This window comes from Carcharodon carcharias, chromosome 30 (genome assembly GCF_017639515.1).
Source record: "Carcharodon carcharias isolate sCarCar2 chromosome 30, sCarCar2.pri, whole genome shotgun sequence".
Classification (NCBI taxonomy): Eukaryota; Metazoa; Chordata; class Chondrichthyes; order Lamniformes; family Lamnidae; genus Carcharodon; species Carcharodon carcharias.
In genome coordinates, this window is record NC_054496.1 from 32105985 (window position 1) to 32228827 (window position 122843).

At 48.4% G+C, this 122843-nt stretch overlaps 1 pseudogene; it reads left to right on the top strand.

The window, feature by feature from the left end:
* The first annotated feature begins 44555 nt into the window (after positions 1 to 44555).
* On the top strand, positions 44556 to 121642 carry LOC121271245 (annotated as a pseudogene).
* Positions 121643 to 122843: the final 1201 nt, after the last annotated feature.

A 122843-nucleotide genomic window follows, 5' to 3' on the forward strand; every position in this document is an offset into this window, starting at 1 on the left:
CTCCCTCTCTCACACTGGCCCTCCCTCTCTCACACTGACCCTCTCTCTCACTCACTGGCCCTACCTCTCACTCACTGGCCCTCGCTTTCACACACTGACCCTCCCTCACACACACTGACCCTCTATCTCTGACATGCTCACCCTCTCTCTGTCACATGGTCAACCACTCGCTCTCTCAAACTCTCACCCTCTCTCCCTCTTACACACACTCAATCTCTCTTACAAACACACTCAGCTTCTATCTCTCACTGACTCTCACCCTCTCTCTCTCTCAAATACACACTCACAAACATACCTGCGCACTTAACCTCTCTCTCTTTCTCACATGCTCAACCTCTCTCTCTGACACACTCACTCAGAAACTCTCTCACACACGGACACTCTCTCTCACACACGCACCCTCTCTCTCACACACGCACCCTCTCTCTCACACACGCACCGTCTCTCTCTCACACACGCACCCTCTCTCTCACACAGGCACCCTCTCTCTCTCACACGCACCCACTCTATCACACACGCACCCTCTCTCTCTCACACATGCACCCTCTCTCTCTCACACGCACCCTTTCTCTCACACACGCACCCTCTCTCTCACCCACACACCCTCTCTCTCTCACACGCACCCTTTTTCTCAAACACACACCGTCTCTCTCTAACACACGCACCCTCTCTCTCAATCACATGCTCATTCTCTCTACCCCTCTCACACACAATCTATCTCTCACACACTCAGCCTCTTTCACACACTCACCTTTTCTCTGTCACACACTCACTCTCTCTTACACACACACTCAGCTTCTCTCTCTCACTGACTCTCACCCTCTCTCTCTCTCATACACACACACACACCTGCGCACTTAACCTCTCTCTCTTTCTCACATGCTCAACCTCTCTCTCTGACACACTCACTGTCACTCTCTCTCACACATGCACCCTTTCTCTCACACACGCACCCTCTCTCTCTCACTCACGCACCCTCTCTCTCAATCACAATCTCATCCTCTCTCCCTCTCTCACACACAATCTATCTCTCACACACTGAGCCTCTTTCACATGCTCACCCTCTCTCTCACACCCTGACCCTCTCTCTCACACACTGACCCTCCCTCTCACACACTGACCCTCCCTCTCACGCACTGACAATCTCTCTCACACCCTGATCCTCTCTCACACCCTGACCCTCTCTCTCAAACACTGACCCTCCCTCTCACACTCTGACCCTCCCTCTCACACACTGACACTCACTCTCTCAGACTGACCCTCCCTCTCACACACACTGACCCTCCCTCTCACACATTGACCCTCCCTCTCACACACACTGACCCTCCCTCTCACAAACTGACCCTCCCTCTCACACACACTGACCCTCCCTCTCACACAAACTGACCCTCCCTCTCACACACTGACCATCCCTCTCACACCCACTGACTCTCCCGCTCACACACTGACACTCCTTCTCACACACTGACCCTCACTGTCACACACTGACCCTCCTCTCGCCCACTCACACTCCCCTCACACACTTACCCTCCCTCTCACACACACTGACCCTCCACTCACAGACTGATCGTTCCTCTCACACACTGATCCTCACTCTCACACTCTGATCCTTCCTCTCACACACTGACCCTTCCACACACACACTGACACTCCCTCTCACAAACTGACCCTTTCTTTCACACACTGACATTCTTCTCTCTCACACACTGACACTCTCTCTCCCACACTGACCATTCCTCTCGCACACTGACCCTCTCACCCACACTGACCTTTCCTCTCACACACTGACCCTTCCTCACACACACTGACAGATCCTCTCACACACTGACCTTCTCCGTCTCACACACTGTCCCTCTCTCTTAGACACAGACCCTCTCTCACACACTGATGCACCGTCTCACACACTGATCCACTGTCTCACACACTGACCCTCTCTCTCTCACACTGACCCTCTCTCTCTCACACTGACCCTCCCTCTCTCACACTGACCCGCCCTTTGTTACAATCTGACACTCCCTCTCACAAACTGACTCTCTGTCTCTCACATTCACCCTCTCTCACACACACTGACCCTCCCTCTCACACTCTGAAACTCTCTTTCACACAGTGACCGTCCCGCTCACACACTGACCCTCCCTCTCTCACACACTGACCCTCTCTCTCTCACACACTGACCCTCTCTCTCACACACTGACCCTCCCTCTCTCACACACTGACCCTCTCTCTCACACACTGACCCTCCCTCTCTCACACTGACCCTCCCACTCTCACACGTACTGACCTTCACTCTCTCACACACTGACCCTCACTCCCTCATACACTGACCCTTTCTCTCAGATACTGACCATCTCTCTCACACTGACCATCTCTCTCACTCTGACCCACCCTCTCTCACACTGACCCTCTCTCTCACACTGACCCACGCTATCACGCACTGACCCTCCCTCTCACCCACTGACCCTCTCTCACCCACACTGAGCCTCCCTCTCACACCTTGACCCTTCCTCTCACACACTGACCCTCCCTCTCACCCACTGACCCTCTCTCACCCACACTGAGCCTCCCTCTCACACCTTGACCCTTCCTCTCACACACTGACTCTCCCTCTCACCCACTGACCCTCCCTCTCACACACTGACACTTCCTCTCACACACTGACCCTCCATCTCACACACTGACCCTCCCTCTCACAAACTGACCCTCCCTCTCACACAGTGACCTTCTCTCTCTCACACGTTCACCCTTCCTCTCACACACTGACCCTTCATCTCACACTCTGACCCTCTCACTCACTGACCCTCCCTCTCTCACACTTGCCCTCCCTCCCTCACACGCCCTCCCTCTCTCACACTGACCCTCCTTCTCTCACACTGATCCTCTCTCTCTGACATGCTCACCCTCTCTCTGTGACATGGTCACCCACTCTCTCTCTCACACTCACACACTCACCCTCTCTCTGTCACACACTCATTCTCTCTTACACACACACAGTCAGCTTCTCTCTCTCACTGACTCTCACCCTCTCTCTCTCTTTCACACACACACACCCACACTCCTGCGCACTTAACCTCTCTCTCTTTCTCACATGCTCAACCTCTCTCTCTGACACACTCACTGTGACTCTCTCACACACGCACCCTCTCTCTCACACACGCACCCTCTCTCTCTCACACACGCACAGCCTCTCTCTCACACACGCACCCTCTATCGCAATCACATGCTCATCCTCTGTCCCTCTCTCACACACAATCTCTCTCTCACACACACTCAGCCTCTTTCACATGCTCACCCTCTCTCTCACACACTGACCCTCTCTCTCACACACTGACCCTCTCTCTCAGACTGACCCTCCCTCTCACACACTGACCCTCTCTCACAACCTGACACTCTCTCTCACATAATGACCCTCTCTCTCACACTGACCCTCTCTCTCACTCTGACACTAACTCTCACACACTGACCCTCCCTCTCACACACTGACCCTCTCTCACAACCTGACACTCTCTCTCACATACTGACCCTCTCTCTCACACTGACCCTCTCTCTCACTCTGACACTAACTCTCACACACTGACCCTCTCTCTCTCACACTGACCCTCTCTCTCACTCTGACCCTAACTCTCACACACTGACCCTCCCTCTCACACACTGACCCTCTCTCATCCACACTGACCCCCTCTCACACACTCTGACACTCCCTGTCACACAATGAGTCTCCCATTCACACACTAAACTTTTCTCTCTCTCACACACTGGCCCTCTCTCTCACTCACTGACCCTCCCTCTCACTCACTGACACTTCCTGTCACACACTGACCCTCCCTCTCACTCACTGACACTTCATCTCTCACACTGGCCATCCCCCTCTCACTCTGGCCCTCGATCTCTCACACTGGCCCTCCCTCTCACACACTGGCCCTCTCTATCACACACTGACCCTCTCTCACACTCACTGACCCTCCCTCTCACTCACTGGCCCTCCCTCTCTCACATTGGCCCTGCATCTCCTACACTGGCCCTCCCTCTCTCACACTGGCCCTCTCCCTCACACACTGACCTTCTCTCTCACTCACTGACGGTCCCTCTCACTCACTGGCCCTCGCTTTCACACATTCCCCCTCCCTCTCACTCACTGGCCCTCACTTTCACAGACTGACCCTCCCTCTCACACACTGACCCTCTCTCTCAAACACTGACCCTCCATCTCACACACTGACCCTCCTTCTAACATACTGACCCTCTCTCATCCACACTGACCCTCTCTCACACACACTGACACTCCCTGTCACACAATGACTCTCCCACTCACACACTGACCTTTTCTCTCTAACACACACTGACCCTCCCTCTCACACACTGGCCACCTCTCTCACACATTGACGCTCCCTCTCACACACTGACCCTCTCTCTCACACACTCACCTTCTCTCTCATTCACTGACCATCCATCTCTCACACTGGCCCTCCCTCTCTCACTCTGTCCCTCCCTCTCTCACACTGGCCGTCTCTCTCACACACTGACCTTCTCTCTCAATCACTGTCCCTCCCTCTCACTCACTGGACCTCTCTTTCACACACTGTCCCTCCCTCTCACTCACTGGCCCTCCCTTTCACACACTGACCCTCCCTCTCGCACACTGACCCTCCCTCTCACACACTAACCCTCCCTCTCACACACTGACCCTCTCTCTCTGACATGCCCTCCCTCTCTCTGTCACATGTTCACCCACTCACACTCTCAAACTCTAACCCTCTCTCTCTCTCTTACACACACTCAATCTCTCTTACAAACACACTCATCTTCTCTCTCTCACTGACTCTCACCCTCTCTCTCACACACACACACACAGACACACCTGCACACTTAACCTCTCTCTCTCTTTCTCACATGCTCAACCTCTCTCTCTGACACACTCACTGTCACTCTCTCTCACACACGCACCCTCTCTCTCTCACACGTACCCTCTCTCTCACACACGCACCCTCTCTCTCTCACACACGCACCCTCTGTCTCAATCACAGGCTCATTATCTCTCCCTCTCTCACACACAATCTATCTCTCACACTCTCAGCCTGTTTCAAATGCTCACCCTCTCTCTCACACCCTGACCCTCTCTCTCACACACAGACCCTCCCTCTCACAAACTGACCCTCCCTCTCTCTAACACCCTGAACCTCTATCACACAATGACCCTCTCTCTCACACACTGACCCTTTCGCTCACACCCTGACCCTCTCTCACACACTGACCCTCTCTCTCAAACACTGACCCTCCATCTCACACACTGACCCACCCTCTCACATACTGACCCTCTCTCATCCACACTGACCCTTTCTCACACACACTGACACTCCCTGTCAAACAATGACTCTCCCACTCACACACTGACCTTTTCTCTCTAACACACACTGACCCTCCCTCTCACACACTGGCCACCTCGCTCACACATTGACGCTCCCTCTCACACACTGACCTTCCCTCTCACTCACTGGCCCTCCCTAACTCACACTGACCCTCCCTCTCTCACACTGGCCCTCTCTCTCACACACTGGCCCTCCCTCTCTCACACTGACCCTCCCTCTCTCACACTGACCCTCCCTCTCTCACACTGGCCCTCTCTCTCTCACACTGACATTCTTTCTCACACACTGACCTTCTCTCTCACACACTGTCCCTCCCTCACACTCACTGGCCCTCCCTTTCACACACTGACCCTCCCTCTCACACACTGGCCCTCCCTCTCACACACTAACCCTCCATCTCACACACTGACCCTCTCTCTCTGACATGCCCTCCCTCTCTCTGTCACATGTTCACCCACTCACACTCTCAAACTCTAACCCTCTCTCTCTCTCTTACACACACTCAATCTCTCTTACAAACACACTCATCTTCTCTCTCTCACTGACTCTCACCCTCTCTCTCTCACACACACACACACACACACAGACACACCTGCACTCTTAACGTCTCTCTCTTTCTCACATGCTCAACCTCTCTCTCTGACACACTCACTGTCACTCTCTCTCACACACGCACCCTCTCTCTCTCACACGCACCCTCTCTCTCTTACTCCCGCACCCTCTCTCTCTCACACACGCACCCTCTCTCTCTCACACACGCACCCTATCTCCCAATTACATGCTCATCCTCTCCCCCTCTCACACACACAATCTCTCTCTCACACACTCAGCCTCTTTCACCTGCTCACCCTCTCTCTCACACCTTGACCCTGTCTCTCACATACTGACCCTCTCTCTCACACTGACCCTCTCTCTCACACACTGACCCTCCCTCTCACACACTGACCCTCCCTCTCACACACTGACCCTCCCTCTCACACACTGACCCTCTCTCACACACTGAACCTCCCTCTCACACACTGACCCTCTCTCTATGACATGCTCACCCTCTCTCTCTGTCACATGGTCACCCACTCTCTCTCTCACACTCACACACACCCTCTCTCTGTCACACACTCACTCTCTCTTACACACATACTCAGCTTCTCTCTCTCACTGACTCTCAACCTCTCTCTCTCTCATACACACACACACACCTGCACACTTAACCTATCTCTCTTTCTCACATGCTCAACCTCTCTCTCTGACACACTCACTGTCACTCTCTCTCTCACACACGCACCCTCTCTCTCTCACACAAGCACCCTCTCTCTCAATCAAATGCTCATCCTCTCTCCCTCTCTCACACACAATCTGTCACTCACACACTCAGCCTCTTTCACATGCTCACCCTCTCTCTCACACACTGACCCTCCGTCTCACACACTGACCCTCTCTCTCAAACACTGACCCTCCGTCTCACACACTGACCCTCTCTCTCACACACTGACCCTCCGTCTCACACACTGACCCTCCCTCTCACACACTGACACTCTCTCTCACACACTGACCCTCCCTCTCACACACTGACCCTCACTCTCACACACTGACCCTCCCTCTCACAGACTGACCATCCCTCTCACACAATGACCCTCTATCTCACACACTGACTCTCCCTCTCACACACTGACCCTCCTTCTCACACACTGACCCTCCCTCTCTCACACTGACCCTCCCTCTCTCACACTGACCCTCCCTCTCTCTCACACACTGACCCTCCGTCTCACACACTGACCCTCCCTCTCACACACTGACACTCTCTCTCACACACTGACTCTCCCTCTCACACACTGACCCTCCTTCTCACACACTGACCCTCCCTCTCTCACACACTGACCCTCCCTCTCTCACACACTGACCCTTCCTCTCATACACTGACCCTCACTCTCACACACTGACCGTCCCTCTCACACACTGACCCTCCCTCTCACAGACTGACCATCCCTCTCACACAATGACCCTCTATCTCACACACTGACTCTCCCTCTCACACACTGACCCTCCTTCTCACACACTGACCCTCCCTCTCTCACACTGACCCTCCCTCTCTCACACTGACCCTCCCTCTCTCTCACACACTGACCCTCCGTCTCACACACTGACCCTCCCTCTCACACACTGACACTCTCTCTCACACACTGACCATCCCTCTCACACACTGACCATCCTTCTCACACACTGACCCTCCCTCTCTCACACACTGACCCTCCCTCTCTCACACACTGACCATCCCTCTCACACACTGACCCTCACTCTCACACACTGACCGTCCCTCTCACACACTGACCCTCCCCCTCACACACTGACCCTCTCTCTCACACCCTGACCCTCTGTCTCACATATTGACCCTCTCTCTCACATAATGACCCTCTCTATCACACTGACCCTCTCTCTCACTCTGACCCTAACTTTCACACACTGACCCTCCCTCTCACTCACTGACACTCCCTCTCTCACACTGGCCCTCCCTCTCTCACACTGGCCCTCGATCTCTCACACTGGCCCTGCATCACCTACACTGGCCCTCACTCTCTCAAACTGGCCGTCCCTCTCACACAATGGCCCTCTCCCTCACACACTGACTCTCTCTCTCACACCCTGACCCTTTCTCTCACACACTGACCCTCTCTCTCACACACTGACCCTCTCTCTCACACCCTGACCCTCTCTCACACACTGACCCTCTCTCTCAAACACTGACCCTCCATCTCACACACTGACCCTCCCTCTCACATACTGACCCTCTCTCATCCACACTAACCCTCTCTCACACACACTGACACTCCCTGTCACACAATGACTCTCCCACTCAAACACTGACCTTTTCTCTCTAACACACACTGACCCTCCCTCTCACACAGTGGCCACCTCTCTCACACATTGATGCTCCCTCTCACACACTGACCTTCACTCTCAATCACTGACCCTCCCTCTAACACACTGACCCTCCCTCTCTCACACTGGCCCTTTCTCTCACACACTGACCTTCTCTCTCACTCACTGTCCCTCCCTCTCACTCACTGGACCTCCCTTTCACACACTGTCCCTCCCTCTCACTCACTGGCCCTCCCTTTCACACACTGACCCTCCCTCTCACACACTGACCCTCCCTCTCACACACTGACCCTCCCTCTCACTCACTGACCCTCCCTCTCACACACTGACCCTTCCTCGCTCACAATGGCCCTCTCTCTCACACACTGACCTTCTCTCTCATTCACTGACCATCCCTCTCTCACACACTGACACTCCCTCTCTCACACTGATCCTCCCTCTCGCACACTGGCCCTCTCTCTCACACACTGAGCTTCTTTCTCACTCACTGTCCCTCCCTCTCACTCAATGGACCTCCCTTTCACACACTGTCCCTCCCTCTCACACACTAACCCTCCCTCTCACACACTGACCCTCTCTCTCTGACATGCCCTCCCTCTCTCTGTCACATGTTCACCCACTCACACTCTCAAACTCTAACCCTCTCTCTCTCTCTTACACACACTCAATCTCTCTTACAAACACACTCATCTTCTCTCTCTCACTGACTCGCACCCCCTCTCTCTCACACACACACACACAGACACACCTGCACACTTAACCTCTCTCTCTTTCTCACATGCTCAACCTCTCTCTCTGACACACTCACTGTCACTCTATCCCACACACGCACCCTCTCTCTCAATTACATGCTCATCCTCTCTCACTCTCTTACACACAATCTTTCTCTCACACACTCAGCCTCTTTCACATGCTCACCCTCTCTCTCTCACACCCTGACCCTCTCTCTCACATACTGACCCTCTCTCTCACACTGACCCTCTCTCTCACACACTGACCCTCTCTCACACACTGAACCTCCCTCTCGCACACTGACCTTCTCTCTATGACATGCTCACCCTCTCTCTCTGTCACATGCTCACCCACTCTCTCTCTCACACTCACACACACCCTCTCTCTGTCACACAATCACTCTCTCTTACACACATACTCAGCTTCTCTCTCTCACTGACTCTCAACCTCTCTCTCTCTCATACACACACACACACCTGCACACTTAACCTCTCTCTTTCTCACATGCTCAACCTCTCTCTCTGACACACTCACTGTCACTCTCTCTCTCACACACGCACCCACTCTCTCTCACACAAGCACCCTCTCTCTCAATCAAATGCTCATCCTCTCTCCCTCTCTCACACACAATCTGTCACTCACACACTCAGCCTCTTTCACATGCTCACCCTCTCTCTCACACACTGACCCTCTCTCACACACTGACCCTCTCTCACATACACTGACCCTCCCTCTCAAACACTGACCCTCTCTCTCACACCCTGACACTCTCTCTCACATATTGACCCGCTCTCTCACATAATGACCCTCTCTCTCACACTGACCCTCTCTCTCACTCTGACCCTAAATTTCACACACTGACCCTCCCTCTCACTCACTGACCCTCTCTCATCCACACTGACCCCCTCTCACACACTCTGACACTCCCTGTCACACAATGAGTCTCCCACTCAAACACTAAACTTTTCTCTCTCTCACACACTGGCCCTCTCTATCACACAATGACCCTCTCTCTCACTCACTGACCCTCCCTCTCACTCACTGGCCCTCCCTCTCTCACACTGGCCCTGCATCTCCTACACTGGCCCTCGCGCTCTCACACTGGCACTCCCTCTATCACACTGGCCCTCTCCCTCACACACTGACCTTCTCTCTCACTCACTGACCGTCCCTCTCACTCACTGGCCCTCGCTTTCGCACATTGCCCCTCCCTCTCACTCACTGGCCCTCGCTTTCACAGCCTGCCCCTCCCTCTCACACACTGACCCTCTCTCTCTGACATGCTCACCCTCTCTCTGTCACATGGTCACCCACTCGCTCTCTCAAACTCTCACCCTCTCTATCTTACACACACTCACTCTCTCTTACACACACACTCAGCTTCTCTCTCTCACTGACTCTCACCCTTTCTCTCACACACACACACAGACACAAACACACCTGCACACTGAACCTCTCTCTCTTTCTCACATGCTCAACCTCTCTCTCTGACACACTCACTGTCACTCTCTCTCACACACGCACCCTCTCTCTCTCACACGCACCCTCTCTCTCACACACGCACCCTCTCTCTCTCACACACGCACCCTCTGTCTCAATCACATGCTCATTCTCTCTCCCTCTCTCACACACAATCTCTCTCTCTCACACTCTCAGCCTGTTTCACATGCTCACCCTTTCTCTCACACCCTGACCCTCTCTCACACACTGACCCTCTCTCTCACACACTGACCCTCTCTCTCACACCCTGACCCTCTCTCACACACTGACCCTCTCTCTCAAACACTGACCCTCCATCTCACACACTGACCCTCCCTCTCACATACTGACCCTCTCTCATCCACACTGACCCTCTCTCACACACACTGACACTCCCTGTCACACAATGACTCTCCCACTCACACACTGACCTTTTCTCTCTAACACACACTGACCCTCCCTCTCACACACTGGCCACCTCGCTCACACATTGACGCTCCCTCTCACACACTGACCCTCCCTCTCACTCACTGACCCTCCCTCTCACACACTGACCATTCCTTTCTCACACTGGCCCTCTCTCTCACACACTCACCTTCTCTCTTATTCACTGACCATCCCTCACTCACACTGGCCCTCCCTCTCTCACACTGACCCTCTCTCTCACACTGGCCCTCTCTCTCACACATTGACCTTCTCTCTCACTCACTGTCCCTCCCTCTCACTCACTGGCCCTCCCTTTCACACACTGACCCTCCCTCTCACACACTGACCCTCCCTCTCACACACTAACCCTCCATCTCACACACTGACCCTCTCTCTCTGACATGCCCTCCCTCTCTCTGTCACATGTTCACCCACTCACACTCTCAAACTCTAACCCTCTCTCTCTCTCTTACACACACTCAATCTCTCTTACAAACACACTCATCTTCTCTCTCTCACTGACTCTCACCCTCTCTCTCTCACAAACACACACACAGACACACCTGCACACTTAACCTCTCTCTCTTTCTCACATGGTCAACCTCTCTCTCTGACACACTCACTGTCACTCTCTCTCACACACGCACCCTCTCTCTCTCACACGCACCCTCTCTCACACACGCACCCTCTGTCTCAATCACATGCTCATTTTCTCTCCCTCTCTCACACACAATCTCTCTCTCACACTCTCAGCCTCTATCACATGCTCACCCTCTCTCTCACACTGACTCTCTCACACACTGACCCTCCCTCTCACACACTGACCCTCTCTCACACACTGAACCTCCCTCTCGCACACTGACCTTCTCTCTATGACATGCTCACCCTCTCTCTGTCACATGGTCACCCACTCTCTCTCTCACACTCACACACACCCTCTCTCTGTCACGCACTCACTCTCTCTTAAACACATACTCAGCTTCTCTCTCTCACTGACTCTCAACCTCTCTCTCTCTCATACACACACACACACCTACACATTTAACCTCTCTCTCTTTCTCACATGCTCAACCTCTCTCTCTGACACACTCACTGTCACTCTCTCTCACACACGCACCCTCTCTCTCTCACACAAGCACCCTCTATCTCAATCAAATGCTCATCCTCTCTCCCTCTCTCACACACAATCTGTCACTCACACACTCAGCCTCTTTCACATGCTCACCCTCTCTCTCACACACTGACCCTCTCTCACACACTGACCCTCTCTCTCACACACTGACCCTCCCTCTCACACACTGACCCTCTCTCTCACACACTGACCCTTCCTCTCACACACTGACACTCTCTCTCACACCCTGACACTCTCTCTCACATATTGACCCGCTCTCTCACATAATGATCCTCTCTCTCACACTGACCCTCTCTCTCACTCTGACCCTAACTCTCACACACTGAACATCCCTCTCACACACTGACCCTCTCTCATCCACAATGACCCTCTCACACACTCTGACACTCCCTGTCACACAATGAGTCTCCCACTCACACACTAAACTTTTCTCTCTCTCACACACTGGCCCTCTCTATCACACACTGACCCTCTCTCTCACTCACTGACCCTCCCTCTCACTCACTGGCCTTCCCTCTCTCACACTGGCCCTGCATCTCCTACACTGGCCCTCGCGCTCTCACACTGGCACTCCCTCTCTCACACTGGCCCTCTCCCTCACACACTGACCTTCTCTCTCACTCACTGACCGTCCCTCTCACTCACTGGCCCTCGCTTTCGCACATTGCCCCTCCCTCTCACTCACTGGCCCTCGCTTTCACAGCCTGACCCTCCCTCTCACACACTGACCCTCTCTCTCTGACATGCTCACCCTCTCTCTGTCACATGGTCACCCACTCGCTCTCTCAAACACTCACCCTCTCTCTCTTACACACACTCACTCTCTCTTACACACACTCAAACTCTCTGTCACACTCTCACTCTCTCTTACACACACACTCAGCTTCTCTCCCTCACTGACTCTCACCCTCTCTCTCACACACACACACAGACACAAACACACCTGCACACTGAACCTCTCTCTCTTTCTCACATGCTCAACCTCTCTCTCTGACACACTCACTGTCACTCTCTCTCACACACGCACCCTCTCTCTCTCACACACGCACCCTCTGTCTCAATCACATGCTCATTCTCTCTACCTCTCTCACACACAATCTCTCTCTCACAATCTCAGCCTGTTTCACATGCTCACCCTTTCTCTCACACCCTGACCCTCTCTCTCACACACTGACCCTCCCTCTCACACACTGACCCTCCCTCTTTCTCACACCCTGAACCTCTCTCACACACTGACCCTCTCTCTCACACCCTGACCCTTTCTCTCACACCCTGACCATCTCTCTCACACACTGACCCTCTCTCTCACACCCTGACCCTCTCTCACACACTGACCCTCTCTCTCAAACACTGACCCTCCATCTCACACACTGACACTCCCTCTCACATACTGACCCTCTCTCATCCACACTGACCCTCTCTCACATACACTGACACGCCCTGTCACACAATGACTCTCCCACTCACACACTGACCTTTTCTCTCTAACACACACTGACCCTCCGTCTCACACTCTGGCCACCTCGCTCACACATTGACGCTCCCTCTCACACACTGACCCTCCCTCTCACTCACTGACCCTCCCTCTCATACACTGACCCTTCCTCTCATACACTGGCCCTTTCTCTCACACACTCACCTTCTCTCTCATTCACTGACCATCCCTCACTCACACTGGCCCTCCCTCTCTCACACTGTCCCTCCCTCTCTCACACTGGCCCTCCCTCTCTCACACTGTCCCTCCCTCTCTCACACTAGCCGTCTCTCTCACACACTGACCTTCTCTCTCACTCACTGTCCCTCCCTCTCACTCACTGGACCTCCCTTTCACATACTGTCCCTCCCTCTCACTCACTGGCCCTCCCTTTCACACACTGACCCTCCCTCTCACACACTGACCCTCCCTCTCACACACTACCCCTCCCTCTCACACACTGACCCTCTCTCTCTGACATGCCCTCCCTCTCTCTGTCACATGTTCACCCACTCACACTCTCAAACTCTAACCCTCTCTCTCTCTCTCTTACACACACTCAATCTCTCTTAAAAACACACTCATCTTCTCTCTCTCACTGACTCTCACCCTCTCTCTCTCACACACACACACACACAGACACACCTGCACACTTAACGTCTCTCTCTTTCTCACATGCTCAACCTCTCTCTCTGACACACTCACTGTCACTCTCTCCCACACACGCACCCTCTCTCTCTCACACGCACCCTCTCTCTCACACACGCACCCTCTCTCTCTCACACACGCACCCTCTGTCTCAATCACATGCTCATTCTCTCTCCCTCTCTCACACAATCTCTCTCTCACACTCTCAGCCTGTTTCACATGCTCACCCTTTCTCTCACACCCTGACCCTCTCTCTCACACACTGACCCTCCCTCTCTCTCACACCCTGAACCTCTCTCACACACTGACCCTCTCTCTCACACACTGACCCTCTCTCTCACACCCTGTCCCTCTCTCACACACTGACCCTCTCTCTCAAACACTGACCCTATATCTCACAAACTGACCCTCCCTCTCACATGCTGACCCTCTCTCATCCACACTAACCCTCTCACACACACTGACACTCCCTGTCACACAATGACTCTCCCACTCACACACTGACCTTTTCTCTAACACACACTGACCCTCACTATCACACACTGGCCACCTCTCTCACACATTGACGCTCCCTCTCACACACTGACCCTCCCTCTCACTCACTGACCCTCCCTCTCACACACTGACCCTTCCTCTCTCACACTGGCCCTCTCTCTCACACACTCACCTTCTCTCTCATTCACTGACCATCCCTCTCTCACACTGACCCTCCCTCTCACACACTGACCCTTCCTCTCTCACACTGGCCCTCTCTCTCACACACTCACCTTCTCTCTCATTCACTGACCATCCCTCTCTCACACTGGCCCTCTCTCTCACACACTGACCTTCTCTCTCACTCACTGTCCCTCCCTCTCACTCACTGGACCTCCCTTTCACACACTGTCCCTCCCTCTCACTCACTGGCCCTCCCTTTCACACACTGACCCTCCCTCTCACACACTGGCCCTCCCTCTCAAACACTGACCCTCCCTCTCACTCACTGACCCTCCCTCTCACACACTGACCCTTCCTCTCTCACACTGGCCCTCTCTCTCACACACTCACCTTCTCTCTAATTCACTGACCATCCCTCTCTCAAACTGGCCGTCTCTCACACTGTCCCTCCCTCTCTCACACTGGCCCTCTCTCTCACACACTGAAGTTCTTTCTCACTCACTGGCCCTCCATCTCACACACTGACCCTCCCTCTCACATACTGACCCTCTCTCATCCACACTGACCCTCTCTCACATACAATGACACTCCCTGTCACACAATGACTCTCCCACTCACACACTGACCTTTTCTCTCTAACACACACTGACCCTCCCTCTCACAGACTGGCCACCTCTCTCACACATTGACGCTCCCTCTCACACACTAACCCTCCCTCTCACACAATAACCCTCCCTCTCACACACTGACCCTCTCTCTCTGACATGCCCTCCCTCTCTCTGTCACATGTTCACCCACTCGCACTCTCAAACTCACACACACTCAATCTCTCTTACAAACACACTCATCTTCTCTCTCTCACTGACTCTCACCCTCTCTCTCTCACACACACACACAGACACACCTGCACACTTAACCTCTCGCTCTTTCTCACATGCTCATCCTCTCTCCCTCTCTCACACACAATCTCTCTCTCACACACTCAGCCTCTTTCACATGCTCACCCTCTCTCTCACACCCTGACCCTCTCTCACAAACTGACCCTCTCTCTCACACTGACACTCTCTCTCACACACTGACCCTCCCTCTCACACACTGACCCTCTCTCACACACTGAACCTCCCTCTTGCACACTGACCTTCTCTCTATGACATGCTCACCCTCTCTCTGTCACATGGTCACCCACTCTCTCTCTCACACTCACACACACCCTCTCTCTGTCACACAATCACTCTCTCTTACACACATACTCACCTTCTCTCTCTCACTGATTCTCAACCTCTCTCTCTCTCATACACACACACACCTGTGCACTTAACCTCTCTCCCTTACTCACATGCTCAACCTCTCTCTCTGACACACTCACTGTCACTCTCTCTCTCACACACACACCCTCTCTCTCTCACACAAGCACCCTCTCTCTCAATCAAATGCTCATCCTCTCTCCCTCTCTCACACACAATCTGTCACTCACACACTCAGCCTCTTTCACATGCTCACCCTCTCTCTTACGCACTGACCCTCTCTCACACACTGACCCTCTCTCTCACACACAGACCCTCTCACACACACTGACCCTCCCTCTCACACACTGACCCTCTCTCTCACACACTGACTCTCCCTCTCACACACACTGACCCTCTCTCTCACACACTGACCCTCTCTCTCACACACTGACCCTCCCTCTCACACACTGACCATCCCTCTCACACACTGACACTCCCTCTCACACACTGACCCTCACTCTCACACACTGACCCTCCCTCTCACACACTGACCCTCTCTCTCACATAGTGACCCTCTCTCTCACACTGAACCTCTCTCTCACTCTGACCCTAACTCTCACACACTGACATTTCCTCTCACACACTGACCCTCTCTCATCCATACTGACCCCCTCTCACACACTCTGACACTCCCTGTCACACAATGAGTCTCCCACTCACACACTAAACTTTTCTCTCTCTCACACACTGGCCCTGTCTCTCACTCACTGACCCTCCCTCTCACTCACTGACCCTTCCTCTCACACACTGACCCTCACTCTCACTCACTGACACTCCCTCTCTCACACTGGCCCTCCCCCTCTCACTCTGGCCCTCGATCTCTCACACTGGCCCTCCCTCTCTCACACTGGCCCTCTCTATCACACACTGACCCTCTCTCTCACTCACTGACCCACCCTCTCACTCACTGGCCCTCCCTCTCTCACACTGGCCCTGCATCTCCTACACTGGCCCTCGCTCTCTCACACTGGCCCTCCCCCTCTCACACTGGCCCACTCCCTCACACACTGACCTTCTCTCTCACTCACTGACCGTCCCTCTCACTCACTGGCCCTCGCTTTCGCACATTCCCCCTCCCTCTCACTCACTGGACCTCCCTTTCACAGACTGACCCTCCCTCTCAAACACTGACCCTCTCTCTTTGACATGCTCACCCTCTCTCTGTCACATGGTCACCCACTTGCCCTCTCAAACTCTCACCCTCTCTCTCTTACACACACTCACTCTCTCTTACACACACTCAAACTCTCTGTCACACACTCTCTCTTACACACACACTCAGCTTCTCTCTCTCACTGAATCTCACCCTCTCTCTCACACACACACACACAGACACAAACACACCTGCACACTTAACCTCTCTCTCTTTCTCACATGCTCAACCTCTCTCTCTGACACACTCACTGTCACTCTCTCTCACACACGCACCCTCTCTCTCTCACACTCGCACCCTCTGTCTCAATCACTTGCTCATACTCTCTACCTCTCTCACACACAATCTCTCTCTCACACTCTCAGCCTCTTTCACATGCTCACCCTTTCTCTCACACCCTGACCCTTTCTCTCACACACTGACCCTCCCTCTCACACACTGACCCTCCCTCTCTCTCACACCCTGAACCTCTCTCACACACTGACCCTCTCTCTCACACCCTGACCCTTTCTCTCACACCCTGACCCTCTCTCACAAACAATGACCCTCTCTCTCAAACACTGACCCTCCATCTCACACACTGACCCTCCCTCTCACATATTGACCCTCTCTCATCCACACTGACCCTCTCTCACACACACTGACACTCCCTGTCACACAATGACTCTACCACTCACACACTGACCTTTTCTCTCTAACACACACTGACCCTCCCTCTCACACACTGGCCAACTCTCTCACACATTGACGCTCCCTCTCACACACTATCCCTCCCTCTCACACACTGACCCTCTCTCTCTGACATGCCCTCCCTCTCTCTGTCACATGTTCACCCACTCACACTCTCAAACTCTAACCCTCTCTCTCTTACACACACTCATTCTCTCTTACAAACACACTCATCTTCTCTCTCTCACTGACTCTCACCCTCTCTCTCTCACACACACACACACAGACACACCTGCACACTTAACCTCTCTCTCTTTCTCACATGGTCAACCTCTCTCTCTGACACCATCAATGTCACTCTCTCTCACACACGCACCCTCTCTCTCTCACACGCACCCTCTCTCTCTTACTCACGCACCCTCTCTCTCTCACACATGCACCCACTGTCTCTCAGACACGCACCCTCTCTCTCAATTACATGCTCATCCTCTCTCCCTCTCTCACACACAATCTCTCTCTCACACACTCAGCCTCTTTCACATGCTCACCCTCTCTCTCACACCCTGACCCTGTCTCTCACATACTGACCCTCTCTCTCACACTGACCCTCTCTCTCACACACTGACCTTCCCTCTCACACACTGACCCTCTCTCACACACTGAACCTCCCTCTCGCACACTGACCTTCTCTCTATGACAAGCTCACCCTCTCTCTGTCACATGGTCACCCACTCTCTCTCTCACACTCACACACACCCTCTCTCTGTCACACACTCACTCTCTCTTAAACACATACTCAGCTTCTCTCTCTCACTGACTCTCAACCTCTCTCTCTCTCATACACACACACACACCTGCGCACTTAACCTATCTCTCTTTCTCACATGCTCAACCCCTCTCTCTGACACACTCACTGTCACTCTCTCTCACACACGCACCCTCTCTCTCTCACACAAGCACCCTCTATCTCAATCAAATGCTCATCCTCTCTCCCTCTCTCACACACAATCTGTCACTCACACACTCAGCCTCTTTCACATGCTCACCCTCTCTCTCACACACTGACCCTCTCTCACACACTGACCCTCTCTCACACACACTGACCATCCCTCTCACACACTGACCCTCCCTCTCACACACTGACACTCTCTCTCACACCCTGACACTCTCTCTCACATATTGACCCTCTCTCTCACTCTGACCCTAACTCTCACACACTGACCCTCCCTCTCACACATTGACCCTCCCTCATCCTCACTGACCCCCTCTCACACACTCTGACACTCCCTGTCACACAATGAGTCTCACACTCACACACTAAAGTTTTCTCTCTCTCACACATTGGCCCTCTCTCTCACTCACTGACCCTCCCTCTCACTCACTGACCCTTCCTCTCACACACTGACCCTCACTCTCACTCACTGACACTCCCTCTCTCACACTGGCCCTCCCTCTCTCACACTGGCCCTCGATCTCTCACACTGGCACTCCCTCTCTCACACTGGCCCTCTCTATCACACACTGACCCTCTCTCTCACTCACTGACCCTCCCTCTCACTCACTGGCCCTCCCTCTCTCACACTGGCCCTGCATCTCCTACACTGGCCCTCGATCTCTCACACTGGCCCTCCCTCTCTCACACTGGCCCTCTCCCTCACACACTGACCTTCTCTCTCACTCACTGACCGTCCCTCTCACTCACTGGCCATCGATTTCGCACATTCCCCCTCCCTCTCACTCACTGACCCTCGCTTTCACAGACTGACCCTCCCTCTCACACACTGACCCTCTCTCTCTGACATGCTCACCCTCTCTCTGTCACATGGTCACCCACTCGCCCTCTCAAACTCTCACCCTCTCTCTCTCACACACACTCACTCTCTCTTACACACACTCAAACTCTCTGTCACACACTCACGCTCTCTTACACACACACTCAGCTTCTCTCTCTCACTGACTCTCACCCTCTCTCTCACACACACACAGACACAAACACACCTGCACACTTAACCTCTCTCTCTTTCTCACATGCTCAACCTCTCTCTCTGACACACTCACTGTCACTCTCTCTCACACACGCACCCTCTCTCTCTCACACGCACCCTCTCTCTCACACACGCACCCTCTCTCTCTCACACACGCACCCTCTGTCTCAATCACATGCTCATTCTCTCACCCTCTCTCACACACAATCTCTCTCTCACACTCTCAGCCTGTTTCACATGCTCACCCACTCTCTCACACCCTGACCCTGTCTCTCACATACTGACCCTTCCTCTCACACACTGACCCTCCCTCTCACACACTGACCCTCCCTCTCTCTCACACCCTGAACCTCTCTCACACACTGACCCTCTCTCTCAAACACTGACCCTCCATCTCACACACTGACCCTCCCTCTCACATACTGACCCTCTCTCATCCACACTGACCCTCTCTCACATACACTGACACTCCCTGTCACACAATGACTCTCCCACTCACACACTGACCTTTTCTCTCGAACACACACTGACCCTCCCTCTCACACACTGACCCTCCCTCTCACACACTGACCCTTCCTCTCTCACACTGGCCCTCTCTCTCACACACTCACCTTCTCTCTGATTCACTGACCATCCCTCTCTCACACTGTCCCTCCCTCTCTCACGCTGGCCCTCTCTCTCACACACTGACCTTCTTTCTCACTCACTGTCCCTCCCTCTCTTTCACTGGACCTCCCTTTCACACACTGTCCCTCCCTCTCACTCACTGGCCCTCCATTTCGCTCACTGACTCTCCCTCTCACACACTGACCCTCTCTCTCTGACATGCCCTCCCTCTCTCTGTCACATGTTCACCCACTCACACTCTCAAACTCTAACCCTCTCTCTCTCTCTTACACACACTCAATCTCTCTTACAAACACACTCATCTTCTCTCTCTCACTGACTCTCACCCTCTCTCTCTCACAAACACACACACAGACACAGCTGCACACTTAACCTCTCTCTCTTTCTCACATGCTCAACCTCTCTCTCTGACACACTCACTGTCACTCTCTCTCACACACGCACCCTCTCTCTCTCACATGCACCCTCTCTCTCTCACATACGCACCCTCTGTCTCAATTACATGCTCATTCTCTCTCCCTCTCTCACACACAATCTCTCTCTCACACTCTCAGCCTGTTTCACATGCTCACCCTCTCTCTCAAACCCTGACCCTCCCTCTCACACACTGATCCTCCCTCTCACACACTGACCCTCCCTCTCTCTCACACCCTGAACCTGTCTCACACACTGACCCTCTCTCTCACACACTGACCCTCTCTCTCACACCCTGACCCTCCCTCTCACACACTGACCCTCTCTCTCAAACACTGACCCTCCATCTCACACACTGACCCTCCCTCTCACATACTGACCCTCTCTCATCCACACTGACCCTCTCTCACACACACTGACACTCCCTGTCACACAATGACTCTCCCACTCACACACTGACCTTTTCTCTCTAACACACACTGACCCTCCCTCTCACACACTGGCCACCTCTCTCACACATTGACGCTCCCTCTCACACACTGACTCTCCCTCTCACTCACTGACCCTCCCTCTCACACACTGACCCTTCCTCTCTCACACTGGCCCTCACTCTCGCACACTCACCTTCTCTCTGATTCACTGACCATCCCTGTCTCACACTGGCCCTCTCTCTGACACACTGACCTTCTCTCTCACTCACTGTCCGTCCCTCTCACTCACTGGACCTCCCTTTCACACACTGTCCCTCCCTCTCACTCACTGGCCCTCCCTTTCACACACTGACCCTCCCTCTCACACACTAACCCTTCCTCTCACACACTGACCCTCCCTCTCACTCACTGACCCTCCCTCTCACACACTGACCCTTCCTCTCTCACACTGGCCCTCTCTCTCACACACTCACCTTCTCTCTCATTCACTGACCATCCCTCTCTCACACTGTCCCTCCCTCTCTCACACTGGCCGTCTCTCTCACACACTGACCTTCTTTCTCACTCACTGGCCCTCCCTCTCACTCACTGGACCTCCCTTTCACACACTGTCCCTCCCTCTCACTCACTGGCCCTCCCTTTCACACACTGACCCTCCCTCTCACACACTGACCCTTCCTCTCACACACTGACCCTCCATCTCACACACTGACCCTCTCTCTCTGACATGCCCTCCCACTCTCTGTCACATGTTCACCCACTCACACTCTCAAACTCTAACCCTCTCTCTCTCTCTTACACACACTCAATCTCTCTTACAAACACACTCATCTTCTCTCTCTCACTGACTCTCACCCTCTCTCTCTCACACACACACACAGACACACCTGCACACTTAACCTCTCTCTCTTTCTCACATGCTCAACCTCTCTCTCTGACACACTCACTGTCACTCTCTCTCTCACACACGCACCCTCTCTCTCTTACTCACGCACCCTCTCTCTCTCACACACGCACCCTCTGTTTCTCACACACGCACCCTCTCTCTCAATTACATGCTCAACCTCTCTCCCTCTCTCACACACAATCTCTCTCTCACACACTCAGCCTCTTTCACATGCTCACCCTCTCTTTCACACCCTGACCCTGTCTCTCACATACTGACCCTCTCTCTCACACTGACCTTCCCTCTCACACACTGACCCTCTCTCACACACCGAACCTCCCTCTCGCACACTGACCTTCTCTCTATGACATGCTCACCCTCTCTCTGTCACATGGTCACCCACTCTCTCTCTCACACACACACACTCACCCTCTCTCTGTCACACACTCACTCTCTCTTACACACATACTCAGCTTCTCTCTCTCACTGACTCTCAACCTCTCTCTCTCTGATACACACGCACACACCTGCGCACTTAACCTATCTCTCTTTCTCACATGCTCAACCTCTCTCTCTGACACACTCACTGTCACTCTCTCTCTCACACACGCACCCTCTCTCTCTCACACAAGCACCCTCTCTCTCAATCAAATGCTCATCCTCTCTCCCTCTCTCACATACAATCTGTCACTCACACACTCAGCCTCTTTCACATGCTCACCCTCCCTCTCACACACTGACCCTCTCTCTCACACCCTGACCCTCCCTCTCACACACTGACCCTCTCTCACACACTGACCCTCTCTCTCACACACTGACCCTCCCTCTCACACACTGACCCTCCCTCTCACACACTGACCCTCCCTCTCACACACTGACACTCTCTCTCACACACTGACCCTCTCTCACACACTGACCCTCGTTCTCAAACACTGACCCTCCCTCTCACACACTGACCCTCCCTCTCACACACTGACATTCACTCTCTCACATGGACCCTCCCTCTCACACACACTGACCCTCCCTCTCACATCTGACCCTCCCTCTCAGTCACTGACCCTCCCTCTCTCACACTGGCCCTCCCTCTCTCACACTGGATTTCCCTCTCTCACACTGACCCTCCCTCTCACACACACTGACCCTCTCTCTCACTCACTGGCCCTCCCGCTCACTCACTGGCCCTTGCTTTCACACAGTGATCCTCCCTCTCACACACTGACCCTCTCTCTCTGACATGCTCACCTTCTCTCTGTCACATGGTCACCCCCTCGCTCTCTCAAACTCTCACCCTCTCTCTCTTACACACACACTCAGCTTCTCTCTCTCACTGACTCTCACCCTCTCTCTCTCTCAAATATACACATACAAACACACCTGCGCACTTAACCTCTCTCTCTTTCTCACATGCTCAACCTCTCTCTCTGACACACTCACAATGAAACTCTCTCACACACGCACCCTCTCTCTCACACACGCACCCTCTCTCTCACACACGCACCCTCTCTCTCTCAGACACGCACCCTCTCTCTCACACACGCACCCTCTCTCTCCCACACATGCACCCTCTCTCTCACAGACTTACCCTCTCTCGCAAGCACATGCTCATTCTCTCTCCCTCTCTCACACACAATCCCTCTCTCACATACTCAGCCTCTTTCACACACACCCTCACTCTGTCAAACATTCACTCTCTCTTACGCACACACTCAGCTTCTCTCTCTCACTGACTCTCACTTTCTCTCTCTCTCTCACACACACACACACCTGTGCACTTAACCTCTCTCTCTTTCTCACATGCTCAACCTCTCTCTCTGACTCACTGTCACTCTCTCACTCACGCACCCTCTCTCACACATGCACACTCTCTCTCTCACTCACGCACCCTCTCTCTCTCACTCACGCACCCTCTCTCTCTCACTCACGCAACATCTCTCTCTCACTCGCGCACCCTCTCTCTCAATCACATGCTCATCCTCTCTCCCTCTCTCACACACAATTTCTCTCTCACACACTCGGCCTCTTTCAAATGCTCACCCTCTCTCTGTCAAACACTGACCCTTTCTCTCACACACTGACCCTGCATCTCAAACACTGACCTTCCATCTCACATACTGACCCTCCCTCTCACACACTGACCCTCCCTCTCACACACTGACCCTCTCTCTCTGACATGCCCTCCCTCTCTCTGTCACATGTTCACCCACTCACACTCTCAAACTCTAACCCTCTCTCTCTCTCTCTTGCACACACTCAATCTCTCTTACAAACACACTCATCTTCTCTCTCTCACTGACTCTCACCCTCTCTCTCTCACACACACACACACAGACACACCTGCGCACTTAGCCTCTCTCTCTTTCTCACACGTTCAACCTCTCTCTCTGACACACTCACTGTCACTCTCTCTCACTCACGCACCCACTCTCTCTCACACACGCACACTCTCTCTCAATTACATGCTCATCCTCTCTCCCTCTCTCACACACAATCTCTCTCTCACACACTCAGCCTCTTTCACATGCTCACCCTCTCTCTCACACCCTGACCCTCTCTCTCACACACTGACCCTGCATCTCAAACACTGACCCTCCCTCTCACACACTGACCCTCCCTCTCACACACTGACACTGTCTCTCACACCCTGACCCTCTCTCACACACAGACCCTCGTTCTCAAACACTGACCCTCCCTCTCACACACTGACCCTCCCTGTCACACACTGACCCTCACTCTTACACACTGACCCTCCCTCTCACACACACTGACCCTCTCTCTCTCACACTGACCCTCCCTCTCTCACACTGGCCCTCCCTCTCTCACACTGGCCCTCCCTCTTTCACACTGACCCTCCCTCTCACACACACTGACCCTCTCTCTCACTCACTGGCCCTCCCTCTCACTCACTGGCCCTTGCTTTCACACAGTGACCCTCCCTCTCACACACTGACCCTCTCTCTCTGACATGCTCACCCTCTCTCTGTCACATGGTCACCCACTCGCTCTCTCAAACTCTCACCCTCTCTCTCTTACACACACACTCAGCTTCTCTCTCTCACTGACTCTCACCCTCTCTCTCTCAAATAGACACGCACAAACACACCTGTGCACTTACTCTCTCTCTCTTTCTCACATGCTCAACCTCTCTCTCTGACACACTCACAGTGAAACTCTCTCAAACACGCACCCTCTCTCTCTCAGACACGCACCCTCTCTTTCACACACACACCCTCTCTCTCCCACACACGCGCCCTCTCTCTCACACACTTAACATCTCTCTCAACCACATGCTCATTCTCTCTCCCTCTCTCACACACAATCTCTCTCTCACACACTCAGCCTCTTTCACACACTCACCCTCTCTCTGTCACACACTCACTCGCTCTTACACACACACTCAGCTTCTATCTCTCACTGACTCTCACTTTCTCTCTCTCTCACACACACACACACCTGCGCACTTAACCTCTCTCTCTTTCTCACATGCTCAACCTCTCTCTCTGACACACTCACTGTCACTCTCTCTCACAAACGCACCGTCTCTCTCTCACACACGCACCCTCTCTCTCTCACACACGCACCCACTCTCTCTCACACACGCACCCTCTCTCTCAAACACGCACCCTCTCTCTCTCAGACACGCACCCTCTCTTTCACACACACACCCTCTCTCTCCCACACACGCGCCCTCTCTCTCACACACTTAACATCTCTCTCAACCACATGCTCATTCTCTCTCCCTCTCTCACACACAATCTCTCTCTCACACACTCAGCCTCTTTCACACACTCACCCTCTCTCTGTCACACACTCACTCTCTCTTACACACACACTCAGCTTCTATCTCTCACTGACTCTCACTTTCTCTCTCTCTCACACACACACACACCTGCGCACTTAACCTCTCTCTCTTTCTCACATGCTCAACCTCTCTCTCTGACACACTCACTGTCACTCTCTCTCACAAACGCACCGTCTCTCTCTCACACACGCACCCTCTCTCTCTCACTCACGCACCCTCTCTCACGCACGCACATTCTCGACCTCACTCATGCACCCTCTCTCTCTCACTCAAGCACCCTCTCTCTCTCACTCACGCAACCTCTGCCACTCACGCACCCTCTCTCTCTCACTCACGCAACCTCTCTCTCTCACTCACGCACCCTCTCTCTCAATCACATGCTCATCCTCTCTCCCTCTCTCACACACAATATATCTCTCACACACTCAGCCTCTTTCCAATGCTCACCCTCTCTCTCACACCCTGACCCTCTCTCCCACACACTGACCCACCCTCTCACACACTGACACTCTCTCTTACACCCTGATCCTCTCTCACACCCTGACCCTCTCTCTCAAACACTGAATCTCCCTCTCAAACACTGACAGTCCCTCTCACACACCGACCCTCACTTTCTCACACTGACCCTCCCTCTCACACACACTGACCCTCCCTCCCACACACTGACTCTCCCTCTCACACACACTGACCCACCCTCTCACACACTGACCCTCCCTCTCACACACTGACCCTCCCTCTCACACACTGACACTCCCTCTCGCACACTGACAGTTCCACTCACACACTGACCCTCCCTCTCACACACTGATCCTCTCTCTCACACACTGACCTTCTTGTCTCTCACACACTGACCCTCTCTCTCCCACACTGACCATTCCTCTCACACACTGACCCTACCTCTCACACACTGACCCTCTCTCACACACACTGACCCTTCCTCTCACACACACTGACCCTCTCACCCACACTGACCTTTCCTCTCACACACTGACCCTTCCTCACACACACTGACACTTCCTCTCACACACTGACCTTCTCCGTCTCACACACTGTCCCTCTCTCTTAGACACAGACCCTCTCTTACACACTGATCCACCGTCTCACACACTGATCCACTGTCTCACACACTGACCCTCTCTCTCTCACACTGACCCACCCTCTCTCATACTGACCCTCCCTCTCTCACACTGACCCTCCCTCTCTCACACTGACCCTCCCTCTCTCACACTGTCCCTCTCTCACAGACACTGACCCTCCTTCACAAACCCTGACACTCCCTCTCACTCCCTGACCCTCCCTCTCACACCCTGACCAACTCTCTCACACACTGACCCTCCCTTTCATACACTGACCCCCTCTCTCACACACACTGACCCTCCCTTTCATACATTGACCCTCTCTCTCACACACTGACGCTCCCTCTCACAAACTGACCCTCCCTCACACACACTGACACCCCCTTTATTACACTCTGACTCTCCCTCTCACAAACTGACTCTCCGTCTCTCACATTCACCCTCTCTCACACACACTGACCCTTCCTCTCACACACTGACCCTCCCTCTCACACACTGACCCTCTCTCTCACACACTGACCTTCTTCCCTCTCACACACTGACCCTCTCTCTCCCACACTGACCATTCCTTTCACACACTGACCCTACCTCTCACACACTGACCTTCTCTCACACACACTGCCCCTTCCTCTCACACACACTGACCCTCCTTCACACACCCTGACCTTCCATCTCACACCCTGACCCTTCCTCTCACACCCTGAACCCCTTCTCACACCCTGAACCCCTCTCTCACCCACTGACCCACCCTTTCATACATTGACCCTCTCACACACTGACGCTCCCTCTCACACACTGACCCTCCCTCACACACACTGACCCTCCCTTTGTTACACTCTGACACTCCGTCTCACAAACGGACTCTCCGTCTCTCACATTAACCCTCTCTCACACACAGTGACACTCCCTCTCACACCCTGACACTCTCTTTCACACACTGAACTTCCCTCTCATACACTGACCCTCCCTCTCTCACACTGACCCTCCCTCTCTCACACTCACCCTCCCTCTCTCATACGTACTGACCTTCACTCTCTCACACAGTGACCCTCACTACCTCATACACTGACCCTCTCTCTCAGATACTGACCCTCTCTCTCACACACTGACCCTCCCTCTCACACCCTGACACTCTCTTTCACACACTAAACTTCCCTCTCACACACTGACCCTCCCTCTCTCACACACTGACCCTCCTTCTCTCACACTGACCCTCCCTCTCTCACACGTACTGACCTTCACTCTCTCACACATTGACCCTCACTCCCTCATACACGGACCCGCTCTCTCAGATACTGACCCTCTCTCTCACACTGACCCAAACTATCACGCACTGACCCTCCCTCTCACACACTGAACCTCTCTCACCCACACTGACCCTCTCTCACAAACACTGTGCCTCCCTCTCACACACTGACCCTCCCTCTCACACACTGACCCTCCCTCTCACACACTGACCCTCCCTCTCACACACTGAACCGTCCTCTCACACTGACCCTCTCACTCACTGAGACTCCCTCTCTCACACTTGCCCTCCCACCCTCACACGCCCTCCCTCTCTTACACTGACCCTCCTCTCACACTGACCCTCCCTCTCTTTCACTGACCCTCCCTCTCACACACTGACCCTCCCTCTCTCACACACTGAACCTCCCTCTCACACACTGACCCTCTCTCTATGACATGCTCACCCTCTCTCTGTCACATGGTCACCCACTCTCTCTCTCACACTCACACACTCACCCTCTCTCTGTCACACACTCACTCTCTCTTACACACACTCAGCTTCTCTCTCTCACTGACTCTCACCCTCTCTCTCTCTCACACACACACACACACCTGCGCACTTAACCTCTCTCTCTTTCTCACTTGCTCAACCTCTCTCTCTGACACACTCAGTGTCACTCTCTCTCACACACTGACCCTCCATCTCTCACACACTGACCCTCCCTCTCATACACTGACCCTCCATCTCTCACACACTGACCCTCTCTCTCACACACTGACCCTCCCTCTCACACACTGACCCTCCCTCTCAAACAGTGACCCTCCCCCTCACACACTGACCCCCTCTCACACACACTGACCGTTCCTCTCACACACTGACCATCCCTCTCACACACTGACCCTCCCTCTCACACACACTGACCCTCTCTCTCACACACTGACCCTACCTCTCACACACTGACCCCCTCTCACACACTGACCGTCTCTCACACACACTGACCCTCCTCTCACACACTGATCCTCCCTCTCACACACTGACCCTGCCTCTCACACACTGACCCCCTCTCTCACACACTGACCCTCCCTTTCATACATTGACCCTCTCTCTCACACACTGACCCTCCCTCTCACACACTGACCCTCTCTCTCAAACACTGACCCTCCCTCTCACACACTGACCCTCCCTCACACACATTGACCCTTCCTTTCTTACACTCTGACACTCCGTCTCACAAACTGACTCTCCGTCTCTCATATTCACCCTCTCTCACACACACTGACCCTCCCTCTCACACCCTGACACTCTCTTTCACACTCTGACCCTCCCTCTCACACCCTGACACTCTCTTTCACACACTGACCCTCCCTCTCACACACTGACCCTCCCTCTCTCACACACTGACCCTCCCTCTCTCACACACTGACCCTCTCTCTCACACACTGACCCTCCCTCTCTCACACGTACTGACCTTCACTCTCTCACACACTGACCCTCACTCTCTCATACACTGACGCTTTCTCTCAGATACTGACCCTCTCTCTCACAAACTGACCCTCGCTCTCACACCCGGACACTCTCTTTCACACACTGAACTTCCCTCTCACACACTGACCCTCTCTCTCACACACTGACCCTCTCTCTCACACACTGACCCTTCCTCACACACCGACACTTTCTCTCAAACACTGACCTTCTCCGTCTCACACACTGTCTCTCTCTCTTAGACACAGACCCTCTCTCACACACTGACCCTCCATCTCTCACACTGACCCTCTCTCTCACACACTGACCCTCCCTCTCACACACTGACCCACCCTCTCACACACTGACCCACCCTCTCACACACTGACCCTCTCTCTCACACACTGACCCTCCCTCCCACTCACTGGCCCTCCCTTTCACACACTGACCCTCCCTCTCACACACTGACCCTCCCTTTCACACACTGACCCTCCCTCTCTCACACACACTGACCCTCTCTCTCTCACACTGACCCTCTATCGCTCACACTGACCGTCCCTCTCTCACACTGAACCTCCCTCTCTCACACTGTCCCTCTCTCACAGACACTGACCCTCCCTCTCACACACTGACCCCCCCCCTCACACCCTGAACCCCCTCTCCCACCCTGACCCTCTCTCTCACACACTGACCCTCCCTCTCAAACCCTGAACCCTCTTTCTCAGCCTGACCCTCCCTCTCACACACTGACCCTCCCTCTCACACACTGACCCTTCCTTTGTTACACTCTGACACTCCGTCTCACAAACTGACTCTCCGTCTCTCACATTCACCCTCTCTCACACACACTGACCCTCCCTCTCACACCCTGACACTCTCTTTCACACACTGAACTTCCCTCACACACACTGACCTTCCCTCTCTCACACTGACCCTCCCTCTCTCAAACGTACTGACCTTCACTCTCTCACACACTGACCCTCACTCCCTCATACACTGACCCTCTCTCTCAGATACTGACCCTCTCTCTCACACACTGACCCTCCCTCACACACACTGACCCTCCCTCTCACACACTGACCCTCTCTCACCCACACTGACCCTCCCTCTCAAACACTGACACTCTCTCTCACACACTGACCCTCCCTCTCACACACTGACCCTCCCTCTCACACACTGACCCTCTCTCTATGACATGCTCACCCTCTCTCTGTCACATGGTCACCCACTCTCTCTCTCACACTCACACACTCACCCTCTCTCTGTCGCACACTCACTCTTTGTTACACATACACTCAGCTTCTCTCTCTCACTGACTCTCACCCTCTCACTCTCTCACACACACACACACAGACACACCTGCACACTTAACCTCTCTCTCTTTCTCACATGCTCAACCTCTCTCTCTGACACACTCAGTGTCACTCTCTCTCACACACACACCCTCTCTCTCACACACACGCACCCTCTCTGTCTCACACACTGACCCTCTCTCACACACACTGACACTTCCTCTCACAGACTGACCTTCTCCGTCTCACACACTGACCCTCTCTCTTAGACACAGGCGCTCTGTCTCACACTGACCTTCCCTCTCACACACACTGACCCTCTCTCTCACACACTGATCCACCGTCTCACACACTCACCCACTGTCTCTCACACTGACCCTCCCTCTCTCACACTGACCCTCCCTCTCACACACACTGACCCTCCCTCTCACACACTGACCCTCCCTCTCACACACACTGACCCTCCCTCTCATACACTGACCCTCTCTCTCACATAATGACCCTATTTCTCACACACTGACCCTCTCTCTCACACACTGACCCTCTCTCTCACACACTGTCCCTCTCTCACACACTGACCCTCTCTCTCACACACTGACCCTCTCTCACATACTGACCCTCTCTCTCACATACTGACCCTATCTCTCACACACTGACCCTCTCTCTCACACACTGACCCTCTCTCTCACATACTGACCCTATCTCTCACACACTGACCCTCTCTCTCACACACTGACCCTCTCTCCCACACTGACCCTCTCTCTCACACACTGACCCTCTCTCACATACTGACCCTCTCTCTCACATACTGACCCTCTCTCATACACTGACACTCTCTCTCACACACTGACCATCTCACACACTGACCCTCTCTCTCACACCACGACCATCTCTCACGCACTGACCCTCTCTCTCAAACAGTGACCCTCCCTCTCACACACTGTCCCTCTCTCAACTACACTGACCCTCTCACACACACACTGAGACTCCCTCACAAACACTGACCGTCCCTTTGTTACACTCTGACACTCCGTCTCACAAACTGACTCTCCGTCTCTCACATTCACCCTCTCTCACACACACTGACCCTTCCTCTCACACACTGACCCTCCCTCTCTCACACTCTGACCCTCTCTCTCACACACTCACCCTCCCTCTCTCACACTCACAATCCCTCTCTCACATGTACTGACCTTCACTCTCTCACACACTGACCCTCATTCCCTCATACACTGACACTCTCTCTCAGATACTGACCCTCTCTCTCACAAAATGACCCTCCCTCTCACACCCTGACACTCTTTTTCACACATTGAACTTCCCTCTCACACAATGACCCTCCCTCTCACACACTGACCCTCCCTCTCACACACTGACCCTGCCTCTCACACACTGACCCTCCTCTCGCCCACTCACCCTCCTCTCACACACTGATCCTCCCTCTCACACACTGACCCTCCCTCTCACACACTGACCCTGCCTCTCACACACTGCCCCTTTCTCTGACACACTGACCTTCTTCTCTCTCACACACTGACCCTCTCTCTCCCACACTGACCATTCCTCTCACACACTGACCCTACCTTTCACACACTGACCCTTCCTCTCAGAGACACTGACCTTCTCACTCACACTGACCGTTCCTCTCACACACTGACCCTTCCTCACACACACTGACACTTCCTTTCGCAGACTGACCTTCTCCGTCTCACACACTGACCCTCTCTCTTAGACACAGACGCTCTCTCACACTGACCCTCCCTCTCTCACACTGACCCTCCTTCTCACACACTGACCCTTCCTCACACACTGACACTTTCTCTCACACACTGACCTTCTCCGTCTCACACACTGTCTCTCTCTCTTAGCCACAGAACCTATCTCTCACACTGACCCTCCCTCTCACACACTGATCCACCGTCTCACACACTGACCCTCTCTCTCTCACACTGACCCTCCCTTTCACACACTGACCCTGCCTCTCACACACTGATCCCCCCTCTCACACTCTGATCCTCCCTCTCACACACTGACCCTCCTCTCGCCCACTCACCCTCCTCTCACACACTGACCCTCCCTCTCACACACTGACCCTCCCTCTCACACACACTGATCCCCCCTCTCACACTCTGATCCTCCCTCTCACACACTGACACTTCCACTCACACACTGACCCTCCCTCTCACATACTGCCCTTTTCTCTCACACACTGACCTTCTTCTCTCTCACACACTGACCATTCCTCTCACACACTGACCCTCTCACCCACACTGACCGTTCCTCTCACACACTGACCCTTCCTCACACACACTGACACTTCCTCACACAGACTGACCTTCTCCATCTCACACACTGTCCCTCTCTCTTAGACACAGACCCTCTCACTCACACTGACCCTCCCTCTCACACACTGATCCACCGTCTCACACACTGACCCTCCCTCTCTCACACTGATCCACCGTCTCACACACTGACCCTCCCTCTCTCACACTGACCCTCCCTCTCACACACTGACCCTTCCTCTCACACACTGACCCTCCCTCTCACACACTGCCCCTTTCTCTCACACACTGACCTTCTTCTCTCTCACACACTCACCCTCTCTCTCCCACACTGACCATTCCTCTCACACACTGACCCTCTCACCCACACTGACCATTCCTCTCACACACTGACCCTTCCTCACACACACTGACACTTCCTCTCACAGACTGACCTTCTCCGTCTCACACACTGACCCTCCCTCTCACACACTGACCCTCCCTCTCACACACATTGACCCTCCCTCTCACACACTGACCCTCTCTCTCACATACTGACCCTCTCTCTCACACACTGACCCTCTCTCTCACATACTGACCCTCTCTCATACACTGACACTCTCCCTCACACACTGACCATCCCTCACACACTGACCCTCTCTCTCAAACAGTGACCCACACTCTCACACACTGTCCCTCTCTCAACTACACTGACCCTCTCACACACACACTGACTGTCCCTTTGTTACACTCTGACACTCCGTCTCACAAACTGACTCTCCATCTCTCACATTCACCCTCTCTCACACACACTGACCCTCCCTCTCACACCCTGACACTCTCTTTCACACACTGAACTTCCCTCTCACACACTGACCCTCCCTCTCTCACACTGATCCACTGTCTCACACACTGACCCTCTCTCTCTCACACTGACCCTCCCTCTCACACACTGACCCTCTCTCTCACATACTGACACTCTCTCTCACACACTGACCCACCCTCTCACACACTGACCCTCTCTCTCACACACAGACACTCTCTCTCACACACTGACCCTCTCTCTCACACACTGACACTCTTTTTCACACACTGAACTTCCCTCTCACACACTGACCCTCCCTCTCACACACACTGACCCCCCTCTCACACTCTGATCTTCCCTCTCACACACTGACCCTTCCACTCACACACTGACCCACCCTCTCACAGACTGACCCTTTCTCTCACACACTGACCTTCTTCTCTCTCACACACTCACCCTCTCTCTCCCACACTGACCATTCCTCTCACACACTGACCCTCTCACCCACACTGACCGTTCCTCTCACACACTGTCCCTTCCTCACACACACTGACACTTCCTCACACAGACTGAACTTCTCCGTCTCACACACTGACCCTCCCTCTCACACACTGACCCTCCCTCTCACACACACTGACCCTCCCTCTCACACACTGACCCTCTCTCTCACACACTGACCCTCTCTCTCACACACTGACCCTCTCTCTCTATCACACGCTCACCCTCTCTCACACACTGACCCTCTCTCTCACACACTGAACCTCTCTCTCACATACTGACCCTCTCTCTTACACACTGACCCTCTCTCATACACTGACACTCTCCCTCACACACTGACCATCCCTCACACACTGACCCTCTCTCTCAAACAGTGACCCTCCCTCTCTCACACTGACCCTCCTTCTCACACACTGACCCTTCCTCACACACTGACACTTTCTCTCACACACTGACCTTCTCCGTCTCACACACTGTCTCTCTCTCTTAGCCACAGAACCTATCTCTCACACTGACCCTCCCTCTCACACACTGATCCACTGTCTCACACACTGACCCTCTCTCTCTCACACTGACCCTCCCTTTCACACACTGACCCTGCCTCTCACACACTGATCCCCCCTCTCACACTCTGATCCTCCCTCTCACACACTGACCCTCCTCTCGCCCACTCACCCTCCTCTCACACACTGACCCTCCCTCTCACACACTGACCCTCCCTCTCACACACACTGATCCCCCTCTCACACTCTGATCCTCCCTCTCACACACTGACCCTCCCTCTCACACACTGACCCTCCCTCTCACACACACTGATCCCCCCTCTCACACTCTGATCCTCCCTCTCACACACTGACACTTCCACTCACACACTGACCCTCCCTCTCACATACTGCCCTTTTCTCTCACACACTGACCTTCTTCTCTCTCACACACTGACCATTCCTCTCACACACTGACCCTCTCACCCACACTGACCCTTCCTCTCAGAGACAATGACCCTCTCACCCACACTGACCGTTCCTCTCACACACTGACCCTTCCTCACACACACTGACACTTCCTCACACAGACTGACCTTCTCCATCTCACACACTGTCCCTCTCTCTTAGACACAGACCCTCTCACTCACACTGACCCTCCCTCTCACACACTGATCCACCGTCTCACACACTGACCCTCCCTCTCTCACACTGATCCACCGTCTCACACACTGACCCTCCCTCTCTCACACTGACCCTCCCTCTCACACACTGACCCTTCCTCTCACACACTGACCCTCCCTCTCACACACTGCCCCTTTCTCTCACACACTGACCTTCTTCTCTCTCACACACTCACCCTCTCTCTCCCACACTGACCATTCCTCTCACACACTGACCCTCTCACCCACACTGACCATTCCTCTCACACACTGACCCTTCCTCACACACACTGACACTTCCTCTCACAGACTGACCTTCTCCGTCTCACACACTGACCCTCCCTCTCACACACTGACCCTCCCTCTCACACACATTGACCCTCCCTCTCACACACTGACCCTCTCTCTCACATACTGACCCTCTCTCTCACACACTGACCCTCTCTCTCACATACTGACCCTCTCTCATACACTGACACTCTCCCTCACACACTGACCATCCCTCACACACTGACCCTCTCTCTCAAACAGTGACCCACACTCTCACACACTGTCCCTCTCTCAACTACACTGACCCTCTCACACACACACTGACTGTCCCTTTGTTACACTCTGACACTCCGTCTCACAAACTGACTCTCCATCTCTCACATTCACCCTCTCTCACACACACTGACCCTCCCTCTCACACCCTGACACTCTCTTTCACACACTGAACTTCCCTCTCACACACTGACCCTCCCTCTCTCACACTGATCCACTGTCTCACACACCGACCCTCTCTCTCTCACACTGACCCTCCCTCTCACACACTGACCCTCTCTCTCACATACTGACACTCTCTCTCACACACTGACCCACCCTCTCACACACTGACCCTCTCTCTCACATACAGACACTCTCTCTCACACACTGACCCTCTCTCTCACACACTGACACTCTATATCACACACTGAACTTCCCTCTCACACACTGACCCTCCCTCTCACACACACTGACCCCCCTCTCACACTCTGATCTTCCCTGTCACACACTGACCCTTCCACTCACACACTGACCCACCCTCTCACAGACTGACCCTATCTCTCACACACTGACCTTCTTCTCTCTCACACACTCACCCTCTCTCTCCCACACTGACCATTCCTCTCACACACTGACCCTCTCACCCACACTGACCGTTCCTCTCACACACTGACCCTTCCTCACACACACTGACACTTCCTCTCACAGACTGACCTTCTCCGTCTCACACACTGACCCTCCCTCTCACACACTGACCCTCCCTCTCACACACACTGACCCTCCCTCTCACACACTGACCCTCTCTCTCACATACTGACCCTCTCTCTCACACACTGACCCTCTCTCTCACACACTGACCCTCTCTCACACACTGACCCTCTCTCTCACACACTGAACCTCTCTCTCACATACTGACCCTCTCTCTCACATACTGACTCTCTCTCATACACTGACACTCTCCCTCACACACTGACCATCCCTCACACACTGACCCTCTCTCTCAAACAGTGACCATCCCTCTCACACACTGTCCCTCTCTCAACTACACTGACCCTCTCACACACACACTGACCGTCCCTTTGTTACACTCTGACACTCCGTCTCACAAACTGACTCTCCGTCTCTCACATTCACCCACTCTCACACACACTGACCCTCCCTCTCACACCCTGACACTCTCTTTCACACACTGAACTTCCCTCTCACACACTGACCCTCCCTCTCTCACACTGATCCACCGTCTCACACACCGACCCTCTCTCTCTCACACAGACCCTCCCTCTCACACACTGACCCTCTCTCTCACATACTGACACTCTCTCTCACACACTGACCCACCCTCTCACACACTGACCCTCTCTCTCACACACTGACACTCTTTTTCACACACTGAACTTCCCTCTCACACACTGACCCTCCCTCTCACACACACTGACCCCCCTCTCACACTCTGATCTTCCCTCTCACACACTGACCCTTTCACTCACACACTGACCCTCCCTCTCACACACTGCCCCTTTCTCTCACACACTGACCTTCTTCTCTCTTACACACTCACCCTCTCTCTCACACACTGACCATTCCTCTCACACACTGACCCTCTCACCCACACTGACCGTTCCTCTCACACACTGACACTTCCTCTCACAGACTGACCTTCTCCGTCTCACACACTGACCCTCCCTCTCACACACTGACACTTCCTCTCACACACTGACCTTCTCCGTCTCACACACTGACCCTCTCTCTTAGACACAGACACTCTCACTCACACTGACCCTCCCTCTCACACACTGACCCTCCCTCTCACACACTGACCCTCCCTCTCTCACACTGACCCTCCCTCTCTCACATTGACCCTCCCTCTCACACACACTGACCCTCCTTCTCACACACTGACCCTTCCTCACACTCTGAAACCTTCTCTCACACACTGACCTTCTCCGTCTCACACACTGTCCCTCTCTCTTAGACACAGAACCTATCTCTCACACTGACCCTCCCTCTCACACACTGATCCACCGTCTCACACACTGACCCTCTCTCTCTCACACTGACCCTCCCTTTCACACACTGAACCTCCCTCTCTCACACTGTCCCTCTCTCACAGACACTGACCCTCCTTCACACACCCTGACTCTACCTCTCACACACTGACCCTCTCTCACACACACTGACCCTTCCTCTCACACACACTGACCCTCTCACCCACACTGACCTTTCTTCTCACACACTGACCCTTCCTCACACACACTGACACTTCCTCTCACACACTGACCTTCTCCGTCTCACACACTGTCCCTCTCTCTTAGACACAGACCCTCTCACTCACACTGACCCTCCCTCTCACACACTGACCCTCCCTCTCACACACTGATCCACTGTCTCACACACTGACCCTCCCTCTCACACACTGACCCTCCCTCTCACACACTGATCCACTGTCTCACACACTGACCCTCCCTCTCACACACTGATCCACTGTCTCACACACTGACCCTCCCTCTCACACACTGACCCTCCCTCTCACACACTTATCCACTGTCTCACACACTGACCCTCCCTCTCTCACACTGACCCTCCCTCTCTCACACTGACCCTCCCTCTCACACACTGACGCTCCCTCTCACACACTGACCCAGCCTCACACACACTGACCCTCCCTTTGTTACACTCTGACACAACATCTCACAAACTGACTCTCCGTCTCTCACATTCACCCTCTCTCACACACACTGACCCTCCCTCTCACACCCTGACACTCTCTTTCACACACTGACCCTCCCTCTCTCACACACTGACCCTCCCTCTCTTACACACTGACCATCTCTCTCACACACTGACCCTCCCTCTCTCACACTCACCCTCCCTCTCTCACACGTACTGACCTTCACTGTCTCACACTCTGACCCTCACTCCCTCATACACTGACCCTCTCTCTCAGATACTGACCCTCTCTCTCACAAACTGACCCTCGCTCTCACACCCTGACACTCTCTTTCACACACTGACCCTCCCTCTCACACACACTGACCCTCCCTCTCACACTCTGACTCTATCACTCACTGACCCTCCCTCCCTCACACTTGCCCTCCCTCTCTCACACTGACCCTCCTTCTCTCACACTGACCCTCACTCTCACACACTGACCCTCCCTCTCACACACTGACCCTCTCTCTATGACAAGCTCACCCTCTCTCTGTCACATGGTCACCCACTCTCTCTCTCACACTCACACACTCACCCTCTCTCTGTCACACACTCACTCTCTCTTACACACACACTTAGCTTCTCTCTCTCACTGACTCTCACCCTCTCTCTCTCTCACACACACACACACACCTGCGCACTTAACCTCTCTCTCTTTCTCACATGCTCAACCTCTCTCTCTGACACACTCACTGTCTCTCTCTCTCACACATGCACCCTCTCTCTCTCACTCACGCACCCTCTCTGTCTCACACACGCACCCTCTCTCTGTCACACACTCACTCTCTCTTACACACACAGTCAACTTCTCTCTCTCACTGACTCTCGCCCTCTCTCTCTCTCACACACACACACACCTGCGCACTTAACCTCTCTCTCTTTCTCACATGCTCAACCTCTCTGACACACTCACTGTCACTCTCTCTCACACACGCACCCTCTCTCTCTCACACACGCACACTCTCTCTCACTCATGCACCCTGTCTCTCAATCACATGCTCATCCTCTCTCCCTCTCTCACACACAATCTCTCTCTCACACACTCAGCCTCTTTCACATGCTCACCCTCTCACACACCCTGACCCTCTCTCTCACACACTGACCCTGCATCTCAAACACTGACCCTCCCTCTCACACACAGACCCTCTCTCTCACACCCTGAACCTCTCTCACACCCTGACCCTCTCTCTCACATACTGACCCTCTCTCTCACTCTGGCCCTCTCTCACACACTGACCCTCCCTGTCACACACTGACCCTCTCTCATCCACACTGACCCTCCCTCTCACACACTGACCCTCCCTCTCACTCACTGACCCTCCCTCTCTCACACTGGCCCTCCCTCTCTCACACTGGTCCTCCCTCTCACACACTGACCGTCCCTCTCACTCACTGACCCTCCCTCTCACACACTGACCCTCCCTCTCACTCACTGACCCTCCCTCTCTCACACTGGCCCTCCCTCTCTCACACTGACCCTCCCTTTCACACACTGACCCTCCCTCTCTCACACTGGCCCTCCCTCTCTCACACTGGTCCTCCCTCTCACACACTGACCCTCCCTCTCACTCACTGACCCTCCCTCTCACACACTGACCCTCCCTCTCACTCACTGACCCTCCCTCTCTCACACTGGCCCTCCCTCTCTCACACTGACCCTCCCTTTCACACACTGACCCTCTCTCACACACTGACCTCCCTCTCACACACTGACCCTTCCTCTCACACACTGACCCTCCCTCTCACACACTGACCCTCTCTCTCTCACACTGACCCTCTCTCACACACTGACCCTCCCTCTCACACACTGACCCTCTCTCTCACACACTGACCCTCCCTCACACACACTGACCCTCCCTTTCACACACTGACCCTCTCTCACACACTGACCCTCCCTCTCACACACTGACCCTTCCTCTCACACACTGACCCTCCCTCTCACACACTGACCCTCTCTCTCTCACACTGACCCTCTCTCACACACTGACCCTCCCTCTCACACACTGACCCTCTCTCACACACACTGACCCTCCCTCTCACACACTGAACCCCCCTCTCACACACTGACCCTCCCTCTCACACACTGACCCTCCCTCTCACACACTGACCCTCCCGCTCACACACTGACCCTCTCTCTCACACACTGACCCTCTCTCTCTCACACTGACCCTCTCTCACACACTGACCCTCCCTCACACACACTGACCCTCCCTTTCACACACTGACCCTCTCTCACACACTGACCCTCCCTCCCTCACACTGACCCTTCCTCTCACACACTGACCCTCCCTCTCACACACTGACCCTCTCTCTCTCACACTGACCCTCTCTCACACACTGACCCTCCCTCTCACACACTGACCCTCTCTCACACACACTGACCCTCCCTCTCACACACTGAACCCCCCTCTCACACACTGACCCTCCCTCTCACACACTGACCCTCCCTCTCACACACTGACCCTCCCGCTCACACACTGACCCTCTCTCTCACACACTGACCCTCTCTCACACACTCTGACCCTTTCTCTCACACACTGACCCTCCCTCTCACACACTGACCCTCCCTCTCACACACACTGACCCTCCCTCTCACACACTGACCCTCCCTCACACACACTGACCCTCCCTCTCACACACTGACCCTCCCTCTCATACACTGACCCTCCCTCTCACACACTGACCCTCCCTCTCACACACTGACCCTCCCTCGCTCACACTGAGCCTCCCTCTCACACACACTGACCCTTCCTCTCTCACACTGACCCAAGTGGAGTATAACGTGAGCAAATGTGGCATTGTCCATTTTGGCCGGAAGTGTAAAAGAGAATCATACTATCTAAATGGTGAGAGATTGCAGAGCTCTGAGATTCAGAGGGATCTGGGTATCCTACTGCATGAATCACAAAATGTTAGTGTGCAGTTACAGCAGGTAATTAGGAAAGCTAATAGAATGTTATTGTTTATTGTGAGAGGAATTGATTATAAAAGCAGGGGGCTTATGCTTCAGTTGTACATGGAGCTGGCGAGACCACTTGTAGAGTATTGTGTAGAGTACTGCTCTCCTCATTTAAGGAAAGAGGTAACTAAGTTAGAAGCAGTTCAGAGAAGGTTTACTGGACTAATACCAGGAATGGGCGGGTTGTCTTATGAGAAAAGGCTGGACAGGTTAGACTTGTATCCACTGAAATTTAGAAGTGTTAGAGGTGTCTTGATCAAAACCTTTAAGATCCAGAGAGGTCTTGACAGAGTAGAGGTGGGGAGGATATTTCCCCTTGTGAGAGAATCTGCAACTGAAGGGGTCACAGTTTAAAAATAATAGGTTGCTCATTTAAGACAGGGATTAGAACAGGTTTTCCACTCAGGGTTCGAACTCATTGGAACTCTCTTCCTCAAAAGGCAGTGGAATCAGGTCTTTGAATATTTTTAAAGCAGGGGTATATAAATCCTTGATTAACAAGAGGGTGAAAGGATTTCCGGAGTCAGTATGAGTTTGCAATCAGATCAGCCATAATCTTATGGAATGGTGGAGGAGGCTTGAAGGGCCAAGTGGCCTACTCCTGCTTCTAGTTTGTATGTAAATTCGACTACAGGAGACCTCTCAATCTGCTGATAATCCTTTGCTTTACAAGACCCTTATTTCACCATCAAAGCATCAAAACCACCCAAGAAACTATAGGCCTGACACTTGGGAGACCGGAGACTGTAAGTCAGAGACTGAGATAGTTTAAGCTGCAGAAGTACACTACCTTTACCTCTATCTAATCTCCGTGTGTGAGGGATGAGTGTGTGAGACATCGCGTTTAAATTCTGAGTAAATGTGTGAGAATAATTAGCCTTCTTTAGTTTTAAACTCACAAACGCCTGCTGCTGAATTTATTTTAATTAGGGTTAAAAAGCACATGTCACCTCCATGCAAAACGTGCTTATCATGGGCAATAATAGAACACACATTCTGTCCATGACAAAAGGGACTGGAATGTGGCTTAGAAGACCAGTGTAGCTGAAATGGAAATCCAACAATGGAGTGGGGTGCTTACTAACTCAGTAAAATAGTCTCTGTTGTATCTGCTATTCCATGTGGAATTTACAGTTCACACTGACTAGGATTTGCCAGTTCATTTACGTTGATGCTGATTCTTGTTAAAGTAAAATTTGCAAAAAAAAAAATTTGTTCTTAATTTTTTCATTTGGGGATTGTTCGCTAAATTTGGTTTATAGTCGTAACACATCATCATCCTCTGGATTGTCTGACTCCGGCATCATCTCTCTGCGGTCAGGTTAAATCTGCTTGCAATCTTGTTCCAGCAGGGTTCTTCCTGGCTTCTGGTGCCTGGAGCTGGGTTGGCATGCCAGTTTGAGCTGATTGGGAGTGCTGCTGTTAGTGGCTCCATCTTCCTGGAGCTGAGTTAGTCTGGGAGTGAGATTGGGTTGGGTCGGTTAGCAAAGATGTTGTTCATTGCTCCTTCTTTCTGAGGCTGGGTTGGTCTGGGATTGGGTCTGGGACTGGGACTGGAATTGAGTCGGGTTGATTGGGAATGCTAGCTGTATCTAGCTCTTGTGCCCCTGGAACTGGGTTGGTTTGGAATTAGGATTGAGGTTGATTGGGAATGCTGCTGTCTCTGGCTCCATCTCCCTGGAGATTGGATGATCAGGGATTAGGAATGATGCTGTCTCTGGGGCTGGGTTGATTTGGGATTGGGAATGGGAATGCTGCTGTCTCTGGGCTGGGTTGATTTGGGGTTAGGAATGGGAATGCTGCTGTCTCTGGGCTGGGTTGATTTGGGAATGGGAATGGGAATGCTGCTGCCTCTGGTCTGGGTTGATTTGGGAATGGGAATGGGAATGATGCTGTCTCTGGGGCTGGGTTGATTTGGGATTGGGAGTGATGCTGTCTCTGGGGCTGGGTTGATTTGGGATTGGGAATGATGCTGTCTCTGGGGCTGGGTTGATTTGGGATTGGGAATGATGCTGTCTCTGGGGCTGGGTTGATTTGCGATTGGGAATGAGAATGATGCTGTCTCTGGGGCTGGGTTGATTTGCGATTGGGAATGAGAATGATGCTGTCTCTGGGGCTGGGTTGATTTGGGATTGGGAATGATGCTGTCTCTGGGGCTGGGTTGATTTGCGATTGGGAATGAGAATGATGCTGTCTCTGGGGCTGGGTTGATTTGGGAATGGGAATGGGAATGATGCTGTCTCTGGGGCTGGGTTGATTTGGGAATGGGAATGGGAATGATGCTGTCTCTGGGGCTGGGTTGATTTGGGATTGGGAATGGGAATGATGCTGTCTCTGGGGCTGGGTTGATTTGGGATTGGGAATGGGAATGCTGCTGTCTCTGGGGCTGGGTTGATTTGGGATTGGGAATGGGAATGATGCTGTCTCTGGAAGCTCGAAGTGAGGATGAATGAGGCTGCAGCGCCTGCATCCTCCGCCAGGGGGCGGGAGAGGGCCCGCGGCAGCCACGTGACCAAGAGTGTAGGGGCGTGGCTAATGACGTAGGAGAGCGAAGTGGGCGCGGCCGAGTATGCGCAGTGCTCCCGGCGGAGGAGCGGAAAGGTTGCGGGGCCAGAGGTGTTGCTGACCCGGGGACTGCGGCCGGAGGGGAAGGAGCGCTGCCTGGGCTGGGATGGCTGGAGAGGCGATGCAGGTAGGCGAGGAGGGCAGAGTGGGGCAGTGAGCGGCAGAGAGACAGAGGCCGGCGGGTCTCCGGGGGTCGGCGGCTCAGGCCGGAGCGGCCCCGCCCTGAGGGAGGAAACGGCCCGAACCCAGATTGGCAGCTGAGGCGACCAATCAAGGAGCACTGCCGGGTGCGCCGGCCAATCAGGGCTGAGCCGGGAGGAGTGGGCGAACCAATCGGAGCATAAAACCGGGTAACATCCGCGAATGAGGATAGAGAGGGGCGGAGACACTGTCGCCTGAGGTTGTTTTTGGGGTTTACACTGGATCCCCTGGGTTGGGTGGTGGGGTTTACAGTGGATCCCCCCAGCTGGTTGTTGGGGTTTACAGTGGATCCCCCCAGCTGGTTGTTGGGGTTTACAGTGGATCCCCTGGGTTGGGTGGTGGGGTTTACAGTGGATCCCCCCAGCTGGTTGTTGGGGTTTACAGTGGATCCCCTGGGTTGGGTGGTGGGGTTTACAGTGGATCCCCCCAGCTGGTTGTTGGGGTTTACAGTGGATCCCCCCAGCTGGTTGTTGGGGTTTACAGTGGATCCCCCCCCTGTTGGTTGTTGGGGTTTACAGTGGATCCCCCCAGCTGGTTGTTGGGGTTTACAGTGGATCCCCTGGGTTGGGTGGTGGGGTTTACAGTGGATCCCCCCAGCTGGTTGTTGGGGTTTACAGTGGATCCCCTGGGTTGGGTGGTGGGGTTTACAGTGGATCCCCCCAGCTGGTTGTTGGGGTTTACAGTGGATCCCCCCAGCTGGTTGTTGGGGTTTACAGTGGATCCCCCCAGCTGGTTGTTGGGGTTTACAGTGGATCCCCCCAGCTGGTTGTTGGGGTTTACAGTGGATCCCCCCCCTGTTGGTTGTTGGGGTTTACAGTGGATCCCCCCAGTTGGTTGTTGGGGTTTACAGTGGATCCCCCAGTTGGTTGTTGGGGTTTACAGTGGATCCCCCCAGTTGGTTGTTGGGGTTTACAGTGGATCCCCCAGTTGGTTGTTGGGGCTTATAGTGGATCCCCCCAGTTGGTTGTTGTGGTTTACAGTGGATCCCCCAGTTGATTGTTGGGGTTTACAGTGGATCCCCCAGTTGGTTGTTGGGGTTTACAGTGGATCCCCCAGTTGGTTGTTGGGGTTTACAGTGGATCCCCAGTTGGTTGTTGGGGTTTACAGTGGATCCCCTGGGTTGGGTGGTGGGGTTTACAGTGGATCCCCTGGGTTGGGTGGTGGGGTTCACAGTGGATCCCCTGGGTTGGAGGGGTTTTAGAGTGGATCCCCTAGGTTGGAGGGGTTTTAGAGTGGATCCCCTGAGTTGGGTGGTGGGGTTTACAGTGGATCCCCTGGGTTGGAGAGGGGTTTACAGTGGGTCCCATGGACTGGGTGGTGGGGTTTACAGTGGGTCCCATGGATTGGGTGATGGGGTTTACAGTGGGTACCCTAGGTGGGGGAGGTGGGGGTGCTGTTACAGTTGGGGGAGGGGAGTTTATTGTACATCCTGCACTGTGGCAACTTCCTCCCACCCCATTGAGTGGTCTTTTGATAGTTAATAAATAGATACTATTTGCACTGGTCAATAAGATGATTATTAATCTGACGCTAAATGCTCCTTCTGCTCAGATACTTTTCAAAACTATGAATCTGCAAGTGTTTCCTGTACTGAAATTCTGATTTTACTGATGAAGGAGCTGTCCAACCCTTTAGTTTGACCTTTGCGACTTTGTGCGAAGCCTTATCGTGAAATGTGACTTCAGGTTCAACCCTGCTCGCAGAAACGCCATTGGGAATAATTGAGACGTTCCGGCCAGGATTGCCAAGTATTGTGGAACTGAACGGGATTCCCAATCCCCACACTGCCTGCTGAGGCAGCATGCGACAAGTAAAACGTGCGTTCAGTTTGATCTGATGTGTAAGTTGTGGTGGATTCCAGCGGCGAGAGCCATTTGGGGAATAAGACCATCACCGTCTGAACTGGATGGCACCGTTTTAATAATGTACAGGAGCAGCGGGATCTGCATGCCTCTGTCTGGAGATCAATTTAGGTGGCAGAGCCAGAAGTACATGATAGATTTGAAGGGGAGATATTTTGGGCAGTCAAGATAAAGGAGGGGAGTGAAGGTTATTGGGTAGTTCTTCAAAAGGAGGGCCACGGGCTGAGTGGTCCCCTCCTGTGCTATAAGATTCTGTGATTTGTTAAAAACCATTCTCGGGTTTTCCTTTTGTATATTGAAGGCATCTAGTGTTTTACTACTGGCCCTGCTGTGCTAAATGATGACACCGGTTGTTTTCTCTGTGTGTCATGCAGTGTATCCTGAAATATGCAGTGGGTATCCTGCCTGCCCCAGGCTTCTGGTTATGCTCATGTCCGTCCATTGCAAGGGATTGGATGAGATCAGGCTGTAAGTATTTATCACGCAGGAACTCTGTGCCCACCCAGCTCTGCCTTGCTGTACACCATCCTGCTGTTCCTTTGCTGTCGCTGGGTCCAAAGCCTGGAACTCCCTACTTCGAGGCTCTGTGGGAGTACCTTAAACACACTGACTGCAGCAGTTCATGTTGGTGCCCTATCACCACCTTCTCAAGGGCAATTAGGCATTGGGCAATAACGCCCACATCCCATGAATGAATTTTTAAAAAGTAGCACAGTCGGTTGAAAGGCACACGGACTCCTGGCTTGATGGAGGCACGGACACAAAAGCAAGAAAGCTGTACTAAAACTTGATAAAACACAGGTCAGACGTCGGTTGCAGTATTGTGTCCAATTCTGGGCACCACACTTTCAGAAGGATGTCTCTGTTGGAGAGATTTATTAGAATGGTACCAGGGATGAGGGACTTTGGAAAGACCGGAGAAGCTGGGAATGTTCTCCTCGGAGCCGAGGACGTTTTAAGGGGAGATTTAGTAGCGGTGTTAAAAATCATTAAGGCTTTAGATAGAGTAAATAAGGAGAAACTGTTTTCTGCAGGCAGCAGAGTAGGTAACCATGATATTATTATCTGGAATGCACAGCCTGAAAGGGGGGGTGCAGGCAGTTTTACAAAAATCTGTGGAGGGAAATTGGTTAAATAGTTGAAGGGAAACATTCTAGGGCTAGAGTGAAGAGCAGGGTCGGGGACAAATTGGATAACTCTTTCAAAGATCCAGCAAACTGCACAGTGGTCAAATGCTGTGATTCACAAGAACCATACTGTGAACCGTTGAACGCTCACCTCTGAATCATAAGGTTCTGGATTCAAGCTCCACACCAGGACTAGAGCACAAAAATCAAGTCTGATGCTTCAGTGCAGTACTAAGTGAGGGCTCACTGTCAGAAATGCCGACTGCCTGATTAGAAGCAAAATCAAGGCCCCATCTGCTGACTCAGGTGGATGTGAAAGATCCCATGGCACCATTCGAAGAAGAGCAGAGGAGTCCTCCCCAGTGTCCTGACCAATATTTATCCCGCAGTCAACGTCACAAAAACAAATTGCCTGGCCATTATCACATTGCTGTTTGTGGATGGGCTGTGGTGTTCCTGACATTACAACAGTGACTTATTTCAAAAATACTTCATTGACTTTAAAATACTTTGAGAATGCCTGAGAGGTGCTATGTAAATGCGAGCCTTTCTTTCTGTGAAGTCACACTCTGTTTAAAACTGGTTGCCCTGGCCCTGTGCTGACCCCCACCCCCGGCCGTGCGCCCCCTCCCCACCCCACCCTGGTCCTGCACCCCCCACCCCCCAAAGCTCTTCACCTTCCCCCCTCCTTTGACAATGGGACCCTTTCCGAATGTCTTCAGGATGCTAATTATTCGCTAGATTTGCTTTCCTGGAGTGAGTGTCCTGGTTGGCTGACTGCAGTGACTCTTCCTCTGATGTTGCTGGTGTTTCTGTGGTGCTGATCCCACATTCGCCCATGCTGCTCACCATTTTAGCAGCAAAGTCCGTATCCCCGTGCACACTTACCGCTGACTCTTCCCTCACCGAATGCATCCACCGTGTGAATTGAGTATTGAGATTCTGGGCCGAGAGAGGATGCCCATTACTCACCTTTGACCTACTTGTCCGAAAGTGCATTTAGCCCTGAATAGATATCTAACTGCCCGTGTGGATTGAAAGACTCTGGTTCACATATTAGATTGAGGAAGGGTTGTGGAGTTGGTTATTTTGGTAACTCTCCCAGCCTGTATCTAATGAAGCCTTGTAGCTGATGCATTGTTGGAGATAATCTGTGCAAAGTTTGGACTATGACTGAGCAGTTACAGTTCTAATTTTAGAACTGTTTTTGCAGAGTGACAGGTAAATAGAACCTCGCCGCCCTTGTCTTTATTTCCTCTTTGGCTAGCCGGGCCTACCTTAGAAATGAGGTGGGCATGTGTCTGCATACAATGATCTTTTATGTCTGTTAGATTGAAAAAAGAAATCTTGCAAGACAGATTCCGGTGGCTCTCAGTGAAGTTGAGATTTTCCTAAAGTTTTGGCTCAGCTTGCTGAAGAAATATTGAGTTGGCAGGAGAATGGGAGAGGAAGTTGCTTCTGAGCAGCTTTGCTGCTTTGTGCAACAGGTGAGCAGCTTATTGCGAAGACGGGAGATGGGTCAGGTGAATTATTTTTATTTCTAACTGCTGCCTCGTTTTATACATTTTACCCCTCGCCCTCTGCACAGTTTTGCATCAATTTGTACCTCAAATTGGCTTGAGTTTCATCATTCTTTATTGTTCAGTGACAGTGTTTCAGCTGCTCGCTCTGCTTTTGATTCGTGCTTTGAACCTGCTCGGTTCTGATTTGCTGGCCATCGTTTGACTTTGAGCTAATCAGTGACGTCCTGGGGAAATTGTTGCCTGAAGTGTGATTATATGCGAGCCTTTCAATGGCTTCCTGTTTGGGCCGGGGTGAGCAAGTGCTGATAGGCTGGAAGATTCTCTACAGTCACCCTAATGATGGGCCTTTTTCGGAGTGGCAGGCAGTGACCAGTGGGGTACCGCAGGAATGGCAGAGTATTATTTAAATGGTGATAGACTGGGAAATGTTGATGTACAAAGGGACCTGGGTGTCCAATCACTGAAAGCAAGCGTGCAGGCACAGCAAGCAGTTAAGAAGGCAAATGGCATTTTTTTTTAAATATTTATTCACGGGATGTGGGCTTTGCTGGCTGGGCCAGCATTTATTGCCCATCCCTAGTTGCCCTTGAGAAGGTGGTGGTGAGTTGCCTTCTTGAACCACTGCAGCCCATGTGGTGTGGGTACACCCACAGTGCTGTTAGGGAGGGAGTTCCAGGATTTGGATCCAGCAACAGTTGAAAGAACGGCGATATATTTCCAAGTCAGGATGGTGAGTGACTTGGAGGGGAAATTGCAGTGGGTGGTGTTCCCATGTCCTCCTAGGTGGTTGTGGTCGTGGGTCTGTAAGGTGCTGTCAAAGGAGCCTTGGTGAATTCCTGCAGTGCATCTTGTAGATGGTACACACTGCTGCTATTGTGCATCACCGGTGGAGGGAGTGACTGTTTGTGAATGGGGTGCCAAACAAGCGGGCTGCTTTGTCCTGAACGGTGTCAAGCTTCTTGAGTGTTGTGGGAGCTACACTCATCCAGGCAAGTCGCACTCCTGACTTACACCTTGTAGATGGTGGATAGGCTTTGGGGAGTCAGGGGGTGAGTTACTCATCATAGGATTCCTGGCCTCTGACCTGCTCTTGTAGCCACAGTATTTATATGGCTAGTCCAGTTCAGTTTCTGGTCAATGGTAACCTCCAGGATATTGATAGTGGGAGATTCAATGATGGTAATGCCATTGAATGTCAAGGGGTGATGGTTGGATTCTCTCTTGTTGGAGATGGATTATGCCTGTCACTTGTGTGGTGCGAATGTTACTTGCCACTTGTCAGCCCAAGCCTGGATATTGTCCGAGTCTTGCTGTATTTGGACAGGGACTGCTTCAGTATCTGAGGAGTCACGAACGGTCCTGAACATTGTGCAATCATCAGTGAACATCCCCACTTCTGACTTTATGATGGAAGGAAGGCCATTGATGAAGCAGCTGAAGATCATTGGGCCTAGGACACTACCCTGTAGTGATGTCCTGGAGCTGAGATGATTGACCTCCCACAACCACAAACAACTTCCTTTGTTCTGGGTATGAATCCAATCAGCGGAGAGTTTTCCCCCTGGTTCCCATTGACTCCAGTTTTGCTAGGGCTCCTTGATGCCACACTCTGTCAAATGTGGCCTTGATGTCAAGGGCAGTCACTCTCACCTCACCTCGGGAGTTCAGCTCTTTTGTCCATGTTTGAACCAAGGCTGTAATAAGTCAGGAGCTGAGTGGCCCTGGTGGAACCCAAACTAGGCATCTGTGAGCAGTTTATTGCTAAGCAAGTGCTGTTAGATAGCACTGTTGATTAACCCCTTCCATTACTTTACTGATGATCGAGAGTAGACTGATGGGCAGTAATTGGCGGGTTGTATTTGTCCTTTTTGTGTACAGGACATACCTGGGCAATTTTCCACATAGCTGGGTAGATGCCAGTGTTGTAGCTGTACTGGAACAGCTTGGCTAGGGGCGCAGCAAGTTCTGGAGCTCAAGTCTGCAGTACTATTGCCGGAATATTGTCAGGGCCCATAGTCTTTGCAGTATCCAGTCTTTTGTCTATTGCACTGATGCGCTGAGCTCCTCCATCATTGAGGATGGGGATATTTGTGGAGCCTCCTCCAGTGAGTTGTTTAATTGTCCACCACCATTCATGACTGCATGTGCAGAGCTTAAACCTGATCCGTTGGTTATGGGATCGCTTAGCTCTGCCTGTCACTTGCCGCTTATGCTGTTTGGCGTGCTGTTTGTGTTATAGCTTCACCAGTTTGACACCTCGTTTTTAGATACGCCTGGTACTGCTTCCTGCATGCCCTCCTGCACTCTTCATTGAACCAGAGTTAATCCCCTGGCTTGATGGTAATGGTAGAGTGGGAGATATGCTGGGCCATGAGGTTACAGATTGTGTTTGAGTACAATTCTGCTGCTGCTGATGGTCCTCATGGATGCTCAGTCTTGAGTTGCTAGATCTGTTCGAAATCTGTCCCATTTGGCACAGTGATAGAGCCACACAACACGATGGAGCGTATCCTCAATGTGGAGGCGGGACCTAGTCTCCACATTGACTGTGCAGTGGTCACTCCTACCATCATGGGCAGATGCTTCTGCAGCAGTTAGGTTGGTGAGGATGAGGTCAAATATGTTTTTCCCTCTTGTTGGTTCTCTCACCACCTGCCGCAGACCCAGTCTAGCAGCTATGTCCTTTAGGACTCAGCCAGCTCGGTCAGTCGTGGTGCTACTGAGCGATTGAAGTCCCCCACCCAGAGTACATTCTGTGCCCTTGCCGCCCTTAGTGCTTCCTCCAAGTGGTGTTCAACATGGAGGAGCACTGGATTCATCAGTTGAGGGAGAGCAGTACATGGTAATCAGCAGGATGTTTCCTTGCCCATGTTTGGCCTGATGCAATGAGACATCATGGGGTCTGGGGTCAATGTTGAGGACTCCCAGGGCAATTCCCTCCTGACTGTATACCACTGTGTCGCCACCTCTGCTGGGTCTGTCTGCCAGTGGGACAGATATACCCAGGGATGATGATGATGGTGTCTGGGACATTATCTGTAAGCTATGATTCCGTGAGGATGATTATGTGAGGCTGTTGCTTGACTAGTCTGTGGGACAACTCTCCCAATATTGGCACCAGCCCCCAGATGTTAGTAAGGAGGACTCTGCAAGGTTGACAGGGCTGAGATTTCCATTGTCGTTTCCAATGCCAGGTGGTCCCTCCAGTTTCATTCTTTTTTTGTGACTTTGTAGCAGTTTGAGACAACTGAATGGCTTTGCTAGGCCATTTTAGAGGGGCAGTTATGAGTCACCAGACCAGGCAAGGATGACAGATTTCCTTCCCTAACAATTTTACAACAATCGACAATGGTTTCATGGTCATCGTTAGACTTTTAATTCCAGATTTTTATTGAATTAAAATTCCACCATTTGACCTGGCAGTATTCGAACCCGGGTCCTCAGAGCATTACCCTTGATCTCTGGGTTACTCATCCAGCGACAATACCACTACGCCATCACCTCCCCCATATTGGCCTTCATTGCGAGAGAACTTGAGTACAGGAGCAAGGATGTCTTGCTGCAGCTGTACCAGGCCTTGGTGAGACCACACCTGGAGTAGTGTGTGCAGTTTTGGCCTCCTTACCTAAGGAAGGATATACTTGCCATAGAGGGAGTGCAGCAAAGGTTCACCGGACTGATTCCTGGGATGGCGGGATTGTCGTATGAGAAGAGATTGGGCCGACTAGGCCTGTATTCACGAGTTTAGAAGAATGAGAGGAGATCTCATTGAAATGTATAAAATTCTGACAGGGCTGGACAGATCGGATGCAGGCAGGGTATTTCCTCTGGCTGGGGGTGGGGTCTAGGACAAGGGGTGACAGTCTCGTGATATGGGGTAGACCATTTAGGACTGAAATGAGGAGCAACTTCTTCACTCAGAAGGTGGAATTCTGTACCACAGAGGCTGTGGAGGCCAAGTCACTGAATATATTTAAGAAGGAAATAAATAGGTTTCTGGACTCGGAAGGCATTGGGAGTGTGGGGAGAGTGCGTGGGAGTATGGGGTTGAGGTAGAGGATCAGCCATGATCATAATGAATGGCGGAGCAGGCTCGAAGGGCTGATGACCTACTCTTGCTCCTATTTTCCATTCTTCTATGTTGCGTCCCAAAACACACTCACCCTCGTTTCCGTACTCTGCATCAGGGTGCCTCTCCCACCTCACAGATGCAAAAGGCTCCGTCCCTTTCCCAATAACACTTATACTGCTGTATGTGTGCCACATCCCCACACCCCCTCCCACAAGGACCACCCTCCAACCTACAGCTTGACCCTCTTTAGTATTGCTCATCTCAGTCCCAGCTGCAGGCTGGACAGTCTCTCCTGGATTTTAAATTAAAGACATCAAATTAATTAAAAAAAAACAAATATTAAATAGCCAGGGCACTTGGTTATAATTGGTTTTTTTATAAAATGTGGACAAAATCTCATAGTTTCAACTTAAATTGCACCAACACTCCTATAATACTTTGTAATAACCTGACAACTTGTGTGCTTAATTACTGTCAGTTGTTTGAATATATTCATTCCGCAGTATAATTTTCCTTCAAATCATTGAGCAGCTCGCAACCCACTATGAAATGTTATGAATGTGGACACTTCCTGTACTGATCGCTACGCAGTGCCCACCTCTGCCGTGTGTTCTGTCAGTTTCTTCGCCTCCGTCGCATCAGTTCTGATGATGCCACTTTCCAAAACAGTGCTTCTCACATGTCTTCCTTCTTCCTTAACCGAGGTTTCCCACCCACGGTGGTTAACAGGGCCCTCAACTGTGTCCGACCTATATCCTGCACCTCTGCCCTCACACCTTCCTCTCCCTCCCAGAACATGATAGGATCCCCCTTGTCCTCACTTTTCACCCCACCAGCCTCCGCATTCAAAGGATCATCCTCCGCCATTTCCACCAACTCCAGCATGATGCCACCACCAAACACATCTTCCCTTCACCCCCACTGTTGGTATTCCATGGGGACACCCGGGTCCACTCCTCCATCACCCCCAACACCTCATCCCCTTCCCACGGCACCTTCCCATGCAACCGCAGAAGGTGTAGCACCTGCCCCTTCACTTCCACTCTCCTCACCATCCAAGGGCCCAAACACTCCTTTCAAGTGAAGCATCATTTCACTTGCACTTCCCTCAATTTAGTCTACTGCATTCACTGCTCCCAATGCAGTTTCCTCTACATTGGAGAGACCAAACGCAGACTGTGTGACCGCTTTGTGGAACACCTTCGGTCTGTCTGCAAGCATGACCCAGACCTCCCTGTCGCTTGCCATTTTAACACTCCACCCTGCTCTCTTGCCCACATGTCCGTCCTTGGCTTGCTGCATTGTTCCAGTGAAGCTCAACGCAAACTGGAGGAACAGCACCTCATCTTCCGACTAGGCACTTTACAGTATATTGAATATTGAGTTCAACAACTTTAGATCATGAAATCTCTCCTCCATCCCCACCCCCTTTTTGATCCACTTTATTCAAATATTTGTTTTTAAATTTTTATATATATAATTTTTTGCCACCCATTTCTATTATTATTATTTTTAAAAATTTATTTCCATTCATTGTTTTATCCCCACCTTTTAGCCCATTTTGATCTTTTTTCCCACATTGTCCCCTCCCCCACTCCAACCCCACTGAGGCCATCTGTCACTGGCTCATCCTGCTTTCTGCTCTTAATGTCACCATTCGCACCTCCTTTAGCCAATATCACCACCATCGACACCCCTTTGACCTGTTGATTCTGACAACTTTTGCAATCTCTCCTTTGCTTCCACCTATCACTGGCCTTTTATCCAGCTTTGCCTGTCCCACCCCCCCAGACAGTATATATTTCACCACGTTTTTGCTTCTCTTTAGGTCTGAAGAAGAGTCATACGGACTCGAAACCTTAACTTGTCTTTCTCTCTACAGATGCTGTTAGAGCTGCTGAGTTTTTCCAGCATGTTTTGTTTTTTGCCTCGCTCTGTGTGTGCCTTGCTGCACAGTGCCCACCACATTGTACACGTTGCTGTGTGTGTGGAGCATGTGCGGAGCCTGCACATCTGTGCTGACGTGCTCGTAACTATGCTCGGCGTGCAGTGTCAAGTGGACGATTGTTCCCAGTCTTTTCCTGGGGCTCCCACCATCACAGATGCCAGCCTATAGCTGTTTCGCTTCAATTCATGGGGTATCAGTAAAGAGCTGAGTATTCTTGGTACAGCACGAGCTGTGGACCCTGACCCTATCCCCAGCCATATTGTTGAAGTCCTGTGTTTCGACATTATTACCATCAGCTGTTCCTGTCATAACCTCCTAGCACCTTTATACCTAGAACCTTAAATAAAACTCTTGTTTGGCCTCAGCTAGAATATTGCGCCCAGTTCTGAGCACCACACTTTAGGAATAATGGGATGGCTTTAAGGGGAGTGCTAAGGAGATTTACAGAATTGTTATCAGGGCCCTCACTTTAATGGGTAAATTGGAGAAGCTGAGGCTATTCTTTGAGAAGCGAAGGTTGAGAGGAGATTTGACAGAGTTGTTGTAGAGGGCTAGCATGGGCTTGACAGGCTGAATGGCTTCCTGTGCTATAATTCAATGATTCTATCAATGACCTTCCCTCCATCATAAGGTTAGAAATGGGGCTGTTCATTGATGATTACACAATGTTCAGCACCGTTAGCCTTGCTGAATCCCCCCCAACCAAGATCCTGGGGGTTACCATTGACCAGAACATTAACTGGACCTGCTATATAACTAGGTGGCTAGAAGAGCAGGTAAGCGGCTTGGAATTCTGCAGCGAGTAACTCACCTCCATTCCTTCATGGCTTCTGGTCAAACTCAGGGCATTAAGAAGAATGCAAGGATGAGAAATGTTGCCTTAACTCTGATGTTTAGGCCATAAGAATTAATTTATAAAGCCCCCTGTCCTCCAATATCCGCCATTCTTTTCTCCTCCCTTCTCCCCTTTCCCTTGTTCCCCCTCCCCACCCCCATTCCATTTCTCTCTGCTTTCCTCTAATCCTTTTCTCCTTTCCCTTCTCTAAGAGCAGGAAAGTTGGCTAGACTTCACTTGTGGTTTTGCAGCTTCAGAGCTTAGTTCAGCTAAAAGGAAGTGCAGCTCGCTTTTGTCACATCACATGATTTAGCTAGACTGTGAAACTGCGGTTAAAATGAGTCTCTGTAGAGAGAAAAAAAATCTTTTGTTCAAGCTTCGGAGCATATAGGGATGATGCATCACTGTACTCCTCAGAGTATGAACACTTAGCTGCTTCACACCAGCACCAAATGTAGCCTGTAGAGCCTCTGCACTGGGAATGAGAGACCCAAGTCCAACTTGAGCCATTGAGATGTGCACTGAGTGCCTTCTCATCCCCCCGCTCCTCTGAAGCCCCTCTGCTTCTCTTACCTTTGAGTCACTCCTTGACCAGTTGTTTTGATTATCGACCTTGATTTCAGCGTATGTGGCTCACTGTCTGATTTTGTTTAATAATCGTCCTGTGGAGTATTTGCCAGAATGCTCTGCTATATTAAGGAGACTGTAAACGCATGCTGTTGTGCTTAGTGCCTTGGATGTCTAAAACTGAAAGACACAGTCCTCACTGTTCTCATCAATCCAAATTGGATTTCTGACACCTCAGCCGAGCTCTCAAGCTGTGTTTGGCCACTATAGCTCTGTAATGTTTTGATTTCTTCTGACAGCTTGGTTTTGGGTTGAATTACCCACTGCTTTAATTACACCATTGGTCCTGCTTGCTTGTGTAAGCCTGTGTGTATATGTGTGTGTAGATTAGGAAGATTATTGTACACTTCCTGCACTCAACTGCAGGAGGTAGGGTGCAGGAAGTGTGCAGTAATCTTCCAAATCGGCTGCACAGCCCCTCTTTGAGTTGATATTGAACTCATTTATCTTGTTCTACAGTAGCTCATAATTTATTGAAATAAATTAATTAATGAAACTTGTACACATAACTGCTGGATGTTCATCTTATTCGTTGTTTTGACATTCTGCTCGCACCTGATAAAGTTATTCTGTTTAGATATTAATGAATGTGGATCATGTTGTTCCAAGATTCCGAATACACCCAACTACTCAGCCTATTGATGTAATGGTACAAATGGTTCTGTCTCAGTCATTCCAGCAGCAGTGAGCCCTTAGTACTGGAGAAACGCCACTTTGGGCTGTTGGTGACTTCCGGCTGTCCAATGCATGATTCACACAGCACTGCAGGTGTACCTACAACATGGACTGCAGGGGTTCAAGGCGGCACATCATCACCTCGAGGGCAATTAGGGGTGGGCAATAAATGCTTGTCTAGCCAGCAATGCCCACATCCCGTGATTGAATACATTTGAGAAAAAAACTGCATTTAATAGTTGCCTGTAAATTGCTCACTTGATTTGAAACCCACACTTTTCACTCAATAGCCTGTTAATTTGCACAAGTGGTTGAATTTGATGTTACAGCTCCATTGTACTGAGGGTCTTTGAAGTCCATACGCACCCCCTCCTCTCCACCTTCCCCGGTTGAGCAGCTGCAAGACTAGCCTGAGATGTTGTTCTCCCTGTGTCTCTCCTCTCGTTTTCAGCTGAGTTAACTCAGAAACGATGCAAATGTCTGCTTTCCTTCAGCATTTCTAAACAAGCTGGGCGATATCCATCTTAATTTAGCCAAACTGAACTGCGTTGCTGCTCTGTTCATGAGCGTTGGCAGGGATCTTTGTTCTGGACAGATACTGACTTTCGCTCCCAGCTGTTTGAGATTTTCAAAGCTGTTGCTGCGGTTAAATCAGAAATGTTAGCTGCAGTCCGTGACCTGAAAGCTCAGAAAGAATGACAGCTTACACCCCTCATGGTGAACAAGCTGCTTTTATCTTTAACCTTTGCTGGCTCCCCACCAACTAAATTCCACCTAATTGTGCCTGCTGCCAACAATGCAACATGTCTCGTATGTGATCCTGATGGGTTGATAGACTGCAGCTCGCCTTGTCACCTCTCTGGGCGTTTGGGCAAGGGAGGAGAGAATTGGCAATGACTGAGTCAGAAGCTTGTGTCCGTCAGTGACTTGCAATTGACAAGTCACCAAAAATGCCTTCGTGAACTCCAGGCAGCTGCGCTGACTCATTGGGTAAATGCAACAGCTGGGCCAAGGCCTGAGCCCACCCGATTCAACACTCCCGGCTGAGTGGCTGCCTTGTCCAGTGTGAAAGACAACATTCAGGCAGGAGAGAAAGAAACAAGAGAATCACGTTCACCTGGTCCGCATATTTACCTAAGTATCACTGAATATTGGCTCGGAGGTTCAGATGAAGATTCCTAGACGTTGATCAATTTGGAACAAAAACAGAAAATGCTGGAAAAGCTCAGCAGGTCCGACAGCACCTGTGGAGAGAAAGACAGAGTTAACGTTTCGAGTCCACATTAAACGTTAACTCTGTATTTTCTCTCCACAGATGCTGTCGGACCTGCTGAGTTTTTCCAGCATTTTCTGTTTTTGTTTCAGGTTTCCAGCATCCGCAGGATTTTGCTTTTATATTGATGAATTTAGACTGAGCTTTCAGTAACTTTTACAATGTGTTTCAACAGTTAACCGTTATCTGAGTTAGGATTTTGGCCTGCTTTGAGTGTCCATTTAAAGTTGTATACTAAAGACTACAGCACCATGTCTATTCGGAAGATTGATGTTCCCGAGTTCTCATTATCATTTCTTTGGACCATGCATCTCGAGACCACTTAAGTGATTTGGGCACCATAATGGACTACAAACGGTATGCATTAGACATACTGCCTTGGGGCGCACTTCACTCCAAAGATCAGAACAAAACCCATGGTTAATGAATGCTGCTATTGTACACCAAAGAGTTCAGCTGTTAATATCACACAATAGGAGACGATTTATTATGTTCAAAGGGAGATGACACTGAATGAGGCTGCAGCAACTGATGAACTGAGCAGCATAATACTAGTCCCTGTTCCTGGGAGCTCCAGTTCATTAGAGGCTGTTTTATGACCTTGAAAACTCCAGCGCTGTTTGAAATTGCAGACTGTGATTACTCAAGGTTAAAGCACACTGCCTTAACTCGGAGAAATATCAGATGTTTTGCAGCTGTAAAGACCCCAGTTACGTACAGTACCATGCACCTGGTCATAAGCGCTAACGGCCTGTCGGGTCCGAGCCCTCTGGAGTTCCTTTGCTTTTACAAAAGGGAAAGAGGAATAACCTTTTGTTTTAGTTCAGGACAGTCGATGACAGAGAATCCAGACTGTGATCATAGAATGATTCAGCACAGAAGAAGGGCATTCAGTGGGGGCGAGCGTGCGTGGGTCTCTGGGTGCTTGCAGCTTGGGCTTTGTTATAAACAATCCATGCATTCACTACACCAAAGGATAGAACGTGCTTAGGTCTGGCTGTGACCCAACATGGTTCTTGGGAATTGTAGAATCTTACAGTACAGAAGGAGGCCATTTGGCCCATTATGACTGGGCCAGTTCTTTGAAAGAGTTATCCAATTAGTTCCAAACCCCTGCCCTTTCCCCATCGCTACAGAAAGTTCCTCCTTCAAGTATTTGTCGAATTCCCTACTGAAAGTTGCTACTGAATCTGCTTCCATCGCCCTCTCAGGCAGCGCACCAGTAATAATACACTGGTTGCTGACGCTGCTTTTTAAACTGCCTTTCCAGCGTTTCCTGCCCCCCTTCAAAGATTTCTGAATGGAAACACCCGGGTCCCTCTGACCCTATACACTGTTCATATTCACTTCATACGGTGACAGCTTAATTTCACCTGTGACTTACTGGGACTTGAGCTCTGTATCGCAGCTCTAACTGCCTCTTCAAATGCCAGGGGAAATAAACAAAAATAAAATCCCCCTTTGCAAAGTTTAGTGTGTAAGTTTATGATTAAGAACTTATCTTTTTATAATTTAGCACCTTTCACCTCAAGATGTGGCAGAAATTTTGCAGGTGCTGCTTAAGCAGATTGGAGGAACTTATAGCTCTTTGTGAAATAGTCATTTACAGTGTGGACAGTTTTGTGAAGGTGAAGGGTTGGGGATATAAAAGCAGAGTGTTAGATTCTGTGCTGGTTAGCCTTCGGACAGATGTGCATTGTGCTAACCTGCCTTTATATTTGAGAAAGGAATGGATAAAGCCAGGTACCTTGTCACTGGCATGTTGGATATTGATATATTTGGGTTTTGAATAAATGCCAACACATCAGCAGAAGCACAGTTTTTAGTGTTACTTTTTTCCTCTATTTTTAACGCCAGGAGTGCAGCATGAAAGTAATTCATAGTTTTGTGTTGGAATCTGTGTCAGCTGTGTCAGAATTTAGCACACTCCACTATAAACCAAAAGGTTGTGAACGCGATCCCCCACTCCAGAGACTTCAGCGCAGAATCTAGGCTGATGCTGCAGTGTGGCGCCGAGGGAGTGCTCCCCTGTTGGAAGGTCTGTCTTTCAAGTGAGATGCTCTTCTGAGGAGCGATAATCACTGCCAGATTGCCACTCCACTCCTACTTTTCTGCACCACGTCAGAGCTCCGCATTTCTGCCTGGGACTCCCGATCCTGGCTTCTTCAGAAATGCGGAGCTGTCAGGAAGATACAATAATTCTCCTAATGTTATTGGAATTTATTGCAAAATAGTGGTGCGTCCCTGTGCGTGTGTGTATGAGACTTAATTGGATTGAAGGCAGCTGGCCTTTGGTGTAAACATGACATTTTTAAATAAACCAGTCTAGCTTGTTATCAAAGGAGGGGTGAAATGTGTCACCTAGCCAGGCGAAGTTTAGAAACTGTGTGTTTACTTTTCCCAAAGATTACTGGTAAAACTTCGTGCTATGAGAGATTTTTATTATCAGGAAGGTAAAGTCCAAAGATATAGTAAAATTCAAAGGGGAAAATATGTATAGAGGAGTGAAGGCTGTGTGTGTAAGGGTAGGCAGTCTAAGTCTGGGGGAGGCGATGGTGTAGTGGTATTGTCACTGGACTAGTAATCCAGAGACCCAGGGTAATGCTCTGGGGATACAGGTTCAAATCCTGCCATGGTGGAATTTGAATTCAATAAAAATCTGGAATTAAAAGGCTAATGCTGACCATGAAACCATTGTCGATTGTTGTAAAAACCCATCGAGTTCACTAATGCCCTTCACAGAAGGAAATCTGCCATTCTTACCTGGTCTGGCACAACAATGTGGTTCACTCTTAAATGCCCTCTGAACTAGGGCAACTAGGGATGGGTAATAAATGCTGGCCTAGCCAACGACACCCACGTTCTATGAACGAATAAAAAAAAAAGTGTGACATGCCTTCAGCCTGTATGTACCTCCAGGGACTGAAGTTAAGAGAACTCACTTTCAATTCGGCTGTTCAGAGTATTGTTTACTTTGCTTGGGTATTTTAAAATCTATGTGCCTTAATGAAGGTGTAACTGGGAATCAGATTAACTAGGGGATTTAAAAGTTATTATAGCTGTAATTTGTGGGTTTACAATCTTTTCTTTTATTAATAAATGTTTAATTTAGTTTTATAAAAACCTCTTAATACTCAGTGGTCTTTATTATTACTGAATTCAAAGTCCACATCTCAAAACATGCAAATTAAAAATTAGTTGTGACAGTTGTTTCATGTTCCCCCCTGGGATTTGAACAGCCCAGCATTTACCACCTGCTGTGTCATAACAGGAGCGCACCTTCGATCCAGCTGCTTCCTCATGGCGCTGGATCATTGGGGGAAGGTGAACCACACCCCCTTTTTAATGCATTAGCTGCCATATTCTGCTTAGTGTTCACCAACACACTGAAAAACCAGGGCCTTTAAACAGCTTTTCAGTATGGTAGCGTGTGAGTGCCTGGGTGAACAGTGGATGAATGGATGAATATGTAGGTGGGTAAGGAGGCGCAAGGTAGGTGAGGTAAGTGGGTAAGGGATAGGGTGACAAGTGGGTAGGGTGGTGAGGTTGGGTCGGGTGGGGGGAGTCGGGGGTTCAGGATGGTATCCGGGTGGTGGGTTGGGTTGAGGGGAGTCAAGGGGTCAGTGAAGGGGGTGAGCTGTGTGGTGAGGTTGGGTCAGGATGGGGGGGTGGATGGTTGGGTCGGGTCTAAGGCGGTAGTCGGTGGGGGGGAGTTGGGAGGGGTAGTGTCAGTGTGTGTGATTGGGGAGTCGCTTGTATTGTTACCCAGGGGTTAGACTAGGATTTTCCTGTCTAACATTTCCTGGGTAACTACCTGGATAAGTAAGTTGGAACTGTGTCAAGCTTCTGATTCTAACCAAGTTGGAGACTTTTTCGGAGGGTCCAGGGAGCAGGGGAATTGCCCATCGCAAGTTCAAACTTCCTGGGCAATTCCCAGGGAGGCAGTGCGTTGAGACTTCCGAAGGGTCCCGATGCGCATCTTGGGTTGTGCGGCTGGTCTCCGACATTCTAGAGGCCGGAAGACCTGGGTCATTAAACCTAGGGCCCTGGCACTATGTGGAGAAGAGCAGGGAAGGTGTCTCTGGTTTCCTGGTCAATGTTTGTTCTTCAACCAAACGTCACAAAAACAGTTTGCGTTTCATCTCATTGTTGCTTGTGGGAACTTGCCTTGTGCATCTTTGGTACCATGTTTGCCTGCATCACTTCTTAACTATTTGATGACTTTGAAGAGGGTACAGGAGAGATTTACTAGAATGATTCCAGAGCTGAAGCATTAGGGCTATATGTATCGACTGGAGAAGAGAAAGCTAAAAGGGCTTTAATATCATCAGGGGTTTAGACAAAGTAAATAAAGAGAAACTGCTTCCAGTGGCTTAAGGGAGAATAAGTAAAGCACACAGATTTAAGGTGATTGTCGAAGGATTCCAAAGCAGTTTGAGGGCAAAGGTTTTTTTTACACAATGAGCAGACAGGATTGGAATGCATTTCCTAGTAGGATGGTAGGAACAGCCCTCGAACGGAAGTTGGATAAATACTCGGAGAAAAAATTGCAGGGATGTGGAGAAAGAGCGTGGAAATGGACTAGAATGCTCTATGAAAGAGCTGGCGCACACTGGATGGGTCGAATGGCCACCACCTGTGCTCAATGATTCTATGATAAGACCCTATCTCAAATATGACTCTCTTACTTCAGAAGTCCTTAGGTAGCTGTGGAGCTCCACAGGGTGTCCTGAGCCTAAGGAGGCTCGATGCAGTTTCTTTCTCACTCAGGTGCTGCACAGTCTTGAGGGTCGGCTCATCCTGCAGCCCATATTCTCTGTTCTACTGATTCCATCCTATTGTATAGCTCACCAACCCTTTGTCTAAAAGGCCTAAAACCCGCTCACTGCCTTCACCAAGCTTTTGGCCACCTGTCCTCGTCTCTTCTACGTGGCTCATCGTCCATTTTTCTTACACCTGTGAAATGTTTTGGGATTTGGTTTCTGTTGAAGGCACTAAAAAGGTGTAAGCTGTTTTTCATTGCATTTTACAGCCCAACCTCTTAATTTGTGATTTATCTTCCTTTTATGAATTTCAGCCAATCAGAGGTTGGAGACAGGAGATTTTTGTTTCGTACTGGATGCTTGCGAGACTGGTGTTAATGATTGAAGCAGACATCATGTAAATGTTTAAGAATTGGTTACATAAGTGGTTGTAGGATGGGGATGTAAAGTCCATGGGAAAAGGGTGGGTATATGGTGTAGGGAGTTGCGCTTGTGTCGAGGATAAGTACCAATGCTGCCTGCTTTTCCTGTTGTAAATTCTATGGAATTCTTAAAAAGTTTCCTTTTACAACATAAGAATGCTGAGATCATATTGCCACTCCGATCCCCACCCCGGCTAGAAACCACCTAACCCTAACTCCTCAGAGAGAGGTGTGCCGGCACTGAGGCATGAGGATATTTATGTACAGAAATCTTTGAGGGTGGCGGACACGTTGTACATGATGGATTTGCAGGGACCGTTCTATAGCTGTGGGGAAACAGCAGGGGAGTGGGACTAATTGGATAGCATTTTGAAAGAGCAGACACAGGCACAATGGGCCAAAAGGCCTCCTCCCAGTCCTGAGAGATTCTAATCATCCTGGACTTGAGATTGAAGCTGAAACTGTGCTGCCTGTGCCGCTCAGTGTTAGCCAGCGCTTCGAGTAGGGAGAATTAAAAGGACGCTCAAGATCTCTTAATATATTATGACAGAATCCATAAAGTACAGAATTAACTATTTATGTTAGTTTATTGCAATTTATTTGAGCAACTTTTGGTTCATACATATTCTGTTACACCTTCACCCCCCCTGTCAGATGGCAGCCATCTCGTGAGATGACGTTTTGAACCTCTTGTGGTCAACTCTGTTCCTTCAGTGTCCTCCTTGAGGTGTAAATCTGGGCAAAATCTTTTCGAGATCCTGGGCTGCCCCAAACATGAGCAGCACCCCCCTCCCCTCACCCCCCACCCCCCCTCCCCTCACCCCCCACCCCCCCCTCCCCTCACCCCCCACCCCCCTCCCCTCACCCCCCACCCCCCCTCCCCTCACCCCCCACCCCCATCCCCCCACCCCCTCCCCTCACCCCCCACCCCCCTCCCCTCACCCCCCACCCCCCCTCCCCTCACCCCCCACCCCCCCCTCCCCTCCCCCACCCCCTCCCCTCACCCCCCACCCCCCCTCCCCTCACCCCCCACCCCCCCTCCCCTCACCCCCCACCCCCCCTCCCCTCACCCCCCACCCCCCTCCCCTCACCCCCCACCCCCCTCCCCTCACCCCCCACCCCCCCCCCCTCACCCCCCACCCCCCCTCCCCTCACCCCCCACCCCCTCCCCCCTCCCCCCACCCCCTCCCCTCACCCCCCACCCCCTCCCCTCCCCCCACCCCCTCCCCTCACCCCCCACCCCCCCTCCCCTCACCCCCCACCCCCCTCCCCTCACCCCCCACCCCCCCTCCCCTCACCCCCCACCCCCCCTCCCCTCACCCCCCACCCCCTCCCCTCACCCCCTCCCCTCACCCCCCACCCCCCCCTCCCCTCACCCCCCACCCCCTCCCCTCACCCCCCACCCCCCCCCTCCCCTCACCCCCCACCCCCCCTCCCCTCACCCCCCACCCCCTCCCCTCACCCCCCTCCCCTCACCCCCCACCCCCCCTCCCCTCACCCCCCACCCCCTCCCCTCACCCCCCACCCCCCCCTCCCCTCACCCCCCACCCCCTCCCCCCACCCCCTCCCCTCACCCCCCACCCCCCCTCCCCTCACCCCCCACCCCCCTCCCCTCACCCCCCACCCCCCCCTCCCCCTCACCCCCCACCCCCTCCCCCCACCCCCTCCCCTCACCCCCCACCCCCCCTCCCCTCACCCCCCACCCCCCCTCCCCTCACCCCCCACCCCCCTCCCCTCACCCCCCACCCCCCCCTCCCCTCACCCCCCACCCCCCCTCCCCTCACCCCCCACCCCCCCTCCCCCTCACCCCCCACCCCCCTCCCTCACCCCCCACCCCCCCTCCCCTCACCCCCCACCCCCCCTCCCCTCACCCCCCACCCCCTCCCCCCACCCCCTCCCCTCACCCCCCACCCCCCCTCCCCTCACCCCCCACCCCCCCTCCCCTCACCCCCCACCCCCTCCCCTCACCCCCTCCCCTCACCCCCCACCCCCCCTCCCCTCACCCCCCACCCCCCTCCCCTCACCCCCCACCCCCCCTCCCCTCACCCCCCCACCCCCTCCCCCCACCCCCTCCCCTCACCCCCCACCCCCCCCTCCCCTCACCCCCCACCCCCCCTCCCCTCACCCCACCCCCCCCTCCCCTCACCCCCCACCCCCCCTCCCCTCACCCCCCACCCCCCCTCCCCTCACCCCCCACCCCCCCTCCCCTCACCCCCCACCCCCCCCTCCCCTCACCCCCCACCCCCCTCCCCCCCTCCCCCCACCCCCTCCCCTCACCCCCCACCCCCCTCCCCCCATCCCCCCACCCCCCCACCCCCATCCCCCACCCCCCTCCCCTCACCCCCCACCCCCCCTCCCCTCACCCACCCCCCACCCCCCTCCCCTCACCCCCCATCCCCCTCCCCTCCTTGCCACCTCTCGACCTCCCTGGTTGGTTCCAAAGGAACGTGGAGCTTATGTTTGGAACCAGCTTGGTTGCAGTTGTGGGAAAGATCACAGAGTTAGACATCAGCCTGCCTCTGGGCTCCACTCCAGATTTTCTGTCAGGTTTAATCCCTTGGTCTACATCTCTCTCTCTCTCTCTCTCTCTCGGTATTCAGGAGGCAGTGGAGTTATTTGCTCAGAACTGGGAAATTGATTCAGGAGCGCCAGGGTGGGTCACACACTGCTGAGTCTGCACACTGAATACCTGGAGGTCAAACCTCCAAGTTCCTCAGAAGCTTTAACCTGGGGTTGAAAGAGACCCAGCTTCCTTGAGTCACCATGAGGAGACAAGGGCTCAGCACTTGCCAATAGAGAGGCTTGTGTACTGACAGGGAGAGATTTAAGCATTTGGCTCTCCTTTTTGCTGGTAGACAGTGGCGAAAGCTGAAAGTGAGAAGCAAACTAACACACACAGCGAGAAACGTGCTTACTCTCTTCAACCACACACGAGACGCATTACATCGACCTGTTGGACACACTGTCAAGAGACAGGTACTTTCTCCATCTTAATTACAGATAAACAAGTGAAAAGAGAACCATAAAGAAATAGAGGTTTATGATGGGAGGCTATTTGGCCCATCATTCCTGTGCTGGACCAATCAAAAGCTAGTCCCGCTGGCCAACTCTCTTCTCTGCATTAACCACTTGCACTGGAAAAGCCTACTATGCTGCAACATCTCTCTGCCAAAAACCAATTTCCCACCACTTGGGGATGATTTTAACTCCCCTGTCCTGATGAAAGGTCATTGATCTGAAACGTTAACTCTGTTTCTTTCTCCATAGACGCTGCTAGACCTGCTGAGTATTTCCAGCACTTTTTGTTTTTGTTTCAGATTTTCAGCATCATTTGTATTATTATTGTTATGTTGCCATTAACAGCTCAACTTTTTCAAGGTTAAGATTCATAAATTTGTACCCTCTGGTTCTTAAAGGTTGCTTCCTTTCTTTTGAGAAAACGGTGTGTTTTATGGGAAACCTCTTTAAAATTGACGATATAAAGGCAGATACTTTATTTTAACTTTATTCTTTCATGGGATGTGGGCATTGCTGGCAAGGCCAGAGTTTGCTGCCCATCCCTAATTGCCCTTGAACTGAGTGGCGAGGCCATTGAAGTGTCAACCACGACCGCATTGCTGTGGTTCTGAAGCCACATGTTGGCCAGACCAAGTAAAGATAGCAGATTTCCAGATGGGTTTTTATAACAATCACTGATAGTTTCATGGTCACCATCGCTGAGACTAGCTTTCAATTCCAGATTTATTAATTGAAATATTAAATTCCACAGCTGCGTTGGTGGGATTTGAACTCCTGTCCCTGGAACATTAACCTGGGCCTCTGGGTGACTAGTCCAGTGCCATTGCCACTACGCCACCATCTAACCCATCTCCCCACTGTCGGAAATACACAAGTTTGTCAGCACCTGAAAGAATCGGGTAACATGTCCCTGAGCGAATGGACTTCATGGGATCTGGGAGAGCCGTTCCTGTGATTGGTTAAAGGGAACCCACCAGAAACGTTAAACTGACTTTTCTTCCTTCAGTCGCTCGCCCTAAACATATACCTCTGATTTCCAGGAAGGGAAATAACTTGCATTTATATAGCGCTTTCCTAACTTAAGGGCTCCCCACAGCACATGCCAGCAATTCAGATACTTTTAAAGCATAGCCACTGTTGTAATGAAGAGAAATGTGGCAGCAGGTTTGTATACAGCAAGATCCAAAAAACAATAATGAGCAGAAAGGTCAGGTAATCTCTTTGTGAGGTCGGTTGAGGGATAAATGTTGTCCAGGATGTGGGGAAATCCCCCCCCCACCCCCCACCGCTCTTTTAATCAGAGCATCTTTCATTTTTAACTGAGGGGGCCAGAATGCACCTCCAGCAATGGAGCATCCCCCCCCCTCCCCCACCCCACCACTGCACTGAGCAGCAGTCAGGACTATGTACTCCAGTACTGGAAGGGTGAAGTACGGTGGTTACAGATCTGAAATGGATGGTGGTGAAAGAAGTCTGAGATGATGCAATAAGCTTGTGACACAAGTTTTGCTAAAGTCAGTTGACTTGAAATTTTCCCAGAGCCTGTTGCTACCAGGGTACAACATACACCCACTAACTAGAGAGGAAAAAGCCATTATGTATTTCACATTCCTGGTATGCTCCAGAGTGCTTTACATTCAATTAAGTGCATTTGAGTGTAATCACTTTAATGTAGGATATGCAACAACCAATTTGCACATAGCAAACTCCCACAAACAGCAATGCCATAAATACCAGATAAGTTTTGTTTATTGATGTTGGTTGAGGGATAAATGTTATCCATGATCCTGGGGAGAACTCCCCTGTTCTTCAAAATGTTGGCAAAGGATCTTTTACTTCCAGAGCAGATGGGGCACTCGGTTTAACATCTTACCTTTGTTAGTGTAGCACCCCCTCAGTATTGTACTATGGTATCAACCTGGATTTTCTGCATACGCCCCTTACATAGGGACTTAAATAAACAGAGTTCTGTTCTCATATCGATCTTACAGCATAGAAAAAGGCCATTCAACCCACCAGGCCTGTGCTGGTGTTTATGCTCTACATGAGCCTGTTCCCACCCCTCTTCATCTCACCCTACCAGCATATCCTTCTATTCCTTTCTCACTCATGTATTTATCTAGCTCCCCTATAAATGCTTCTGTTCTATTTGCTTCAACCACTCCATGTGATGCTGAGCTCCACATTTTCGCCAATCTCCAGGTAAAGAAGTTTCTCGGGTAAAGAATTCCCCACTGGATTTATTTATTTATCTTATATTTACCTCACCCACAAGTGGAACAATCCTTCATACCAGGGAAAATGCCCTAAGCCCAAAACAGTTTCATCATCAAACTGCAATGCAAAAGCAAAATACTGCAGATGCTGGAAATCTGAAACTTCAGCCCACAGCCTTCTGACTGAGGCCAGAGGGCTTCCCACTGATTCACGGCTCTCACTGTCGTGCTGTATTAGATAAATAAGTGTTCTATTTAGCAGCTGAACCTTTTTTAACCACTACAGTCAACAAAACACTCCTGGGGCGATCCAGTTTTCCTGCGGCACTTTAAAGGACCTGCTGCTAGAAGTAACATGGCACTCAATACGTCAGGATATCTTCGTGAGTTCTGTCTGATTCTGCCCTTTGATAGCTGCCTTGGACTGTGTGAAGAAGCTGATTATGGCATGAGTGACCAAGGAGGCATGCTAATTACAAAGAGGATGATGGATTGGAGCAGCTTAGCCCATGGATCCAGAGAGGCTGCCTACACTCATCCCAGGAATGAGGAGAGAACATTATTTCTGCTTCGTTTAATGAGGAGCTTGAGAGTGATGTGTACTGGCCTCGAGGACACAGACCAGAGAGGCTTGGGCTATTGTCCGGAGAAGGTTAAGGGGAGATTTTCATTGAAGCATTTAAAATTGGGTCTGCATAGGGAGAAACTCCACTGTTGAAGTGGGGTCAGTCAACAGAGAACACTGATTTAACCTAACTGGTAAATTGGTGTTTCTTTTTCTACAGCAAGCTATGGTCTGGAATGCAGGGCTTCAAACGGCATTGGAAGCAGATTCAAAAGTTACTTTTAAAAGGGATTTGGATAAATATTTGAAAAGGAAAAAATAGTCGACCTTATGGATTAAAAAGCTGAGGAGTGGGGCCAATTGGGTATCTTTCAGAGAGATACAATGGGCTGAAGGGCCTCCCTCTGATTCGGGGGAAGGCTGAATTTTCTGCTACTGATGATGGACCTGAGGATTGAACAACAGTTAAGCTAGAGAGAGACCAATAGGGGACCATGGGGCTGGCAGAGGTACAAATTAGACATTGGATATAGATGGATATGTAGGTAAGGATGAGAACTCAGTCAGTGTTTTGCATGATGGGAAGCCTGTGTCAGATTAGTGAGGTCAGAGATGAATTTTACGAAGCACTTTTGAACTCTAGCATGAAATATTTAAGATGCACTATCAGGGTCGGTCTTGTTTGCAAGAGGAGAACAACCAATACATGCAGCAGGCAGTGACGCTGGAATAGCAAGACCAATGTCATTGTGTAGAAGTGATACCCTCAGTGCCCAGCTTCTTGTGAGAATATGAAATAGTGCAAAATGTGCATGGACTGGGACTTATCACCACTCTTAGCAGAATTCTTGCGCTTAGTTTAATATATCGTGGGGAATTTGTTCTTGTGAAGTCTCCGCTGCAGTGGATCTGTTTGAGAGTTTTGCTTCGGGGAGCCTTCTAACCTTGGATACTTGAGTTGATGGGTATCTGTGTATTTACTGATGTAGAATCATGTTTTACTCTGTTTATTCCACATTTTGGGATCTGGAGTAGGTGAATTCCATCCTGTAAGATGTAGCCATGGCAAAAGAAGCAGCCATGTTAGCCTGTGAATTTCTGCCCAGCGATGTGCACAATTGTGGAGAGTTTTCCCCGATTCCCATGGACTCCAGCTTTGCCAGGGCTCCTTGATGCCACACTCGGTAAAATGCTGCCTCGATGTCAAGAGCAGTCACTCTCATTCACCTCTTGAGTTCAGCTCTTTTGACCAGTTAGCAGGTTATTGCCGAGTAGGTGCTGTTTGATATCACTGTCGGTGACACCTTTTATGGCTGATGATGGAGAGTAATCTGAGGGGGCGGTAATTGGTCAGGTTTGGATTTGTCCTGCTTTTTGTGTACAAGACATACCTGGGTAATTTTCCACATTGCCAGGTAGATGTCAGTGTTGTAGCTGTACTGGAACAGCTTGGCTAGGGGCCCGGCAAGTTCTGGAGCACAAGTCTGCAGTACTATTGCTTGGATGTTGTCAGGGCCCATAGCCTTTGCAGTATCCAGTTATGTGATGATAATCCTGTGCAGAGCCTTGGATACATGGAGTTAATTTGTGAGCACTGAAGCTAACTATCCCTGTCTATTTTTGCCTATCTTTTGTTAACTCTTTAATTACTTTTCTCAGGAATCCTAGTTTGCATTTAACAGTTCTCTTTGGACTGGTACTTCTGATAATCACTGTTTGTCCTTTCCTATTCTTTTTAAAGTCATTTTCTTTAGAAGAAAAAGCTTTCTCATTCTCTTTTAATTATTTTTATAATCCCACGTAGCCTCTTCAATTTGGATTTTCTTCAGTCTGACCTCTGTTTGGCTTCTGCAGCTCCTTTTAGCTTTTATTCTGCAACTTTGTAATCTCCCTGGTTTTTTTTTGAAGGTAAAACAATATTTCTGCATAGCTACAAGTTGGATATGTATTGGGGAAAGACATTCTCACCAAATGTTAAACCTGAATCACTAACTTCATTTTCTGATGTGGATACTGATCGATCTGTCCCGTTCTGCAGGTTTTGCGCTCGATTAGCAACATTCCCGTTTTTTAATAAAATATTTAAAGAGCTGATTAATTTTGAGATGATAACTGAGAGAGGGTGCTCTTTGCGTGCCTTCAGTATGAACTCATAAGATTTGTAACTGGCTGGTGTAAGCCGCGTATGAGTTTGGATCCAGTGTTGTGAGCACGGCACTGTGCACGTTTTGAAGTGGTTGGACAAAACCACTACTACAATAATAGTATTGTACTTTTAAGACATGCGTGCTCTCGTTAATTATAACTTGCTCCTTTTGAGCTCTTTCACTGTGAATTGGTCTGTAGAGCTTCTGTGGCAAGTACATGATCAGTGGAGTCAAACTAGATTTTCAGTTTGCTCAGTGTTTTACTTTTGTTTCCCACTTAGTTTGTGAGAGCCTCTTATTCTTAAACTGCTCTAACTCAATTACATTGGCCCTTCACTTCACTTCACTTCACACCCCTTGATTTTTGTATTGGGAAGATCTGTTGGTCTTTGGCCTCCAAATGGAACAGAAGTAGTATTCATCTGGGGCAGCGCTAGTTAGAATATTCCCACGTCTCCATACTGGGTGCAGTCCTTTCTGAATTAAATGATTTGTAAACTTTTTCTTTTCTTGCACAGATTATTTAGATCACGTGTACTGGCATGTCCCAATTCTCTGTTATCCTGCAGGTTTCCTCTGCTGCAAAGGCACAATAAATTCCTTAGCAGGATCTTTTTGAAGTTTGGTGTCTGTCCTGGATCTCAAAGTAGCTCTTTTGGGGATCTGGAACAGTGGAATATTGCACAGTGTGTTGAAGAGCTCCTAGAGTCCACAGCATAGAAGCAGGCCATTAGCCATACCGGCCCATACTAGCATTTAGGCTTCACACAAGCCCTGGCCCCTTATGGCTTCCCCAGTGAATGTAATGATCCTGACGTGCTTTTGAAAGTTGCAGTGTTGTCCACACTCTGTGGGAGGAAAAAAACCAAGGTGATCGAAGTGATGGAACTCCACAGAGAATGCCTTTTAAAAAAACACCTCTGTTCAGGGTTAGTCACATGCTGATGTATTCACTGGGCTATTTATAAATCTAATCATAAGATCCCATGCAGCTAATCATGTACAAAGGCTTGTTCATATTTATACTTAGGGTAACAGTGGCTGCTCCAATTGTGGGATCCACTTAACCTTGACCAGATTGACATTTGGTTTTTGCAAAGCAATTGATGACCTGGAATTGAATTTCTGAATCTATATTTAGGATAACAATTAATAGTTAAATAGTAATCACGATTCAACAGCAACAATGGCAACAGCTTAGATTGAGATCACATCTTTAATGAAATAAAATGCCCCAAAGTGCTTCACTTGAGCGTTTGCCCAGCCAGGGGAAAGATACTTTCTGCATCAACCCTGTCGAGTCCCGTAAGAATTTTGTACACTTAAATGAGAGTACCTCTCATTCTCCTAAACTCCAGAGAATAAAGGCCCAGTCTCTTCAATCTCTCCTTATAGGACAATCCTGCCATTCCGGGAATCAGTCTGGTGAACCTTCGCTGGCCTCCCTCTATGGCAAGTTAAATCCTCGCTTAGGTAAGGGAAGCAAAACTGTACACAAGATTCCAGGACAAAAGCTTGCTCAAGGAGGTAGGTTTTAAAGAGCAGGCAAGTGAAGAAAGGGAGATGAAGAGGTTTAGGGAGGGAATTCCAGAGTTTAGGCCCCAAGCAGCTGAAGGCATGGACATAAAGGGTGGTGAGATTAAAATCGGGGGTGCTCAAGAAACCATAATTGAATGAGTGTGGGATTGTAGGAGGTTAGAAAGTTAGGACAGCGGAGGCCATGGTGAGACTTGCAAACAAGAATATAAATTTTAAAATTGAGGTGTTCCTTGAGTGGGAGCCAGTGTATGTGAGTGAGTACAGGGATGATAGGGGAACAGGATTTGGCACGAGTAAGGACACAAGGAGCTGAGCTTTGCATGACCTCAAGTTTACGGAGGGTAGAATGTGAGAAGCCAGCCAAGCGCGGATTGGAATAGTCAAATCCAGAGGTCATGAAGGCATGAATGAGAGTTCCAACAACAAATGAGCTGGGACACTGGCAGATCTGGACAATATTATGGAGGTGGAAATCGGCAGTCTTAACAATGGCTCATCTCGGGGCCAAAAATGGCACCATGGCTGTGAACAGTCTGGTTCAACCACAACAAAAACAGAAATACCTGGAAAAACTCAGCAGGTCTGGCAGCATCGGCGGAGAAGAACAAAGTTGATGTTTCGAGTCCTCATGACCCTTCAACAGAACGAAGTAAAAATAGGAGAGGGGTGAAATATAAGCTGGTTTAAGATGGGGGTGGGGGGAGGTTGTAGGGACAAGCAAGCAGTGATAGGAGCTGATAACTAAAAGATGTCACAGACAAAAGAACAAAGAGGTGTTGAAGGTGGTGATATTATCTAAACGAATGTGCTAATTAAGAATGGATGGCAGGACACGCAAAGTACAGCTCTAGTGGGGGTGGGGTGGAAAGACTAGCAGGGCATAAAAGGTATAGATTTAAAAACAATGGAAATAGGTGGGAAAAGAAAAATCTATATAAATTATTGGAAAAAACAGAAGGAAGGGGCAGAAACGGAAAGGCGGTGGGGATGGAGGAGTGCCAGCATGTGGTTGAGAAATAGGAGGGGCCCAAAGGTAGATCCTTGGGGGACACCACAGGGAGCTGTGTGGGAAAGTGAAGAGAAGCCAGAACAAGTGGAGTTCCAGGAGAGTTGAGCACGGATTTAGAAGAGGACAATGTTTAAGGACTTTGGGGAGTAAAGGAAGGATGGGGATGGAGAAGGAGTTTGTAAAGACAGTGGGCTCGGGTTGTTTGTTTAAGGTGGGGGGTGATGATGCAGTTATAAAGGAGTGAGGAACAACGCCTGACGAGAGAGAGAGTCGTTAACAATATCAGCAAGAGCTGGGTCTCATGGACAAGATGAGCTCGGGGCCATGAGGGGTGATCGGAGAGAAACGAGAGAGAGATGCCAGACCTTCTGTTGCCTAGGCCCTAAACTCTGAAATTCCCTCCCTCTCCGCCTAGCTACCTTGCTTTTATCCTTTTGAGACTCTCTTCAAATCCTCCCTCCATAGGCAAGCGTTTGGTCACTTCACCTAATTTTGCCTTACATGGCTCGCAGCCAAAGTTTGTTTGATAATACTCCTGTGAAGGGCTTTGAGACACTTCACTACATTAAAGAGGCTATATAAATGCAAGTTGTTGTTATCACCTCCCTATGCACCTTCAAAAGACCCTTAAATATTCTTCATTTCAACCCCTGTCTGAAGTGCACTCAATTGAGACATGAGAGTGATGTAACTTATTTTGCAGGTGAGCCTGAACTCTTGTCAATAGGCTAGAGAGAGAAATAACACTGATGTTGGAGAAAAGAAAGGAGACAGACTTGCATTGTTATAGCGCCTTTCACGCCCACTTGCTGTCTCAAAATGCTTTATAGCCAATGAAGTGTTGGTGAAGGGTGTCACCGCTGTAATGTAAGAAACACAGCAGCTAGTTTGCGCACAGCAAGCTCCCACATGTAACATTGACGGGATAATTTCTTCTTGTGATGCTGATCAAGGGAAAAATATTGGTCAGGACAGTGCCGATAACTCCACTGCTCTCCTTCAAAATAGTGTCACAGACTCTTTTACATCCACCTCAGGGAACAGACAAAACCTCCGTTAACATCGCTTGAAAAAGGTGGCACCTCTGACAGTGTAGCACTCGCTCATTGGAGCACTGGAGTGTCAGGCTTGACGAGTTCCTTGGGTTCAGGTCTAACTGGCAGATTCACGTAAGGGGAAAAAATGAGTTAAAGATTTCTCCCACTCTTCTGCTCCCCCCCCTCCACCCTCGCTCTCTCTCCCTCTGCCTGCCCTCCAGGTACAGTTTTTGAGGAAGGGAACTGTGTGAAGTCAACCTGTTTATCTGCTTTTAATCTTTTCTGTTGGGAGATTGTCTACTCTTCAGTTTGTTTCCAACAGCTGGATGGTGGGAGCCTGTACATCCGTACAAACAATCCGAGTTTGAGTAATCGGAAAGGATGACTACAAATCCCAGGGTGGCCATTATGTGAGGCTGTGTTCAGATGACTTGATTGCTCAGTTAAAGCAGTTGCTCAGGTTTCAGGCACATTCCTGTTCATTTGTTTCCATGGTATTCAATTGTTCAGAATTCTGTTTCTAATTTCCCATTATACACAAGGTTCGACCCCATTAACTGCAGTGAGAGTCATCATCAGTTTGATTGTTTTGATGGTGTTGTTTGAATTTCATAGAATCAACAGCATAGATATGAGCCTCCTCCCACCTTATTCCATTTCATCTGACCAGCATATGCTATTGTTGTTTTCTGTCTCGTCTATTTATCGAGCTGCCTCTTTCAGTATATTTATCAAACATGTTTGAAGGAGGAAAATTGGCCAGGTCACTCGAAAATCTTCTTCTACCACTTGAATGCTGCTCCAGGGCCGTGTGTGTGTGCTCCCCTGTGCACCAGGGCCGTGTGTGTGTGCTGCCCTGTGCTTCAGGGCCGTGTGTGTGTTGCCCTCTGCTCCGGGTCCGTGTGTGTGTTGCCCTGCGCTCCGGGTCCGTGTGTGCGTTGCCCTGCGCTCCGGGTCCCTGTGCGTGTTGCTCTGTGCTCCGGGTCCGTGTGTGCATGTTGCTCTGTGCTCCGGGTCCGTGTGTGCGTGTTGCTCTGTGCTCCGGGTCTGTGTGTGTGTTACCCTCTGCTCCGGGTCCGTGTGTGTGTTGCTCTGTGCTCTGGGTCCGTGTGTGCGTTGCCCTGTGCTCCGGGTCCGTGTGTGTGTTGCCCTGTGCTCCGGGTCCATGTGTGTGTTGCCCTGTGCTCCGGGTCCGTGTGTGTGTTGCCCTCTGCTCCGGGTCCGTGTGTGTGTTGCTCTGTGCTCCGGGTCCGTGTGCGTGTTGCCCTGTGCTCCGGGTCCGTGTGCGTGTTGCCCTCTGCTCCGGGTCAGTGTGTGCGTTGCTCTGTGCTCCAGGTCTGTGTGCGTGTTGCTCTGTGCTCCGGGTCCGTGTGTGCGTTGCCCTGTGCTCTGGGTCCGTGTGTGTGTTGCCCTCTGCTCTGGGGCCGTGTGTGTGTTGCTCTGTGCTCCGGGTCCGTGTGTGTGTTGCCCTGTGCTCCGGGGCCGTGTGTGTGTTGCTCTGTGCTCCGGGTCCGTGTGTGTGTTGCTCTGTGCTCCGGGTCCGTGTGTGTGTTGCCCTGTGCTCCGGGTCCGTGTGTGTGTTGCTCTGTGCTCCGGGTCCGTGTGTGTGTTGCTCTGTGCTCCGGGTCCGTGTGTGTGTTGCTCTGTGCTCCGGGTCCGTGTGTGTGTTGCCCTGTGCTCCGGGTCCGTGTGTGTGTTGCTCTGTGCTCCGGGTCCGTGTGTGTGTTGCCCTGTGCTCCGGGTCCGTGTGCGCGTTGCCCTGTGCTCCGGGGCCGTGTGTGTGTTGCCCTGTGCTCCGGGTCCGTGTACGTGTTGCCCTGTGCTCCGGGGCTGTGTGTATGTTGCCCTGTGCTCCGGGGCCGTGTGTCTGTTGCCCTGTGCTCCGGGGCCGTGTGTGTGTTTTGTATGTCAGGCCTAGGCCTTTTGGTGGGGCAGGATGCCTGTTACCATGACTCCTTTGCCTTTTCACATTATGCCTCTATTTAACTTCAACTTCTCCTGCTAACTTCAAAGATTCATCTGTGTGAACCCCTCATCAGTGATCCTGCATCACTTTTTAAATTGAATGGTTTAGTTTGCCAATTGCTGTCCCAATGCAACAACCTCCCCTTCGTTCCCCTTCCAGCACAGCTTCCTTCCTCAATGGCCTAGAAAGAAAAACTCAGAGAGGTTTCCAGTAAGAATGTCACCCCATCCTTGCCCTTTGCACTCCACTTTTCCCAGTCTGTGCCACAGGAAACTGAAGTTCCCAATTGTCACTTCTAAGATTTTTCTCCTCTATCTCATTTCCACTATATGGTGGCCTATACTAAACCAAACATCCCTGCTTCCTCTCACCCTACCAAATAGATTGTATCATTGGACCCTCCAGCCTTTCCAGGGCTGGAATAGTTGGCCAATACTGCCACCTGTCTTTCTTTCCCAATTCGTCCTGGATACACATAGTCAGACATTTATTTTGAACCAGTTTTCCGTCATTGCTGCTGTTTCATTTCCCACTCCAAATGTGCCTTTTTGTCTGGCTTGCATTTTTCCCCTATACGATTTTACAAAGTATTTAGAACAGAAAAGCAGGGCATTTGGTCTAACAGTTCCATGTCAGTGTTGACTCTCCACAGGAGCTCCCTTCCCACCTCTCTTCCCTAAGTCTTTCACCCCTTTCTTCTTCAGTTGCTTACTCAGCTCCTCCTTGAGTGCTCTTTGCCTCAACAGCTGCTTATGGTTGCAAGTTCCACATTCTAACCATTCTCTGGTTAACACAGTTTCTCTTGAATCCCCTTTTGGATTTATTGATGACTGTCTGATACCTGTGGCTCCTAGTTCTGGGCCCACTGGTCTACCTCTATCGTATCAAAGCCTTCGTAATCCTAAAGAAATCTATCAGTCTTTTCTAGAGAAAATAGCCCCAGCCTGTCCCATCTTTCCTAAGGTTACAACCTCTCAGTTGTTGTATAATTTTAGTAAATGCTTCTCGTGTCTATTCCAGTGCCTCTATGTCCTCTTTATAATATGGAGACCCAGAAATGTTGGCAGCACTACCAAGTGTGGTCCAACCAAGGTTCTGTACAAGTTTAACTTAACTTTTCTGCTCTTCAGTCCATCTGCCTGGAAATGAACTCCAGCGCTTTGCTTGCTTTTTAAAAATAGTCTTGTTAACCTCTGTGACTATTTTTAGTGATTTATGTATCTGGACCTCCCAGATTCCTCGGTTCATCTACTCATTTAGGCACTCATTTTCCAACTAATATATGGCTTCCTTATTCTTCGTTCTCTAATGTATTGCCTCACACTCAAGTATATTGAAATTCTTTTACCAATTATACACCCATCCTGCAAATTTATTGATGTCATCCTGTGTTGTGATGCATTCCTGCTTTTGTTGTGAACCCCGTGGAGACTGATGATTTTTGAAAAGAGATGAATTCCCCTAACGATCAACGGAAATAACCAAAGGACCAGATTTCACTTTTTAATACTTTTACTGAAACAAGCAATCTAAAGTCAGCGTAGATCAAACATTAAATAATGGACAATTGATACATCAAATAAATTACCTAATGCAACTGGAGGAGCTTCAGAAGTAACTTCAAGAAGACAGCTCACCACCACCTTTCCCAGAGGCAATTAGGGATGGGCAATAAATGCTGGTCAAGCCTATAGCACCCACATCCCATGGTGCAAATAAAAATAATGCCTTAACTGCTTTACTTTACACCATGCTTCTGATAGATAAGTAGCATAAAAGTAGTCTCAAGATCACTCCCTGCTCTTAAACAGAGATTCACCTCTTCCGGCCATACCGGTTCGAAACCTCCAGTGACCTTCGATGGTCGTTCCACTCTGCTTGAGTTTCCTGGATGTGATTAGAACCAGCAAGGCACACCTTATAAATCCCGGTTCCCTAAATCTTCACGAGCCCCATCTGTCCTATTATCTTTGTTTTGAAAAGAAACTAAAGCTTTAAAAGCATCCTGCTTGGTCTTCAACTTGAGCAGTTTTCCCTGGTTCTCCACAGGAGCAGCTTTTTCTCTGTTTTGTGAGCTGTGTGAAAAGATGCTAAAACTGCCACTCAACGCGTCAATAAGTTTCAATTTGAGTTTCTTTCCCCATGACAACCTGAGATCATGTGGGCATTTCTCTGAGTTGAAGTGTTTACCAGTAATTTGCCATCCTCTTTTTGAGAAGTGTCTATTTTACTTCGAGTTAAAGGGACACTTTAAAGCATAATTGTTTTGTAAATTTCAACGTTCATGACACTTTGCATTCACTACTCCTGCAAATTGGTGTCGTCTGCAAATTTTAAAATTGTACGTCTATTTCCCATCCAATTTATTTGTGTAACTGGTGAATATCATTGATCTCAGCACCGATCCTTGTGGAATACTTCCCACCATTTTCCAATCTCAGTAACTACCTTTAACTCTTCCCCTGTTTTCAATTTTAAAGCTACTTGTCCATTCTGCTACTTGTCCCTGACTCTACATGCTCTGACCTTAGTCACCCCCACCTTCTCAAGAGCAACTAGGGATGGGCAATAAATGCTGGCCTAGCCAGCGAAGCCCACTTCTCCTGAATGAATTAAAAAAAAATCCTACTACGTGGGACTTTAATGAAAGCCTTTTGGAAATCCAAATATGTTGTGTCTACTGCATTATCCTTCTCTCCCTATTCAGTGAGGTTGATTAAAGCATACACTTCTTTGGATTCTGTGCTATATTTTCAGTTTCTAGATGTTTTTCTGGTGAAAAGACCCCTTATGAGACCAATCAGCTCCACATCACTGGATTTGTTCTATCATGTTAGCTATCCACCAGTCCTCTAGCATCATTCCTGTTTCTAATGAATTTATATAAATGTAACAGTGCCTCTCCCTGACGATTTTGAACATACATGGATGTAATCCGTCCAAACCAGGGCTTTAATCCTCTTTTAAATTTGATTATTTTATTAATTACCTCCCCCACCACTCCTTTCTATCTTAACTGCCTTTAAATCTTTTTTGAGTTCTTAAAATGTTTCATCAGTCATGTTATTTTCTTTGGTAAATATCGAGGCAAAGTAATTATCCAATACTTCTGCCATTTTGCTGTCCTTTCATGTGAGTTTATCACATGCATCCCTTAGTAGCCCTGACCCTAACCTGATTTTTATAGCTTTACTTGTAGAATCCTTTACTATTTATTTCATATTCAGTGATAATTTTGTTTTGTGGTTTCATCTTTTCCTCTTAATTGTTTTTGGTTTCTTTCCTAACTTTTCATATTCACTTTTGACCTCTCCTTTGTCTGCGTACTTAGTGTCTGCCTTTTTCTTTAGTTTCAATCTTGTCCTTATTTTCTTAATCATCCTTGGTTATGCCACTTCTGGTCGTTTTGTTCCTTCTAGTTTAAATGTTTTGCATTGCATTCCTCCTCTGATGCTATCCATCATCCTAATTATCAGATGCTTGACTCCAGCCATTCTATTCCGCTGTATCTCCTGCCTGAGATGCCGGAGTGTCTATAGCTCACACTCCAGCTCAAAGACTCAAACCAGCAATATTTACTGCAGATTTTGCAATCCTGGACAGCCTCACTGATCACAGACTCCCACATAATACAATCACAACATACAACCTGTACTAACCTTCCTTTATTTGTTAATTATCAGTAGTTTGTGTTTAGAATCAATAGAATTTCAGGTATACAAGTTGTCCTTTGGTAGTACTGAACTTGAGTATTGCTGAAAAAAAAGACATACTGTCGAAGCTTTTTGTCTTGCACTCATCAGGACAATCGCAAGAATGCCAAATTTCAAAGGGAGCAACAATTTATACTGTTTACTACTCAGTTCTCATGCAGTATAAATTGTTGTTCCCTTTACAATTGGTATTCTTTTCCTATTATTTGTTCATGGGATGTGGGCACTACTGGCCGGGCCAACATTTATTGCCCATCCCTAATTGTCCTTGAGAAGATGGCGGTGAGCTGCCTTCTTGAACTGCTGCAGCCCATGTGGTGTTGGGGAGCAGAGCTCCAGGATTTTGCAATTGTCCCGATGATTGCAAGATGAAAAGCTTTGAGAGCATGTCTCCCTTTTCAGCAATACAATAGAATTTTTTGAAGTCTATTATTAGTTTGCTGATGGATTAGTTTGATTTGAAAATAATTAGTCATAAATTCCTTATTATTTATGCATGGCATTTAAGGGAACTTGGACCTGTTTATAGTTGGCTTTCTCTGCCTGGTTTATTTTATCTCCTTAGATCGATTTGTATTAACTTCCTACTGTACTCTGAAAGGCCTTTCTGTTCCCCTAGCCCAGTGCTTCCCAAAACTTTTCCCACTGTGAACCCATTTTGATGCTTGAAAATTGGTGCTACCCAGACTTAGAGCAGGTGGGGGATGGAGGGGGGGTTGGGGAGGGAATTGTTGAGTGGGTGCCAATGGTTTTGTCCACAACCATTTTGAAGGGGTCTTGAAACTAAGAATTGTGCACGCACTTGTAATGGAACCTCCACTAATCCCATTCCTGTCCCACCAGAGTCTCTGCTCGACATTTGCTATTGTTGCCTTGGAGCTTGTGACCCCAAATGATCATCCCACGACCCCAGTGGGGGTAACGACCCATCATTTGGGAACCTCTACCGTAGCAATTGACTTCCCGATGAGAACTGCATTGCTACACTTCCCTGTACAATCCTTCACTCAATATTGAATATTACTGTGACTATGTCACATTGCTGTGTGAATGCAAACAAGCTGTGTTGATTTTTCTGCCAACGAATTGCTTTGGTTTCCCCACAGAGTGACCCTGGAAGCTTTCCCATTTTCGAGCAACTTGGATTGGACCAGAGCTCGGATTTCTCAGACACCTCATTCCAGCAGAAACTGGATGAAGCCAAAGAGCAGGTTAAACGGGAGATCAGGAAAGAATTGAAGATAAAGGAAGGTGCAGAGAACCTGCGAAAAGTTACCACTGACAAAAAAAACCTGTCCAATGTGGAACATGTCCTCAAGAACTCCAATCGGAAGCTGGAGATGTTACATGAGCAGCTGCAGGACCTAAACGCGCACATTGTAGTGAAGGACCCTGAGGAACTGCAAGGTAATTGCTGGAATGTTTATTCTATCTATATAATAGGTAAACACAGGCAATATGTAAAAAATTAATCTGCATCTCGGCTGTAGGAGTGCCAATATGTAACCAGTAACCTTGGGTCAGGCTGCTCGATTATGGTTCCAACCCCATTGAAATGAATGGAACTGTTCGAGTACAAAGATAGCATCAAATGAACAACTTAAGCCTTCATTGGTGAAAAGCTCCTTTAAAATAGGAAATGCTGTTTTAATTTTATCTTGCTGAGACAGAGGGGGTACTTGGAGTGAAAGATGCCCCCACCCCCTCAGTAAAAAAAGTGAGACAAGACAGAGAGTTTAACATTTGTGGTGAAGAAGCTTAGAGATAATGGCCCCTAACTTCCACGCTCCCCAGCATCGGATTTGGGGGGTACCCCAATGACGCGTTAGGGAATCTCTCTGGGAAGTTCCCAGGTAAAGATTTGCATGGCAATTGCCAGAAGTGCCCACTTCCTCTGGAGAATTGCGCTGCACTGGGAACCATCCAAAAATGCGATTTAAATCGCAAACTTCAGATAGTTCCGTCGGGGCTATACCAATAGTAACTCAGAAAAGAGTTAGAAGAATTAAAACCTCTTCTAACCTCTGAGTAATTATTGTAAAGACCCAGACGGACCCCATGGGACTGCCCCACACTGCCGAGCACCCCCCCCCCCCCCCAGATGGGACTCTCCCCATCATCCCCCCCAGACCTTGGACCCTCTAAACACTCCCCCCGCCCCTCAAACCTGGACCCCTCCAAACACACCACCGAATCGGGACCCCCCCACCACAGACCTTGGGCACCCGTAGCCCCCCACCCCCACCGACCTCAGCCCCCTCCCGCCCTGGAACTCCAAACCCACCCCTTGCGCAGACTTCTGATCCCCACCCACTGGACACCCCGTACACCCTCCCCGCCGAATCCTATCCATTTGCCTTAGACACATACCTTCCCACCTAGCATGGATGGGGGATTGGTTAACATACACAAGACAGAGTGTCGGCATTAATGGGTCTTTTTCAGGTAGGATAGACGTAACTAGTGGAATGCCACAAGGATCAGTCCTAGGGTCTCAATTATTTACTATCTATATTAATGACTTGGAGGAGGGGGCAGAGTGTAATGTATCCAAATTTGCTGACGATACAAAAATAGCTGGGAGGGTATGTTGTGATGAGGACATAAGGAATCTGCAAGGGAACGTAGGTTGAGTGAGTGGCAAAAACTTGACAGATGGAGTTTACTGTAGGAAAATGTGAGGTCATGCACTTTGGTAGGGAGAATCAAAAGGCAGACTGTTATTTAAATGGAGAGAGACTCCAAAAAAGTGCAGCACAGAAGGATCTGGGTGTTCTTGTGCATGAAACACAAAAAGTTAGCATGCGTGTGGAGCTAGTAATTAATAAGGCAAATGGAATTTGGGCTTGTATTGCTAGGGGATTAGAGTTTAAAAATAGGGAAGTCTTGTTACAACTGTACAGGGTGTTGGTGAGGCTGCACCTGGAGAACTGTGTAGAGTTTTGGTCCTCGTATTTAAGAAAGGATATACTGGCATTGGAGGCAGTTCAAAAGAGATTCACTAGGCTGATTCCTGGGATGAAGAGGTTCCCTTGGGGCCTGGGACAGATCAGCCATGAACTTATTGAATGGTGGGGCAGGCTGGATCTAGACTTCGCTGGGGCCTGTGAAGAGTCTTTCAATGCAGGCTCCAAGCAGCTGCAGCGAACAGAAGTGTCAACGTTATTTTCAAGACCAGCTAAGTAGATATTTATTTCTCCTAATTTCTGCGGGCCAGCACTTTCCAGCGCTAGGCTGAGGTTACGGCCCAATAATCTGAGTTTAAATTAATCGTCACATACATGACAACCAACATAGGTTTGATAAGGACAAATTGTGTATGACTAACTTAACTGAATTCTTTGGTGAATTAATGGAGAGGATTGAAGAGTGCAGTGATGCTGGTGTTTTGTGAATGGACTTTCAAAAGAGAATTGATAAAGTACCATACAACAAACTTATTAGCAAATTTGAAGCCCATCAGCTTAAAAGGGCAATAGTAGAGTGGATGTGAAATTAATTAAGGGAGTAGCCGTGAATGGTTGTTTCTCAGACTAGAGAGACGTGTAGGATAGATGCTGCATCTGCACCTTGGAGTGTGAGCCCCAAAGGTTGTGTTGCCTTCCTGGTGCCAGGGCTAATGACATTTCCTCGGGGCTGGAGAGTAACTTGGAGTGGGAAGGGAAAGACTCAGCTGTCGTGGTCCAATTAAGCAGGTAGGGCTAAGAAAGAGTTCTGCTGAGTGACTATGGGGCAGCTAAGGGCTAAATTAAAAAGCAGAACCACAAAGGTAATAGTCTCTGAATTACAGCCTGACCCATGAACAAATTGGCATAGGGTAAATAAAAGCCGAGAGTTGAATGCATGGCTCCAAGATTAGTGAGGGGAAAATGGGTTTCAATTCATGGGGCTCTGGTGCCAGTCCTAGGGAAAAAGAGAGTTGTACTGTTGGCATGGGCTTTACTTGAACTGTGCTGGGATCCTAGTGAATTGGATAACTAGAGCTGTAGAGAGGGCTTTAAACTAAATAGTGGATTGGGGGGATGTGGGGTTCAGTTGAGGGAAATTTAGAATGCTAAAGACAAGGTAATTGTTGAGGTTAGTGATACAGGTAATGATAACTAGCATGTGACCGGAAGGAACAGAGCATACCAACATAAGAGTGGGGAAAAAAATCTGAAAACATAGATTTAAAGGCCCTTTATCTGAGTAGATACAGTATTTGTAACAAGATGGATGAATTGATAGCACAAATAGAAATAACTGAGTATGATATGATAGCCATTACAGAGTTGTATTGCAAGGTGACCAAAGCTAGGAACTGAATATTCAAGATTATTTGACATTTCAAAAGGATAGGAAGAAAGGAAAAGGAGGTGGAGTAGCTCTGTTAATGAAGGATGAGATTAGTACAGTAGTGAGAAATGATCTTGGCTCAGAGCACTAGGATATAGAATCAATTGAGTGGAGAAAAGAAAAAGCAAGGGAAAGAAATTAATGATGGAAGTAATTATAGGCCGGCCCCCTGACAGTACAAACACTGTAGGATAGAGTATAAATAAAATACTGGGAGATTGTAAGAAAGGTACTGCAATAATCGTGCATGATTTTAATCTTCACATAGATTGGACAAATCAAATTGGTAAAGGTAGCCTTGAGGACATGTTCATAGAATGTATTTAGGACAGTTTCTTAGAACAATACATGTTGGAACAACAAGAAAACAGACTATTTTAGATCTGGTAATGTGCAATGACATAGGATGTATTAATGATCTCACAGTAAAGGATTCTTTAGGAGAGAGTGATCACAACATGAATTTCACATTCAGTTTGAGGGAGAGCAACATGGGTCTCAAACTAGTGTCTTACATTTAAATAAAGGCAGTTGCAAAGGTAGAGGACGGAGTTGGTTAAAGTAGTTTGGGAAAGTAGATTAAAAGGTAAGGTGGTAGGTGAATAGCAGCAGATATTTAAGGACATATTTCATAATTCTCAACAAAGATATATTTAATTGAGAAAGAAAGACTCAGTGAGGAGGATGAACCATCTGTGGCTACCTAAGCAAGTTAAAGATGGTGCCAAATTGAAAGAAAAGGCGTGCAGTGCTACAGAGATTAGTTGTAAGCCAGAAGATTGGGAACATTTTTAAAACCAGCAAAGCATGTCTAGATAAGGAGAAGAGATTAGAATGAGAGGAAACTAACAAGAAATATTAAAAGACAGCAAGAGCTACAAGTATATGAAAAGGAAGAGAGTCCCTTAGATGATAAGACTTAATAGGGAATTAATAGTGGGAAACAAGGAAATGAAAGACTTTGAACAAGTATTTTTAATCTGTCTTCATGGTGGAAGACACTAAAAGGTCACCAATAATATAAAATCCAGGGGCAAAAGGGAAGGAGGAACTTAAAAGAAGCATTATTACTAGAGTAAAAAATACCGCGAAAACTAATGAAACTAAAGGCTGACAAGACCCGTGGACCTGATGACCTACATCCTAGTGTCTTAAAAGAAATGTCTACAGAAATAGAGGATACATGGGCTGCAATCTTCCAAAATTCCCTTGATTCTGGAACGGTCCCTCTGCAATGGAAAACTGCAAATGTAATGCCTATATTCAAGAAAGAAGGGAGGCAGAAAGCAGGAAACTATTGGTCAGTTAGTCCAACATTTGTCATTGGAAAAATGCTTGAATCGGTTATTAAGGAAGTAGTAGCAGGGCGTTTAGAAAATAATGTAGTCAAGCAGAGTCACATTGTCGAGGAACGTCTGCTAACTAAACTTGAAGGTGGCTTTAAGAACTCCATCTAGCTACTGCTTGGTTCTGTGACTATGCACGCGCTAAGTAAATAAATGTGAAAGGGAAATTCTGTTTGACAAGTTTATTAGCATTCTTTGAGGATGTAACGAGCAGGGTGGATCAAGGAGAACCAGTAGATGTAGTGTATTTGGATTTCCAAAAGGCGTTCGATAAATTCTCACATAAAAGGTTACACGAAAGGACAAGGGCAGCAGGCACATGGGAACACCACCACCTACAAGTCCCCCTCCAAGCCACTTACCATCCTGACTTGGGAATATATCGCCGTTCCTTCGCTGTTGCTGGTTCAAAAACCTGGAACTCCCTTCCTAACAGCACTGTGGGTGTTGCTGCAACACAGGTACTGCAGCGGTTCAAGGAGGCAGCTCACCATCACCACCTCAAGGGAAATTGGGGATGGGCAATAAATGCTGGCCTAGCCAGCGAAGCCCACGTCCTGTGAATGAATAATAGAAAAAAAAGAGCTCATGGTGTTTCTGGGTGATCGATTAGTACAGATAGAGGATTGGCCAACTAACAGGAAACAGAGAGTCTGGATAAATGGGACATTTTCAGGTTGGTAAGCTGTAACTGGTGAGGTGCCACAGGAATCAGCACTGGGGCCTCAACGATTTACAATCTATGTTAATGACTTGGATGAAGTGTCTGAATATGGTGTAGCCAAATCTGCTGACAATGCAAAGACAGATGAGGAAGCAAGTTGTGGGGAGGACATAAAGAATCTGCAAAGGAATATAAATAGGTTAAATATGTGGGCAAAAATGGGCAGATGGAGTGTAATGGGGGAAAATGTACAGGCTCGAGCGGACGAGTAGCCTAATCCTCCTAATTCTTATCTTGCGTATAGAGTGCTGCACCCAAGTGTCACTACTACAGCTGCCAATATTGTTTTTGACATATAGTAATGACTGAGGTTTGGGTACGCAGTACATTATTTCAAAGTTTCCAAATGAGACGGAACACAGAAAAGTAGTCAGCAGTGAGCCTGGAGGATGTAGACAGACTGGTGAGATAGACGGACCTGTGCCAGATGAAATTCAGTATGGCAGTAGGACAAATTAGATAGCTGTTTCAAGGTGACGCAGACGCAAAGGACCAAATGGCTCCTGCGCTGTCAGATTCTATGAATCTAAAGTTTCTTTCCTCTAATTTCTATAGTTAAGTCATCTTGGGCCTTTTTTTTTGGAGTAAATATTCACAAAGTATGGTCCTTGTGTGATGTTTAGAGGCGGAAAGCGCTTGTTGAAATGTATCTCACTAGTACAGGATGTCAGGATGGTCTAATATTCGTAACTCATTCAAATGTTGTTTTTGATTGTTTTCTTTGTACTGGAAAGTGTTGGGGGTGGGGGGGGTGGCATTGGTACAAATCATTGGCCAAAGGCCAGTATGTTAATAGTTTTCAGTATATCACATGGTTATTAAAAGTAGGAGCTGGCTTGTATTTGTACCAGGTGCAATTTAAAAAAAATGATAATTCATAAGAATGCCCTGAAGGCCTGTAGATGAAGGCCTTGTGCCCTTTCTTCCAGTTTAGATAACACCATAATGGACAAAAGTAACATTCACATGGGAAACAGACAAGGAGGCTGACAGACTGTGCAGCTGCTTTCAGTCCACTGCCAGTCACGTGTTATTTGTGGGGATTTTTCTTAAAAGCACGTAGAAGTTTTTATTACATTCAGCACAGGGTAGGGGGAGGCAACATGATCTAGGTGAGAAAGTATTAATGAATGTGGCGTGATGAAGTTGGCTGATTATGGAATTGAATGTGCTGATGCAGATTGATGAGTAGTGGGGCCTCTTTTGCCATTTCCTGTCCTTTCTTTTCGTTCAGTGAATGTGGGCACCGCTGGCTAGGCCCATCCCTGATTGCCCTTGAGAAGGTGGTGGTGAGTCACCTTCTTGTGAACCGCTGCAGTCCATGTGGTGTAGGTACACCCACAGTGCTGTTAGGGAGCACGTTCCAGGACTTTGACCCAATTTAGTATTGAGAATCTGTTGATTTTGAAATAAAATAAATGCTGGTTTGGAAACCCTTTGGAAACTACAGTCATGCGAGTGTGCCTCGCATTATTTGTTTTGCAATTTTGTCTTCCTACGGTACAAATTGTTCATTTGGTTAACAGATCATTTATATCATGTGCAAGAGCAGTGGTGCCAACACTGACTGCTGGAGGACCCTTGCACACTTCTCCCCTTAATCTGAAAAGAACTGCTCACAACTACACCCTGCTTTCTGCCCATTATGTGGTACTTTAACAAAAACATTTGAATGTCCATATAGACAACCTGCGAATTCCCACTCTCACCAGTTTCCTATCTGCACTCTAGCTAGACAACTCCTCTTAGCCATTCACCCACCTCTGTGCTGCTCAAGGTGCTTTAAATCTACTGCCTGTACCTAAAGCCCAAAGTGAACCTGCTCCAGTAGGTCCAGGATCTGCTTTGGCAGCTAATGTTTCACCTGTAGAAGCCGTTACCTTGACTCGCACCTAAGACAAGATTCAGATAGCTCTGGCAGTGGAGGGCAGGATGATCATAGTCTTGTATGTGAGCCTTAATGAATCCTTCCAAGCAACAGCAAGACGTATGCCAAGTTTTACAACCACCAGTTAATCTATTCTTTCATGCATGCACTGGATAATGGTTTCTCCATTGAAAACAGACAGTAGCACAGTAAAGGACGTTGATGGCACACTTGTTCATACAGGCTCCTGTCCTTAATGCCACCCCTTTAATGATTGAAAAGGGGCTCCCAAGTCAACAAGATGTGGCTGATAACATGTCCAGCAATACCCACTACCCTGATAGCCATCATTCTTTTGTTTCTTGACCTGGATCCTTATGATATTGGCACAAAACAGAGCTGAGAAGGAAAGAGGCCCATATGGACAGAGCATCAGAATTGCTGCAGCATGGTGCAGATGCTTGGGTAGTTCGGTGTGTGGGTGGTCCAGTGTGGTCCCAACAATAATCTCAAAGGCCCTTGTCGTCTTGCCCATGACATAACTTTGTCATCCAGAGAGGCACTTTCATTGAGCACATAGAAGGACAGAAGACTTGTCTGTGAACCTCAGTTGCCTATAGGGAAGTCTAGATTTTCTGGCATTATATTAACCAGTTTGAAGTAACTGCTGCAATTAAAATGCCCTCAGTCAGAAGGTCCAGACTGAAGAGTATTGAGGCAGGCTTGATGAGATGGATTCTTCACTTCATTGATTGTGTTTCATCCTGTTTATAACCAGTCTTGCCCACATGTGTCCAGGAAAGTGGCCCAATACACCGTCCCTGCTATTAATTCCTGCCCTACATCAACAACCATAGATATTCCTCTGCTGGTATCCTGTCCACAGAATCATAAACCCACTGTGCCTGTTCCAGACCTTGAAGCTTTTAGTCCCCCTTCCCTGTATATTCTGTGTATTTTTTTCCGTTTCAAGTATTTATATAGTTCCTTTTCGAAAGTTAAAATTGAATCTGCTACCACCACCCTTTCAGACAATGCAACGACAATTTGTATCTATACAGCGACTTTCCTGTATGAAAACACTGCAAGATGCTTCACAGGAGGATTATGAAGCAAAATTGGACATTAAGTTAAAAAATGCGATATTAGGACACATGGTCAAAAGCTTGGTCAAAGAGGTAGCTTTAAGGAATGCCTTAAAGGAAGAAAAAGCGATAGAGAACTGGAGAGCTTTAGAGATGGAATTCCAGAGCTTGGGGCTCAGACAACTGAAGGCAAGGCGACCATTGGTGGAGCCAATAAAATTGGAGATGCTCATGAGACCAGCATTAGATGAGTGCCTACATATGTTGGTGGGGAGGATGTTGTGGGGCTGGGTTGTGAGGCTCGAGGAGATTACAGAGAAAGAGAGGGTGAGGCCATTGAAGGATTCAAAAAATGGGATGAAAATTTAAAATTCAAGACATTGAATTCCGGCATTTGCCAGAGAGAGGGATGGAGTAGGTGACGAGGAAACGGAAATTGGAGCGAGCACTGCCCACGACTGAATCAGACTGTTGCAACCTTGGTGTCGTATGTGATACCCAAGGTGAGTTTGGAGTGGGGACTGAAGACCATGGCTTCAGTTTTCCCATGTTTAAATGGAGGAAATTTCTACTTATCCTTAGAGAATGTGTGATAAGCCTGGTAATTCAGAGGGTTGTGGAGGCAAGTCACTGAATATATTTAAGAAGGAAATAGATTTCTACTCTCTAAAGGCATCAAGGGGTATGGGGAGAGAGCGGGTGTATGGCGTTGAGATAGATGATCAGTCATGATCATATTGAATGGGGGAGCAGGCTGGAAGGGCCGAATGATCTCCTTCTCCTATTTTTCTATCTTTCTGTGTTTCCCACACTGTTCTTAGGTGACCAACTATCATCACAGAAGTATGGCATGTTGCCATAGACCATTTGGCAAGCGTTCAAATGATGCTGTGAAATAACAATGTCAGATATTAGATTTCACTTGTGGGAGGTTCTGTAAGATCCCTCTTAGTCCTTGGAGGAGGATTTGAGCTGATCCTCCCACAGAAATGTTTAGTACCTTGTGCTTGCCTCTCAGCCAGGGCTCTTCCTGCAACTTGTTAACGGGACATAGATGTATATGTTATTCTGCTGTGTTGATCTGTATGTGTGCTTGTCACTGCTCGGTGAATGTTTCTGGTGTGAGCTGCTGGAGAGAAAGTGGACATGGCACTGAATTCATCATGAGCATCAGAAGGCGAGCCTTTTTGGCTGGAGTTGGGGAATAGAAGAGGAGTTATTATGCTGCTGGGTGTATTCAATAGGCCACCAAACAGTGGGAAGGAGAGAGAGGAATAATTTTTAAAAAATGTTCAAAACAACAGAGCAGTTATAATAGGAGACTTTAGTTATTCTGATATAGACTGGGGGAGAACAGTATAAAGGATGAAGAGGACGAGGAATTCCTGAAACATGTACAGGAGGAGAGCTGTATTGACAGGTTGGTTTCCAGCCCATTGTGGAAAGGAGTGGTGGCTGGGGAAATGAACTGGAGCAAGTGAGGCACTTCAGCGGGTCATTTGGGAACTAGTGATCACAGTAACATTAGGTTTACCGGAGCTATGGAAAGATTTTTAAAAAATCAGCAGCGATGATATTCAACTGGAGACAGGCTGATTTCAGAGAGTTGGAAAGGTATCTGGCCGAGGTGGAGTGGAACAACGATTGGAGCTAAAACAGTAAATGAGTGACAAGATCTACAGGGCGGGGTGGGGGGGGGGTGGGGGGGGTAGGGGGGTGTGGGGGGGGTAGGGGGGTGGAGGGGGGTGGGGGGGTAGGGGGGGTGGGGGGGTGGGGTAGGGGCAGTGGTGGGGGGGTGGGGTAGGGGGGGTGGGGGGGGAGCAGTGGTGGTGGGGGGGCTGGGGGGTGGGGGGTGTCCTACATTCTTCTGAGGGAGAAAGCAAGGGCATCCATAGCTAAAGTTCTTGGATGACAAAAGATACAAAGAGTAAAATGAAGCAGAAGAAGGAGGCTTATGGTAAATGCCAGTCTCAATAGATTAGAGAGTTGAGCAGAGTGCAGAAGAGAACGAAAAGCAAGCTGGAGGAGTGAAGAGAGTGTATGAGAAAAGATTTAAAATTGAGGGGTTTATGAGAGTAGATAGGGAAAAGCCATTTCTACCAGGAGGGCCAGTAACCCAGATACTTGGCAATAAAAAAGCTAGGGGAGGTGATGTGAATTTCTTTCATGTGGTGATTTGAAATGATCTAGATTGCTGTATCTGAAAAGTTCGTGGAAGATATCAAAAGGGAATTGGATATATACTTAAAGAAAAACTTGCAAGGCTATGGGGAATGAGCAGGGACGTGAGACTATGAGAGCTACTTTGGAGAGCTGACACAGGCATGATGGGCTGAATGACTTTCTTCTGTGCTGTAAGATTCTGTGATTCACGAGAATCATGTTGGTGAAACATTCAAGTTGGTGGTGGGAGAACTGGGTGACAGCAGTCTGGGATCTCATAAAGGTGAGTCGTGTCATACAAACTCGATTTGAGTTTTTGCTGAGAGGTTTACTGTTGTGGGGGAGGATGTAAACTAATTTAGAAGTATGTGGAGAACCAGATGGTAGTAGCAATGAGGTCATTGGATACAGAGAGATAAACAGCAGTAAAATTGGAAACATCCCAAAAATGGCAGTATATGTATATGTGTTTGAAGATGGCAGGACAAGTTGACGTGGAGGCATGGAGTATAAAAACAAGGTAGTTACACCAGACCTTTATAAATTATTGGTTAGGTCTCAGATGGAACATTGTGACCAATTCTGAGCACCACATTTTAGGTTGGAGAGGATTCAGAGGGCATTGACTAGATTGGAACCAGGGATGAGGGAATTTCGATATGCGGAGCGACGAGAGAAGTTGAGATTTTCTCCTTCGAGCAAAGATGGTTAAGGAGTGAGTTAATAGAGTTCTTCAAAATCAACTTCTGATAGAATAAATAGAGAGACAGGCTTTCTATTGGCTGGCAGCAGGGTCAGTCACTGAGATTTAAGGAAATTGGCAGAAGGACCGGAAAGGTGATGAGGATTTGTTTTACAGAACAAATTGTTACGATCTTGATTGCACTTCCTGAAAGGTGGTGAAAACAGATTAAATAGTAACTCTCAAAAGGGACTTTGATAAGTATTTGAAATGAAGAAATTTGCAATGCTCTGGGAAGGGAGCAGCAGTGTAGTACTAACTGAACAGTGCTTTCCAGGAGCAGCACAGGTAGAGAGGACCCAATGGCCATCCTCTGCTGTATGACTCCACGCAGTCTTGATACCTCCGTAGCTCCTGATTGTTCTTGTGTAATGCTTCGTAGTAGAAAAGCAGGCTGGATTATCAAAGTTCGCCAACTGTTTTTCCAAGGATTGTAGTTGACGACTCTTCCCCTACAATGGTTACAACCCTTCACAGCTGCAACAGGTATGAAATGTTGTGGAGTTATGGAGTGTTGTTGGGAGTTTGGAGTGGATTTTGTACAGCTCTGTAATAGTTGAGTGCTCAGCCCAGTAACTAAAGGAAGGATGAAATCTGTTCTGAGGCTTCAGCCTAGGAACCAATGCATAGATACGAACATACGATTCAGGAGCAGGAGTAGACCACTCCGCCCCTCGAGCCTGCTCTGCCATTCTAGCCACTTCTTTCAACACCTGGGGATGGACCCCATCAGGACCCGGGGATTTGTCAGCCTGCAGCTCCAACTATTTACTCAGTACCACTTCTCTGGTGATTGTAATTTTCCTGAGCTCCTCCCTCCCCTTCCATTTCCTGATTTACAGCTATTTCTGAGATGTTACTTGTGTTCTCTATAATGGAGACCGATGCAAAATACCGGTTCAATTCATCTGCCATCTTCTTATTTTCCGTTATTAATTCCCCAGACTTACTTTCTTTAGGACTAACGCTACTTTAACTCTTTTCTTATTTAAATATCTATAGAAACTTTTACTGTCCCTCTTTATATTTGTAGCTAGCTTCCTCTTGTACTTTAAATTTTCCCTCCTTATTAATCTTTTTAATAATTTTTTTGGTGTTTTTTACATTCTGTGCAATTTTCTGACCTGCCATTCATTCTTGCACAATTATTTGCTTTTTCTTTATGTTTGATAATATCTTTAACTTTTTTTTTAGTTAACCACAGATGGTGGGTGTCCCCCCCCCCCGGAAGTTATCTTTCTCCTTGGAATTCTGTTTATTCTGAAATATCCCTTGAAAGGTTTGCCACTTCATCTCTATTGACCTATTCCTTAATCTCATTTGCCAGGTCACTTTAGCCAGCTGTGCTTTCATGCCTTCATAATTGCCCTTATTTAAGTTTTACTGGTTTGAGGTTCTTTCAGCTTGTTTTTGATGGGAGTGGCTTCTGCAGGGTGGATTAGCTGACTGACCATGGCACTGTGACCCAGGAAGCTATGCTACAGGACCCACTCTTCTCTCCCTCAAACTGAATGTGAAATTCAATCATATTATGATCGCTGCCACCTAGGGTTGCCTTCACCTACGAGGTTATTAATTAATCCTACCTCATTGCACAGTACCAGGTCTAGTATAGCCTGTTCTCTGGTTAGCTCCAGAACATGCTGTTCTGAGAAACTATTTCAAAAACATTCTATGAGCTCATCATCTGTGCTACCTTTGCCTATCTTGATTTTTCCAGTCTATATGTGGATTAAAATCCCCCATGATTATCGCTGTACCTTTCTGACAAGCTCCCATTATCCCTTCCCTTATACTCTGCCCTACTGTGATAGCTACAGTTAGGAGGCCTGTACACTACTCCCACAAGTGACTACATGCTTTATCATTTCTCATCTTAAACCAAATTGCATCTACATCCTGGTTTCCTGAGCTTTGACCTTCCCTCTCTAATGTTCTAATACATTCATTAATTAACAGAGCCACCCCTCCACCTTTCCCTATCCTCCTGTCCTTCTTGGATGTCATGTACCTTTCAATGTTCAGGTCCCAATCTATGCCATCCTGTAGCCATGTCTCTGTAATGGCTATCAGATTGTACTTATTTATTTCTATTTCCGCTATCAGTTCATCTGTTTTGTTTCAAATACCACGTGCATTTAGATATAGAGCCTTTACTTATGTCCTTGTATTATTTTTGTAGTGTCTAGCCTTTATCTGCTGATTTACTCTTAGATTTGTGCTCTCTGTCCCTTCCTGTCATGTTCTTTTCATAATTTCCCATATTAGTACCTTTCCGTCTTGTCTTGTCTCTACTCTTTGCTTTACTACATCTTCCCAAATTTGACCCCTTGCCCCATTGTTTAGTTTAAAACCCTCTCTACTTTCCTAGTTATGCAGCTCGTTACACCACCAGCACCAGCACGTTTCAGGTGTAGACTGTCCCAAGTACTTTTCCCAGTACTGGTGCCAGTGCTCCACAAACTGGAACCCATTTCTCCCGTGCAAAGCTTTGAACATTCATTTCTCTAATCTTATTTTCCTTATGCCAACTTGCATGTAGCTCAGATGATAATCCAGAAATTAATTTTGTGCCTACTCCCTCTGACTATGCAGAACGTCTTTCCTTCTCCTGCCTATGTCGTTGATACCTACATGGACCATGACAATTGGATCTTCCCCCTCCCACTGTAAGTTCCTCTCCAGCCCTGAGCAAATGTCCCAAACCCTGGCACCAGGCAGGCAACATAGCCACTTGGACTCTCGGTCCTTGCTACAGAGAGTGTCGATCACTCTCACTACTGTCCCCTACCACCACAGCATTTCTTTTTACTCCCCCCACTTGAATAGCTTCCTGGGTCACAGTGCCATGGTCAGTCAGCTAATCCACCCTGCAGTGGCCACTCCCATCAAAAACAAGCTGAAAGAACCTCAAACCAGTTAGACAATTGCAGAGGCTCACACTCCTGAACTCCTGACCTCTGGGTCCCCTTACCTGCCTCATCTGCAGTCACATCCTCCTGTACTTGACCACCTTTCAAATTGGAAGACCCAACCCTAAGGGGTGTGACTGCCCCCTGACACAAAGCACCCAGGTAACTTTCCCCCTCTCTGATGTGCCGCAGTGTCTGCAGCTCAGCCTCCAGCTCAGTGACTCTGAGCCAAAGCTCCTTGAGCTGCAGACACTGCAGACATGTTTGCCCTGGATCATATTGGTATGCAGGAGCTCCCACATGCTACAACCATGACACATCACCTGTCCTGCCATCTTTGTGCTTTAATTCATTACTTAATTACTTAATACAATTATTTATTTTCTTCTATGTATCTATTAATTTTACCTCAAACTCATGTACTATTTGAAGCTTAAGAATAGAATAGACCTTAACCACTTACCAAATACTCACTAGATACTCACCATACAGCTCGCTTCTTACCCTGTAGTAAAGCAAGAACCAATTCCTACAGGGTGTAAAAGTTAGGAAAAGCAAAGGAGTAAACCCTTCCTCTTCTCACCAAACTCCATCAGCTCACCAAATTCTTACACTCCGTTGGGGTCGCACTGAGACTGTCTGATGTTATATATTCTGAAACAACGGGACTGAGTCCAGGTACAGAAATAACCCAGTTCTAGCTAGTTCCTTAATTTCAGCTGCTGCCAGTGGATAGCTTTTAAGTCCCTGCTTGGGCCCCTAGATGAGACTTAGAATTTAAGCAGCACTTACGGTTAAATGTTAGACAAAGACCTGATTGTTCTATTTTTTTCTTTGTACAGATGCACCTCAGTCACCTGGTACTCTGAGCCGGGAGGCTCGTTCAACTGCCAACAAGAACCGGATTGTGGCGCTAGAGAAACAGCTCGATATCGAGATGAAGGTGAAACAAGGAGCTGAGAATATGATCCAGATGTACTCCAGTGGACCTGTAAAGGTACAGCAGAAATTGACCAGAATTGAACTTCAGCGCATCAAGCAATCTTTGCATTAGCTGCTTTTGAACTACTGTTGATGTTTAACAGTTGATTGAGAACTTTGCATTTAGGAGCAAAACAGAAATAGTCTCCGGATGGGCTGTGTTTGTTGGGGGGTGGGTGGATTTTTTCCACCTAATAATTGGCCATCTTTGAGGAGTGTGGGCTAGAAGCTGCATTACTTGGTGACACAAGGCAGCACAAGAACTCAATTCAAGACTGAGCTGCCTTTCAGCTTAAAGCCTTGAACAGTTGTAGCTATTTTGATGCATGAAAGGTGAATGGGTTTGATCCTCGATAATGCTTGAAGTGATCTTTCTGTAGGTGGGAGGTTATAGTCAGATAGCCACGATCTTATTGAATGGTGGAGCAGGCTCGAAGGGCCAAGTGGCCTACTCCTGCTTTCATTTGTAAAAGAAAGTTATTTGGCCCCTTGAGCCTGATGTGCCATTCCATAAGACCATGGCTGATCTGACTGTGGCCTCAACTCCACAAATGTTGGTTGTTTCTTGTCCCTAAATAAGCTAACTATGTTTGATATCGGTCAATTTTCTGATGGGGAGTTTTATTAGATTGAGTATTCAAATACATAGAATTACATCGAGTCTACAGCACAGAATTAGGCCGTTCAACCCAGCTATGCCAGCATATAAAGAACATGAGAAATAGGAGCAGGACTAGGCTAAAAAGGACCCTCAAACTTGTTCTGCCATTCCAATAAGATCATAGCTGCTCTTGATGATAATGCCACTTGCCAACTCAATCCTCTTCTCCCTTGATTCTCTTAAGAATCCAAAGATCTATTGATCCCAACCTTAAATGAACTCAAGACCTGAGCACCTATAGCCCTTTAGAGAAGAGAGCTTCAAAGATTTCCCTCAAAATGCTTTCCAACCCAGCCTTGTATAATCGGCAAACTTGCGTAAATGACACTCGATTTCTGTATTTTAACCATTAGCATGGACTAAATTGTAAATAGCTGAGGCTGATCCTGAACCCTGTGGCATTCCACCAGTAACAGCTTGTCAACCTGAAACTGGCCTGTTTATTCCTACTCTTTGTTTCCTGTCCTTTACCCAATCCTTGCTAATATTATACCCCCCAATCCATGAGATCTTATCTTGTGCAACAACCTTGGAATCCAAAAATATTGATTGCCCTTTATTCACCCTGCAGTTTACAACCTGAAATTGTCCTGATAGATTTGTCGAACACAATGTCTCCTTTCAAGCAATTGTGTTGACTCTGTCTGATCATACTATGATTTCCTACGTGCCTTGATGGGCTAGCACTTCAACCACATCCTCAGTTGGCCTTCATCCATCAATGGAGGAGCAATCGACAGGCTGCCAGAGGTTTCCATCAGCTGTTCTCTTGATGATCCTCTCACACTTTTAGAAACAGTGAACATAATCAAACCCCTGTCGAGCGACAAAGCTCCAGGAGCTGGTGCTATCACAGTTGAGGTCTATGAAACTGGAGGTCAATACCTGGTTGAGAAGCTCACTGAGCTCTTTCAGCCTATGTGAGAACAAGGGACCATCCTGTAAGAATACAAAGACGCCTCCATTGTCCACCTGTACAAGCGGAAAGGGACTCGCCAGTCATAGAGGAATGCCGCTGCTCTTCAGCTTCAGCACTATTTTCACCACAATCCTTCTGAACTGTTTAGTGCAACATCTTGACCAGGATCTGCTGCCAGAGAGTCAGTGCAGTTTCAGAAAAGGTTGAGGAACCATTGATACAGTGTTTGCAGCTAGTTAGCTCGAGGAGAAATTCCAAGGACAGAACGTGGACGTCTATACCATGTTCGTTGACCTGGCTTTGATGCAGTCAGCTGTGAGGGCTTTTGGAAGGAATTGGAGAAATTCGGCTGTCCTGAGAAATTCATCACAATAGTTCAACAGTTCTATGACGGCACGGTCATGTGTGTCCTGGATGATGGTGTGTCTTCTGACCCATTCCCAGTCACCAATGGAGTTAAATAGGGCTGTGTGCTAGTGCCAACCCTCTTCAGCATGTGTCTCTCTGCCATGCTCTCCAATGCTTTCCATGATGGTGATCCTGGCATCAAAATCAGACATTGCATGGATGGGAAGCTGCTCAAGACCACTCCAGGTTGCTGAGACAGCCCCAGGCAAAGAACAAGATTGTTTCCTGATTTGCTGATGACTCTGTATGAACTGCCGGTTCAGAGCTGGACATGCAAGGTAGCACAGATTTGCTCTCCAGCACATGCAACAACTTTGGCCTTACGGTTAGCACAAAGAAAACCGAAGTCATGTACCAGCCTGCTCCAGGAAAATCCTATCTCGAGTCCCAGGTTTCAGTCCAAGATCAGAGCCTGTCACCGGTGGATAAGTTCACTAACTTTGACGGCACGCTCTTTCGAGCTATCTTTGTGGATGAAGAGATACGTGCAAGAATTGCCAAAGCAAGCGTAGCCTTTGGCAGACTTCAAACCTCAGTTTGGGAGCAGAGAGGAGTAAGTCTGTCCACCAACCTGAAAGTTTATAGAGAAATAGTCCTGCCTATTCTGCTCTGTGTGTGTAAGACTTAGCATGATGCTGGTGCACAGTCCAAGAAGCTCAACCATCTCCGGAAGCTTCTGAAGATCAGATAGCCAGACAAAAATCCCAAACAATGAGGTGCTCACCCAAGCTGCCATGTCAAGTACCCACACCATGTTGAGACAGTCACAGCTGAGTTGGCTGGTTTTGTAGACAGAATGCCTGTCACTTGCTTACCAATGCAAATATTCACTGCCAGTTTCATTCTGGGGTGCATTCTCATGGCAGTCAATGGAACTGTTACAAGAACACTCTGAGGGCTTCATTTAGGAGTTTTGATATCAACTTCGAGTCCTGGGGGAAGTTCGCCCAGGATCGCTGCGCCTGACGCAACCAAAAATCAGTGCTGTCTCCATCGAAAGCAAGTGTTTATCAGAGGCAGAGAGGAAAAGCAAGCAGAGGAAATCCTGATTCAGCAACTCATCCAAAACTTAATCACACTGTCGTGTCCTGTTCTGCTTGCAGCAGAGCCTCTGGGCTCAGGTTGATCTTAGCAGTCGCCTACGTAACCACCAGAACCCTACCAATCACCCCAGATGATGAACTTTGCCTGAAAGATGAACAAGAAAAATCCATAAGACCATAAGACATAGAAGCAGAAATTAGGCCATTTGGCCCATCGAGTCTGCTCCGCCATTCAACCATGGCTGATAAGTTTCTCAACCCCCATTCTCCCGCCTTCTCCCCGTAACCTTTGATACCAATCAAAAACCTATCTGTCTCGGTCTTAAATACACTCAATGACCTGGCCTCCACAGCTTCTGTGGCAATGACTTCCATAGATTCACCACTCCCTGGCTAAAGAAGTTTCTCCTCATCTCTGTTCTAAAAGGTCTTCCCTTTACTCTGAGGCTGTGCCCTCGGGTCCTAGTCTCTCCTAATGGAAACATCTTCCCCACGTCCACTCTATCCAGGCCTTTCAGTATTCTGTTAGTTTCAATCAGATCCCCCTTCATCCTTCTAAACTCTATCGAGTATAGACCCAGAGTCCTCAAACGTTCCTCATATGTTAAGCCTTTCATTCCTGGGATCGTTCTCGTGAACCTCCTCTGGACCCTCTCCAGGGCCAGAACATCCTTCCTGAGATACGGGGCCCAATATTGCTCACAATATCCTAAATGTGGTCTGACCAGAGCCTTATAAAGCCTCAGCAGCACATCCCTGCTTTTATATTCTAGTCCTCTTGAAATAAATGCCAACATTGCAATACTTATCCAGCCTCCTGTTTTTTGCATCTATACTGCTTTGCTTCAACCATTCCCTGTGGCAGCAGTTTTCAAATCACTCTTTAGGTGAAGAAATTTCTTCTGAATACGCTATTGGGTTTCTTGGTGACTATCTTATATTGTTGGCCTCTGGTTTTGCTCTTCTCTGCAAGTAGAAGCATTCTCTCTCTGTCTGCTCCATCAAAGCCTTTCATAATTTTAAAGACTTTATGAAGTCCCCTCAGTTAGAGACCCAACCTGTTCACCCTTTCCTGATCGTCACAGCTTGCATTTCTGCTATTATTCTTGTGAATAGTGCCTCTATTTTTGTATAATGTGACAACTAGAATTGTACATGGTACTCCGGGTATGGTCTAACCAAGGATCGCTTCAAGTTTATCATGACTTACTTGCATGTCAATTCCATCCCTCTGGAAGTAAACCCTAGTCCTTGCTTTACTTTTTTATGGCCTTGATAACCTGTGTCACGGCTTCTAGTGTTTTGTGTAATAGTACTGCCAAATCCCTTTGCTCCTGTACTCCATTCAGATTTTTATTTTCCAAGTGATATGTGACCCTCCTTAATTATCTTGCCAAAATGCAATACCTCACATTTATGTTGAAATTCATTTGCCAATTCTGTATCTATTCTGCAAGTCTGTTGATATATTCTTGTAATTAGTTGCACTCCTCCTTGGTACTAAATATCCCTTCCAAGTTGGTATCACCTACAATTTAGAAATTGTGTTTTTGATCCAAAGTTTAAATCACTACTGGAAATTGGGAACAACAGCGTCCCAGTAGTGATTCTGTGGATCACCACATTCCCACCTTTTGCCATTGAATAACTACTAGCTGTCATGGTCATGTAATATGCCCGTGGATGTATGAAGACGATGGACATTTTTACATTTGTAAAACATGGCATTTTGACAATTTACCTTGACCCAAGATGGAGTCCAGGGGCTCAGGTGACTTTTGTAATTTCTTCACAGACAAGCCCTAATTCCTGTCCTCTGGAAAGTTATTAAAATGTAAATGTCTATGTGTGGAGGACCATCCCTTGAAAAGGCATTCAAAATGCGAGATCACTTGTGGAATTTACAGCTCCTATTGTCTGGATAATTACAGAAACTCAAATAAAGTGATTCCCCAGCCTGTGTGTCTATGAACTTGAAACCTGACTAAGATGAAGAATCCAGTTGATCACAAGAAGGTGTTAACAGCCACCATTCATCCTCCATTGTGTAGCAATGGCTTCTAATATCATGTCATCTGTGTGGATAATAGAAGTATTGATAATATGGTCACATGATCAAAACAGACTTGAGACAATACAATTTATTATTCCAAGGACCAGCCAGGAGCTTGTCAGTTTGGGACAAACAGCACAAAGGGGAACCACCACCCAGCAAAAAATACAGAACCCTGCCTAACAACTAGTCAATTGAGGCAGTGAGAGAGGGGCTAATTTGTTCTCACTGCGAGAATATATCTCTTTCCTATAGAAGCACAGCCATGACTTTGCAAGAAAATCTAGAAACTTTCAGCCTCCGTCTATCTTCAGAGAATCAAGAGAAGGACTTCATCAGGCCTGCTTGCTTTCTATCTTAAAGGACTAATTTAAAAAAAACACGTGATTTGTTCTTTTTACTCTGTTAATAATCCTATTACATGCTTCATCTCGAGAACTCATCTTTCTGTGTGTGTGTGTGTGTGTGTGTGTGTGTGTGTGTTTTTGTTGCATTTACATTGAGGGTGTTTTGTGAATAAACAATCCATTTTTTCTTTAAGCTTACAAGAAGGCCTGTTTTCTATCTATTTTTTAAAGTCCCAACACTCAAAATGTCTTACACATTCCTAAAACATACATCTTGTTGCAAACAAGCGGGAGATGAGGGGAAAGGGGAAAACATTTTTGCTCCAGCTCTCTCCATCCCTAACACACCTTTACCTTTGGTTTGAAAGCTGGCTTCAAAACTGAAACCATTCTGTCACTTGTGCCCCGACACTAATCTTTAGTCTATTACGGGGCATCTTGCCAAGGCCTTTAAAAAATTTGTTACATTAATGCATTATCCCTTCTACTCTCTTGGTACCGCTTCAAAGCAAACCTTTCCCTTTTGAAATCTATGCTGACTATTGATTATAGTATTTCTTTATTTTGAGATGTGGTCCTATTCTCTCCTTCAGTAAGGATTTTATTTTTCCTGCACTGATGTTAAGCTGACTGGCCTATAATTCCCTTTTCTACCCCCTTCTTAGATATAGGTATAATGTTAGCTAACTATCTGTCAGTCTTCTGGCATTACACCTTTTTTCCTCAAACAGTTCTAATAATTTGTTATTAATGCCTGTTATATTGTCCCTAGATTTTTTTTAAGATGTGTGGATGCAATCTGTCTGAATCAAAGGCTTTTATCTTAGGCCATTCAGCCCTTCGAGCCTGTTCTGCCATTCAGTAAGCTCATGGCTGGCCTGGTTGTGGTCTCAGCTCCACTTTCTTGTCTGCCCCCCACGAGCCCTTGACTCTCTTGTCCATCAAAAAATCTGTCTAACCCACTGCTCACTGGGGAAGAGAATTCCATAGATTAACAACCCTTTGAGAGAAAAAAATTTCTTCACATCCCTCTCTTAAAAGGGGAAACCTCTTATTCTTAAACTGTTTCCCCTAGTTTTAGTTTCCTCCACAAGTGGAAGCATCCTCTGGGTAGCCAGCCTGACAAGTCTCTTTAGGGTCTTATGTATTTCAGTAAGATCACCTCATTCTTCTAAGGTTTATTAATTTACTTAATATTCCACCTCTTATTTTAAATGCAGTTATCTAATCTGATGTCATGTCCAGCTATCCTGTTTCCCTTGTAAATTGTGAAGCAAAGGAATTATTTAATATTTCTGTCATTTCTTGTGTCTGCCTGCGATATTAAGTGGCCCTATTACCATCACAGCTTTCGTTTTTTGATTGGGAAGATTTACAGCACAGAAGAAAGCTATTTGTCTGTCATGTCTGTTCCTGCTGATAAACAGCTATCCAGTCTTATCCCACTTTCCAGCTCTTGGTCTGTAGTCCTGTAGTTACATTACCTCAGGTGCATATCCAAGTGCTTTTTAAAGTAGGGTTTCTGCCTCTCCTACCCATTGGGTGAGAAGATTCCCCTCGACTCCCCTCTAATCCTTCCACCAATTACTTTAAATCCATGGTTCCTCGTTATTGACCTCTCTGCTAATGGAAATAGGTCCTTCGTATCTAATCTATCGCAACGTCTCTTAATTTTATACACCTCGATTAAATCTCCCCTCAACCCCAGAGAAAACACACCCAGCCTCTTAGTCTTGGCTCATCGTTAAAATTCTAAATTCTTGGAAATCTCTTCTGTACCCTTTCTCGTGTGATCACGTCCTTTGTATAATGTGGTGATCAGAACTGTATGCAGTACATTAGCTGCAGTATAACTAGTATTTAAAGCAGTTCTAGTGTAACCTCCCAGCTCTTGCATTCTCAGCCTTGACCAATAAAGGAAAGTAGGAAACTGGAGGAACAACACCTCATCTTCCGACTAGGCACTTTACAGCCTTCCGGACTGAATATTGAATTCAACAACTTTAGGTCTTGACCTCCCTCCTCCATCCCCACCCCCTTTCTGTTTCTTCCCCCTTCCTTTTGTTTTTTTCCAATGAATTATATAGATTTTTTCTTTTTCCCTCCTATTTCCATTATTTTAAAATATTTTTAAATCTTTTATGCTCCCCCCACCCCCACTAGAGCTATACCTTGAGTGCCCTACCATCCATTCTTAATTAGCACATTCGTTTAGATAATATCACCACTTCGACACCTATGTGTTTCTTTTGTTCTGCCGTCTGTGACATCTTTTGATGATCTGCTTCTATCACTGCTTTTGCCTACAACCACACCACCCCCCTCCACTTCTCTCCCCCAACCCAACCACCACCACCCCCCCGCCCCCCGCCCCACTACCACCTTAAACCAGCTTATATTTCAACCCTTCCAGGGATTCACCTAGTTCTGTCGAAGGGTCATGAGGACTCGAAACGTCAACTCTTTTCTTCTCCCCCGATGCTGCCAGACCTGCTGAGTTTTTCCAGGTAATTCTGTTTTTGTTTTGGGATTTCCAGCATCCGCAGTTTTTTGTTTTTGTTTTTATCTCTGTGTTTAATTGACTGCCACTGCTCTTCAAGAAATGCCTACCTCCTTGAAGAAGTTCTGTTCGTCTCTGACAAGATTTCCGTATCTCTCTTTTGCCTTGTTCACCTTCATTGCTTTCCATTTCCCTCCTGGTGTTTGATAAGGTGTTTACTAAACCCGCTTTCACAGCCATATCTCCTTTCTCAGTGACTGTCTCCGTCTCCGAATTACCCCACGTGGATTTCAACTGAAATTCCACCCCTCATGTTTCGAACCCACCCAGGATTAAAGGGATTTCCGGGACATAAAACATTCTTCGGACTGCTGTTCCCGTCGCATCCTGAGATCCACACTCAGTGCCATGCGCCTCCATATGAACACACTCGACCTCTCCCTCCAGCAGCACCGCTGCGCGTGCCCCAGTTTCATTTTATTCTTCGGCTCATCCGATGCTTCAACAAGAAACTTTTTCTCTCAAGTGCTAAGGAACGCAAGCTCCAACAACTCATCGACACCAACACCCATCTAGGACCCTCCACCCCTGCCTGTCCCTCCGTCCCACCCCATCTTCCAATCCAGCCCCAGCCGTGTATTCACTATACCCTCTGACCTTCCCCTCTCCAACGCTGAACGTTCAGTGCTCAGCAAAGGACTTAGTTTCATACCCTTACGCCCTCACCTTAATGAATTTCGGGCTCGGCACGATGCTGAACTCTTCTTCCGCCGTCTTCGTCTCTGGGCTCACTTCTTTGGGCAGGAGTCCTCTCCCAGTTCAACGGATCCTTTCACCCATCTCCAATATTCTCCCTCCACCTGGACCCCTCCCTCTGGATTCTTACCTTCTCTTGATCTTTTTATTGAGAACTGTCGGCGCGACATTAATCGTCTCAATTCTCTCTGCTCCTCTCACCCATTCTAATCTCTCTCTCGCTGAACTTACTGCACTCCTTCTCTCAGTCCAACCCTGACATCGTCATCAAACCCGCTGACAAGGGTGTTGCTGTTGTTGTCTGGCGCACTGACCTCTACCTCGCGGAGGCTGAGCGTCAACTCACAGACACTTCCTCCTACCTCTCCCTGGACCCTGACCCCACCACTGAACATCAAGCTATTGTTTCCAGGACTGTCACTGACCTCATCTCCTCTGGGGATCTTCCTCCCACAGCGTCCAACCTGATAGTCGCCCAACCTCGGACGGCCTGCCCAAAATCCACAAACAGAACTGTCCCCGATAGACCGATCATCTCAGCTTGCTCCTGCCCCACAGAGCTCATCCCTCGTTATCCTTGACTCCCTTCTCTCTCCCCTTGTCCAGTCCCTTCCCACCTACATCCGTGATTCCTCTGACACCTTACGTCACATCAACAATTTCCAGTTCCCTGGCCCCCAACCGCTTCCTCTTCACCATGGACGTCCAATCCCTCTACACCTCCATCCCCCACCAGGATGGTCTGAGGGCCCTTAGCTTCTTCCTCGAACAGAGGCCCGAACAATCCCCATCCACCACTACTCTCCTCCGTCTGGCTGAACTTGTTCTCACACTGAACAATTTCTCCTTCAACTCCTCTCACTTCCTCCAAATAAAAGATGTGCTATGGGTACCCGCATGGGCCCCAGCTATGCCTGTCCTCTTCATGGGGTATGTGGAACCTTCCTTGTTCCAGTCCTACTCCGGCCCCCCTTCCACAACTCTTTCTCCAGTATATCGATGATTACTTCAGTGCTGCTTCGTGCTCTCGTTGGGACTTGGAAAAATTTATTAATTTTGCTTCCAATCTCCACCCCTCCATCATTTTCACGTGGTCCATCTCTGACACTTCCCTTCCCTTCCTTGACCTCTCTGTCTCAATCTCTGGTGATAGACTGTCCACCAAATCCATTACAAGCCTACCGACTCCCACAGCTACCTCGGCTACAGCTCCTCACACCCCGCTTCCTGTAAGGACTCCATCCCATTCTCTCAGTTCCTTCGCCTCCGTCGCATCTGTTCCGATGATGCTACCTTCAAAAACAGTTCCTCTGACATGTCCTCCTTCTTCCCTTAACCGAGGTTTTCCACCCAGGGTGGTTGACAGGAACCTCAACAGTGTCCGGCCCATCTCCCGCGCATCCGCCGTCACGCCTTTTCCTCCCTCCAGAAACATGATAGGGTCCCCTTTGTCCTCACTTATCACCCCACCAGCCTCCGCATTCATAGGATCATCCTCCGCCAACTCCAGCATGATGCCACTACCAAACACATCTTCCCTTCACCCCCACTGTCGGCATTCCGCAGGGATCGTTCCCTCCGGGACACCCTGGTCCACTCCTCCATCATCCCTACTCCCAACCCCCACCTATGGCACCACCCCATGCCCACGCAAAAGATGTAACACCTGTCCCTTCACTTCCTCTCTCCTCACCGTCCAGGGGCCCAAACACTCCTTTCAAGTGAAGCAACATTTCACTTGCATTTCCCCCAACTTAGTCTACTGCATTCATTGCTCCCAATGCGGTCTCCTCTACATTGGAGAGACCAAACGTAAACTGGGCGACCGCTTGCAGAACACCTGCGTTCTGTCCGCAAGAATGACCCAAACCACCCTGTCGCTTGCCATTTCAACACTCCACCCTGCTCTCTTGCCCACATGTCTGTCTTTGGCTTGCTGTGTTGTTCAGTGAAGCCCAACGCAAACTGGAGGAACAACACCTCATCTTCCGACTAGGCACTTTACAGCCTTCCGGACTGAATATTGAATTCAACAACGTTAGGTCTTGACCTCCTCCTCCATCCCCACCCCCGCCTTTTGTTTCTTCCCCCTTCCTTTTGTTTTTTTTCCAATAAATTATATAGATTTTTCTTTTCCCTCCTATTTCCATTATTTTAAATCTTTTATGCTCCCCCCACCCCCACTAGAGCTATACCTTGAATGCCCTACCATCCATTCTTAATTAGCACATTCGTTTAGATAATATCACCAACTTTGACACCTATGTGTTCTTTTGTTCTGCCGTCTGTGACATCTTTTGATGATCTGCTTCTATCACTGCTTTTGCCTACAACCACACCACCCCCCTCCACTTCTCTCCCCCCACCCCCCCCCCAACAACACCCCCCCAACAACACACACCACACACACACACACACACACACACACACACACACACACACACACACACACACACACACACACACACACACACACACACACACACCCCCCCCGCCCCCACCTTAAACCAGCTTATATTTCAACCCTTCCGGGGATTCACCTAGTTCTGCCGAAGGGTCATGACGACTGGAAACGTCAACTCTTTTCTTCTCTGCCGATGCTGCCAGACCTGCTGAGTCTTTCCAGGTAATTCTGCTTTTGTAAAGGAAAGTAGCCCATACTCCTTTTTGACCACCCTGTCTACCTGCCCTGCCACCTTTGGGGATCTGTCGACTGGCACACTGTTCCTTTAAACGTCTCCATATCCTACCGTGTGTTGTGTACTCCATTACCTTCTTTGTCCTCCCCAAAGTATATTACCTCTCACTTTACTGGCTTGAAATCCATTGGTCATTTTTTTTACCTACCTGACCAGCCCATTGATCTCTTCCTGCAGTCTACAGCTTTCTTATGCACTGTCAACCACATGGCTAATGTTCATACTATCTGCAGACTTCCTAAGTATGCCCACTACATGTAAATCTAAATCATTGATATTTATCAAACAGCAAGGGATCCAGAACTTAGCCCTCTGGACCCCACTGGAGACAGTCTTCCAGTCACAAAAAAACACCTGTCAACATTACCTGTTGCTTCCTGCCACTGAGCCAATTTTGTATCCAACCTACCTCCTGTGCCGCAGTGTCTGTATTGGGCTGTTCTCCTGCAGTCTTCTTGTTTTTCTCCCAGGTAGTCAGTAACACCGTACCTGTTGGGTAGGACCGTACGAAGGGACTTCTTCCTCAACCTCTCCTAAGGCCCTTCTGCTTTGCTTTCTAACAGTCAGATTCTCCTTTTCCTGAACCTGTGCTTTCCTCTGAAGTGTGGACTCTGCTCTGGATAAAATGATCCAAAAACTCGACCACCTCTTTCTGTTTGGAAGTGCCTGTAATTGGCACTTCAGCTCATCCACTATGAGCTGGACTGATTGAAGGCACAGACATTTCCTGTAGCTCTGGGAATCCAGGACAGTCTTGCTGTCTCTCATATTACAGTACCAGCACAAACCCTGCCTTGCCCACCTCTTGCCCCTTTTTTATTTATTTGCTTAATGATGGCCCGAATAAATTAAATGAATTTTTAAAGTTATTATTTACACATGTCCGCTTGTAGCTACTCTTACCAGAAGATCTGCTGGACACACTTGTCTGTCTGCCTCACACATCCTCACAATTAGGTGAACATTAATTTTTCTAGTTAATCTATAATAAAATAATATGTATATTACTGTTAGAACTCTGGTTCCTAAACAATCAGGCCTAGGGAATTTGTTGGATTTCAGCCCCATTAATTTCCCCAGTACTTTTTTTCTTCACTAGTGTTCATTACTTGAAGTTCTACTGTGAAGAGAAGACGCCAATGATTTCTTTAAAGTCTCTCCCATTCCCTTCCCCATTATACAAATACATCAGTGTTTAGCAAAGAAGAGTTAGCCAAAGCAATGGTAAATTAGATTGTCTGCATGAGGAACATTGTAGTAGACTTTGAGAGGTGTCTGTGGTGGTGGACAAGGTGGTGGAACGTGTTGATACATGGCAGATGAAATTCAGCACAGAGGGAGTGAGGTGAATATTTTGTTTTAGGAAGCATGAGGAGCGTCAGGTGCTAAATGATGCAATTTTAAAGGGGTTTGCAAGAAGAGAGAGGTACTACGCACAAGTCTTTGAAGTTGGCAGAAGGGTTTAATAAACCAGTTAGTGAAACATGTAGGAAACTGGGCTTTATAAATAGAGGCACAGAATAAAAAAGTCAGGAAGAATGATAAACCTGTTTAAAACACATACCAGCTGGAGTATTGGGTATTCCTCCAGTATCACACCTATGGAAGGATGTCAAGGGGGCTAAGGAGATTTACTGGGTGCATGTGATAGAGTAAGGAGAAGATGTGTTGCTGATGCAGGAGGTTGGCAAGCAAAGGGTATGGCTTCTTGACAATTGCCAAATAACCAGAGGTGCCATGAGGAAGGCTATTTTGTACAGAACAGGTTGTTGTGATCAGGATACACTGCCCGAAAAGGCTTGGGAGCAGGTGGATATATAGTTGGAGGGGAAAAAATTGCTCAGCTATGGGGAAAGATCAGAGAAGTGGAACTAATTGGATAGCTCTTTCTAAGAACTGACCCAGGCACAGTAGGCCAAATTTATTCCTTTGTTGTGTCATTCTATGATTGTATTTTTTTGATAATCGTTCATGGGATGGGGAATTTCAGGCTCGGCCAGCATTTATGCCCATCCCTATATGCCCTTGAGAACTGAGTGGCTTGCTTGCTAGGCCATTAAGAGTCAACCACATTGCCGTGAGTCCTGGAGTCACGTGTAGGCCAGACCAGGTAAGGGAGGCAGATTTCCTTCCCTAAAGGACATTAGTGAACCAGATGGGTTTTTACAACAATCAGCAATAATTTCATGGTCACCATCAGATTTTTAATTCAGGTTTTTTATTGAATTCAAATATACTCCAACAACCTAACTCCTATTTTGCTGGCTCTCCCGGAACCACAAAGGACAACATCCATTACTAATCGAGCACAGCATCTTTGATCAGTGCTGCCACACCTCCCTTAGTTGACATTACATTGTTCCCTTGTCTGATCTCTCCTCTTTTTGTGCTATTCTGTAGTCTAACAGCATTATTCTAATGCTCTGAAGAAGAGTCAATACGGACTCGAAACATTAACCCTGTCTTTCTCTCCACAAATGCTATCAGACCCTGCTGAGATTTTTCCAGCATGTTTTGTTTTGTTATGAACTTTATTCTAATGCTGTTTGTGTCGCCCAATATTCTGTACACTTTGTTTTCCTCTTTGCTTCACCCTGGCCCTCTCCCTCAGCCAAATGAGTTTTAAACCCGTTTCAACAGCAACCAGTTATCCTTTCCGTGAGGACAATGGTCTCAACCTTGTTTGAGTGCTACCTGTCCATCTTGTCAGGTCCCTCCTGCTCTAGAACTGGTCAGAATACTCAACAAATCAGGCAGCCCTCGCTCCTGCACCATTTCCCCAATGTTGCATTCAGCTGGTTGCATCTGATGCACTAATCGATGCATTAGTCTAAATATCTTGCTGTTGCTAAACTCAAAGGTGGATGGTACCATGAATAATTCGATTCTATCACCCTTTGAAGGTACTGCTCTTTAAAACTATTCTGTCTTTGGCTGCATGCTTGTCTAACCTCTGCATTTATGTGCTCTGCCACTTCACAGCTGCTACCCAGATGTTGATACACAGCTGTCACTATAATCTTGTTCTATTTCTTAATTCTACCCAGAAAGTCCCGGTGTCCTGCTTACATCTTGTTCTCTTATCACTGAAGTAACGTCATCCTTAATTACCAGGGCTGCCCCCTCATCTTCCCGTTTCCCTATTTTTCCTATAGACTTTTATAACACGGTGTGTTTCAGTTCCTGGTACCATTCGTTTTGCAGCCATGTCTCAGGAATGGCTGCATTGTTGTACCCTCGAGGTTGAATTCATTCACCTTGCTCCTAATGTTCTGTTGCTTTTATAAAGAACACTTATTTGGGCCATAGTCACACACAAAGGAGCACCACCTCCCCTCCTGCACTGAATTTTACACTCCCCAGGTAAAGAATGAATTATTTATTTGATTTCTTTGCGACTTATCTTATATTGATGTGTCCACTTTTTCCTTATCCCTGTGGCTTGGGTGGTAATTCCCAGGTTATAATCCTTGAGGTTCCTTTTTTAAAATTTACTTCGTAGCTCCTAGTACTCTCCGAACAGGACCTCAAGCCTAGTCCTGCCTCCCCAACAAGCAGAAATAGTTTCTATCTGCACAACTGTTCCCCTAATATCTTGAAAACTGTTCAAATCACCCCTTAACCTTCTAAATTCCTTTTGAATGCAACCTTATCTTAGCTGGGTGGCCTTTACATCACATTCTATCTCTCAAACCAGCCACCTTCTGAACCTGCACCTCTCTGACGTGTGACCTAACTCTAGAAGAAACTGTCCAGGTACTGCTGCTGCTCCTCCTCTGTGTCGGAGTCTGTCCAATTCGCACTCCAGATCAATGACTTTGAGGCAGAAGCGTATACTGCAGATGGTGTCACTCGGGATGGTCTTATTGTCCACAAATTCCCACGTACTGTACTTCAGTGAAGTAATACCACCTGCCTACCATACCTTAGTCTAGGTTTATCCATAGATTATTCATTTTAGTCTGTTTCATTTTTTTAAACTCCCACCAAGTGCCAAAACACTGAACGGAGTTTTAAATACTGGCCTTGTGCTTCCGCAAACCACTGCCAAGTGTTAAACACACATAGGAGCACCACCTTCCCCTCCTGCACTGAATTTTTACACTCCCCAGCTTCTCAACTTCGTTCACAATCTAGTCAGTTCACGTTGAGATCTCTTGTTCAATTCTCAGCTTCATTACCCTGGCACCAGGGAGGCAACTGGTGTGGCAGATGCCACCTTAAATCGGCAAGCGGTGCGTTTACCCGGAGAGGGAACTTTACTGCACTTATGCCGATTTGTGTATGTTTGTCTTCAGTGGGTGCCTAGAGTGGAGGAAGTGTTCCGGTACCCTGCACTGCTTCCGTTTCCTTGATGAACCAAATTCATCCAAAAGAAATTGCACAGTGTTTAATTTTTCAGAATGTGGAATTGATGATGTAAGCAGGTCATTGGGCCAAGTGCCACTGATTTCTCTTTCACTGGAGCTCTGGGCTGCTGTGCAACCCGAGTTGGTAGGATACAGGGTAAATGTTTGTTGTGAGATAGTGATACCCCACAGCTCCCCTGGCCTGTGCAGGATGCAGGTGACTCCGTGCAGCTGCACCACTATCCATCGCCTTGGTCAGGAGTAAAATCTGATGATGCTTTAAAAAAAATATATAATGAATTTATATCTTGGCCTGTGCTGTGCAGTTGAGAAGCACCCTGCATTAGAGCATTTGCCGTCACACAGAGCATGTTTTTCTTATTCATTCATGGGATTCATTCGTTTCTGTCAAGGACAACATTTTTTGCTGATCTCTAACTGTCCTGAGAAGGTGGTGGTGAACCGCCTGCTTGAACTGCTGCAGTCCAAGTTGATTGAATGATGGAACAGAAGACACAGGAAATGCAGAAACCAGCGAAAGGTTCTGCAGTTTACCTGGTTGGATGCAGATTGTTCACAATTTCAGCGTCAGGAGAACCTGGAATTCCACTACCCATTCCGATTGGTACTGTCATGATCCCTGGATATATGCATCTCGAACCCTATTGTCAAAGTACCCTTTCGAAGGACAACATTGTGATAAACAGCACAGTCATTTGAGAAAACACGTTTTGCTCCTTGTGAAGTGAAAAGGCCTTTGATTTTTCCTTTGTTTTAATCCCTAAGGATCGAAAGATGCTGTCCACTGCTCAGCAGATGCTGCAGGACAGTAAAACCAAAATTGAAGTGAATCCGTATGCAGGTCCGGAAAGCAGTGCAGGCAGACGAGTTGCATCTAGAAGTTGAGGATGGCCAAGGTAAGTGCTGGCGCGACGACTCAGTGCTAATGGTAGATGTTGGATGTGTTCAGAAGTGTGTGATCCCATTGTTTCTAAGCTTCACTGGCATGAGTGAATTATAAAGGCATTCTCACGAGCAAAGTAAATGTCAGTTTGCTGACATTTGATGCAGTTTGGGTGAATGTTGAAGTGCTGAAGAGACCTGGAATGTTTTGTAGTGAAATACTGAAAATGCCGAACACAGCAGGTGTGCGTTTGGATTAATTATTGGATTCCACCTTTCTCAATCTCATTCACAATGTCGAAAAATTGCATCTCAAAGGAATATGGTTTCCAGACAGTTGTCCTTGTGATTTCTCCATTCGACACAGAAATTCTGGATCAGATCAGTGTAGTTCCCACCAGGGGTTAATGGAGATTCTTGCTGCAGATTTCGGATGGGGCAGGATAGGCTGAATTGATTTCATTCAAATATTGCAGCTTATGCTTCTTAAAGAAAATAAAACTTACTAAAAAATTTTAATTGATAACAGGCTAATGATTAAAAGTTAGAAAAATGTTAAATACCGAGCGCATTGTGATGGGTGGAAGCAAGTAAATGTCACGTAAAGAGGATCATAGAATATAATAGCAGAGAATGAGGACATTGAACCCATTGTGCCCCGATGCTGACTCTTTAAAAGAGCTATCCAATTAATCCCACCCTCCTGCTTTTTCCTCATAGACTCAGAATATTTCTTTCCTTCAATGGTTACTTCAGTTTTCTTATGCAAGTTACAGGTGTAGCTGCTTTCACCACCATTTTGAGGCAGTGCATTCAGGCCAAAATAAATAATATGCTGGTTACTGAGCCTCTGCCAGTGGAACCAGTTTCTCCTTTTTTTATGATAACCCTTCATTTTTGACCAGCCCCTTTTTAGAATCTTCAGTCAGATCAATACGTTTGATGATTAACATTTTAGTAGGGATGTCAAAGTAAGACATTGATCTTAATTAGACACAGTAGAAGAAGATGTTGCCCAGCATTGGATGTTAATGCACTTGTAACTTAAATGCATTTAGCTGCAAGGTTCCTGCGGAGATTTTCTGTGGAAGGCTACCAACCTGTTTATAGTACCAAATGAAATGATTGTGATCGTATTATGAGCATTGATCTCGATTGCACACCATCACTGGGTTGAACCATGAGACGAATTGAGCACTGTTGATACATACTATCTGACTCTATACTTATATAGTTTGGTCATATGCTGTTTGTGCATTGATTCTTGCCTCATTGCATTGTGTCTGATTACGGGCATTGAGTGGAGTCTGATTGTATAGTGGTCCGATTATTATTAACCATAAATGCGCAAGTGATATAATTAAAGACGGGGCAATATCAGAATATAAGCTATGAATACAAGTCAAAAATGTCATAAGTGTCAAGAAACTTAGGTAGGCATTATACACGCTTATCCATTCACTAACTTTGGGATCAGCACTGTGGAATTTGGAAGGTAATACAGATAGGCCAGCATTAAATGAGCTTCTTCATTTTCTCACCCACTTCTTTCACCAATCTGGGGTGGGGACCATCAGGTCCTGTGTACAGTGTTATGATCCCAAAGAGTCCGATAACTTTTAAAAAGAGATTTTAAATCTCACTGACTCAAAAGGATCATACAACAAAATTTCATGTTTTAAAGTTTTGCTGCAACAAACTACTAAAACCAACGTTGAGTAAACATTACTTAGTAGGCAGCTAAAACAGTAAATTATAGAAAAGATATCCCCCCTTTGACTCCCTAACACAACTGAAAGCCCCCATGCCACATTTATACATTATACCAGACTTCCCTGCGGAACTGCTGTCTTTTACAGGAACCAGTCCAAAGTTACTCTCAGCTTCCAGTGGGCTCAGTCCCTCCCCGTTTTGATGAGTCATTATGTCTAATATCCATCAAAAGTCATTTCCCTCAGTCTTCTGAGAATCTCCGAACTGACTTCCAACAGCAAAGCCCGCTCTGGCCACTCCTCTTAGCTATGCCAAGGCGAACCTTCCAGAGTCCTTCAATTTCTACTGTTCTGTCTCTTCGAATAGAGAATGTGCTCCTGCCTGCATTCTACCTGGTGGTTAGCAGAAAACAGTGTTTTCCCTTGCTGTGTTGCAGCAGTTGCTTGTCTCTCTCTGGAACTCTCTCACTCTCTGTGTCCAGGGTCTCCGAATCTGATTGCCTGAAGGTATGTAGGTTTGTACAAAGCCAGCTGCTTCTGCCACTGTGTTTAGGTGTGAAAGCTGGCACTTGGATTTCAATAGGACATGACCTGGGCCCCTAGTCCCCATGGCAACCAGGTCACATTGACTTATCGCCAGGCAGAACTAGGAAGAAGTCATGTGCTCCATTTACCTTGAGTTAAAATAGTGTAAAAAAACATTTTATGAAGCGTCCCACTCTTAACAATAAAAATATTTTAAGTCCCACTAGTTTTCCCTTATCACTTTTTCCCTGATCTAAGATGAGCACTTTTGAATGTCGCATTGCTGTCTAATTAGATAGTGAGTTTTGTCCAATTACTTACTGATTGTTGGTGTTGAGTGGACACGGAGTGGTGACTGATGATATGAATTAGCTGGTGTCTGATGACATGTATGTAATAACATTTATTGAATACTGTCTCATGGTTATATTATGCGCATAGGGTGATTCCTGATGATGTTCATTCAGCAGTGCCAACAACAGCATCTTGTATTTAAATAGCACCATAGCTTACAAAACACCCCAAGGTGCTTCACAGCTATGTTATGAAACAAAATTTGACACTGAACCACAAAAAGGAGTTCTTCAAGGCTTGGTCAAAGAGGTGTTTAAGGAGTATCTCAGAGGGACGAAAGAGAGGTAAAGATGGGGAATTCCAAACCTTAGGTGCTTGCTGTTTGAAGGCAGAGCACCATGTGAAATGATTGAAATCAGGACACTCAAGAGGCCAGAATTAGAGGAGCTCAAAGATCACAGAGGGTGTGGGATTGGAGGAGATAACAGAGCTAGGAGGGACAAGGCCCTTAGAGAGATTTGAAAATCAGGATCAGAATTTTAAAATCGAGGCATTGCTTTACTGGCAGCTGATGTAGATCATTGGGGTGATTCATTAGAATGACATTTTTTTAATACATTCATGGTCTGTGAGCTTTCTGGGAAAGCCCATCCCTGCCTGTCCTTGAGGAGGTGGTGGTGAGCTGCCACCTTTTAATTGCTTCAGTCACTCCCACAGCGCTGTTAGGGAGGGATTCTGGGTTTTTGACCCAGCGACAGTGAAGGAACAACGGTATAGTTCCAAGTCAGGATAGTGTGTGGTTGGAGGGGAACTTTCAAGTGGTGCTTTTCCCACACATTTTCCTTCCCTTCCCTAGGTGCTGGAGGTGTGGGTTGGAAGGCGCTGTCGAAGGAGGCCTTGGCGAGTTGCTGTTTAGCACCCTGTATGTGGTACATACTGCTTCCACTGTTGTGTCGCTGGTGAGGAAGTGAATTGTTTTACGGTGATGGATGGGGGTGCCAGTCACACAGGTAGCTTTGTCCTGGATGGTGTTGAGCTTCTTGAGTGTTGTTGGAGCTACACTCATCCAGGCAATGGGGAGTATTCCATCACACTCCTGACTTGTGCCTTGTAGATGGTGGACAGGCTCTGGGGAGTCAGGAGGTGAGTTACTCGACACAGAATTCCCAGCTTCTGACCTACTCTTGTAGCCACAGTATTTACATAGCTGGTCCAGTCACTTTCAGTCAATGGTGACTCCCAGGATGATGTTGGTATGGAATTCAGTGATGGTAGTTCCATTGAATTTCCAGGAGAGAGGATTAGGTTCGTTCATGTTGGAGATGGATGTGCCCGCGCTTGTGTAGCATAAGTGTCAGCCCATGCCTGAATTTTGTCAGGACTTGTGCGTTTTGGGGCATGGACTGTGTCAGTATCTGAGTAGAAGGGAAGATCATTGAAGCAGTTGAGATGGGTTGGGCCTAAATACTACCCTGAGGAATTCCTGCAATGAGCTTTGGGGCCTCCAAAATCACAACCATCTTTCTTTGTGCTAGCCCAATCAGTGGAGAAATTTCTCCCGATTCCCATTTTCTTTGATTTAGCTCGGACTTCTGATACCACACTTGGTCAGATACTGCCTTCGTGTCAAGGGCAGTCACTCTCACAATAAAAACAAAAATACCTGGAAAAACTCAGCAGGTCTGGCAGCATCGGTGAGAAGAGCAAATTTGATGTTTTGAGTCCTCATGACCCTTCAACAGAACTAAGTAGGAAATAGCAAAGGGGTGAAATAGTCACTCTCACCTGCCTCTTGAATTCAGCTGTTTTGTCTGTGGCTGGACCAAGCTGTAGTGAGGTCTGGAGTTTAGTGAGGTCTGGAGTTCGGTGGCTCTGGCAGAACCCAAACGGAGCATCAGTGAGCAGATTTTGCTGGTTAAGTGCCGTTTAGCTGGGATAGATTGGTTGGGAGGCAATTATTAAGAGTGGATTTGTCCTGTTTTTTGTAGGCAGGACACACCTGGACAATTTTCCATATCATAAGGTTTGTGATTTAGCTGTACTTGGAACATCTTAGCTAGGGGTTGGTTCTGGAGCACAGTTCTGAGTACTTACAGGCAGGATGTTCTGAGGGCCCATGGCCTTTCCTGTGTCCAGTGTCTGTCTACTGGAGTGAATCAAATTGGCTGAAGACTGGCATCTGTGACAGTCAGGAGGAGCCCGAGATGGATCGTCCACTTAACACTTCAGCTGAAGCTTGTTGCAAATGTTTCAGCCTTGTGTCATTTGCACTGATTTTCCATCCTTGAGGATGGGGAGTTTTGTGGAGCCTCCTGCTCTGATTAGTTGTTTAATTGTCCGTCCCCATTAATGACAGGATGTGGCAGGACTGCAGGGCTTTGATCAGATCCGTTGCTGTTGGGATTGCTTAGCTCTGTCTGTTAACTGCTGCTTCCACTGTTTAGCATACTCAAAGTCCTGTGTTGCATGGCAGTATCTGTGGTCCGGTTTTATTGCTACTTTTTTATTACTGGGTGGCTGTTGAGTATCAGGTCTTAAGTCTGTTTTTCTCCTTGCTGCAAATGTAGGTTGGGTGTCAAAGGTTCTGCCCGAGGTAAATAGTACTGTCACCTAGTTTGTTCTGGTCTAAGCGATGGCTGTTGTGTTAATGGTCATCGGGTGTCCCCCAGCACTAGCAGAGTATGTGGTTAGGGACGTTGAGTCACAGTTGAGCTGTGTTGCTGCAATAATGTGGCAGATCCTCAGCTGTGTCCCAGGTCAAAACTGGGTGAAGCGAGTTTGCGGCAGCTCAGCTGAGTTTCAGAACTGCTTCTGGGGGGAAATGGTTCAAAAATAAAACTGGCTGTTAGACTTCAAAATATCAGAGCAGGGGCTGGCTGAGATAATAACAACTTCTTGCCTCAGTATGCTTCTCTGAAAAGTGTTGCTAAAGGTTTCATACACTCTGATGCTGTTCAGGAACACCCAGCATCCCTGCAATTTGCTTCCAAATTGAGCTGGGGTTTGAATTTGGTACTTTGTGCTCTAGTGGAACATAAGAAAACCCAAGCTGATTTAGTTTCCTAAAAATATAAAAATCCTCTCCCAGTCCACATCCCCTGCCCCCCACAAAAACAATTTTCTGAATGCTTATTGCTGCTCATCTTTGATGCTCTGGAAATCAGGAGAAGGTGTATGAATCTACATCTATTGCTGTGTTTAGTCAGGACTCCAGTGCTGTTCACTGTGATCTCTCCATTTGCTTTGTTCTGCAGTAAATAGATCGATTTATAAAGCAGAAGAGATGGAGCCTCGCTGCCCATACAGGGTGTCACCCCTATCCAAGTTGGGTTGAGGGAGTTGCTTCCACTGCTATTCTCCAACAAGCTGCTGGGTTGTGTGAGAACGAAACCATCTTTATTCCCTCCTGAACTCTATTTGAGCCCATGGTGAAAATTGTGAAATAGGGATGGGGTCCCTGCATCCCACCATTTAGAGTCAAAACGGGTCACAATTCCAGAGTTAGAGACTGCATTTGATAAATGCCACTCCGGCAACTTTTTACAGGAAAATCAGCGCTTTCTGGCTGAAGCTAGATTATAATGATATTTTATATCTGTCTTTCAAAGCTGGTGTACAAGTAGGTAGGCCCTTAAGAAACTCTGCTCAAACATTAGGAAGTATTTTGAAAAATGAACATAAAATCTTTGAACAAGACGTTCTAACATTAAAAGCTTGTTTAGCTACTGTTTTATAACTTGGGGTTCTTTTTCGAAAGTAAAGTTTAGAAACTGGGAGTGCTGGTGGCATTATTGGGAATGGAAATTGGAAAGAAGTAGCCTGAGTGCTTTGTCACCCCCAGGACGCGATTCCTTCGTGTTTGCACAACTCAACAGATGACATAAACAGAATGAGTTGACCAGAATAAGATTGCTCTTCCAATGGTTTGTTTACTTGTAATGCAGATAAACCTGTAAATTAAACGGAGTATGAGATAACCATGTTTCTTCTCCCTCTGTGATTCCTTTGATAAAATAAATATTTCACTCTGCACGCCTTTTCAGTGTAAGATAGGGTTCACACCCTGCCCCCTGTATAGCGTCACACAGGATTCATACTCTGCTCCAGCTCAAAAATCAAATGCTGCAGATGCCTGGAAATCTGAAATAGGCTCAATACTCGGCAAGTCAGACAGCGCCTGTGGAAAGCGAAACAGTTGAGGAGCAGGTCTGGAGCCCTGTTCTGAAAAATGGTCATCTGTGTTACTCTTCCCCACAAATGCTGCCTGAGGTGCTGAATATAACCAACATTTTGTTTTGCACTATGTTCCCTGTGTGGATTACGCTTACACCCTGCTCCCTGTAGAGTGTCAAATGGGGTCCATTCCCTGTTATCTCTACAGATATAGTGGTAGCGTATTATACTTTACTGATCAGAAGTAGCAGTAGGATTCCTGGACCTAATTCTGCTAAGAACAATACTGATTAAATGTGTGCCCGGGTCCAAATGCACTGGAAATTTCACTTGTATTTAATTCTATGTCTAGTTCATCCTATTTGTATTTTATTGTTTGGGAGTTTTGGACGGGCTATTTATATCGGTGGAGAAAACATGAGATTGAGCATCAAGATCTGTTAGAATTAGCAAGTTGGAATATGGAGATCTGCAGCCTGAGGTACCACTGAACACATATATGTGGCCCATGAAGATGAACAGGAGCGCTGCTCCTCTCCGAAGATGGGATGAATCTACTTTAGGAATGTTTGCATATGTTAATATATGGCCTTTCTTTTTTTTCTTTCTAAAGCCAAGCCTGAGCTAAGCCTCCTTGAGCTGAGAATTGAAGAGTTGCGGCATCACTTTCGTGTGGAACATGCTGTGTCGGAAGGGGCAAAAAACGTGCTTCGCCTGCTGGGGTCGGGGAAGGTTCATGATAAGAAAGCACTGTCTGAGGTAAAGAATCAGAAAGCAAATGTTCTTTGGAAGCGACCTCCCTACGTGTCGTGTACTTGGTGTTGCTTGGCATCAGTCCGCTTTTGGCTTTCATTTTGTCTCACACACAACTGTGGCTTTGAGCTTGTGTTTAAAATGCATCAGAACCTGTCACTGAGAATTACTTTGTAATTCGCTCTATTGCTCACTACAACTTGTAGTTCTACAGCTGTTTAGTGTGGCCAGTTTAATTGATTTTCCCATATTCCCTTGTTTATCTCGAAACTCTAGGCTTGTATTACGGAAGATAGATATGTATCTGAAGTCAAAAGAAGGGGTTGGGGTGAGAAAAAGACAAGGTTCTCGACCGGTTAGGTAAATAGAAATATCTGTGTAAATTAAAGGCTCCTAATAACTCAACTGAACAGAGTTAGTTCAGCTGAAGAAAATGAAGGTTGCTATTGATCAGCTAACAGGCGAATGGAAAAGAGGATCATAGACAATGGTGGAAGGAATAGGAAAATTCTTTTTGGTTATGTAAAGCGTAGAGAAATGTGAAAGAATGTACTGGCCATTGGAGGATGTTCAAATTCAGATTACAAAGGACTTGCTGGTTTGACAGAAACTTGAAACGAGTGCTTTGCATTGGTCTTCTCTCTTGAAGATGATCAACTATTAGAATTGAATGATTTTTAATAATAAAACTGGCAATATTAAAGTAGGTGAATGTACTATTTTGTATTTGAAAAATTTTTGAGCAACCTGGCCTGATGATATCCACCTGAGGGCCCTGAGGGTAGTGGGAAATCCACAGTCCCCTCACCCAGGTATTTTTAACTGCTCACTGCATTCTGGGATGGTTCCTGTAGGCTGGAAGGAGACCAATATAGTCCCCATCTTTAAAAAAGTTGACAAGAAGGATCGAGGTAGCTACAGACCCGTTAGTTCAACATCAGTAATAGGAAATGTGCATGAGGGAATGATCAAGGATGCCATATTTGCAAATTGGATAGTGGGACCTATTAGGGAGACCCACTCTGTCTTGATTAAAATGAAATCATGTCTTACAAATCTGACCGTATTCCTTGAAGTTATGAAGATGGTGAATGAGGGAAGCCAAGTAGCAATTGTCTACTTAATCTTCCATAAGGTTTTGATGAGGTATAGCACAAGAGGATTTTCTATGAGATTGAAGTCTCTGGTATTAGTGGTAATATATTGAGCTGGATTGGGAACTGGCTGCCAGACATAGGTCAGAAGTAGTTATGGATGCATTTTGGATCTATTTGGAGATTAATCACCAATGGTGTCCCATAGAATCGCCTTGGAATTTTTGCTCTTTATTTTTATTAATGACTTGGACATTGGTGATCGCATGCACGATCTGTCAGTTTGAAGATTATTCAAAACCTGTGAGGAGTGGTCAGGCCAACTGTGGAGGATTCTCAACTTTATTTTTAATTCTATCATGAATGTGGATGTCACTGGCAAGGCCAGCCATTTCTTGCCCTT